The sequence below is a fragment of the Delphinus delphis genome, chromosome 10 (genome assembly GCF_949987515.2).
Source record: "Delphinus delphis chromosome 10, mDelDel1.2, whole genome shotgun sequence".
NCBI lineage: Eukaryota > Metazoa > Chordata > Mammalia > Artiodactyla > Delphinidae > Delphinus > Delphinus delphis.
Genome location: NC_082692.2, coordinates 100,832,283 through 100,975,484, shown reverse-complemented (window position 1 = coordinate 100,975,484; position 143,202 = coordinate 100,832,283). Strand labels below are relative to the sequence as shown.

At 45.2% G+C, this 143,202-nt stretch overlaps 4 protein-coding genes across 9 annotated transcripts; 2 read left to right on the top strand and 2 right to left on the bottom strand.

The window, feature by feature from the left end:
• Window positions 1-27,904: 27,904 nt before the first annotated feature.
• Window positions 27,905-36,099, bottom strand: CHCHD4 (coiled-coil-helix-coiled-coil-helix domain containing 4). The gene is made up of 3 exons (XM_060021517.1): window positions 35,903-36,099; window positions 29,800-29,898; window positions 27,905-28,989 (listed from the first exon to the last, which is right to left on the bottom strand). The coding sequence occupies exons 1-3, from the start codon at window positions 35,922-35,924 to the stop codon at window positions 28,715-28,717; spliced, it is 396 nt and encodes a 131-aa protein (XP_059877500.1). The 5' UTR covers window positions 35,925-36,099; the 3' UTR covers window positions 27,905-28,714.
• A 167-nt stretch (window positions 36,100-36,266) lies between these two features.
• Window positions 36,267-61,341, top strand: TMEM43 (transmembrane protein 43). 5 transcript variants are annotated; one of them, XR_009520936.1, is made up of 13 exons: window positions 36,268-36,455; window positions 48,315-48,464; window positions 49,234-49,368; window positions 49,952-50,046; window positions 50,807-50,856; window positions 51,111-51,180; window positions 51,924-51,994; window positions 53,002-53,123; window positions 53,387-53,461; window positions 53,956-54,057; window positions 55,419-55,536; window positions 58,123-60,556; window positions 61,245-61,341. XR_009520936.1 is itself a non-coding variant. In XM_060023119.1 (12 exons), the coding sequence occupies exons 1-12, from the start codon at window positions 36,444-36,446 to the stop codon at window positions 60,565-60,567; spliced, it is 1,023 nt and encodes a 340-aa protein (XP_059879102.1). In that variant the 5' UTR covers window positions 36,267-36,443; the 3' UTR covers window positions 60,568-61,184. The 5 variants fall into 5 exon arrangements, 2 of the variants coding, with proteins under 2 accessions (XP_059879102.1, XP_059879100.1); XR_009520938.1 differs by lacking the exon at window positions 61,245-61,341 and having other exon boundaries at window positions 58,123-58,750; window positions 60,545-61,184; XR_009520937.1 differs by lacking the exon at window positions 61,245-61,341 and having other exon boundaries at window positions 58,123-58,750; window positions 60,310-61,184.
• A 144-nt stretch (window positions 61,342-61,485) lies between these two features.
• Window positions 61,486-96,637, bottom strand: XPC (XPC complex subunit, DNA damage recognition and repair factor). Of its 2 annotated transcripts, none has more exons than XM_060023115.1 (16): window positions 96,466-96,637; window positions 89,423-89,618; window positions 87,338-87,456; window positions 84,958-85,081; window positions 83,977-84,061; window positions 82,298-82,455; window positions 81,901-82,021; window positions 71,180-71,269; window positions 69,459-70,355; window positions 68,092-68,252; window positions 65,262-65,343; window positions 64,157-64,291; window positions 63,875-64,044; window positions 63,027-63,120; window positions 62,444-62,533; window positions 61,486-61,710 (listed from the first exon to the last, which is right to left on the bottom strand). In XM_060023115.1, the coding sequence occupies exons 1-16, from the start codon at window positions 96,611-96,613 to the stop codon at window positions 61,501-61,503; spliced, it is 2,880 nt and encodes a 959-aa protein (XP_059879098.1). In that variant the 5' UTR covers window positions 96,614-96,637; the 3' UTR covers window positions 61,486-61,500. The 2 variants fall into 2 exon arrangements, with proteins under 2 accessions (XP_059879098.1, XP_059879099.1); XM_060023116.1 differs by having other exon boundaries at window positions 96,529-96,637.
• Window positions 96,638-96,818: 181 nt separating this feature from the next.
• Window positions 96,819-106,637, top strand: LSM3 (LSM3 homolog, U6 small nuclear RNA and mRNA degradation associated). Its single transcript, XM_060023120.1, has 4 exons — window positions 96,819-96,957; window positions 99,169-99,279; window positions 101,506-101,601; window positions 106,232-106,637. The coding sequence occupies exons 1-4, from the start codon at window positions 96,937-96,939 to the stop codon at window positions 106,310-106,312; spliced, it is 309 nt and encodes a 102-aa protein (XP_059879103.1). The 5' UTR covers window positions 96,819-96,936; the 3' UTR covers window positions 106,313-106,637.
• The last annotated feature ends 36,565 nt before the right edge of the window (window positions 106,638-143,202 follow it).

Genomic DNA, 143,202 nt, shown 5'->3' with positions numbered 1-143,202 from the left:
CACATAAAAAAAAACCCTTTAAATAAAATAATAAAATAAACTTCCTATTTTAGCATACATATAATATGGACTTTCAAAAATCATTCTCCACCTTTGCATGAATTTGGATTCTTTAGATTATTAACATTTTATATACTTATGGATACAGTTGGATTGAGATCTATCATTTTCTTATGTGTTTTCTATTTGTCTCCTCTGTTTTTTGTTTGTTTGTTTTTGTTTTGTTTTGTTTGCGGTACGCAGGCCCCTCACTGTTGTGGCCTCTCCCGTTGCGGAGCACAGGCTTCGGACGCGCAGGCCCAGCGGCGATGGCTCACGGGCCCGGCTCACGGGCCCAGCCGCCCCGCGGCATGTGGGATCCTACCAGACCGGGGCATGAACCCGCGTCCCCTGCATCGGCAGGCGGACTCTCAACCACTGCGCCACCAGGGAAGCCCCATGCATTCACTTCTTAAAGGACATTTGTGTTGTTTCAATTGTTGTCTACCCATGAATGCACAAGTCTTTTTTGTGGTTGTGTTTCCATTTTTCTGGGGTAGATACATATGTGGAATTGCTGAGCAAAAGGGTAGCTGTATGTTTGACTCAATAAGAAACTGCCACAACCTTCCAAAGTCATTGCATCATTTTACACTCCCACCAGCGATATGTAAGACTTCTAGCTGATTAACATCCTTGCCACATTTTTGTTGTTTGGTCTGTAATTTCATATATTCTACTGGATGTATAATAGGGTATTATTATCTTACCTTGTTTCTGATCTTAGGAGGAAGACATCTACTTTCTCACCTTTAAGTATGATGTTAGAGGTGCATGTTTTGTAGCTCTTCTTTACCACGGTGAGGAAGTCCCCCTGTAGTGTTAGTTTGTTTTTTGTTTTTATGATGAATGGGTGTTGAGTTTTGTCAAATGATTTTTCTGCATCTATTGATATAATTATATGATGTTTTCTTTTTCCCTGTTGATATGATGGGTTATGTTCATTGATTTTCAAATGTTGAGCCACCTTTACACACCTGGAACGAATCCCACTTGGTCCTGCTGTTTATATCTTTTTATGCATTGTTGGATTTGATTTGCTAATATTTTGTTGAGGATTTTTGCATCTATATTCATAAGAGATATTGTTCTGTAGTTTTCCTTTCTTGTAATGTCTTCATCTGGTTTTGATATTAGGGTAATTCTGCCTCTTAGAATGAGTTAGAAAGTTTTCCCTCTGCTTTTATTTTCTGGAAGATATTGTAAAGAATTGGTATAATTTCTTTCTTAAATGTTTAGTAGAATTCACCAGTGAAACCATCTGGGCTTGTTGCTTCTTTTTTGTGAAACATTTTAATTATTGATTTAATGTCTTTAATAGATGTAGGCCCATTCAGATTATCTGTTTCTCTTTGTGTGAGTATTGATAGTTTGTGTCTTTTAAGGAATTAGTCCATTTTATGTACGTTATCAAATTTATGGATTTAGGGTTATTCATAATGTTCTTTTATTATGCTTTGCATGTCCGTAGGATCAGTAGTGTTTACTTCTCTTTCATTTCTGGTAAGAGTTTTATCAATTCGAAGAACCAGACTTCGGTTTTATTAATTTTCTCTATTGATTTTGTGTTTCATTGATTTAAGTTTTTATTTTTATTATTTTTTTATTTCTGCTTACTTTAGATTTAATTTGATCTTTGTTTTCTAATTTCCTAAAGTGGAAGCTTAGATTATCTATTTTAGATATTTCTTCTTTTTCAATATATGCACTGAATGTTGTAAATTTCCCTGTAGGCCCTGATTTCAGTACATACCACAATTTTTGACAAGTTGTATTTTCATTTTTAGTTAGTTCTAAATAGTTATAATTTTCCTGAGATTTATGTTTGACCCATGTGTTATTTAGGGGTATATTGTTAATCTCCAAGTATTTGGGAATTTTCTAACTTTTTGCTGTTGGAAAAAGTTTAATTCCATTGGCGCTCTGGAGCATATATTGTATGATTTCTCTTGTTGAAAATTCGTTGAGATGTGTTACTTGGCTCAGGATGTGGTCTATTTTGGTAAATGTTCCATGTGAACTTGAGAAGAATATAATTCTGCCCTTGTTGGATAAAGTAGTCTATAGATATCAATTAGATCTAGATGAATGGCTGGTGAGTTCAGCTATGTCCTGACTCATTTTCTACCTGCTGGATTTGCACATTAGTGATTGAGGGGGATTGAAGTCTCCAATTATAATGGTGGATGGATCAGTTTCTCCTTGCAGTTCTGTCAGTTTTGGATCATGTATGTTGATGCTCCGTTACTAGGCACATATATATTAAAGATCTTTATGTCTTCTTGGAATGTTTTATAACTCTCAGTCAAGTCAAAGTGATTAATGTGTCTTTCAAAACTTTGCTCTCTTTACTGTTTTTTGCTTGTTTGTTTGCTCATTCTATCATTTGGGGACTTTTAAAATCTATGATTGTGGATTTGTCAATTTCTTCCCTTTATATTGTCATTTTCTTCCCTTTGAATTGTCATTTTTTCTATATGTGTTCTAAAGTTCTGTAAGTAGTTGTACACACAGTTAGTATTACTATGTCCTCTTCAATAATTTTAACCCTTTTGTTATTATGAAATACCCCCATTTTATCTGTTATCAGAATAGACATCCCAGATGTATTATGCTTACTATTTGTAAAGTGTTTCTTTTCTATCTTGCAACTAATTTTTAAAGGACTACCACTCATTGCATTTTGATGCAGTTTCAAAAGCAATGTACACTATAATGAAAAGGCTGTGAAAATACTCCTCCATTTCCCAATTACATATCCATGTGAGATCAGATTTTCTCCATATGCTTTAGCCATGATACTATTTCACAAATATTGCATAGAGTAATATATATAGGAATCCAGCTCTTTTCTCTTAAGTCAGACATTAAAGAGCATTTTAAAAATGTGAAGCATTAAAATAAAGACTATTAGAAGAGACAAAGAAGGACACTACATAATGATCAAGGGATCGATCCAAGAAGAAGATATAACAATTGTAAATATTTCTGCACCCAACATAGGAGCACCTCAATACATAAGGCAAATACTAACAGCCATAAAAGGGGAAATCGACAGTAACACATTCATAGTAGGGGACTTTAACACCCCACTTTCACCAATGGACAGATCATCCAAAATGAAAATAAATAAGGAAACACAAGCTTTAAATGATACATTAAACAAGAAGGACTTAATTGATATTTATAGGCCATTCCATCCAAAAACAACAGAATACACATTTTTCTCAAGTGCTTATGGAACATTCTCCGGGATAGATCATATCTTGGGTCACAAATCAAGCCTTGGTAAATTTCAGAAAATTGAAATTATATCAAGTATCTTTTCCAAGCACAGCGCTATGAGACTAGATATCAGTTACAGGAAAAGATTTGTAAAAAATACAAATACATGGAGGCTAAACAATACACTACTTAATAACGAAGTGATCACTGAAGAAATCAAAGAGGAAAACAAAAAATACCTAGAAACAAATGACAGTGGAGACACGATGACCCAAAACCTATGGGATGCAGCAAAAGCATTTCTAAGAGGGAAGTTTATAGCAATACAATCCTACCTTAAGAACAGGAAACATCTCCAATAAACAACCTAACCTTGCACCTAAAGCAATTAGAGAAAGAAGAACAAAAAAACCCTAAAGTTAGCAGAAGGAAAGAAATCATAAAGATCAGATCAGAAATAAATGAAAAAGAAATGAAGGAAACGACAGCAAAGATCAATAAAACTAAAAGCTGGTTCTTTGAGAAGGTAAACAAAATTGATAAACCATTAGCCAGACTCATCAAGAAAAAAAGGGAGAAGACTCAAATCAATAGAATTAGAAATGAAAAAGGAGAAGTAACAACTGACACTGGAGAAATACAACAGATCATGAGAGATTACTATAAGCAACTCTATACCAATAAAATGGACAACCTGGAAGAAACGGACAAATTCTTAGAAATGTACAACCTGCCAAGACTGAATCAGGAAGAAAGAGAAAATATGAACAGACCAATCACAAGTAATGAAATTGAAACTGTGATTAAAAACCTTCCAACAAACAAAAGCTCAGTACCAGATGGCTTCACAGGCGAATTCTATCAAACATTTAGAGAAGAGCTATCACCTATCCTTCTCAAACTCTTCCAAAATATACCAGAGGGAGGAACACTCCCAAACTCATTCTACGAGGCCACCATCACCCTGATACCAAAACCACACAAGGATATCACAAAGAAAGAAAACTACAGGTCAATATCACTGATGAACATAGATGCAAAAATCCTCAACAAAATACTGGCAAACAGAATCCAACAGCACATTAAAAGGATCATACACCATGATCAAGTGGGATTTATTCCAGGAATGCAAGGATTCTTCAGTATACGCAAATCAATCAATGTGATACACCATATTAACAAACTGAAAAAGAAAAACCATACGATCATATCTCAATAGATGCAGAAAAAGCTTTCGACAAAATTCAACACCCATTTATGATAAAAACCCTGCAGAAAGTAGGCATAGAGGGAACTTTCCTCAACATAATAAAGGCCATATATGACAAACCCACAGCCAACATCGTCCTCAATGGTGAAAAACTGAAAGCATTTCCACTAAGATCAGGAACAAGACAAGGTTGCCCACTCTCACCACTCCTATTCAACATAGTTTTGGAAGTTTTAGCCACAGCAGTCAGAGAAGAAAAGGAAATAAAAGGAATCCAAATTGGGAAAGAAGAAGTAAAGCTGTCACTGTTTGCAGATGACATGATACTCTACATAGAGAATCCTAAAGAGGCTACCAGAAAACTACTAGAGCTAATCAATGAATTTGGTAAAGTAGCAGGATACAAAATTAATGCACAGAAATCTCTGGCATTCCTATACACTAATGATGAAAAATCTGAAAGTGAAATCAAGAAAGCATTTCCATTTACCATTGCAACAAAAAGAATAAAATATCTAGGAATAAACCTACCGAAGGAGACAAAAGACCTGTATGCAGAAAATTATAAGACACTGATGAAAGAAATTAAAGATGATACAAATAGATGGAGAGATATACCATGTTCTTGGATTGGAAGAATCAACATTGTGAAAATGACTCTACTACCCAAAGCAATCTACAGATTCAATGCAATCCCTATCAAACTACCACTGGCATTTTTCACAGAACTAGAACAAAAAATTTCACAATTTGTATGGAAACACAAAAGACCCCGAATAGCCAAAGCAATCTTGAGAACGAAAAACGGAGCTGGAGGAATCAGGCTCCCTGACTTCAGACTATACTACAAAGCTACAGTAATCAAGACAGTATGGTACTGGCACAAAAACAGAAATATAGATCAATGGAACAGTATAGAAAGCCCAGAGATAAACCCACACACATATGGTCACCTTATCTTTGATAAAGGAGGCAGGAATGTACAGTGGAGAAAGGACAGCCTCTTCAATAAGTGGTGCTGGGAAAACTGGACAGCTACATGTAAAAGTATGAGATTAGATCACTCCCTAACACCATACACAAAAATACGCTCAAAATGGATTAAAGACCTAAATGTAAGGCCAGAAACTATCAAACTCTTAGAAGAAAACATAGGCAGAACCCTCTATGACATAAATCACAGCAAGATCCTTTTTGACCCACCTCCTAGAGAAATGGAAATAAAAACAAACAAATGGGACCTAATGAAACTTAAAAGCTTTTGCACAGCAAAGGAAACCGTAAACAAGACCAAAAGACAACCCTCAGGGGATTCCCTGGTGGCACAGTGGTTGAGAGTCCGCCTGCCGATGCAGGGGACACAGGTTTGTGCCCCGGTCCGGGCAGATCCCACATGCCGCGGAGCGGCTAGGTCCGTGAGCAATGGCCACTGAGCCTGCGCATCCGGAGCCTGTGCTCTGCAACGGGAGAGGCCACAACAGTGAGAGGCCCGCATACCGCAAAAAAAAAAAAAAAAAAAAAAAGACAACCCTCAGAATGGGAGAAAATATTTGCAAATGAAGCAACTGACAGAGGATTAATCTCCAAAATTTACAAGCAGCTCATGCAGCTCAATAACAAAAAAACAAACAACCCAATCCAAAAATGGGCAGAAGACCTAAATAGACATTTCTCCAAAGAAGATATACAGAGTGCCAACAAACACATGAAAGAATGCTCAACATCATTAATCATTAGAGAAATGCAAATCAAAACTACAATGAGATATCATCTCACACCAGTCAGAATGGCCATCATCAAGAAATCTAGAAACAATAAATGCTGGAGAGGGTGTGGAGAAAAGGGAACCCTCTTACACTGTTGGTGGGAATGTAAGTTGATACAGCCACTGTGGAGAACAGTATGGAGGTTCCTTAAAAAACTACAAATAGAACTACGATATGACCCAGCAATCCCACTACTGGGCATATACCCTGAGAAAACCATAATTCAAAAAGAGTCATGTACCAAAATGTTCATTGCAGCTCTATTTACAATAGCCAGGAGATGGAAACAACCTAAGTGTCCATCATCGGATGAATGGATAAAGAAGATGTGGCACATATATACAATGGAATATTACTCAGCCATAAAAAGAAACGAAATTGAGCTATTTGTAATGAGGTGGATGGACCTAGAGTCTGTCATACAGAGTGAAGTAAATCAGAAAGAGAAAGACAAATACCGTATGCTAACACATATATATGGAATCTAAGAAAAAAAGTGTCATGAAGAACCTAGGGGTAAGACAGGAATAAAGACACAGACCTACTAGAGAATGGACTTGAGGATATGGGGAGGGGGAAGGGTAAGCTGTGACAAAGCGAGGGAGTTGCATGGACATATGTACACTACCAAATGGAAAATAGATAGCTAGTGGGAAGCAGCCGCATAGCACAGGGAGATCAGCTCGGTGCTTTGTGACCACCTAGAGGGGTGGGATAGGGAGGGTGGGAGGGAGGGAGATGCAAGAGGGAAGAGATATAGGAACATATGTATATGTATAACCGATTCACTTTGTTATAAAGCAGAAACTAACACACCATTGAAAAGCAATTATACTCCAATAAAGATGTAAGAAAAAAAAATTACTCAGGAAAGACAGAACCAGGAAAATGTGACCAATACTAAGGTATAATAAATACATAGAAGCCAAACCTAGACTCAAAGAAGCTGTTATAAGTTATAAATATAACATATGTTATATATTTATTTGTAAATATTTATATATTTCTAATATAGAATATAAATGTGATCCATAAGTCAAGAAAAATACTCTAGAAATGAATGAAAAGATAGGATATCTCAGTAGAGAAATAGAAATTATAGAAAAAAACCCAATGGAAAATTTAGAACTGAAATATTTTACAACCAAATTGAGATCTTCCTTGATAGTCTCAATAGTGAATGGAGATGACAGAGAAAATCATCAACAAACTTGATGAAAGACCAATAGAGAATAAGAGAAAATGGACTGAAAGAAGTGGACAGAGCTTCGAGGTCCTAGCAGACAATATCTAAAGGTCTAAGGTGTATGTAATTGGTGTTATGATAATAGAGAAGGAAAAGGGAAAAATATTTGAAAAAAAAGAATAGCCAGAAAACTACCCAAATGTGACACGTGACATAGATTTATCAACCTGGAAGCTCAGCAAACCCCAAACAGGGTAAATTCAAAGAAAACCAAGCCTAGATCGATCGTTATAAAACTGCTAACACCCAAAGATGTAAATATCTTGGAAGCAGCCAGAGGTAGAGGATACATTAAAAGTGGGAAAACAATGATTGGAATGACCATGGGTTTTTCATCAGTAACAATGGATGTCAGAATGCAGTGAAAATATCTTTAAAGTGCTATAAGGAAACAAAACAAAACAAAAAAACCTGTTAACCCAGAACATTATATGCAGCAAAAGTATCCTCAACTGAAGTAGAACTTAAAGAAGTATTTACAAGCATATCTGCTCTACAAGATATGCTAAATAAAGTACTTCATTCTGAAGGACGAGGGAAACTTGGATCTTTAGGACTTAAAGGATAGCACAGAAATGGTAAATGTATGGGTAACAAGAAAACACTACTTTTATTCCTTCTTAGATTTTCTTTAAAATACACATGACTGTTTAAAGCAAAATTTCTAACACTTGGACTGGGGATTTTCTGTGTGCAAATGTACTACCTATAAACAATGATGGTGGTGTAAATGAACCTATATGATACTAAAAATTTGGTGGTTTATATGCATTGGTACTATTATTAATTCTAGGTAGATCATGAAAAGTTAGATATATACATTAATTTTCCTAGGGTAATAATGAAGTAAATAATTCAAAGATATACCACAAAAATTCCAATTGATAAATTAGAATACTGATATTATTCAAATAATTCAAAAGCAAGCAGGAAGAGGAGGAGAAGAAGAACTGTAGCAGAAGCAGCAAAAACACGCATAGGGGACAAACAGAAACGAAGAAAAATGATAGATCTCAGTCCACCCATGCTAATAATTACATAAAATGTTGATAATCTAAACTGTCAGATTAAAAGGCAAAGATGGACACGGTGGATAAAAAACAAGTCCCTATTATATGTTTTCTAAAATAGGAATATTAAATATGGAGTAAAAGAGATGCACCATTTAAAGAGTAAGCATAAGAAATCTCAAGTTGCTTTTTTTTTTTTTTTTTTTTTTTTTTTTTGCGGTACGCAGGCCTCTCGCTGTTGTGGCCTCTCCCGTTGCGGAGCACAGGCCCCGGACGCACAGGCTCAGTGGCCATAGCTTACGAGCCCAGCCGCTCCGCAGCATGTGGGACCCTCCAGGACCGGGGCACAAACCCGTGTCCCCTGCATGAGCAGGCGGACTCCCAACCACTGCACCACCAGGGAAGCCCTCAAGTTGCTATTTTAATACTAGATAAAGTAAACATAAAGATGAAGCATTTACGATAACGAGAGATATTTCCCAGTGATAAAGGCAAAACTTTATCAGGAAGGCATAACAAATGTAAACATGTCTTCACCTATGCATATGACCTCAGATGCATGATGCAAAAATTGATAGAAATCAAGAGAGAGAAATATAGTCATGGTGGGAGATTTTAACACCCCTCTGTCAGAAATTAATAGTAGAAAAATTCAGAAAAGACATAGTAGTTTGAACAACACTATCAATGACCTTGCTCTAATTATCGAATACGGAGACCTACATCCCAAAACTATAGAATATTTTTTTCATGCTCATGGTACACCAAGATAAGTCATATGCTGGGACATAAAACAAGCCTCAGTAAATTTAAGAGAAACAAAACTATACAGAGTTGTTTTCTCTTACCACAAGCAACTTGACTAGAAATCCATAAAAACAATATACCTAGGAAGGAAAGAAAAATAATCTGACAATTATAGAAAAAATTAATGAACCTAAAAGCTGTTTTCCAAGATCAGAAATTACAAATTCTTAGCTACGTTGATCCAACAAAAAAGAAAAAACAAATCACCGGTATTAGGATTTTAAAAAGGTTTAACAAAATGAATGGATAAACAAGATGTGGTATATATACAGAATGGAATACCACTCAGCCATTAAAAAAACACTGAAAATTTTGCCATTTGCAACAACATGGATGGACTTGGAGAGTATTATGATAATTGAAATAAATCAGAGAAAGAGAAATACTGTATGATATCACTTATATGTGGAACCTAAAAACATACGACAAACTAGTGAATGTAACAAAAAAGAAGCAGACTAACAGATATTGAGAACAAACTAGTGGTTACCAGTGGGAGAGGGAAGGGGGTAGAAGCCATATAGGGGTAGGGGACTTAGAGGTACAAACTTATGTATAAAATAAGCTACAAGGATATATTGTACAACACAGGTAATATAGCCAATATGTTACAGTAACTATAAATGGTGTATAACCTTTAAAAATTGTGAATCACTATATTGTACACCTGAAACATATAATATTGTACACCTGAAACATATAATATTGTACATCAACTATACTTCTTTTAAAACAAATGGGTTAACGCGACTTCCAGTTTCTGGTTCTGCATGTAAGGAGCTTGGAAGTCGCCGCTCCATTCTAACAAATAAATGGCTCAACAGATTGAAAAACCATTAACTCATCTTGGATCCAATTGAGAAGGGAAGACACAGGGTAAACCACAGCCCCCAAGGTTGGAGAGACAGGCAAATACAGGAAGACGTGGATTAATAAAACAGAGGCTCACAAGTGGAAATTGCTGCAAGAACCAGTGCCAGGGTAGGAAGACCTGAACTGTAATTAAAGGATTGCTGGAGATTCAGTGTGGACAACTCAGAGAGTTAAAAACTCCAGGGGGACTCAGTCCTTGGTGGTGGTGGTGGAGAGACACTATATTGGGAGATTTACCTTCAGGAGCTCCACTGTATTCCCACAGTTAATATCAAAGAAAAATCCCCTCTGGCTTCCTGGAGGGGGAGAGGGAAAGGAACCATTTAAAAATAAACTAGAGCCCTCTGTTCTTCTTTACAAACCCTGCCCTCAGAGGAACCTGGTTAACCGGTGGCTAAACTGGGGTATTATCAGAGCCTAACTGACCCAGGTAAGGGGAATACCCAACTGCAGCTCTCTCTAGCCATTCTGTCCCACCTTAACGGGCAGAAAAAAACTGAGAAACAGTTGTGAAGTTCACAGCCCAGAGGCATGGGCTCGCTGAAAGATTGCGACCTAATCATAGAAATAGAGAATGCTTCCCCTCCTCTCATACCTCGCAACCACATTTCTAGTGGAGTCACACATTTGATGACTATAATACAATATTGTTGTCTATATTCACTGTACTGCGCATTAGATCACTAGAGTTTATTTACTACTCATTCTAACTTTGTACCCTTAAACATCTGTCCTGTCCACCCACCCCCATCTCCTGTTAACCATCATTTTACTGTTTTTATGAGTCTGGCTTTCTTAGATTTCATATATAAGTGATATCATTCAGTACTCTACTTTCTGACTTATCTCGCTTAGCATAATGTGCTTAACACATTATGCTAAGCGAGATAAGTCAGACAGAAACAAATTATAAACAAATTTATATAAATAAAAATAAAATAAATTTTTAAAGAATATTGGAAAGATCTATCTTATTTGTGTTCAAGGAAATAGAAGGGAATTTGGAAATCTTACTCTGAGAAATATTTGGTACAGAGTGCTTGATTACAAGATCAGGGAAAGGAAATGTAACAATAGATGGAAACTGACAATAGAAATTCTTTATTAGGAAGGAAAAGAAAGTGAAATGAACACCTTGAACAAAAAAGCAGATGAAATGAAAACGAGGAAACAATAAAGTAAAGCAAGTAATAAACATGAAGGAAATGAAAAAATTAAACAAATACGTTGTCACAAATGGCAGGATGTCCTCCTTTCTCATGTCTGAATAAAAAATGCTGCAAGAACATGGGGGTGCCTATAGCTCTTTGAAATCCTGTTTTCATTTCCTTTGGGTATTTAGAAGTGGAATTGCTAGATCATGTAGTAGCTCTATTTTGAACTTTCTGAGGAAACTCTATATTGTTTTCCATAGTGGTTGAACCAATTTGCATTCCTACCAACTTTGTACAATCTTCCACATCCTTGTCAGCACTTGTTATCTCTTTTCTCCTTGATGATAGCCATTCTAACAGCTGTAAGGTGATATCTCATTGTGATTTTAATTTGCATTTCCCTGATTAGTGATGTTGAGCGTCTTTTCAAGTACTTGTTGGCTGTTTGGATGTCTTTAGAAAAAAAGTCTATTTATTTAGTTCTGTGCATTTTTCAATTGGATTTGTCGTTGTTGTTGTTATGCATTCTTTATATATTTTAAATATTCACTCCTTATCTGATATAGTCTTCCCTCAGTATCAATGAAAGATTGGTTCCAGGACCCCCCCATGGATACCAAAATCCACAGATGTTCAAGTCCCTTATATAAAATGGTGTAGTATTGGGCTTCCCTGGTGGCGCAGTGGTTGAGAGTCCACCTGCCAATGCAGGGGACACGGGTTCGTGCCCCGGTCCAGGAAGATCCCACATGCCGTGGAGCAGCTGGGCCCTTGAGCCATGGCCGCTGAGCCTGCATGTCCAGAGCCTGTGCTCCGCAATGGGAGAGGCCGCAACAGTGAGAGGCCCACGTACTGCAAAAAAAAAAAAAAAAAAAAAAAAAGGTGTAGTATTTGTGTATAACCTACACACATATTCCCATATACTTTAAATCATCTCTAGATTACTTATAATACATCATACAATGTAAATGCCATGTAAGTAGTTGCCAGCATGTGACAAATTCAAGTTTTGTTTTTTGGAACTCTCTGGAATTTTTTCCAAAGATTTTTGATCTGAGGTTGGTTGAATCTGAAGATGCAGAACACACAGATATGGAGGACTGTGTATGGTGTGCAAACATTTTCTCCCATTCTGTAGGCTGCCTTTTCATTTTATTAATTTCATTAATTTTTTTTCTTTCCCTGTGAGGAAGCTTTTAAGTTGAACATAATCCCATTTTTAAAATTTTGCTTCTATTGTTTGTGCTTTTGGTGTCATTTCCAAAAAATTGCCAAGACCAATATCGAGGAGTTTCTTCCCTATGTTTTCTTCTAGACGTTTTACAGTATCAGTCTTATATTTCAGTCTCTGTCCATTTCAAGATAATTTTTGTGAGTGCTGTAAAATAAGGGTCCAATTTCATTGTTCTGCATGTGTTTATCCAGTTTTCCCAAAATCATTTTTTGGAGAGACTATCCTTTCCCCATTGAATGTTCTTGGTTCCCTTGTTGAATATTAGTTGACTGTATTAGCAGGAATTTAATTTAGTTCTGGGCTCTCTATTCTAGGCAATTGATCTGTGTCTTTTTTCCCCAGTACCGAACAATTTTAATTACTATAGCTTTGAAGTATAGCTTGAAATCAGGAGTGTGTGTGATACCTCTGGCTTTGTTTTTTTTCCCCTCAGGATTGCTTTGGATATTTGAGGTCTTTTGTAGTTCAGTACAAATTTTAGGATTGTTTTTTCTGTGAAGAATGCCATTAAAATTTTGATGGAAATTGCATTGAATCTACGGATGCTTTTCAATGTTATGGTCATTTCAACAATATTAATTCTTCTGACCCATGAACACAGGATGTCTTTCCATTTGTTTGTATCTTCTATTTCTTTCAACAAAGTAGTGAAAAAAAATGTAGTTTTCAATGTACAGACATTTCACTCCCTTGGTTAAATTCATTCATAAGTATTTTATTGTTTTTCATGCTATTGTGAATGGGATAATTTTCTTTACTTCTTTTTCAGATATTTCATAATTAGTGTACAGAAATGCAGCTCATTTCTATATGTTAATTTTATATCCTGCAACTTTATTGAAATCATTGATTAGTTCCAACAGTTTTTGGTGGAGTCTTGGAATTTTCCATATACAAAATTATATTATCTGCAAATAGCAACAATTTTACTTCTTCCCTTCAGCTTTTGATGCCTTTTATTTCTTTGTCTTGCCTAATTGCTCTAGCTAGGACTTCTAGTAGGACATTGAATAAGAGTGGTGAGAGTGGGTATCCTTGTCTTGTTCCTAATTTTAGAGGGAAAGCTTTCAATTTTTCTCCTTTGAGTATAGTTAGTTGTGAGTTTGTCATAAATGGTCTTTATTATGTTGAGGTATGTTCCTTCTGTATCCAATCTTTGAGGGTTTTTTAAAATTTATTTATTTATTTAAGGCTGAGTTGGGTCTTTGTTGCTGTGCGCAGGCTTTCTCTAGTTGCGGCGAGCGGGGGCTACTCTTCATTGCAGTGTGCGGGCTTCTCATTGTGGTGGCTTCTCTTGTTGCAGAGCGTGGGCTCTAGGTGTGCAGGCTTCAGTAGTAGTGGCTCTTGGGCTCTAGAGCGCAGGCTCAGTAGTTGTGGCACACAGGCTTAGTTGCTCCGCAGCATGTGGGATCTTCCCAGACCAGGGCTCGAACCCATGTCCCCTGCATTGGCAGGCAGATTCTTAACCACTGTGCCACCAGGGAAGCCCTCTTTGAGGGTTTTTAATCATGAAAGAAGTTGTATTTTGTCAGGTGCCTTATCTGCATCTATCAAGATGATTATGTGATTTTTATCTTTCATGTTATTAATGTGATATACTACATTTATTAATTTTCATATGTTGAAACATTCTTGCATCCCAGGGCTAAATTCCATTTGGTCATGGTGTGTAACACTTTCAATGTAGTCTTCAATTCAGTTTGCTAATATTTTCTGAGAATTTTCGCATCTATATTCATCAGGGATATTGGTTTATAGTTTTTTATCTTTTGTGTTATTATCTGGCTTTGATATCAGGATATTGCTGGTCTTGTAGAATGAGTTTGAAATTGTTCCCTCCCCCTCAATTTTTCAGAAGTTTTTGAAAAGAATTGGTGTTAATTCCTCTTTAAATGTTTTGTAGAATTAGCCAGTGAAGCCATCTGGTCCTGGGGTTCTTTGTGGGGAGGTTTTTGATTACTGAGTCAATGTCTTTACTCATTATAGATCTGTTCAGATTTTCTATTTCTTCCTGATTCAGACTTGGTAGGTTGTGTGTTTCTAGAAATTTATCCATTTCCTCTAGGTTATCTAATTTATTGGCATATAATTGTTCATAGTAGTCTCTTATGACCCTATGTATTTCTACAGTATCAGTTGTAATGTCTCCTCTTTCATTTTTGATTTTATTTATTTGAGTCTTCTTTTTTACTTGGTGAGTCTAACTAAAGGTTTTCCAATTTTGTTTATCTTTTCAAAAAACCCACTCTTAGTTTCATTGGTCTTGTCTTTTTTTCCTGGTCTCTATTTCATTTATTTCCTTTATGATCTTTATTATTTCCTTCCTTCTGCTAACTTTGGGCTTAATTTGTTCTTCTTTTTCTATTGTTATAAGATGTGACGTTAAGTTGTTTATTTGAGGTCTTTCGAATATATCAGTATATGCATTTATCTCTATAAACTTTCATCTCTAAACTGCTTTTGCTGCATCTTGTAAGTTTTGATATGTTGTGTTTCCATTTTCATTTGTTTCAAGATATTTTATTTTTCTTTTGATTTCTTTATTGACCCATTATTTGTTCAGAAGCGTGTTATTCATTTCCACATATTTGTAGATTTTCCAGCTTTTCTCTTATTGTTGATTTCTAGTTTCATACCCATTGTGGTCAGAAAAGATAGTTGGTATGATTTCAGTCTTAAGTTTGCTAAGATTTATTTTGTGTCCTATCATATGCTCTATCCTGGAGAATGTTTCATGTGTACTTGAAAGGAATGTGTATGCTGCTGCTGTTGAATGGAATACTCTATATATATATCTGTGAAGTCCAGTTGGTCTAAAACATGGTTCAATTCCAAGGTTTCCTTGTTGATTTTTTGTATGGATGATTCATCCATTGCTGACAGTAGGATATTGAAGTCCTCTACTGTTATTGTATTGTTGTTTATTTCTCCATCAAATCTGTTAGTATTTGCTTAATATATCTTGGTACTCTAATGTTGGGTGCATATATATTTATGGTTGATATATGTTCTTGACCCTTTTATCATTATGTAATGACCTTCTTTGTCTCTTGTTACTACTATCAGTTTGAAGTCTATTTTGTCTGATATTACTATGGCTGTCCCCACTTTCTTTTGGTTCCCACTGGCTAGGATGTCTTCTTTCATTCTCTCACTTTGAGCCTATGTACGTCTTGACAGCTGTAATGAGTCTCCCGTAGACATCATATGGTGGGTTCTTATTTTTCTTATTCATTCAGCCACTCCATGGCTTTTGATTGGTAAATTCAATCCATTTACACTTAAAGTGATTATTGGTATGTAAGGACTGACTTTTGCCATCTTATCATTTGACTTCTGGTTGTTTTGTGTCTCCACCATTTCTTTTCTCCTCTGTTTCTGCCTACCTTTGTAATTGGTGGTGTTTTGTGGTGATAGGCTCAGTCTCCCCTTTTTCTATGTTTTGTGAATCCACTCTAGATTTTTGCTTTGTGGTTACCATGAGGCTTACATTAAACTTTCCATTGATAAAACAGTCCCTTTTTTACTGATAGCAGCTTATCTTCATTCACCTATAAAGACTCCACCTTTTTACTCCTCTCCTTTTATTTTCGATGTCACAATTTACCGCTTTTTATGCTGTGAATTTTTAAAATTATCATAACTGTAATTATTTTCAGTGTTCTTTCTCTTTAAACTTTATACTATAATTAAGTGGTTAACACAGTATTCTAATAGAGTTACTTTTTCTAATACTAAGTGTCTATTTTTCACCGTAACCAGTATGTTGTTTACGTTCATATGTTTTGTGTCACTAGTTAACGTCTTTTCACATTGTTTTGAAGAGCTCCTTTTAGCATTTCTTGCAAGGCAGGTGTAGAGGTGGTGAACTCCCACAGCTTTTGTTTGTCTGCAAACCCTTTACTTATCCTTCATATCTGAAGGATAACTTTGTGAGATGAAGAATTACTGATGGCAATTTTTATCTTTCGACATTTTGAATTTGTCATTGCATTCTCTCGTGAACTGCAGAGCTTCTGCTGGGAAATTTGCTGATAGCCTCATGAGGGTTCCCTTGTAGGTTACTTTCTTTTTTCCCCTGGCTGCCTTTAAGATTCTTTAGTTACCATTGATTTTTGACAGTTATGCTATGTTATATTATGTCTTGGAGAAGATCTTTCTACATTGAAGTAATAGGGTGTTCTGTTGGTTTTGTGGACTTGTATGTACCAGGTTGGGAAGTTCTCAGCTATCATTTCTTATATAAATATAAATATATGTATTTATTTATTTTTAAAATTTTCTTTAGGTAAACTCTCTGCCTCCTTCTCCCTGTCTTCTCCTTTGGTACACCAATTATTCTTATGTTTTCTTTTCTGATAAAAACTGATAGTGCTCATAAAATTTCTTCACTTTTTAAAAATCTTAGTTCTCTCTCCTCTTCCAACCAAATCATTTCTAAATTCCTATAAGTCACTTATTTTTTCTTCCATCTGTTCTGCATTACCTATGGTCTCTAATGTATGCATCGTCTCGATCACTGAATTCTTCAGATCCAGAATTTCTGCTTGGTTCCTTTTTTAAAATTTCAATCTCTTTAGTAGAGAACTCCTCTGCTCATTGATTTTATTCCTGAGTTTATTGAATTCCTTTCTGAGTTTGCTTGTAGCTCAGTGAATTTCTTCATAATAGCTATTTTGAATTCTTTATCAGTTTCATTGCAGTACTCCTTGCCTTTGAATTCAATGGTTGGAGAATTATCATTTTCTTTTCGATGACATATTACCCTGATTCTTCATAGTGTTTGAGGATATGCACCTCTGCTTTCACATTCGAAGTAGCAAACACTCTCCTTAGGCAAGGATTTGGGCTTTTTAGCTGTTACAGTTCAACAGGCTGGCAATTAGAAACCTTTCTTTTGTATTTCAGAAGGTGGCACTATAGCTCAAGTTTTTGGTTTCTCTTACTGGCTCTGGCTTTCAGAGCAGTCCTACTGACCATGCAAGAAGAGGTGGCAGCAGAGTGAAAGGAGGTGTGGCCTTAGCACCTGGGGCTGTGGGTGCCCTGGCTCTGTTGGGGGATCGAATGGGAGACTCTAGAGGTTCATAGGCAGACCTCCTGCTGAAATCCTGGAGCAGGCAGCAGGAAATGCATTCCTTCAATGCGCTTTGATATTCTTGTCTGCCTCCTTCCCTCTCCTCTCACTCCCCAACCCCTATCCCCGTCACAGAAGTCTCTCCTCAGCAATCCAGGTGCTGCTGTAGAGAAACGGGTCCCTTCAGCTGCAGTGTGTTCAGTCGGGCAGTGAGTCACTCACCGCTTTTGCATCCCACTCCTCTGCCAGGGAGGTCACGGCTGTCCCCGTTACCAGCAAAAAGCGCAGTACCTCACAGTGGCACCCTGGGGAGGGGGACCTGCTTGGTGAGTTCCTCTGTCTTCTCTTCCTCCAGACTCATCTCTATCCTGCTCTGATGGCACACCACTTTCTCCCATCGGGTTGGATGGACCTCCACAGATTCTCTGTCTCCCATGAATGGCGCCCTGTGTTACACTCTCCACGTTTCCCTTTTCCTGGTGTGAAAAGTGGGTGTGGGGCAGGCTCACCAACTCCCGTGGACCCACAGCCCCACTGAAGGCCTGTCTGCCGTGCTGGATGCACAGGTGGTAGAAACTCCTGGATGTTCTGGCGTAATGTGCAGAGGCACTTTGGTTTGGTTATGGACATCCAGTTAGTTGTAAATCGGGGGGGAGAGAAAAAAAGGAAAAACTCACACTGCCAAAGATGCTGTTTTTCCTCCACAGCAGTTCCTTTTACCAGGTGCATCTAGTTCAGCTATCAGAGAAAAATTACATGGCATATCAAAACATAATTTGAAGGGACAAATCAAGCATCAGAAGCATACATGGCAGAGATGTTGGAATTAGATTGGGAATTTAAAACAACTACGACTAATATGCTAAGGGCTCTAGTGGATAAAATAGACAATATGTAAGAACAGATGGGCAATGGAAGCAATAGATGTCAATTATATCCTGTTGATTGAATATTGATGGGTTTAACTGTGTCCTAACTGATTTTCTGCCTTCTGGATCTGTCTACTTCTGATAAGGGGGTGTTGAAGTCTCCAACTATTATGCAGGATTCATCTGTTTCTCCTTGCAGCCCTACCAGTTTTTGCTGCATGTAACTTGATGCTCCATTTTTAGGTATATGGCATTAAGAATTGTTGAGACTTCTTGGAGAAATGATCCCTTTATCATCATGTAATGCCTTCTTTATCCCTGATAACTTTCCTTGCTTTGAAGTCTGCTCTATCTGAAATTAATATAGCTACTCCTGCTTTCTTTTGATTAGTGTTAGCATGGTATGTTTTTCTCCATCCATTTACTTTTTTTTTTAATAAGTTTATTTATTTATTTATTTTCGGCTGTGTTGGGTCTTTGTTGCTGTGCGTGGGCCTTCTCTAGTTGCGGTGAGCAGGGGCTACTCTTCATTGCGGTGTGCGGGCGTCTCATGGTGGCTTCTCTTGTGGAGCACGGGCTCTAGGCGCACGGGCTTAGTTGCTCCGCGGCATGTGGGATTTTCCCGGACCAGGGCTCGAACCCATGTCCCCTGCATTGGCAGGAGGATTCTCAACCACTGCGCCACCAGGGAAGTCCCCATCCATTTACTTTTTTTTTTTTTTTTTTTGCGTTACGCGGGCCTCTCACTGTTGTGGCCTCTCCTGTTGTGGAGCACAGCCTCCAGACGCGCAGGCCCAGCGGCCATGGCTCATGAGCCCAGCCGCTCCGCGGCATGTGGGATCTTCCTGGACCGGGCGGGGCACGAACCTGTGTCCCCTGCATCGGCAGGCGGACTCTCAACCACTGCGCCACCAGGGAAGCCCCCATTTACTTTTAATCTATATGTGTCTCTGTAATTATAGTAGGTTTCTTGTCAACAACATGTAATTAATTGGGTTTTGTTTTTTGATCCAATCACTATCGTTTAACTGGTGTATTCAGACTATTAACATTCAAAGTGATTATTGATACTGTTGGGTTAATATCTCCTGTATTTGTTACTGTTTTATATTTGTTGCCCTTGTTCTTTGTTTCTATTTTTGTCTTCCACACTTCTTCTGCCTGTTTTTGGTTTTCATTGAGCATTTTATATGATTCTGTTTTCTCTCCTTTTTTAGCATATCAGTTACACTTCTTTACTTTTTTAGTGGTTGCCCTAGAGTTTGCAATATACATTTACAACTAATCCAAGTCTACCTTTTTTTATTGAGGTATAAGTGCCATATAACATTATATTAGTTTCAGGTATACAACTAAATGATTTGATATTTGTATCTATTGTTAAATGATTACCACAATAAGTCCAGCTAACATCCATCACCACACATAGTTATAAAAGTTTTTTCTTGTGATGAGAACTTCTAAGACCTACTGTCTTAGCAGCTTTCAAATATGCAGCACAGTATTATTAGCTAGAGTCACCATGCTGTACCTCACATCCCCAGGACCTGTTTACCTTAAAACTGAAAGTCTGTCCCTCTTGACCCCTTGAAGCATTTTGCCCCCACTCCACCCCCTGCCTCTGGCAACCACCAATCTATTTGCCTTATCTATGTGCTTATGTTTGTTTTTGTTTTTGTTTTAGATTCCACATATAAGTGACATCATACAGTGTTTGTCTTTCTCTGTCTGACTTATTTCACTTAGCATAATGCCCTCAAAGTCCATCCATGTAGTCAAAAATGGCAGCATTTCCTTCTTTTTTATGGATGAATTATATATATATATATAATACATATAATATATATAGATTATAGATATATATGACATTTATTTATCCATTCATCCGTGACTGGACACTTAGGTTGTTTCCATGTCTTGGCTATTGTAAACAATGCTGCAATGAACATGGAGATGCAAATATCTTTTTAAAGTTAGTGTTTTCATTTCCTTCAGATAAATACCCAGAAGAGTAATTGCTAGATCATCCAGTAGTTCTACTTTTAATTTTTTGAGGAACCTCTATACTGTTTCCATAGTGGCTGTACCAATTTACCTTCCCACCAACAGTGCACAAAGGTTCCCTTTACTCCACATCCTTGCCAAGGTTAGTTATTTCTTGTCCTTTTGATAATAGCCATTCTAGTAAGTGTGAGATGATATCCCATGGTGGTTTTTTTTTTAATATCTTTATTGGGGTATAATTGCTTTACAATGGTGTGTTAGTTTCTGCTTTATAACAAAGTGAATCAGTTATACATATACATATGTTCCCATATCTCTTCCCTCTTGCGTCTCCCTCCCTCCCACCCTCCCTATCCCACCCCTCCAGGCGGTCACAAAGCACTGAGCTGATCTCCCTGTGCTATGCGGCTGCTTCCCACTAGCTATCTACCTTACGTTTGGTAGTGTACATATGTCCATGCCTCTCTCTCGCTTTCTCACAGCTTACCCTTCCCCCTCCCCATATCCTCAAGTCCGTTCTCTAGTAGGTCTGTGTCTTTATTCCTGTCTTACCCCTAGGTTCTTCATGACATATTATTTCTTAAATTCCATATATATGTGTTAGCATACGGTATTTGTCTTTCTCTTTCTGACTTACTTCACTCTGTATGACAGACTCTAGGTCTAGTCACCTCATTACAAATAGCTCAATTTCGGTTCTTTTTATGGCTGAGTAATATTCCATTATATATATGTGCCACATCTTCTTTATCCATTCATCTGATGATGGACACTTAGGTTGTTTCCATCTCCTGGCTATTGTAAATAGAGCTGCAATGAACATTTTGGTACATGACTCTTTTTGAATTATGGTTTTCTCAGGGTATATGCCCAGTAGTGGGATTGCTGGGTCATATCGTAGTTCTATTTGTAGTTTTTTAAGGAATCTCCATACTGTTCTCCATAGTGGCTGTACCAATTCACATTCCCACCAGCAGTGCAAGAGTGTTCCCTTTTCCCCACACCCTCTCCAGCATTTATTGTTTCTAGATTTTTTGATGATGGCCATTCTGACTGGTGTGAGATGATATCTCATTGTAGTTTTGATTTGCCTTTCTCTAATGATTAATGATGTTGAGCATTCTTTCATGTGTTTGTTGGCAGTCTGTATATCTTCTTTGGAGAAATGTCTATTTAGGTCTTCTGCCCATTTTTGGGTTGGGTTGTTTGTTTTTTTGTTATTGAGCTGCATGAGCTGCTTGTAAATTTTGGAGATTAATCCTTTGTCAGTTGCTTCATTTGCAAATACTTTCTCCCATTCTGAGGGTTGTCTTTTGGTCTTGTTTATGGTTTCCTTTGCTGTGCAAAAGCTTTGAAGTTTCATTAGGTCCCATTTGTTTGTTTTTATTTCCATTTCTCTAGGAGGTGGGTCAAAAAGGATCTTGCTGTGATTTATGTCATAGAGTGTTCTGCCTATGTTTTCTTCTAAGAGTTTGATAGTTTCTGGCCTTACATTTAGGTCTTTAATCCATTTTGAGTGTATTTTTATGTATGGTGTCAGGGAGTGATCTAATCTCATACTTTTACATGTAGCTGTCCAGTTTTCCCAGCACCACTTACTGAAGAGGCTGTCCTTTCTCCACTGTACATTCCTGCCTCCTTTTTCAAAGATAAGGTGACCATATGTGTGTGGGTTTATCTCTGGGCTTTCTATACTGTTCCAATGATCTATCTTTCTGTTTTTGTGCCAGTACCATACTGTCTTGATTACTGTAGCTTTGTAGTATAGTCTGAAGTCAGGGAGCCTGATTCCTCCAGCTCCGTTTTTCGTTCTCAAGATTGCTTTGGCTATTCGGGGTCTTTTGTGTTTCCATACAAATTGTGAAATTTTTTGTTCTAGTTCTGTGAAAAATGCCAGTGGTAGTTTGATAGGGATTGCATTGAATCTGTAGATTGCTTTGGGTAGTAGAGTCATTTTCACAATGTTGATTCTTCCAATCCAAGAACATGGTATATCTCTCCATCTATTTGTATCATCTTTAATTTCTTTCATCAGTGTCTCATAATTTTCTGCAAACAGGTCTTTTGTCTCCTTTGGTAGGTTTATTCCTAGATAGTTTATTTTTTTGTTGCAGTGGTAAATGGGAATGTTTTCTTGATTTCACTTTCAGATTTTTCATCATTAGTGTATAGGAATGCCAGAGATTTCTGTGCATTAATTTTGTATCCTGCTACTTTACCAAATTCATTGATTAGCTCTAGTAGTTTTCTGGTAGCATCTTTAGGATTCTCTATGTAGAGTATCATGTCATCTGCAAACAGTGACAGCTTTACTTCTTCTTTTCCAATTTGGATTTCTTTTTCTTCTATTTCCTTTTCTTCTTTGACTGCTGTGGCTAAAACTTCCAAAACTATGTTGAATAGGAGTGGTGAGAGTGGGCAACCTTGTCTTGTTCCTGATCTTAGTGGAAATGCTTTCAGTTTTTCACCATTGAGGACGATGTTGGCTGTGGGTTTGTCATATATGGCCTTTATTATGTTGAGGAAAGTTCCCTCTGTGCCTACTTTCTGCAGGGTTTTTATCATAAATGGGTGTTGAATTTTGTCGAAAGCTTTTTCTGCATCTATTGAGATGATCATATGGTTTTTCTCCTTCAATTTGTTAATATGGTGTATCACGTTGATTGATTTGCATATACTGAAGAATCCTTGCATTCCTGGAATAAATCCCACTTGATCATGGTGTATGATCCTTTTAATGTGCTGTTGGATTCTGTTTGCTAGTATTTTGTTGAGGATTTTTGCATCTGTGTTCATCAGTGATATTGGCCTGCAGTTTTCTTTCTTTGTGACATCCTTGTCTGGTTTTGGTATCAAGGTGATGGTGGACTCGTAGAATGAGTTTGGGAGTGTTCCTCCCTCTGGTATATTTTGGAAGAGTTTGAGAAGGATAGGTGATAGCTCTTCTCTAAATGTTTGATAGAATTCGCCTGTGAAGCCATCTGGTACTGAGCTTTTGTTTGTTGGAAGATTTTTAATCACAGTTTCAATTTCATTACTTGTGATTGGTCTGTTCATATTTTCTCTTTCTTCCTGATTCAATCTTGGCAGGTTGTGCATTTCTAAGAATTTGTCCATTTCTTCCAGGTTGTCCATTTTATTGGCATAGAGTTGCTTATAGTAATCTCTCATGATCTTTTGTATTTCTGCAGTGTCAGTTGTTACTTCTCCTTTTTCATTTCTAATTCTATTGATTTGAGTCTTCTCCCTTTTTTTCTTGATGAGTCTGGCTAATGGTTTATCAATTTTGTTTATCTTCTCAAAAAACCAGCTTTTAGTTTTATTGATCTTTGCTATCGTTTCCTTCATTTCTTTTTCATTTATTTCTGATCTGATCTTTATGATTTCTTTCCTTCTGCTAACTTTGGGGGTTTTTGTTCTTCTTTCTCTAATTGCTTTAGGTGCAAGGTTAGGTTGTTTATTCGAAATGTTTCCTGTTTCTTAAGGTGGGCTTGTATTGCTATAAACTTCCCTCTTAGAACTGCTTTTGCTGCATCCCATAGGTTTTGGGTCATCATGTCTCCATTGTCATTTGTTTCTAGGTATTTTTTGATTTCCTCTTTGATTTCTTCAGGGATCACTTCGTTATTAAGTAGTGTATTGTTTAGCCTCCATGTGTTTATATTTTTTACAGATCTTTTCCCGTAATTGATATCTAGTCTTATAGTGTTGTGGTCGGAAAAGATACTTGATACAATTTCAATTTTCTTAAATTTACCAAGGCTTGATTTGTGACCCAAGATATGATCTATCCTGGAGAATGTTCCATGAGCACTTGAGAAAAATGTGTATTCTGTTGTTTTTGGATGGAATGGCCTATAAATATCAATTAAGTCCTTCTTGTTTAATGTATCATTTAAAGCTTGTGTTTCCTTATTTATTTTCATTTTGGATGATCTGTCCATTGGTGAAAGTGGGGTGTTAAAGTCCCCTACTATGAATGTGTTACTGTCGATTTCCCCTTTTACAGCTGTTAGTATTTGCCTTATGTATTGAGGTGCTCCTATGTTGGGTGCATAAATATTTACAATTGTTATAATTGGATTCCTCATTATGTAGTGTCCTTCTTTGTGTCTTGTAACAGTCTTTATTTTAAAGTCTATTTGTCTGATATGAGTATTGCTACTCCTGCTTTCTCTTGATTTTCATTCGCATGGAATACATTTTTTTTTTTTTTTGCGGTACACGGGCTTGCCACTGCTCGGCTTCCCCTGTTGTGGAGCACAGTCCCCGGACGCACACGCTCAGTGGCCATGGCTCAGCACATGGAATCTTCCTGGACCAGGGCATGAACCCGCGTCCCCTGCATCAGCAGGTGGACTCCCAACCACTGCACCACCAGGGAAGCCCTGGAATACATTTCTCCACGCCCTCACTTCCAGTCTGTATGTGTCCCTAGATCTGAAGTGGGTCTCTTGTGAACAACATATATATGGGTCTTGTTTTTGTATCCATTCAGCCATTCTATGTCTTTTGGTTGGAGCATTTCATCCATTTACATTTGAGCTAATTACCAATATGTGTATTCTTACTGCCATTTTGTTAACTGTTTTGGATTTGTTTTTATAGATCTTTTTTCTTCCCTTCCTCTTTTGTTCTCTTCTCTGTGATTTGATGACTATCTTTAGTGTTGTGTTTGGATTCCTTTTTCTTTTTTGTCTATCTATTGTAGACTTTTGGTTTGCAGTTATCATGAGGTTTTGATATAGCAGTCTCTATATATTCAAGATTAAGTTGCTGGTCTCTTCATTTCAAATGCATTTCCAATATCTTAACATTTGTACTCTCCTGCTGGTTTTGATATCATATTTGTGTGTGGATGATTTCCTACCTTTACTGTATGTTTGCCTTTACCAGTGAGCTTTCCCATTCGTAATTTTCTTGTTTCTAGTTGTAGGCTTTTCTTTTCTGCCTATAGAAGTTCCTTTAGCATTTGTTGTAAAGCTGATTTGGTGATGCTGAGTTCTCTTAGCTTTTCCTTGTCTGTAAAGCTTTTGATTTATTCATCAAATTTGAATGAGAGCCTTGCTGGGTAAAGTATTCTTGGTTGTAGGTTTTTCCCTTTCATCACTTTAAATATATTGTGCCACTCCCTTCTGGCCTGCAGAGTTTCTGCTGAAAAATCAGCTGATAACAATATGGGGATTCCCTTGTATGTTATTTGTTGCATTTCCCTTCTTGCTTATAATATTTTGTTTGTCTTTAAATTTTGTCCGTTTGATTAATATGTGCCTCAGCATGTTCTTCTGTGGGTTTATCTTGTATGGGTCTCTGTGCTTCCTGGATTTGGGTGACTGTTTCCTTTCCAGGTTAGGTAAGTTTACAGCTATTATCTCTTCAAATATTTTCTCAGGCCCTTTCTCTCTCTATTCTCCTTCTGGGACCCTTATAATGTGAATGTTGGTGTATTTAATGTTGTCCCAGAGGTCTCTTAAACAGTCCCCATTTCTTTTCATTCTTTCTTTATTCTCTTTCGTGGCAGTGATTTCCACCATTCTGTCTTCCAGCTCACTTCCATTCTTCTGCTTCATTTATTCTGCTATCGATTCCTTCTAGTGTATTTTTTCATTTCAGTTATTTTATTGTTCAACTGTTTGTTTTTTATATCTTCTAGCTCTTTGTTAAACGTTTCTTCTATCTTCTCAGTCTGTGCCTCCATTCTTTTTCCATGATTTTGGATCATCTTTACTATCATTACTCTGAATTCTTTCTTGGGTAGGTTGCCTATCTCCACTTCACTTAGTTGTTCTTCTGGGGGGTTATCTTGTTATTTCCTCTGGAACAATATTCCTCTGCTGCCTCTTTTTGTCTCACTTTCTGTGTTTGCGGTCCCACAGGCTTCAGGATTGTAGTTCCTCTTGCTTCTGGTGTCTATCCCCTGGTGGGTGATGCTGGTCTTTGAGGCTTGTGCAGGATCCCTGGTGGGAGGGACTGGTGCCTGCCCACTGGTGGGTGGAGCTGGGTCTTTTGCCTCTGGTCAGCAGGGCCATATCAAGGGGTGTGTTTAGAGGTGGCTACAGGCTCAGGAAGGCTTTAAGCAGCCTGGCTGCTGATGGGTGGGGCTATGCTCCCGCCCTGTTGGTTGTTTGGCCTGAGGCATCCCAGCACTGGAGCCAAAGGGCTGATGGTTGGGGCCAGGTCTCAGTGCCAAAATGGTGACCTCCAGGACAGCTCACGACAATGAGTACACCCCAGAACCTCCGCCACCAGTGTCCTTGTCCCCAAGTGAGTTACAGTGAGCTACAGCTGCCTCCCACCTCCCCAAGAGACCCTCCAAGACCAGCAGGTAGGTCTGGTCCAGGATCCTATGAAGTCACTGCTTTTTCCCCTGGGTCCTGGTGCACACAAGACCTTGTATCCTCTAAGAGTGGCATTTCTGTTACCCCCAGTCCTGTGGAGTTCCTGCGATCAAGCCCCGCTGGCCTTCAAAGCCAAATGCTCTGGGGTCTCCTCCTCCTGATGCCAGACCCCCAGACTGGGGAGCCCGACTTGGGGCTCAGAACTCTCACTCCTGTGGGAGAACCTCTGCAAAATAATTATTTTCCAACTTGTGGGTTGCCTACCTGGCGGGTATGGGGTTTGATTTTATCACGAATGCGCCCCTCCTACCCTCTCGTTGTGGCTTCTTCTTTGAAAGTAGAATATCTTTTTTAGTAGGTTCTAGTCCTTTTTTGTCTATGATTGTTCAGCAGTTAGTTGTGATTTTGGCATTTTCATGAGAGGAGGTGAGCTCAGGTCCTTCTACTCTGCCATCCTGTCCTTGCACCTGGGATCTGCTTTTCTGATTCTTCTTGCTTTCTAGTAAATGCTGACCCCTGGCTGGACTGTAGCTTCATACAAACAGAGGCCAGATAAGTCACCTCCCTGTGTCCCTAGGACATGGATGGTAGAGGTTCCCTGAATGTATCAAATGAATGGGATCCAGGACTAGTCACAGGTCAGTGACATCTTGATCAAAACGTTTCCTGAAAAAGTATGTTTGTTAAACATGCAAGGCTCTGCCTGCAGCTCAAAGAAGTCCCAAAGCTCCTCCAGACTGCACGGCTTCCAAAGCTGGTGGCTCCGGCTTCCTGACGCCAGACTCAGAACCACACTCCTCACCCTGAGCCGGGCCTCCAGGCTTCAGAGAGCCAACAGCTCACTCTCTGGGGTGGAAGGCAGCCTCCTGTGCTCATGCTTCATGTCCCCTGGGCAGTGTGGGCTGGGACTCATTTCTAACAAATACAACACGTTAATGTTGACAGCGACGCCTGTGTGAAGGCATCTGCTCACAGAATCAGTGAGCTCCGTATGGACGCAACACAGAAAAGTTTAACAGATTCAAAGTGATCTACCAGTATCTTCAAAGGAGAATTTCAATTGAATTTTTCATAATTTATATTTCCTTATATCACAACATTTTTAATTAGGAAAAGCACTCAAAAATCACGTTTTCCTTTTAATTGACACTGTTTCCTCTCTCAGGTGCTACTTTGGTAATGATTAGGTCCCCACCTCTCAAGAACATTGCATCTGAACAGGCTGAGACAGAGCCAGTGTGAACACAGACCCCAAAGCAGGGCTTTTGGGATAACAAAAAGAGAAAAAAACAGCCTTTCTCTTCATTTACAAAGGGAGTCACTCAGAGGGTCCAAAGCTCTGTTTTCCAAACGTAGAAAACATGGAGCTCAATGCAAACTAGAACCCAAAATATATCAGAAATGAAGCATAGTGCTTCGTCACATCCTCCAGGCCTGATCATCCCGCTTCTTCTATAAGGAATGCCCCCCTCCAGCATTTTTAAAGGAAGATGTTTGTTTCTATTTCACTTTCCAACTGGGTATAAAATCTACTAAAAGGGATACAATGAATCAGAATAGATCAGCTCACTCACAAGACACTCCCAGATAAAGATTTTTGGTTGCTGAGATTATTCAGCACATTATTTCAAAATGGCAAAATTCAGGACAATCTGAGAATTCAAAAGTGGCGGTTACATTCGCTGACAGGTTATGTGAGACACACATACATACAACCCATGTTTCAGTGTACATGTCAAGGGGCCAAGACCCCTGATCACTCAATAAGTTATTTTGTACATTACAGTGCACAGAACAACAGAGGGAGAGACACTTTCTTGGAGAGGTTCATCCTCTCTGAAGGAGGCTGGAGACCAGGACCCTCATTAGCTAGACCCCTCCTCTTCTTTGGTTGTGGCAGCCTCAGAGACAGCCGTTTCCTCTAATCGATCCTCCTCCTCCTGGGGATAGAGGTCCGGGTACTTCTGCATGCACTCCTGCATGGCCCGGAACTGGTCTATACAGTCCGACCCCTTGACATCCTCTGTGCTGTAGTGGAAGCAGGAAAAGGCCGCCTTGAACTGTTCCCCACACGGGCCGCTGGCCATGCCCCCCAGGCACGGGCAGTTCCAGTTGATGTCTCCGTTGGGCAGGATCAGTCCTGGGACAGGAAGATGAGCAAGGAAGTGTGAGAGGTGCTGCCTGAGGTTTCAGAAAAAGCAAAACCAAGACCAGCCCTCATAGGCATAACGGTAACATGAACCACTGCCTGGCCGGCACTCACCGGTGGACCTGCTGCTCCCTCGGGATGGGGTTCAAATGCCCGGCACAAACCCAGCATTCCCGGCTCTGTCGGAAAGGTCACCATCAGCGACTCTCTCCGTGTGCAGCACTGCTCTGTGTCCTAAGCCGCCTCCCAGTGCTGTGGCCGTGCCTGTGCTCCAAGAACTACACAGGGAAACCGTTTAATCCAAAGCGGAAGTAACCGCTCGGATGGTTACTGAGAAGCTTTGAAAGCCCAAACACTGGAAGGAGTCAAGGTGCTGGTCTCCTCCTTTCACACAGATGGTCAGGAACCCCTGCGCCCCGGACCTTCTCCTCAAGCCCCTCCCGCTCCTCAGCTGCTCTCAGCTCAGCACAGTGTCAGGACTGGTAAAAGCGAGGCTGGAAGATGTCCAAGGCATGATGGGCAGGAAAAAGCGAGTGACGTGCCAGAGCACTGCGCTCCATTCTTATAAAAATGGAAAACCATTCAAAAAATCAGAAGAAAGAGAGGCGGAAGAAAGAAGAAACTCCTAGGTTCAGCCTGATGGCCAGGGAAGCACGTGGGAACGAGGGCTGGAAAGCACACAGCCCCTCACACCTGATGGAGACGCACTCAGTGTCCCAGGAGCAGTGGTGGCCAAGGTAGACACCTGGAAACCCAGCCGCGGCCAGGGATGTTGGACTCCCACCCCCGCCCAGCACTCACCGTGCTCCTCGTAAGGATCGTTGGGGTCGTCGGCCACCAGCTCCGCGTTGCTTGGAGTTTCATGGTCTTCTTTGGTCACAAATATGATTCGATCCTTTCCTAGTGTTTGGAGAACAGAGGGAGAAATGTTTCACCCAGGAGCTGTGAATCAGCCCTAAACCCAAGCAGCCAGGAAAACCTTGTTTGAAGACTGTCCCATTTGAAACCCCGAAGTGAGTTCAGTGGTGCTCCCCAGGCTGGGGACTCGCTTACTGCTGACTCTGGGGGAAGGTCTAGCAGCTGCTCCTGCATCACGTGCCTGTGACCAGACTGGGGAGGAGGAAGATGGCTCCTGCTGGCGCCATGTGCATCCTCGAGTGGGAGACGAGACGCCCCAAGCCATCAAATGCAGCTGTTTTCAGTCCCCAAGTTTGCTGACATCTAACAAACGGGTCTTCTTCCTCTGCTCAGAACTCCCATGAGCTCTGACGGCTCTGTCACTTCCCGTCCCTGTGAGCACCTGGTCCACTTGCTCCAGGCCCCTCAGGACCTGCCAGCAGGCGCCCTCAGATAACATTTTACCAATCGGGCTCCTCCGGAAGAGGCTTGGGGAAAGCACGAGGTTGACAGTAAACACCAGAGAGACGTGCCAGTGAGGACAGCAGAGGGGACAGAGGGAAGGTACTTGGTGTTTACACCCTCCCCACACCTGTACAGCGTCTCCCAGGAGGGGTGACAGTAATGGCAGCTGACCCTCGGCACGCTCAGGACCACGGCCTGCTCAGAACACCTGAGGGTTCTCTCCAACACCTCCCATTCTATCTCAGAGAAGGTGGCTTGTCCCAAGTGGCCTGGGAAAGGATTGGGGCCGGGCAGCCAGGGCATGTTGAAGAACCTGAAGACCTTGGTAATTCTGGCCAGTGTTCAGAACACTTAAAAGCAGCCTGCAAAAGTGCTGCGTGCTAAGCAAAATAAATAAGCTGACACAATTGCTCAGCTCAGCTCTGACAGTTTTGTTTACAAAGGTCTCAGCCGGGCCCAGCCGAATGGGGAGGCTGGTCTCAGGCCAAGGCAAGGCGTCCAAGCCTGCTCGGTACGGGAGGCACCTGTGGGGCTTATGAGGCCCAGCCTCACAGAACAGAAGCTGAATCAAGCTCTCTGCACGTCCACACCACTGATGGGCTCCCAAGTGACTGATGCACAACCCCACCCAGAATGTTCCAGGTCCCTCCCACAGGCCGAGTCCTCCCAGGCACCTTTCTGGACATCCCCCAAAGAGATCGGTTATACTGGATCGAAGGATGTGATACTGTCATTTAGAATAAGAAATATATATTTCACCTTTGACCCCATTCTTAGCACAGAGCTCCTAAAATTTTGGTTTCCCAAGTGATGAGAGCATAAAGATCTTTTTGTTATGTTAATAGGATGACTTGGGGGAGCCTGAGGATGGGGGCTGGTTGCCAGGAGAAACGGCCCTGGGATTAGAGGGTTGGAGCTTTCAGTCCCAACGCGCCCCCCCCACCCCCGCATCCCACCCTGGGGAAGGGAGAGGAGCTGGAGGCTGAATCAGCTGCCAGCGGCCGATGATTTAATCAATCATGCCTATGTAATGAAGCCTCCGCAAAAGCCCAAGCGGACAGGTGAACACGTGGAGGTTCGGGAAGAGAGGGCATGGAGGCTCCGCCCCTTCCCCACACCTTGCCTTGGCCGTCTCTTCCATCCAGCTGTTCCTGAGTTATATCTGTTAATATAATATTCTATCCTTTTATAATAATCCAGCGATCTAGTAAGTAAACTGTTTCTCTGAGTTCTGTGAGCTGCTCTAGCAAATTAATCCAACGCTAGGAGGAGGTCGTGGGAACCTCTGATCTACAGCCAGTGGTTAAGAAGAACAGATGACAACCTGGACTTGTGACTGGCACCTGCAGTTGGGGCGGGGGAGAGGGGTGTTGCAGGCCTGAGCCCTTAAACTGTGGGATCTGACACCATCTCCAGGTAAACAGTGACAGATTGAGCTGAATTGGAGGACATACTGCTGGTGTCAGAGAATTGCTTGATGTGGGGAAAATACCCACACACTGGAATTGGAATCAGAATCGTTAACGGCAGAACATAACTGCATCTTTTACACACTTGGGCCCTACTCAATGAGTTTCCCCACCCGTCGGCTCATTTAATCCTTACACCAACACTGTGAGGTGGGTATTACTAATCTCCTTTTTACAGAGAGAGGAAACGGAGGCCCAGAGAAGGTAGGAAACCAGCCCGAAGGCACATAGTATGAGAAGGCAGAGCAGGAACACAAACTGTGGTCTGAAAGATTGCGAGTGTGTCACCCTGTCCACTGCACGCCTGTCCCAGCAGGAATGTCTGAGAGTGCACACAGGACTGACAAAAGGACAGTGCTCACCGATCCCCGAGTCCCAACTGTGAAAAGAGAACTCATCATGACTGCCAACTAGTGGGGTAACCAGCTAGACTGGAAGTCTCATTACATTTCTCTGGAGAAAATATAAAAATGCTTGTTTTCACTTCCAAGATAACCTTAAAAAGTTGATACAAGCATATTCAGAAGGACGTGGATAACCACCTTATGCCCTCTTAGAGTTCCAAGTCAAGATTTTCATGATCACGGCCGATGGGAGAAAAGGCCTGGGGTGGACTTAACTCCCAGCCAAGGAGGGCCAGCGACTTCCTGGTCTCCACAGCAAAGGCTCCTCGGTCAGAGATTGGCCTTGGATGACCTTGGTCATCAGACGGTGGCACAGGGACAGTAACCTCAAGGACCCACCACTGGCACAGAAGCACATTCTCCACGCAAGGGGCAATTCAGTGAAATATCATCTACGAGACTGAATTAATGTTGTAAACTGAATGCTGTGAGAATTCAATCCACTCATCTGTCCAGTTTTAGAGTCACTGAAGCCCACGGGCACATGTTTATTAGAGCAGGTTCCTTAGACGTTTACATGACAATAATAAAAGAAAAATTTAAAAATCAACACAAAAATATATTTCTCAAATTCAGGAAGCAGGGATTCCCTGATGCTGTACTCACTACAGGAGAATCAACCTTTTTAAACAACCTAATAAGGACTTCACCCTCATGACTTAAGCTCCTCTCAAAGGCCCCACCTACTAATACCATTCACCCTTGGGGTTTGGATTTCAGCATATGAATTTTGGGGGGACACATTCATATCGTAGCAATGGGAAAATAAGGAGCACATTCAGATACCCTCACAGCCTCCCTCTCCCTGACTTCATAGCTCCTGCTCAGATGCCATCTTCCTTCATCACTCCCCATCACCCTTAACCTGCTTCTTCTCACCTAACAATTATGTATTTGTTTTTGTTTTTTTTTGCGGTACACGGGCCTCTCACTGTTGTGGCCTCTCCCGTTGCGGAGCACAGGCTCCGGACGCGCAGGCTCAGCGGCCATGGCTCACGGGCCCAGCCGCTCCGCGGCATGTGGGATCTTCCCGGACTGGGGCACGAACCCGTGTCCCCTGCATCGGCAGGCGGACTCTCAACCACTGCGCCACCAGGGAAGCCCCAATTACGTATTTGTTTACCACCTGTCTCCCCCACTGAAATGTCAGCTCCTCAGGGGCAAGGATTTGTCTATTCCATTCACTGCAGTATCCTCGGAGCCTAGAACAGTGCCCAAGACATAGTGGGTAATCAGTATTTGTTGAAAAAGTGAATGGAGGAATGAACTCTGAATTCAGACATGAAGACCCCCAGACCCAGCAGAGGGCAGAAGACAGAACGGCTATCACTATGAAGTAGGTTAGAGAAAAAAAAAAACCTTGGATGGGTGGTCTCATTCCCCCTAGAACATGCGTGGGTCTTTACACAGCAGAATCTCTTGGTACATCCAACCCAGAAGGGGCGCCCGCCACCTCCACCGTGCCACGAAGGCAGACCGCCCACCTGTGCCCACTGCCATGTGACCAGTGGCTGGCACATCACAGGTACTCAATAAACGTTTGTTGACACAACAGGAGAGAACACGGTCAGCATTAGAAAAGGAAGAACAATGACAGGAACAGTGTGGCCCTGGGCCAGGGAGCGAGGCTGAGTCCACGCTGCCCAACACCTTGAACGCCCTGCTAAGGCCTTTAACCCCAAGGCTTGGGGGTGGACCCCTGAAGTAAATGTGCACAGGCAAGTGACTGACTCAGAACAGAGGGCAGCCGTGTGTATGGGTTCACTGGGTAAAGGTGCCGGGGATATGGCCCATCTAATGCTCTTGGCTTGCTGCAAGAACATAAGAAGGAAGATGACAAAAATAAACCAGGTAATTTCAAAGAGTTTAGGATGTGAAAGACACAAAGACCCAGAGAAGACCTCACTGAGGCGACATATGAGCTGAATCCTAGAGGATGAGGAGGTAGCCATGGGAAGAGCTGGAAGAAGGGTGCACCAGGCAAAGGGAAGGGCCAGAGGCCAGTGTGGCTGGTCAGTGATGGCAGGAGCCGGATCAGGCAAGGGGCTCGCTCACATCAGCCTTAATCTGGAAGGAGTGTGGGATCGTTTCTTTAAGTCCCATGGGAAGCATAAAGAATCGGTGGGTAGAAAAACAAGAAGTTGGGGACTTAGGGGACAGTGGCATGGATAAGATAAAAACTAGGGAAGGCCTAAAGTGAGTGCTTTTAATTCTCATCCCCAAACTAAGAGAGCTTTGATCCAGGAAAAGATAGGGATCTAAACACCTGCCTCTGCTTCCCAGAGAAACTGCAACCCCTAGAAACCCTCAAGAATGAGGATTATACCTTCATTATACCCAAAAGGTTAAAAAAAATTTGCTAAATGAAGAAGTAAATTTGACTTAGAAGGAAATTAAAAACAAAAGACTTGCTGTCTAACAAAGTGGTGAGGGCAGAGGACTTTTGCTCATGGCAAAGTTAAATATCAATCAATGGAAACTACTCATTAGAGACATCAGTGAGTTTTACGGCTTTATGACCCAGGGAAGGAGGATTCCAGAAGCAGAATGGGGTACTGGGAAAAGGCTTAGCATTTTAGACTGAGCTGTTCTCCTAACTGAAGCATGACCTTGGGTGGGTCACTTCCATCTCTGGGCTTAAGATTCCCTTAATTAACTGAGGGAGCTGGACTATTCGCTAAAGGATTTCTGGGTGAGTTCCAGCTCTCTCTGGAACTTTATAGTCTCAGGTGTCCACCAATCCCCTCACCTGGCACCGAGAAGGTGCTTCATGAATATGCGTGGAATAAATGAAGATCAACTTCTCATTTTACAAGACTGGACACTAGGCCCTGGAGGAGTTGGGTGGCCGCTCAGGGACAGAGCCGGTTAGTGGTTGTGCAGGAAGACCCTTGGACCCGGCTTGGAGACTTCTGAGGTCCCGGGTAGAGGTAACAAGCAGACAGACAGTAGGCGGGGACCAACTTTGTTTTATTTTGTTTTGTTTTCTGCACAGGGTGTCTTCTGAGCGGAAGGCTCCCTGGAGTCCACTGGGCACCAGACTGGGCAGTTCTGGAATCAGACCGCGGGCCTCCAACCCCAGCTTTGCGACTTGCCGGCCGTGTGGCTTACCCAAGTCACTTCTGGGTCTTGGTTTACTCTCCGGATAAAAGCAGGGCCTGACTTAGGAAGGTCGTCGCGAGATAGGCCACACAAAATTCCTGGACCAGGGTCTGACCCGTCGCAGCGGGCGGCACTCCCACCCGCAGCGCAGCGCCCACCGAGGGGCAACTTTCCGGGACAGTTGAAAGCAGTGCAAACGGGAACACGTGGTGTGTGGTGAGCGCCATAGTAACATTATAATTAGAATCAATAAATTCCCAGTTACCAGCCACAGGGCGCTCGCACAGCCCTGACCCCCGGGCCTAGGTTACGAGCGCCCCCATGTGCTGTTCCCTCCGAGGTCCGGGTTCGAGCCTCACAGTGACCTCGGCCGGCCTCGCTCCTACCCGGGCCTCGGTTTTCTCATCTGAAAACCGGGGATGGCGACTCCGCCGCCGGTCCCAACCCGAGGGTCCCGAGGACTGTCCTCCGCGTCTGCAGTGGGGGCGCGGGGGTCCGGCGCGCTGCACAGACCGCGTGTCCCCTGCAGGCCCTCGTAGGCCGTCTCCACGCAGTCCCATCTCCTACCTTCCTGCCGGCAGTAGGCCATGGTGCAGCCCGGCGCTCCGACCTCGCGGCGACTGTGGCGGCGGCCTCACGCCGTGACCTCTCCGCTGCAGGGCTGGCGGCTTGGAGGCCCGCGCGGACCCGCCCCCTCCAGGCCTGCCCGCCGCGCGCCTGCCTCGGCGCGTCTAGCCAGGCCCTTTCAGCCGGGAACTACATTTCCCGGCAGGCCGCACGCAGCCCGGCTGCTCCTCCAGGCAATAGGAACTACATCTCCCAGAATTGCTTGCAGTGCGCAGGCGCATCAGTGAGGTACCGGTAGGTTGCAACTTTTGGAGCGTGCACCCGACCCTGGACTACATTTCCCAGGAGGCGGCGCGGCGCGGCGAGCGAGAGCCGAAAAGCTCGTGCCCGCGGGGCGGTAACTGTGGCGCGTCCCGGGCTCTGGGATTCGGTTGGTTGGTTGCCGCTCTCCGGTAGGCGAGAAGCCGCGGGACTCCGCGCTGCGGCCGTAAGCACCTCTCGGAGCTGAGCCGAGCGAGGCGGGCGGCGACCCAGCCGCGGCATGGCCGCGAACGTGAGTGTCTTCTGGTTCGCCGGCCACACCCAGGCCTCCCCGTGTCCCGGTCCCCTCTCCCCGCGGGCGGGCCGCGGCCCCCTGCCCGGTGAACCCCTTCCTCTCCCGTATCCGGGCCTTCTGGCAGCCGAGCCGTCTGTCCGTTTCTCCTAGCTCGGCCGGACTCCTTGGGGCGCGCGGTGGCGAGGACCGGGCCTCGGGACGTGTGGCTTCGGCTCCCCGCAGCTTCTCCTTTCGTTCCCAGTTCTCGCTTGGGTTCTCGGATTTCTCCCATGTAAGGACCTTGAGGGCTGGACTGGGCCGCAGAGAAGGCCAGTCCACTGGGGCGGTGGCGAAGCCAATCCGCGACGCACTGTCCGGGCGGGCGGTGAGCTCCCCGCCCCAGGGGGGTATGTAAACCCCGGCTGATGCTGCTGCAAAGGGGCGTGGGCTGGTTTGGGAGCGGAGGAGTTAGGACGACGGGGAGAAGGGGGCATTTCCCTACGGCCGGGCCGTCTGCCTCCTAGCATGGATTTGGTTGCAGACGCCCTGGCCGAAGGTGGTGCCCCTGGAACGGCTGCTGGCTGCTTTTTCCTGCAGCCAGCCGTATTTCAGGAATCTTTCTATTTAAGCCCAACATTCATTCAACAAACAGAGGGGCACCTCCCGCCAGGGTGCAGGGCATGGGAGGAGCTGGTGATTCACACTCGCCTTCTCTCTGAAAGTGTGTGTGGAGCCAGCTCACAGCCCTGCCAGCCCAGGCACTCCCTCCCTCCTGCTGTGGTGGAGTGTCCAGCCACTCTCCCCTGGTCTGTTACCTGCTCTTTTCAGGCCCCTCCTCTGTCCCCAAGCGCCCTCTCTGCCTCCCACACCCCCTGAGAAGCCAGGGCTGTGTCTCCCACAGCCTGGATTAGAGTTGTCTGGGAGTCCGAGAAACCTTAAATGGCGCACCTAGAGGTGGTCCGTGAGACGCAGGGTCCGCTGCCGGGAGAGACCCAAGCTGGCAGGACACGGGCCTGCCCCCATACCGCCACCACCATATCTTACAGATGAGGAACTTCCCCGGCAGGGGAAGGCACTTGCCCAGGGTCTCACAGCCAGTTTGGCAGGTCGTGGGAAGGTGTGGGGCAGGTTTTGGAGTCAGGCTGACCTGGGGGAAAATGCAGATTTTTCCTCAGTAGCTGTGTGGCCTTAATCTCTTGGGACTTTTGTTTCCTCATGGGAGCAGTTACTGTGAAGTTTAAGGGAGACTGTGTTTAGCATAGTGTCTGGGGCATAGTAGGTACTTAATACGTAAAAAAGAAAACGGTTTGTCTTCAGTTTTGGTGGGCAGAGACCTTGGATACATTGGGTCCTGACCTTTGCCAAAGAATGTAGATGAATTAGGGTTCCCTCTGCTGCCAAACCTTTGTTGATTCACCCAGCAGTGGGGTGCACATTTACAGGGGCCACGAGGCCCCGTGAGGAAGAAAGATCTGAAGATGATGGGGCGGAGCAAGGAGGCCACAGGATTATTAATCACTGTAAAATCTGTCCAGTGATGGAGTTACTGTTACCATCTCCACTTTATAAATGAGTAAACAGGATCAGAGAGGTAGAGCAGCTTACTCAGTGTTACACAGCAAGTGATTTTCAGGGCCTGTATGTCGATCCTTGTTCCTACCACTCACTGCTCATTGATTCGAAGCTTGGAGTAGGGGAGTGGGCAGGGAGGAAATCTCCACGAACATCCATGTTTACTGGGCATTTGGTCCAGAATGTGGGCTGGGTGTGTCAAGCCACTCTGCACGCTCGCCAGCCTGAGGGGCACCTTCTTCTCCTAAGGCCATCTTTGAGCCCCTTATGTTGATGTTGGCTCCTAGCTGTGTGCTGAGGGGAGGCCCAGGAGGAAGCCAGGCCTTCCAGCCATCGACTTGGGGACTGCACTGGCTGTAGCGGGACTGGCTTCTTTTCCTGTCTTGCCTGCCTGCCTGCAGCGAGCTCCCAAGGAGTGAGGAACGCAGTCCAGAGCAGAGTGGTAGGAGAGTGGCCTCCAGTCTGCCCATATTTGAATGCTAAGTTCATCTCTTAGAGGCTGTGTGATCTGGACTGGTGGTATAAGTGCTGAGCCTCTGTGTTCCTGCCTGCGAAATGGGGTCGTGATAGCACCCCCTTCCTTGGGCTTGTCCGTGTCTGGCCTGTGATAGACTGGAGTGTTTGCCATTGTCATCATGATGATGGTTGATGGTCACCTACCTGCCTGCAGCAAATTGCTCCACTAATGTTTCCAAATGGCCTGGAAAGTCAAGACCATTTCTGAACGCAATGGACATCTGGGCCCTGGCAGGCCTGGGCTGGTGGCATTCAGCGACAGTCAGAGAACATGGCACCAGCTTCGTTTAAGCAGAGACTGCCTTGATTCTCCTCTGACTCCCCAGTGCCAGGATGGGCTAGCTTACCCTGCATGCTCATCCGGGAACCGCTTACATCTTTGTGGCTTTTGTCAGCTCAGCCCGGCCCAGCCTTGGTATCAGTGATAGAGAAAGCTGACTGCATTCCCACCAGCCAGCACCGGCATGGGGCTCCCTGTGCCCTGGGCACTGAGCATCCAATAATTATGTCCTCTGGTTCTTACCACAACCCTATGTACTGGATTATTAGCCCCATTTTACCCATGAGGAAGTGCCGGGCACAGCGGGGTTCAATCGCTTGCCCAAGGTCTCATAGCTGCTGTGTAGCAGAGCCTGCATTCAAACCCAGCCTTCTGGCTCCAGAGTCCTGCTTCGGATGATGACGCTCTGGGTCAGCAGCGGACACGCTGAACTGTGCTTTGTTACTGGCTGGACAATCCTGACCCACTGACTCTGGAGTTTGCAGCCTACCATGACCCACCTAGAGCCGCCTAGCTGCCCTCCTCTCCTCCCCATGCCCTCCACAACCCAGCCAGAGCAGAGAGGCCGCTGTTCCCCCTGCTAGGGATGCCCTCACCCCAGGGTCCGCTTCTGAGAGCCCACTCAAAATGCCCCCTCCTTCAGGGGGCCTGCGTTGACCCTCCCAGCTGGAAGGGGCCACTCCTTTAACACTGGCTCTGTGCCTCTCACCAGGCACTCAGCAAGGCCTGGCACTGTTTGTCACCCTGACTCAATGGCCCTAAAGCCTCTCACCCCTACATTCTTACCCCTGTGAGGCCTGGCACTGCCCTAAGGAAACTCAGCCACTATTCGTTGAACTGAATTAGAAATATATCTCTAATAACCTGTTTGTGAAACAATTTGCTAATTTCTTAAAAAACATGCATCTTCCCTATGATCCATCAGTTCCACTCCTAGGTATGTACCTAATGCCCAGGGGAAATGAAAACACATGTTTTCCTGAAGACTCTGACAAAAATTCAATTAACAGTCAAGTTAAGAGGAAAAAAAGTTAATTCTGTTGGAGCCAAACAGGATTATAACCCGGGAGATAGACTCTCAGAAGCTCTTGAGAACTGTTCCACATGTTAGAAGTCAAAGGCACACACCGCAATGAGAAGCCCATGCACTGCAACGAAGAGTAGCCCCCGCTCGCCGCAACTAGAGAAAGCCCGCACGTCGCAATGAAGACCCATCGCAGCCAAAAAAAAAAAAAAAAAAAAGTCAACCTCCTCCCAAGGCTGTGTATACTGACTGAAGTCTCAAGAGCCATCCCCAGTCCACTCCACTTTCCACCCCCGCCATTTTATCCCATTATCCTGTAGTATGTTCTTCGTTGCACTTATCATTATATAAATGTATCTTACATATTTAAAAAAAAAAGAAGTCAAAGGCACAGTCGTGTACATTTTCAAATCAAAGGATCAAACATCAAAATGACATACTGATATTTTCTATGAAGTTCATCAAAGACACATTGTCCAGTAGGCACGTACAAAGGAGCAGTAAATCACCATGACTGCCTGCAGAGCTGGGAAAGAACGCTATTCTTTTGAGAAGTTGCATTGCTTGCATCAGAAGAAAGGGAAAAAAATAATCTTTACTGTCGAGCAGGTGCTTCTGTCTTTGAGAAGGTCTGGTCAGTGTAATGCAGATGCAGACTGCACGTTAGGGAGGGAGAGAAGAGGCCCAAATGCACACAGAGAGAATTTTAGGCTTAAATTTTCATGTCCTGCCTTAAAATATAAATTTCATTTCATCTTTTTCCCTCTTTTGGTAGAATACATTAGGTGATCAAATATTTGATCCCTCGATGGGGTTGGTGGTTGCTTACCTGCCCTGCATCCTCTCCCTTGATGACAGATCTTAATAGCCTGGTTCTTTCTTTCCTTTTAGGGGGTTAGGCTAGTAAACTGCTTGGCAAGGACTGATGGTCAATTGTCCAATAGAACTTATGCCAGTTTTACCCTGCATATGCGTTGTGCATACCTATTATCTTATATAGAACTACAGGTATGATCAATAGTGTCAAATCGTTAGACATCGTTATTTTAGTTGGAGTTTTTTTTTTTTTTTGGCTGTGTTGGGTCTTCGTTGCTGCGCGCGGGCTTTCTCTAGTTGCGGCGAGTGGGGGCTCCTCTTGGTTGCGGTGGGTGGGCTTCACATTGTGGTGGCTTCTCATTGGGGAGCACGGGCTCTAGGCATACGGGCTTCAGTAGTTGCAGCACGCAGGCTCAGCAGTTGTGGCACATGGGCTTAGTTGCTCCTTGGCATGTGGGATCTTCCCAGACCAGGGATTGAACCTGTGTCCCCTGCATTGGCAGGCGGATTCTCAACCACTGCGCCACCAGGGAAGTCCCTGGAGTTTTGAATATACAAGAGGCACAAGAGATTATTACTCTGTAAATGAAATCAATAAAGCCAACGACAATAACAAAGTCACAAGCAGAGCTTTAAGCCATGAATCCACAGAGTTGAGCCATTTCCCTGAGATTTCACCTGGACTAGGAAGGGGATCCTTCAGTACGGAAATTGTACTTGGTATGTGAGCTGTTAAATGAGTTGTATTAGAGGACTCATCCTATATGGAAACGCAGCATTTAGTCTGGGTTATAGCACAAGCTTCTCCTTGCAAGGTGGTGTTAAAAATCAAGAGCTATTCGATTTTGCAACATCACTTTCCCATCGTAGAAACTTCAGAATTGAGTAAATTAATCCTATAGAGTAAACAAACATAGAGGTGTATGCTGATGGGGAAACAGTTTATAGATTATACGTTTTCTAAGGCAGCACTGTTAGCTAATACTACATGAGCTAAGGAACTTAGGGATGTCTGTTGGGCTGCAGTGCTGCTTGCAGTCTCTTTGGCTGTTTGACCAATGGTGCCTGATAGATTTCTGAGCATATCTCTGTTTACAAATATTCCTGCCCTAGGACTCAAGATTCCCAAAAGACTTTGCCACCAGATATCTTGATATCCTGCTAACATGGATCTCTTGACTGTCATGGAGAGAGAAAGGAGGTTCATCTGCCTCATTGTATAGACAGTGGGGTAACATAATGCCCAACAAACAAAAAGCCTTTTACCTGCCAGCTGTTAAGACATTTATGTGCCCATCCTTGGGTAGGTGTGTCAGTTCCAATACCATATAAGAAGATAAAACCTAGGGATGCAAGTGTTCCCTCCCAGAGAGCTCTCATGGATAGCCGCATCGATTGGAAGTTTTGCTAACACGGTATTAAACCATGGTCGTTCTTGCAGGCTTTCCAAAAGCTGTCTGTATGGTATTTGACATGGGGGAGTTGTGGGCACAAGTTCCTTGTGTTTTTCTCTTCAAGACATTTGTAAGTTAAGTAAGAGATGGAGCTCGGGGCGGGGCGGGGCTGGGGTGTGGGTACTAGCGTAAGTTGTGTCTGGTCCCTAAGGACTGAGGGTAGTGTAGTGTCAGACAAGGCATGGACACATTAGCACTTTAGAAAATTTGAACCTGAAAGGTTAGGCCAGAGGGAGGTTGATCTAAGTAAGTGGTAACATTGGGAACATCTGAAAAGTCAATGACAGGAGTTATGAGGGCCTGTGTCGGCCTTGTATTGTCTGAAGAGTTGGATGACAGATCCAGCGATCGGTTAAATTTGCCTCCGGTAGCTATACTTTGCAACAGCTGTACTAAGGAATTTTCCTTCCATCTTAAACCCTGGGGCAAAAGCATAGCTAGAAGTAAAACAGTAGCTGTCAGTTTTGACAGACATTTGGTAAATAGTACAATTGAACGGGTAGGATGGGTCTTGCAGGCCTGGTCTGGACTCTTGGGGCAGTTGTCTGCTGCTGTTGTCCCCTCATCCTAGCTTGGTGGTACTTGTCTTAGTTGAAACAGGGTGTTAGAAACGGGTCGAAGTCCATTTAGGTGGAGGGGCCTTTTTAAAATGAGAGACGTGAATCCATGAATTAATGTCTTTCGGTTTGGCTGAGCATGGATTAGTTAACAATAACAGATAAGGTTCTTACCCTTGTGGCTGCAAAGAATCATTTATTTGATGTCCTTTCCAATAAACAAAATCACTAGGTTATAATCCATGATCTGTAGGGTTTTCTGGGAGCTCGCTGTAAAAAGAGTTAGTTACTGATTGTTTTCTAAGTGCCTCAGTGAGACCCTGACAATAATGTAATGTTTCCCTCGAACCACCGTGGAGGCAAGTTTCCAAGAATACTGTTTTCCCCAGAAACCGTTTTCTCAGGCGCACAGTGAGTTAAAGAGGGTGCGTGCTGGAGTGATGGCAGTTGTGCTCCAGACACTAGGTGGTTTTTTTTCAATCAGGTCTAAACCATATATCTGTGGTGGGATCAGAATTCCCTTTTTTGTGGCCATATTTGTTTCTCTTCTTTAGTGGCAATTTCTTGAGCCTGTAGAAGGAAATCTTTTACTGGGTTAGCAGGGTTAACTGAGAGCAGTGGCCGTTCTGGAGGCTGGATAGGATGAGTGTTTAAAGCTGCCTCATGGGCGGGAGCGTCACCGAGCTGATTTCCTCTAGTTTACATACTGTCAGATTTGGAATGCCTGGCGTAGGTGAAAACTGAAAATTATTGAAAATTCCGGTTTCAATAATTGCTAACCGTATTGGCAGTCGTATAACAACAACTCTGCAACCTGTTTTCCATTTCTTTATTAGGTTGTCCTGAAGAGCTTAAAAACCTCATTGTTTCCATAACATTCCAAAGTCATGTGTCACTCCAGAGGCATGGTGACTGTCAGTATAAATATGTATTAACTGGTCTTTAGCTAGAGTTAAGGCAGTTAATTCAGCTTGTGCTGACTTTGTTCCTGGTGAGTAAAAGTTTTCATTATGTCTACTGTGGGCGTTACTGCATACCCAGCTCGGTAATGTCCTAATGCCGTGCTCATCCCTTAAGTAGGACCATCTGTAAATTAAACTAGATCAGCATTACCGATATGGGCTTCCTGGAAGCAAGAAGATAATTGGTTAACAAAACGCAGTCATGGTGGTTTTCTTCCTGTGGTGCTGGAAGCAGAGTTGCAGGGTTAAGGTTATTACATGGAACCAAGGTAGCATAAAGCAACGATACTTCATAGGAAGCTAGCTGGCTTATAGAATAGTGCTGAGCGTGGTGAGAGTTTAGAAGAAACTCACCCGAGTGTGGGACATAAATAGTTAAAGGAGACCCCATTACTATTTCTTCAGTGGCTTTATGTGAGAGCCGTGGCTGAAACAGCCCTCGTACAAGGAGGAGGTCCTTTTGCTACCGAGTCTAATTTAATTTGGGAGCATAACAGCAAGTCATCTACAAACATTTTTGTAAAAGCATCAGTTATTGTATAGGCATAACTGTGTATAAATGACAAAAGACTTAAAAGCATGGTTAAAGACCTGATTACAGTGTAGTTATCAAGGAAATTTGGCTATTTCTGTGGCATACAACATTTTAAGATACTGTAAATCATGACTGACAACATACCAGGACATTTCAAATTTTAGGAACTTCATATAATTTCTAGAATGTTTATAGTAATATATTTAGCCATATAATATAACCTAACAAGATTTATCATTACTCATTTGACAATGTTTCCCATGTAATTTAACATACCAAATGAGCCTAATTAGTTTAAATATTTCTCTTTGAGCTGTTTAGGGGCCTTCTGAAACTTCCCAAAGGTAGCTGGAGGCCAAAAGAACATTTAGAATTTGATTTGAGGAAGTTTGTGAACGATATCAAGAGGTTTTAAATGTTTGGCTAAGTAGAATCATAAGTCACTGTGAAACAATATTTATTCACTTAACCAAAGTGCTAGTAAAAGATTTCGAAAGCAAATACAGAAAGTTACAGAAGATTACTTAAGAGTTAAAGAAACTTTACAGTCTGTTATCAAAAGCAGATCAATATTTCAAGAGAACTTTGTCTTCTTAACAGAAAAAAACAAACTCTAGTTTTCACCATTTCACCTTTAATATTAAATTTCATTCGTTTAATTAAATTCAGTCTGATCTTAGTAAGTCCTGGCCATGCATAAAACTCTTTTCTCAGGGTTCCCTTTTTAAAATTAGTTTTTAGAAATGTATGCCACTTTATAGTTGTCTTCCAACAAAGCACAGAATATATTTACTAATAGTCTCAAACATGTTTAATCTCTCTGTAATAAGAGATCAAAGTAGGTAAACATAGACTTCTTTAGCAATTAATGTTTCAGTATTTCTTATTAAGAAAATGATCTAGACATTCAGTGAATTCCATCATTTGACTTAATTTAGCAGAACGCTGAAGTCTCAAGTCACCAAAAATCTGGAGAAACTGTTTTTAGGCAGACATACCATAAAACAAAATTATTCTTAAGGAGTTCATCCGAAAACTTATTTATTACTTATGAAAATATTATCATACCAAGTTAATTTTCTTGTTGACAAATTTTATAACAGAGATAACATGAGCTTATTAACTTTCAGTAAACCTAGGTACAGTTAAAGTATTACACTTAACGTTTGACTCTAAAGACATGTCTATTAATTAAACCATCAATTCTGACTCATTTTCATTCATTAAAGATTAAGCCTAGATTATGTGATCCTTTAAAAATTCGGGCTAGTGTAATTACATTTAGAAATATTTGATTTGTATGCATTTACTTTTAAGTCAATTAAGTAAACCTCTTTTACCAATTAATGTTGATAATACCATTTGGAGTTAGAGACGGATCGTACATACATGCAGACATGCACATATCCAGCCAGACACGGACAGAAGTCTCCTGGTTTTCCTGCTTGAGTTTCACAACGGCCTCCTCTTTGCACACACTGTGCGCCCCCCACCCCCGCGCCCCCCGTTTTTTTCCCCAGTTTTAGAGTCTATTAAGCCAAGGTTGTAGACTCAGGCGATGTGGGCTGTGTTTACATTTCAGGGACATGAGAAGAGTTGTAACTTCAGGCTTTCTCCTAGGAATACTTTTGTTCTCTCAGGGTCAGAGTTTTGAAAAGATGTTTTATCAAGCCAGCTTTCTCTACAGTGTTGGAATGTTAGAAGAGCTCCATCCTGGCCATTTAAGAGTTAAGATAAGTGTTTGCAAAAGCATCGGTTTCTTCATGAAGCCAGCCAGAGTGGCTGCCCATCAGGGGGCTGTTTGGCCTTTGAGCATGGTTTCCCATTATTAATTTGGCAGCCCAATTCAGATAGGATCCGAACAACTTTCTGAGGGCGGTGTGATGGATCGAATGTGTGTCTGTCTCCCTAAGGGCTTCCCCTTGGGTCAGCTTGACTCTCACGCGTCTTGGCTTCTCCCTCCGACAGTCTGAAACCACCATGGATGCTCAGAGCGCAGGGTGATCAGCCTTTATGATGCGAACCTGGCGAGCAGAACTTAACTCAGTGGTTGTGGTGGGACTCCCTGGGCGACCGATGCGTGTTAAGAGACTTGATCCTCAGACACTTCCCCCAGGTTCTCAGTCGCCTGAGAACGGCTGGTGGCTGGAAGGAGCAAGTGTCCCTTTACTTCGGAGCTGAACATGCTCAGTCTCTCATTTCACTAGCAGTTTGTTCAGACCGTATATACATAATCTTTCCAATTTAAGTCAGTTTTTAAAAGAGACCAGTGAACCCCGTTCACTCCAAAGCTCCTCCGAGGTCCCTGCCTAGGATATGTTCCAGTACCCCCTTAGGACTCCAAGTCCCAAGAAAAACAGCTCAAGTAAAACTCAGGATGTCATTTAAAGCAGTGCTGTCCAGGTACCAGGAGAACCCACCAAAGTGCCTGAGGAATACGGAGGAGTGGGGCTCCAAGGGCCTATGCTGGTACCAAGCACCCGTTTGGGGTGGACTCCAGGTGTCCTCTGCTGTCTGTCTCTGATATCCCGCCACCTACGCCAAGCAAATGTCCACGAAAATTCAACTAACAATCAAGTGACAAAGAAAAAAGGGCATTTTATTTGAGCCAAACAGGATTATGCCCCAGGAGTTCTGAGACCCAGACTCTCAGAAGCTCTGAGAACTGTTTCGCCTGCTAGAGGTCGAAGGCATAGTCATGTACATTTTTGGGACAAAGGATCATAAATGAAAATGACATACTGATCTACATAAAGTTCACCAAGGATACATTGTCCAAGTGGTACGTGTACAAAGCGAGCAGCAAGTCATCATGACCCCCTGCAGGGCTGGGAAAGAACGCTGTTGTTTTAAGAAGTTACATTGCTAGCATCAGAAGAAAGGGAAAAAAAATGGGCTTTATGGTCGAGCAGGCGCTCCTGTCTTTGAGAAGTCTGGTGAGTGTAATGCAGATGCAGACTGCATGTTAGGGAGGGAGAGAAGAGGCCCAAGTGGACACAGAATTTTATGTTTAAATTTTCGTGTCCTGCCTTAAAATATAAATGTTATTTCACCAACTTGTACATGAGTGTTCACAGAAGCATTGTTCATAATAGCTAGGAACTGGAAACAACCAGGGTATCCATCTACTGGTGAGTGAATCAACAGAAGTGATATGCTCGTGGGTAGAATTCTACTTGGCCATAAAAAGAAACAAATTACTGATACTGTGACATAGATGACCCTCAAAAGCGTTACGCTGAGTTAAAGAATCTGGACAGAAGGAGTTGATGCTGTGTGGTGATTCCATTCATACCAGGTTCTAGAAGATGCAAAACTAATCCGTAGTGATATGGATTCAAATCGTTGTTACCTCTGGGCGGTGGGGAGAGGGAGTAGTGTCAGGAAAGGGGCACAAGGAGCCTTCTGGGTGATAGACATGTTCTGTGTCTTGACACATGGGGTATGCACTTGTCAAAACCAAACACTTGGAATGTGCTTTTTTTTTTTTTTTTTTTTTTTTTGCGGTACGCGGGCCTCTCACTGCCGTGGCCTCTCCCGTTGCGGAGCGCAGGCTCCGGACGCACAGGCTCCGCTGCCATGGCTCAAGGGCCCAGCTGCTCCGCGGCATGTGGGATCTTCCCGGACTGGGGCACGAACCCGTGTCCCCTGCATCGGCAGGCGGACTCTCAACCTCTGTGCCACCAGGGAAGCCTGGTCTGTGCATTTTTAACATACAGAATTAAAACTCAATAAAAACAGTATAAATAGGACTTCCTGGTGGCCCAGTGGTTAAGAATCTAGCTGCCAATGTAGGGGACACGGGTTCGAGCCCTGGTCCAGGAAGATCCCACATGCCGTGGAGCAACTAAGCCGGTGCGCCACAACTAGTGAGCCTGTGCTCTACAGCCCGCAAGCCACAACTACTGAGACCACGAGCCACAACTGCTGAAGCCCGCGCGCCTAGAGCCCATGCTCCGCAACACGAGAAGCCACTGCAATGAGAAGCCTGCGCACCACAACAAAGAGTAGCCCCCACTTGCCACAACTAGAGAAAGCCCGCACACAGTAACGAAGACCCAACGCAGCCAAAAAAAAAAAAAGTATAAATAAATAGCAAAATTCAATTTATTTTTTGGAAACCAATTTTCTTTCTTTTTTTTTTTTTATGTCTTTTTTCAGTATTCCAGTACGAGTAACAGGAAAGAACATGTCAGAATTACAACCAAGTCCCAGCCAGGCTTCCTGGAGCGGCTGAGTGAGACCTCGGGTGGAATGTTTGTGGGGCTCATGACCTTCCTGCTCTCCTTCTACTTAATTTTTACCAATGAGGTATGATGTTCGGAGTCCCTCTGTGCAGATTGAGGGTCCCTGCAGTATCAGGGAGCAAAGGCTGTGAATTTGGAGGCTGGATATGGTAATAAGGATCTAGATTTTATGGGGGCAGGAGCTGAATTAATCAGAGTTCTTTCTTTTGTGACCCACCTCACGGCTGATGTAAGCAGGAGGGGGAATGGATCTGTTCGCACACCTGCAATCCTGGGTAGCATCAGTTTCAGGCACGGTTGCATCCAGGCGTTCATGCTGGGTCACTAGGAATCTCCATTTCTCCATCTCTTGCCCATTTTTCTCTGTTGTGGATGTTTCTTTGGCAGGCTCTTCCTTTGTGGTGGCAAAGGTGGCCCCGTAACTCCAGGGTCACATCCAAGCAGCTTAGCAACCCCCGGGAAAAGAGGAACCATCTCTTTCTAAATCAGTTTAGCAAAAGTCGCAGGGAGATCCCTCAGTGGCCTCAGTCCTCTCTCTGAACCGCTGCCTGTGGCCAGTGGACACAGGATGTGATTGCCGAGGCCTGGGTCACATGATTTGAACAGGTGTGCGATCGCCCCAAGTGAAGCAGGAGGGAAGGGGCGGAGAAGGCAGAGGAAAATGGGGGAGGGGTGCAGGGCAGAAGCAGCAGCAGCTCTTCCTGGCACGGGCGGTGCTGAGATGGGTGCCGGGTGGCCTTCCTGGGAGAGCACACGTCCTGGGTTCCTCTTGCCCAAGGCAGAGGGCACAGCTGTGTCCAGTGGTTGAAATCCTCACTCCCCGCTGTGCACAGGGCCGCACAGTGAAGACGGCGACCTTGCTGGCTGAGGGACTCTCGCTGGTGGTGACCCCCGACAGCATCCACAGTGTGGCTCCAGAGAATGAGGGGAGGCTGGTGCACATCCCTGGGGCCCTGCGGACGTCTAAGGTAGGCTTGGCGGTGGTTGCTGACCCGCGGAGGCCGGGACACATCGCAGGATATTGTCTGATGGAGGATTTGAAAGCGTGGGCCTTGGAGACGGGGACACTTGGTGTGACTCCCGCTGTATCTCTCAGCAGCCATGTGGACCCATCTTTCCTGAGTCTCAGTGTCTTCCTCTGTCAAATGGGGAGAATAATTGTAACAGACCAGGGCCCGGTTCTGAAGATTGGGTGGGATTCAGTAGCTACCCTCCCGGCACAGTCTCTTGCCCGAAGCAAGAGCCTCACAAAGAGGCGCTTTAACAGTGATGATGGATTTGCGTGTCTGGTGCCAGGTCTTCTGTCTGAACACCCGACACGCTGCGTGGGTACCGCGCACTTGGGCCGAGCAGCCTGAGCTGTGCACGCGGCTCGTGTCACAGTCTTGCAGGTTCAGCACTCGGGACGGGCAGCTTCCCTCGTCTCCCCATGCGAGCAGCCGCGGAGTTCTCTGTGCTGTTCTGCCCTCTGGACCTGTTCCTCTTCCAGCCCGGCTTCCCCCGAGCTGGGCATTCTTGTCCTTTATTTTTCTTGTTTGATTCTATCTGAAGCTCTTGTCTGATCCAAACTACGGGGTCTACCTCCCGGCTGTGAAGCTGCGGCGGCACGTGGAGATGTACCAATGGGTGGAAACCGAGGAGTCCAGGTGAGGGTGAAGAGTTGGCTGGGGCTGAAGGAGGCGTGGGGATTAGGGTGACGTGCAGGTGGCGCTCACTTTGACACTTCGGAAATTTAAAATATAAAATCTTCCCATCAGAGAAATGTCGAGTTATCCCCCAATTACTGGCTGATGGTCTTGTTTGGAGGGGGCAGGAATCTCCTGCAGAGGGGCTAGGAGGAGAAAGCGGGCTTGGTTAGCTCCCTTCCGGGGAAGTTGTCTAGGGCTGCCCCAGCTTAGGCTCAGACGGACCTGTGCCAAGTTGTGTCCCATCTTCTCTTCCATGGGGGGCGGGGGTGTCCTGGGTCATGTGCTATCGGATCTAACAGGAGCCCCAGGCAGGCTCTCATCGACCACACATACTAAGAGTGAGGGTGGAGAGGGGACTCGGGGAGCCCAGGTGGCTCAGTTTGGGGCAGGGCAGCCTCAGGGGCCTCCACAGGGCTGTCGCAGAGCAGAGGGTACAGGCAGATCGCTGAGCCCACAGGGCAGGGCTGGGACACAAGCTAGGGGAGGCCGGTTTCAGCTCAGGATGAGAAAGCTCTTTTCTCTAGTGAGCGCCTTTGAGGCCTGGAGCTGCCTGTTTGCCAGGGAGCACCCTGTTTCTGGGCTGGTGTGGACCAAGCCTGCTCCATCTGGGGAGTCTGACCTGGGAGCCCCGAGGTTGCTTCCAGCCGGAGATGCTTAGAGATGGGGATGCCTCGGGAGTGATGGGCTGACTGTGGTGCTGCCTGTGCTTTCCCTGCAGGGAATACACCGAGGACGGGCAGGTGAAGACAGAGAGGAGGTACTCCTACAGTGAGTACCGGGCCCCGGGGCTGCGGGCGGACAGAGCACCTCCCTGCACACCTGTGGGCTCTGTCCTCACCAAGCATCAGGCTCCTTGGGTGCTGGTCCTCAGAGCCCTGCTCTCCCATCCATCCAGCGAGGCTCCAGTAGCCGCCCCTTTGGCTCCCGAGTGGTCGCAGGCTTGGATAAGAGGACGTGCAGCCAGTGGGCCTCAAACCTGAGGTTTACCGTGGTTTCTGCATTTTTCCCTCTGCCTGAAACAGACACTGAATGGAGATCGGAAATCGTCAACAGCAGAAACTTTGACCGAGAGATTGGCCACAAAAACCCCAGGTGAGAGGTCCCCAGGCCTGAGCGTAGCCTTGTCAGCCACTAGCAGGTGCCCAGCCTCAGCCTCCTCATCTGAGTAATGGAATTGAGTTGCTTCTGTCTCGTGAGCTGATGAAAATGTGGGACAGGTTTCCGAGGCCAGGTCCTGTGCTGGGCACCAGGAACAGAGGTGAGACCTGACACACCTGGCCCCAGGCGACCTCCCCTCAAACAGGTCACGGGTGTAAGGCTGGACTGAGTGCCTGGAGGGGTCACCAGCGGTTGGCGTGGGTGGGAGGACAGTCAGCAGGGGCTTTCAGGAGGCAGCAGCGTTTGACCCGGCCCTGCGGGGGTTCCGGCAGAGGAAGGTTAGCTCAGGGGCAGGATGGGGGTGGCGAGACAGGCATGACACTGGGCTGGGCCAGGGAGGGCCTTGAATGTGCACAGTAGGGTTTGGGTGTTAACCCGGCTGGGAAGGGTCAGGAGGGTGTGAAGTCCGTGGAAGGGCCGTCTGAAGGCTGGGGGACAGGGTGGGACATGCTGGTAGGGGTCCAGGCAAGAGGGTAGGAAGCTCTGGGGGACAGGAGGCCGGAGGAGCCTGCTCCTCCCGGGCAGAGGCTGAGGCAGGGGGGGAAAGACCAGACTGTGGGGCTGGGCTGGACGTGCAGGAGCCCTCTGGGTTGGGACCCTGCCCAGCACAACTCACAGGGACCCAAGCAGCGCCTGCCCAGCGCCCTCCTTCACCAGAAGCTCCCCCTCTCCCACAGTGCGATGGCCGTGGAGTCATTCACCGCAACAGCCCCCTTCGTCCAAATCGGCAGGTTTTTCCTCTCGGCGGGTGAGTCTCAGGCCCCTTTAGGTGAGCCAGCATCGACCCGGGGCCCTGCACTTTCACCTGGCCGCCTCCCAGGAGCCGGGGCCCTAGCACTCAGCCCTCAGATGCTTAAAGGGGTCCCCTGCTGTCCTGGGCATGGGGTCAGCCGGAGCTTTTCCAGCATCGTACTCTGGGCCGAGGCCAGAGGGCAGGTGTGTCCCCAGGAGGTGGGGAACCATGTAGAAGCCCTCCTGAAACCCATACCAGGGAGCAGCTGCTAGGTGCTGCGTCCTTATCGGGCTGACGAGGCAGAGCTGAGAGCCCTTGCTTGGCAGCCCTGGAGCCGGCAGCGCAGAGAAGGCCCCAGGACTCCACTTCTGAGCCCCACTGGCACCCAGCCCTGTGCCCGGGGTCGTCCGGTTCATCACAGGCCCCGAAGGGACTCTAAAGAGAGGCTTGCAAGGGACAGGGTGGCACCACTGGCCGCAGAAACTCCTGGGGCTCTGTCCCTGGGTCTCAGTCCCTGGGCCTGACCCAGGAAGCAGGGAGAGAAGACACTTAGGTGGCAGATAGCCAGGGGGACGGGGGAGAGACTGTGTGAGCCGGGGCCTGGCTTGTCTGCTGTCTGCTCTGGCGCTCAGCTGGTGCCAGCCATGCCAGCCAGCCCCAGCCTCGTGCTGTTGCTGCAGCAGGGAAGCCAGGCCTGGACACAGATGACCAGACCCAAGGTGGAGTGGCTGCCAGGCTAAGGCCCTTGCGGAGCTGATGGGGAAGAGGGGACAGGGAAGGCTTCCTGGAGGAGCTGAAGACTGAAGGGGGCTGGCACTGCGGAAGAACGGAGTCGGAGGGGGACTCCGGGTGGGAGACGGCGTGTGTGGACGCCCCGGGTGTGTGGGGTCCCCAGGGGGCGAGCCAGGAGGTGGCTGCACGGCTGGGCTTGTGAGGGTGTTTGGAAAGGCCGTCAGGCTGAGGGTCTGCAGCCAGGAGCTGCAGTGGACTCAGCACTGTTTCTAACTGCCCGCCTCTCTCAGGCCTCATCGACAAAGTGGACAACTTTAAGCCACTGAGTCTGTCCAAGCTGGAGGACCCACACGTGGACATCATTCGCCGGGGGGACTATTTCTACCACAGTGAAAACCCCAAGTACCCCGAGGTACCCAGCGGGCTTGGGCGCTCAGATGGCAGAGGTCAGGGCCCCAGAGTCCCACCCTCGACAGCGCGTGGGACTCAGAGCGCAACTTCAGACTCTGGTCCGGTTCCGGTGAATCACAGCTACACTCGGCCAGGGAAATTGGAGGGGAGAGACTTTCCGGGTGATGGGGCCACCTGGGAAAGGGCAGAGGTCATGGGAGTGGGGCACGCCGTGGGCCCAGCTGACAGCTCCCACCTCCCTCACTTGCTTCTCTTCCACCCCAGGTCGGAGACCTGCGCGTCTCATTTTCCTACGCAGGGCTGAGCGGCGATGACCCCAACCTGGGCCCAGCTCACGTGGTAATCAGCTCCCCGGGCCGACTCAGGGGGGCCTTCCTGGGCGCAGATGCTGGGGCCCAAGCAAAGGCTATGGGCGCCACCCCCCCACCCCCGCACCGTGTGCACACGTGCCCTGTGCACGTCCATGGGCCCCAGGCTGAGGGCGCGGTGCTGGGGGTCTCGCAGCTGGGCCCGATGAGGTTCTTTCAATCACGTGCAGTCCCTCTGCCCCCAACCCCGGCTTCTGCTCTGTAGAGACTCGGTCCCACGTTCCTGACCCTGTCACCCCGGCCCCAGCCCCTGCTCAGCCCTGAAACGCGCTTCTGCCCGGGGTCCTCCCTGGAGCTTCGGACGGAGCAGCAAAACGGGAGCCACCGTCCCCTGGGCCGACGTGGAGGCGGAGGCTCGGGGTGGCGTGGGTGTTCCCGCTCGCTGCCTCATTGGCACATGGTGAGGAGGGGAGCTGGGCCCGCGGGTGGTTGCCCCGCAGCTCTAAGCCTGAATTCCCTGACCAGGTCACCGTGATTGCCCGGCAGCGGGGTGACCAGCTGGTCCCGTACTCCACCAAGTCCGGGGACACCTTGCTGCTTCTGCACCACGGGGACATCTCAGCAGAGGTGAGTGGCCACTGTGCACCTGTGCTCTGCCCTCCAGTGGCATGTCACAGACTGCCACCACGGAGGCAGACCCAGGCCCCGAAGCCAGAGAAAGCTGTAGAAGGGGTTAGGTCTCCCTGTGTGTGCAGCCCACGTCCCCAAAGTGGGGAGCAGTGGGCAGGGCCCCTGCAGCCTGGTGTGAGGGGCAGACGCTGAGCTCACAGACATGGAGACAGCAACCTCCTATGGCAGTGGGCAGCAGGGGATGTTTTTGCTGAGTCCCAAGTGAAGAGAAGGGGCCAGCCAGTCGCGCTAGCAGGCCAGGGCCCTCCTTGTCGGGGCCAGGACACCGGGTGGCCCTACCCAGGGAGGGGCGGGCAGAGGCCCGTGAAGGCTGTGTGAGCTGGGGTGAAGGGGTTGAGCTACGTGGCCCCAGGACCAGGCGAGTGAGGGCGGGTGCCTCCAGAGAGACCAGGGCACCCACCCCATCCGTAAAACGGGGTCACGCCTCACCCAAGCCCCGAGGAGAAGGGGTGCAAAGACGTGCCATTAGTTCAGTGCCTGCCTTAGAAGTTAGCTTCTCCTGTCCAGGCAGGAGATCCTTCTCTGTAGCAGAAAATGCGCTTGTATGTTGTTGATGAGCACAGCGTGTCCGTGGAGAGCTGTCCTAAACCTGCCCTCTCAACCCATAAGGGTTTGGAAGGTTAAGGTAGTGGGCAGGCGGCAGGGCTTAGCTGTGACCTTTTGACCCGCTTATTGGGCCTTCAGCTGTCGTCCCCTCCCTTCGGCCCCCAGTCCAGGAGGCGCTGGGCTGTGCCTTCTTCTTGAGCTTGGGACGAGGGTGTGGTCAGGCTGCGGCCCAGTAGCCAGTTACCAACCTCAAGGCAGGGCTGGCCCCTCCCAGCCTGGTGACTGTGAGTCACCCTTTCTCAGGCAGCTTTCAGGGCCCCAGGGAGTTTCTAGAATTAGGAGGCCCAGCCCAGACCTCTGTCCTGGGGCTCCAGCCTCCCGCAGGTGGGGCCCCAGTCTCAGAGCTGCCCCCCAGAGAGGAGTGCTGGGGCTCGTGGCTTGATGCCGCATGAGGACAGATGACCCCTGGAAGGTGCTGCTGCGGCAGGAGGGTCAGGTTTATTCGGTGAGACGGTGGGCTGGTGGCTCTTGGAGGAGGCGGGCTGTGATCTGAGGGCCCAAGCCTGCCTGCTCTGTGCTGCCAGGTGGGTGAGGCACGTAGGCCTGGGTAGTGCCCTTTCCTCCCTCTGGTCTGTCCAGAAACGCAGTGGCTCCTGGGTCAGCCCGGGCCCCTCGGCTCTGGCCCTGCCGACTGGGTAGGCTGGTGACCCCCGGAGCTGAGACGTGACGGCCCCTCCCCGCTTGTCCTCCAGGAGGTGTTTCGTCGGGAACAGAAGAGCAACTCCATGAAGACGTGGGGCCTGCGGGCGGCCGGCTGGGTAGCCATGTTTGTGGGCCTCAACCTCATGACGCGGATCCTCTACACTCTGGGTAGGTGGGGAGAGACGGGGCCTCCTTGGCTTCTCCCGCCGCCGCTCTCCCTTCCAGCCTGGTGGGGGGCACTCAGCCCATCCTGTGCCCCCAAGGCTTTGGGACGAGAGAGCAAGGGAAGCAGGATGTGGGTCAGGATGCTTCCAGCGTAAGACCGGGCGGATGCTGACCCCCGAGGCTGTGGGTTTCCCCGCTCCGTCCACCCGCCCATCCCCTCAGCCCTTCACCCCTTCATCGCACAACCAAATAGCCGTGGTGAGGAGGCTGGCCGGCCCGTGCCAGGCCTGAACAGAGCTCTGGATTCCTTTCCTGGCCTGGCTTCGGTTTCCTCACACCTAATTTGCAGAGTTCTGTGAAATGTTTGGCAAATAGGAAACACTCGGGAACTGTTATGCTTCACCCCGACCCCAAATCCTGGGCTAGACTTGGCACGGCCGCTGGCAAGTCTGGAGCGCAAGGGAGAGCGTGCCGGGCTGCCCAGGGCCCGGGGTTGGCCCGCTTGAGCCCCAGAGCTGCCCAAGCAGCCCAGCCTGGCTCAGGAGGACCAAGTGCCTGGGGTGACTGAGTGCTGGGCCTTGGCCGCTCTCCGGGAGGATGGGGCTTCTCGGGGGACGCCCTGTCCAGTGAGATGGTTCTGTCCACCGTCTCTGGGCCCGGAAACCCGTCCCCCGCTTACCCTCTCCAGCTGGGGAGAGTCTGGCTGCAGTACACGCAGACTGTCAGATCATTTTATAGCTGGGAAAACTGAGGTGAAGGGAAAGGAAGGCTGCTTCCCTTGGACAGCTGAACTGTACTCAGAAAGGCAACCGCGTCTTGGGCACAATCACTAAGTCCATCGTGGCTGTGACCTTGGACAGGCTGTTTTCCTGTCAGAGCCCAGTTCCACCATCAAGTTTGTCTCATAGGGCCCTCCTTTGACTCTCCGACTGGTTCTCTCCACACTGGAAGGCTGATCTTCCAGAGTCAGAACAGACATGAGAGCACAGAGGGACAGTGCAGGGGAGGGACTCAGGAATCTGCAGCGCAGGGCGCCCGTTCACACCTCCACTCCTGTGATGAGCACTTTCCGAGTGCCTGCTGTGCGGAGGACGCTGCTCCGGGCCCCGGAGGCCACGCAGCCAACAGTACGGACTCGCTGTCCTCTCTGGGCTTAGCACAGAGACTAAGACCTGAGGCTCTGCACTCAGACAGTCTTTTTTTTTTAATTTATTTTTGGCTGCATTGGGTCTTCGTTGCTGTGCACAGGCTTTCTCTAGTTGCTGCAAGCGGGGGCTACTCTTCAGTGCAATGCATGGGCTTCTCATTGCGGTGTTTTCTCTTGTTGCAGAGCACAGGCTCTAGGTGCACAGGCTTCAGTAGTTGTGGCACGCGAGCTCAGTAGTTGTGGCTCACGGACTCTAGAGCGCAGGCTCAGTAGTTGTGGCGCATGGGCTTAGTTGCTCCACAGCATGTGGGATCTTCCCGGACCAGGGCTCGAACCCTTGTCCCCTGCATTGGCAGGCGGATTCTTAACTGCTGCGCCACCAGGGAAGTCCCACTCAGACAGTCTTAAGTTTAAATCCTGGTTATGCCACCTTCTAGCTGTAAGTTTAACTCCCAGGCCTCAGTGATCTTGTGGGTGAACTGAGGTTGAGAGCAGTACCGGCCTATGCTGCGGAGCAACTAAGCCCGTGCGCCACAGCTGCTGAGCCTGCGCTCTAGAGCCCATGATCCGCAACAAGAGCAGCCACCACAGTGAGAAGCCCGCGCACTGCAACGAAGAGTAGCCCCCGCTTGCCGCAACTAGAGAAAGCCTGTGCGCAGCAACGAAGGCCCAACGCAGCTAAAAATTAATAATAAAAAAAAAAAAGATCAGTACCGGCCTTACAGGGTGGGCATGGTGTGGTGCAACACATGGTCCCATGGTCAGTGCTCAAATGTGACGTGTGCTTGTGGGGGCCCTGCTGTCGTGGCAGACACCCAGGCCGGCCGTGCAGACCCAGCGGCACCGGGCCCCTGGCCCATGGGAACTGAGTGCAGGTCCCCCCAGTGGATGATGGCTATGGAACGCCTGCCTGCAGAGGCCAGGAGGCCAAGGACGGCTAATTCCACAAGGGGTGACGGATCCGAGACTGTATCACGTTGGGCGGTAGACTGCAGGGTCCTCGAGGTGGGCGGCTGGGGCCTGTTGAGTCCCCTCAGCCCCTCCATGGAGCTGGGTGCACAGGTAACTGGTAACGGCTTGGGTGACCGAATAGGTCCCTCCAGGAAGGGCTGAGGGGCCCAAATAAGCCCCCCAGGGGGTTTGGCCCAGCCTGCTTTGTGAGGGGCAGCAGCCAGGTGCTTGCCACCATCCCCGGAGAGTCTCCGTTCTGCCCTCAGCGCACAAGGTCTCAGAGCACGACCACGCGCCCTCCCTGGGGCTGGGACGGGCTGCAGTCAGGAGCAGGGCTCCTCCTCGTGTGACCTCCCAGCTCCCTCAGGCCACATGCCCCGCCACCACTTCCTCTTCCTCCCCACCTGGTCCAGAGACAGTGGCTGGCGGGGCGGGGAGAACAGCAGAGCACGGGGGCCTGGGAAGCCTCACTACCTCTCTCTTCCCCACAGTGGACTGGTTCCCCATCTTCCGAGACCTGGTCAACATTGGCCTGAAGGCCTTTGCCTTATGCGTGGCCACCTCGCTGACCTTGCTGACCGTGGCCGCTGGCTGGCTTTTCCACCGGCCCCTGTGGGCGCTTGTCATCAGCTGCCTGGCCCTGGTGCCCATCATCATTGCTCGGACACGGGTACCGGCCAAAAAGCTGGAGTGAGCCGGGGCTCCGGCACCCACTGGACACTGCCTGTGCCTCGGGACCCAGGTCATCCCCTCCCCCAAACCCACGTCGGTCTTGGATTCCGCACGCACCCCACTCAGGTGGCAGCCTTGGCAGTGTGCATGGGTGTCGGGTTGGCGTCCATCACTTAGCACTTCGCACCCCTTCTTGCCAGCGGGCAGCTTTGGTGGCAGGAGGCGGCTCCTGTCTGGCAGCGTGACACGCGCCCTCCTGCTTGTTTCCTTTCCTTCTCTTGGGGCCGTGCGGCCACTTGCGTGTTTCACTTAGCTGATGTCTGCCGCGGTGGTGACACTCAGACCTGGGGACGGTGTCAGGCTCCACCACAGCCACCGCCGTGCCCGCCTCCCAGGACAAGGCAGCAGGGGCGCCACAAACCCACTCTGCGCATGGAGCTTGATTCGGTACTTAAGAGAACCGGGGGGTGTGGTGATGAGGAAGGTGGACGTTTGTTGGGCTTTGCACGCACATTACCATTTGGCAGAATCTTTGTGGCGTGTAGGACCCCCACAGGCCTGGTTGTTTCTTGCCACTTCATTTTTCTGCACATAGCTCCCCGACCTGCCCTAAGAGGGGGCAGTTTCAAGTCAGATCTAGAAAACAAACACCTCTGGAATGATTTACGTCTCAGACTGTTACAGAAAAAAACCCTTTCATCTGTCAGTTGAAGGTAGTTCAGAGCACAGAAAGTTCAGTGGGGCTGTTACTTACCTGGTTGAGAAAGTTACCTGTCGGTGTTCTGGGTCCCTGAGCAGCTTTTCAAAGCTTCAGGTGCTTTGAAACCAGTGTTAGCAAAAGGCTCGTTTTTCCTCTGGGAGGAGATGGGCGTCTCTATCCGGGAGAGAAAGGCATTTCCTTCCATCCTCTGGCATCAAAACCCAGATTTTCTTGAAGATGATTTTGAGTTTTTAGTCAGTTATCCTAAGTGGGCTTCTTCGTGGTGACGCCCCACCCACCAACCAAAATCAGGCGTCAGAGGCTGCAGATTGGAAAGCTCTCTGGCCTGGCTCTGTTCATCACAGGTGTGCTTTTGACATTAGCATCTGGGTCTCAAGTGGCTGCTTCTGGGTGATTTATGTGTTCAGTATCCACAGCTTTATTCCTAAATCATATCTACCCATGCTTATTTAATTCACAGAGTTTAAGTTTCCCAACTACTCTCAACACCCTTTGAAAGATCAAGTATGTTGTAACACTGATGTCTTAAAAGACTTGTGTGTCCTTTATCTTTTAACTATTTGGAAACTGTTGTGTTTTGCTGGGAGTGGCTGCTTTAGTGGAGTAAGTATTTGGCAGCTGAATAGGGCTTAGAACTTCGGAAACTCAAGAGCTAATAACCTCTCTCGTTGTCCTGGGGCATTTGTGGTATAAACTGAGATTTTTCATGTTCAAAACACCAGCCCCAGCGATGAGTTATCTGGGTTTAAGGACTGAAATAGTGTTGTTCACTGTTGCTTGTTAAATGAACAGTTTCTTCGATCTCTCAACTCTTAAAGATGCTTTTGGAAAGCACAGTGACGAGATGATGGCTAAATACAAAATCCTTGATATTTGGTTTGTGTAATATTTTTCTGGCACAGATTTTAAATTACTGCCAATTTCAAGTGTTCTTAAAGACCAAAATCATGTTAAGAAATATATCAGGCCTTTGGGAAATCATGACGAAACTTGTATTATCTTTGTATTTTTGATAAAAGTTCAAAATAAATTTCAAAATATCTTTTGATACAGGAACTCGCCATTATCCCTTTTTTTTTTGCTTTCTGTCTGAAATTTCTGTCTGAAAGAATTCAGCCATAGAATTTATTAAGAACCCTATGAATTTTTGGAACTTAGGTTCTAAATTGCTTTCAGTGGTTAAAATTGGTTTCAGTTTTTGAGAAGGCACCTCAGTATCGCTAGCACTTAGAAACCTGCTCTGGTTTGTGTGGACTTAGCGGCTCCCACCTTTGCCGGTCTTCAGATTGTTCTCAGAGGTGGGAGGGAGCCGGCGGGACCCGGCACAAAAGGCATCCCGCATCTGCCGCTGACGAGCTGTGTGACGCTAGGCATGGCAGTGACCTGAGCCTCAGCTTCCTCATCTGTGACACGGGGACAGTGCCTCTCTACGGAGTGAGATAAAGCCCACGAGCGCCTGAAGAAGTGGGCGGCCGCGAAGTGTCCGCCCTGCAATTTGAACTTCTTTCCCCTTGTTACAGGATTTGAAGCAGGTGAGTGGTAACTTTCCAAAACCTGAGGTTTCACTCCATTTCCAAGATGCATCCTAGGAGCTGCCATCTGCCTGAAGAACTAGTTATTCCTGCAGAGACAGGGCAGTGCTCTTGACTCAACTCCCAGAAAACACGGTGCTGACTTCCAGGAGGGTGAGAGCCAGCTCTGGTGCACAGTGCCAGACCAGGCGGTTTCCATGGCAACCCCCATGTGTTTCACAACAGGAGCCTGCCTGCCAGTTCTTGCTGCATGAGTCACACCCCAAGTATTTTGCTTGTTTCCCTTGGATAAAACTGACTCAAAATTTTAATGGCTCCTGTCAAAGATTAAATCATATCTCCTGGATTAAACATAGAAATAAAAAAATTCCATGTGTGTAATGGTAAGTTCCCAGCCTGTGGGAAAACAAGATCTGATCTTTAATGTAGTCGCGACCTGTATACAGTCACTGTCATCCAAGTGTTCTTATCTGATGTAAAATCTGAAAGAAAACGTAGTCACGTCTTTCTAGAGAAATGCTTTATTTTTTTCCTCAAAATGTTATAAAAGTTATTTCTCCTAAATATCTACAGTGCATAAGGCTTTATAAATGTATCCAGTAATGAATAAAATCTCGTTTAACACTGATCCACTCTTCCTGACATTTCTCTAATTCTCATCGTTTGTCCTTTCCTTTCCTGACTTTAGCTCTTTGTTCTAGTCTTCTGCCACCACGAAGTGTTACCTGGGAATGTAGGTCCAGCCATGTCACCCTGAGACGGCCTGCGCTGACCTGCTCTCCCCCCACAGCGTCAGGCGGCTTCAGGGACCTGACTGAGGGCAACGAGGGGCCTGCAGAGAAGGGGCCCGAGTCTGCAACAGCACGCGTGTCAGACGCAGGAGGGATCTATCCGGGAGCAAGGTCTGGGGCACGGCTGAGCCACCGAGGAGGTGACCACTCACATCACAGCTTCTCAAATGGGAACAGGTGGGAAGCTGCCTCCTTCTCCTCCCTCCTGCTCTTCCGGGGGCACTTCCGCTTCTCCTCTACCTCTCGGTTTTGGGGCCAGGAGGCTGCCAGGATCCTGGCCACTTCCGCTGGAGAGCTGGTCCCCTCCTCCTCGTCTGAAGAGAGTCCTCCTCCTGCGTCTGCGTGGGGAGCGGCTTCCTCACTCTGGGGGGGACAGTGGAGGAAGCCCCGTCAAGAGGCAGTGACACCCCAGCAGCGCTGAGCCGTGACCCGGAGGACAGGGCTCAGCCCAGCAGGTCCCAGAGCGCTTGCTGTGCACACAGGGCTAGGGCCACAAAACTGCCCTTGGGGAGCTATGAGCAATCCAGGAGGTAACTGCGTTTTCTTCCTCGTTTCTAAACAGAACAAGTGCACGAATGCACAGCATCAGCGCTCAGTGCCCGCTGCTGCGAGGACGGGCTGGGGAGGGAAGGGGGAGCCGTGCGTGGGGTCGCAGCTGCCCCCAGAGCGTGTCTGTGCGTCTCTGACCACTCCACGTGACTGTGTCCGGGGGGCCTCTGTGCCCCCATGGGAGCCCGCAGGGGCTGTGAGAGGGGCCTGAATGAGCACCTGTGGGCCTGAAGGGTGGTCACAGCCCCAGGGGCAGCACAAGGCCAGGAGATGCAGACACCTGTCCCCCGCCCCGAGTGGGCTCAGCACCAGATCCAGCCCATAGCAGGCACCCTCTTGTGCAGACAGGGCGGGGCTGGCAGAGCAGCCGAAGCCTGACTCCAGGACACCTTGGACACCTCCTCAACGTGGACAGGACGCAGGGCCTGGGAGACACAGGTCTGTGGCACCGGAACAGAGCTGACTTGATCTCTGAGCAGAATCGGCCCCTGGTTCCCTAACTCCGCCCCCCTCCAAACCTGGCGTGTCCTCCAAGGACCACCCTGACCTGAGCCCCGTAGCGAAGCCTCAGCCGCTCCCGGATGAGCAGCCCTTTGACCAGCAGCTTCCAGTTCCCCAGAGCCCGCTTCTCCCTTTTCTGCAAAAGCAAACAGAATGGAAAACACTGTGCACTGCCGTTTCAGGAACATAAAGATACAGGTAATGCTTCAGGTTAAAATAGTTTCTCAACCATACCAGGTGTGATTCATAAAGTGCTACACATGAAAGGCACCAAAACCAAAAACCTCTTAATTGTTACCAACTCTAAAGTGTTTAGTGGAGGAGGGGGTCCGGGACCTGGACCACGGGCAGCTCCCTTTAACAGAGGTGGGTGTCGGCAGCAGGGGTAGCGGGCCCCAGAGCCCGGATCCAGGCAGACAGTGGACAGAGACAGGGTTCTGAGGGGCAGGCAGGTCGTTGCTCAATGCTGCCTCCCAGGAAGAAAGAGCCAGAAAGAGGGCTGAACCCGGGCTCTCCCCTTCTCTTACACGTGGAGTGAGGGAGGCTGGAGGGAACACCAGCTCCGCTGTGTGTGCTTCCCCACCTTTCTGCTTCCCCCTCCTGGCCCCTCCCAGGCCCTGCCTGCTCACCTCCTTCTCCTTCTTCTCAATGAGCGCCTGCTCGTTCTCCCAGGCGGCCAGGAGCACATCTTTATATTCTTCACAGATTATGTAGCCATCGGTTCTGTGGGGATCAACACAGATGGTCTCTCGAGTCTGGGCTTGCTCTGGCCTCTCCACTCCCCTCCGTGGGGGACAGTGGGCTGCTCCTAAGCACTTGGGGCCCTGAAGTACTTCCAGGGTCAGCAGTCCACAATCCCGGCCACAGCTGCTGGCTGACACCACCCATGCAGAAGGCAGGCCCGTGGACCCCAGGCTATGTCCTCTTCCCCAGCCCCTCCCCACCCCCACTGCAGGGCAGGACAGAGGTCACCAACCAGGAAGGATGCTGACCCTATTCAGTCACCCTGACCACCCCCAGAACACTGTTAATCCACATCGTTAGGATGCTGGTTTCGCAGCTTTCACTGGTTTTGCAGCCTCTGGTTGGAAGCCAGAGTAAAAGTATAAAACATCGAGGGTTAAGGCTGATTTTGCAAATCCAGAGTAAAACCTTAGGGCTTCCCTGGTGGCGCAGTGGTTGAGAGTCCGCCTGCTGATGCAGGGGACACGGGTTCGTGCCCCGGTCTGGGAAGATCCCACGTGCTGCGGAGCGGCTGGGCCCGTGAGCCATGGCCGCTGAGCCTGTGCGTCCGGAGCCTGTGCTCCGCAACAGGAGAGACCACAACAGTGAGAGGCCCGCGTACCGCAAAAAAAAAAAAAAAAAAAAAATAAGAGCCACTGGGCCTCAACCCCTGCCAGCCCCACACCAACCTCCCGCCCCTTCTCCATAACTTCCCCCCACCCCTTCTGGCCTCCACGGGAGGCCCCTCACGCACATGGGATGGGAGTAGCCTTTGTGGAAATCGAAGCCCGTAACAGCCTGGGCACAGTCAATGTTCAGCTTTCGGGCCACGCGGTGCAAGTTGGGCAGGTTCAGCTGGACGCAGCCGACAGGCATCATGCCGGGCAGGAAGAGGTACACGTTGCCAAATTCGTTCCGGGGGACCTGCGGAGGGTGGCACACTGGGTCCGGCGGCCACAGAGGGAGGTGGCCTGGTACCGACTGAGCGTGGCCCTTACCTACCAGGTGGCCTGGTACCACTGAGCGCGGCCCTTACCTTCCCGTCCACAGCCACTGGCGGCTGGTACTCCTCGGTCTGCCACTTGCCAAACAGGCCCAGGTCATTGTAGTCCTGCAGTTGCGGCTCAGCCAGGCGGGCTCTCCGGGCCCGGTTGGAATAGCCTTTTACAACCTACACCCGAGGGGACAGCCACAGTTAATAACAAAGGCAACCACTTCCTGAGCATTCACTGTACACCGGGCACTGTTCTCAGTGCTTCTGTGTATTGATTAATCTTTTCAACAAACCCAGGAAGTAGAGTCCATTATCGCCACCATCTTACAGCAGCCTAGGAGGTGTAAACAGTTCACCTACAGTCACACAGCTTGTAGAGCGTGTGTCTTGAACAGCTATGCTGTGCTTGGTGTCCATCACTGAAGGGGAAATTGGGACTCAGAGATGTTCCTGTGGCCGGTGAGTGATGGGGCCTGCTTTTGGCAGTGACCGGCTCCCCGTGCCTCAGCCCCTTCCCACCAACCAGAGGCCCCTGCACCCTGGCCCAGCTCCCTGGGTCTCACAATGCGAAGGGCTCCTCCGAGGGATCTGACAAAGAAAAGCGACTGTGTCTCATGACTGGCCACCGTCCTCCGCCGGCTGAAGCGGGCCCTATGTCCCGTGACAGCCTGTGTGGTCTGCACTGAATTCATGCGTCTGTGGGCAGCTGACCGGCTAGAGAGGGAATGAGGCATTGGGGCTGCACGCTGCCATCTCACTAGCTCTGGCCTTGGACAGGTTTCCCTTTCTGAGCTCCTGTTTTTTCATCTGTACAACGGGCATCCTGATGCTAACTCCTGTGAGACTCAGCAAAGATCACATACATGCAAAATGAAGGGACAGTGAGGGCGGGTGGGCCTGTCCACGCCAGGCAGGGCTCCGGCCTCCCAGAACAAATGGGTGACATGGTTCTGACCCACAAGGCCAAGGTTCTGACCCACAACACCGGGGCTTGGAGGGCTGCTTGCTGGCCTAGATTTCCTGTGTGCTCGGGAAGGCCCATCTCTTACAAGGTCCTCAGTAAAGATGCTCTTCTCCTCTGATCCTCTCAAGCCAGAACAGTCTGTCCCCACGCGTGCGCGGCAGCCCGCAGTCCCGCGGCTGTTACCTTGTAGGGCACTTCTCCAAGCCTCACCACTCGGGCCTGTTTCAGCCACGTGTCCTTGGAGTGCAGGGTGTGCACGCAGTCCCTAAGGAGCCAACGGGAGACAAGACAGGGTTCACGCCCACTGAAGCACCCCGTGCCCAGTAGCCCGCAGGGCCCAGCTGCCTCCTCTGGCCCCCCAGGAGAAGGGGGAGCTCGGCCCTGGAGCGTCTCCCGGGGCACCAGGGGCCTGCGTCAGGCCCACGGTTAACAGGCACCTGCTGTCTCGCTGGGGGTTGCATCCACTCACAAATCCCAAACTAAATGGCTTCCCGTGGTGCCTTCCCCCTCCTCCCGCCGAAGGGCCCAGCAGCCGGGGGCGGGGGGGAAAAGCCAAGCAGCACAGGTGCAAGCCCCCCAGGGTCTGGTCTGCTCCTGAATACCAGAGACGGGGAGGGAGGGGCGAGTGTCCAGAGAAGGGGTGGGGAAGCCAGAAGACAACAACACGGAGACTACAGTAAGCTGACAAAGTACACAGGTTAGGATGAATGCACACAGAGCAATCGGTTCCACCTGGCTCTGGCTTCGCTCTCCTTCCAGAGCTTAGAGCCACACCCTGCCTCACATTCCAGCTGCTTCCTGCTGAGCCTTCAGCAAGGCCCGCCCTTCAGTAGGGCTCCAAGGAGCAGGGGCACTAAGCTCCCTGTGGTGCGGACATCCGGCCCTTTGCCTGCCCCCGGGCTGAGGCTGACGTCCAGCACAGTGCACCGGACAGGGTCACACCTCCTCTGTGCCCCTTCCTAGCGGGGTGACCCCCGATCCATCAGGAACGGTGAGTGCTGCCTCCCTGCCTCACAAGCTGCTGGCGGGACCAGAGCCAAGGGCTCCACACGCGTACCCACTGCAGGGGCACATCTCTGCCTGAAAGAGTGACTGTCACAGTCGTGGTCTTCCGGGAGGAGCGGAGAAGGGGCAAGCAGGTGGGCATCGTCTGGACATTCATAAGGATAGCAGAGGGAAGTGGGCACAGACAGCCCGTTCAGAATAAATCTCAGCTTCTAACCACTTTACATCTATTAGGACACTACTCAAGAAACAAAACAAGAACTGGCGAGAATGTAGAGACAGTGCGACCTTCATGCTCTGCTGGGGGACATAAAATGATGCAGCCACTGCAGAAAACAGTGCGGAGGTTCTTTACAAAGTTAAACAATCATCATGTGATGCAGAAATCCTACTTCTGGGCATATACATCCAAAAGGACTGAAAGCAGGGTCTCAAGAGATGTCTGTGCACCCATGTTCATAGCAACACTAAAAGCAACAGCCAGAAGGGGAAGCAACACAAGTGTCCATCAATGCATGCCATGGATGCCAGTCACAAAAGGACAAATGCTGTAGGATCCACTTCTATGAGGTGCCTGGAGGAGTCAGATTCATAGAGACAAAGTAGAGGGTGGTTACCAGGGCCTGGGTGGGGGGAGGGGGGTTAGTGTTGATGGGGACAGTTTGGGAAGACAGAAAAGTTCTGCAGATGGTGGTGATGGCTGCACAACAATGTGAATGTACTTAGTACTACTGGACTCTTAAAGCGGTTACATGGTAAATTTCGTTCTGTATATTTTATTACATTAAAAACAGGAAAAGTCTGCCTCGAAAGCTTTCTCCAGGCAGGGACCCCCTTCCCACCAGATGTCCCCTGCACGTGAGGACACCTGTGCTGTATCCTCCATTGAGGTCGCCAGGCCCTGGACGCTGACTGTCGGCAGCTGGGCCCCTGACCAGCCAGGGGACAGAAAGCTCCCACAGTGACCCTAACCGGAGGGTCAGGGATGACTCCCTTCGGGGCTGAGCTGCAGGAAGTAGCTCTCAGGCAGAGGACTTGAGCCACCTACTCCTGTGAGTTTCCCTAAGTTTCCTTTTCTGTCTTCCTTTTCTCATTTATTAAGAACATCCTCTATTTTGTGGTCTTGCATCTTGGTCTTGGTCTTTTTAGAGTTTCTAAAAATCACTTATTTTCTTTCTATTAACATTTCTTCCATTTCTTCCATTGTTAATGCTGACTCACCTTAAGTTTATTACATTTTTTCTCAGTTTTAACTTTGTATATATTTTGTTTTCTATGCTGTTCCCTTCCCCCCCTTCTTTGGCAATGTTTTTACTGTGGGGAAAAAACACACATAAGATAAAATTTACCCTCTGAACCATCTTCCGAGTCTACAGCTCAGTGGCATCAAGTACATTCATACTGTTATGTAACCGTCACCACCATCATCTCCAGAACTTTCTCCTCTTCCCAAACTGAAACTCTGTCCCCATTAAAATATCTGCTCATTTTAAGTTTCATTATCAAATCCTTTATTCCTTCCTTTTGCATGTTTTTTGACTTCTGTTTTGGGGGGTGTTTTCTTATTACCCCATATAATCCTTATCTGTCCTACGTATCTTTCCCCCCATAGCTTTTCTCCCCCTGCTGATCTTTTTTTTTTTTTCTATTTATTTATTTATTTTTTGCGGTACGCGGGCCTCTCACTGTTGTGGCCTCTCCCGTTGTGGAGCACAGGCTCCGGACGCGCAGGCTCAGTGGCCATGGCTCACGGGCCCAGCCGCTCCGCGGCATGTGGGATCTTCCCGGACCAGGGCACGAAGCCGTGTCCCCTGCATCGGCAGGCGGACTCTCAACCTCTGCGCCACCAGGGAAGCCCCCTGCTGATCTTGTAATCCCCGTGGTTTTCATTTCCAGGCCGCAACCTCTCTGCCATGCCCCCCGCCCACAAACGGCATGCGCACACCGTGAAGCTCGAACCCCAGCCCGGCGAAGGCTGCTAATCCCAGGCCGCCGGGCGACTCCTCACCTGGAGTAGACAGCCTCTCCGCGGCAGTACCCGAGGATGGCGGCCGTCTCGGGGTAGATGGCCTCGTACTTGAGGAGGTGCCTCTTGAGGGCGTACAGAGGGTGGTTCTTGTACATGCCTATGACGGTGGGCAGAGGCTGGTCCAGGTGCCTCGCCTGAAACTGCAGAGGCCGAGAGACGACGTTGGGCGTGGTGCTCGGAGAGGGAGGGAGGTTGGCGGCGACCCCCGAACTTGCCCAGGTAACTGACGGTGCCGTGGGGCTTTCGGGGCCCCAGGGCCGCCGCACCACGCTGTGACCTGGCGTTCTGTCCCACGGGTTTAGGTGCCTCGGAAGCTCCGCAGGGGCCGGTAATCCTGCAGCTCGCAGCAACAGAAAAGTCAGCCCTACCCTCTGACACCTCGGCCGGCCCGAGCAGAGCCTTCCTCGGGAGGAGGCCTCACCTCAAGTGACACCACAATTCTGTGACACGGGTTCAGCGGCTCGGCTCCCCCGGAAACCAGAATGAGCACTCACACCTTCTCCGTCCACTACGATCAACACATGTTCTCCCCGCCGCCTCAAGGAGCCTAGCTCCTCGCAGGCAAGCCCACTGCTCTCACCTGCATCCCACTCACCAGGTCTCCTGCATTTCCCCGCAGCATCTCTTCAAACCCCGACAGACAAGGGAGGAGCAGCAAGTGGGGAGCAGGAGGGACCCCGCTTGGCCAGCTTGCATGACAAGCCCTTGAACCAGGTCAGTCACAACACGCTCTGCACGACTCCCACGACCCTGTCACCTCTGAGCCACACCCTGAGCGATGCAGTGCAGAGGGACGACTCCCTGCCCCGGGGAAGTGGGAATAATTCTCTAGCAAGTCTGCCCACCCTGCGCTGTGGGCAGCCCTGCACAAGCCCCCGGCCCTCTTCCGGGCCCACGGCTGTCCCACGACTCAGGGACGCGCTACTGCTCCAGAAGCCGCCCCCCAGGGTGCCCCTCAACAGACAAGCCATCTCCTCAGCCCTCCTCCTGGGAGCTGAGTGTGCCGGGTCAGGGCAGGGGTGCTGGCGTGCACACCTCTGCGCGTGTGCACGCTGAGAAGGGGGACCAATTATGTTACTGCGTGTTTTCCTCTTTCACTCAGGACTACTTACCTGACGTAAAGCTCCAAATTTATAACTGGGCAATAACTGAAAGTACACAGGCTTTGAAGCCAGAGCAACCTGGGTTCAAATACAGGTTGGCTCATCTCTCAGACTCTAAACGTTTAGCTGGTAAAATTAAGGCTACGATAACCCCAGCTTTGTACTGTTGCTGTGACAATTAATTGAGGTAAAAACACAACACGGGGCTGGGCATCCAGCAGGTGCACGTGCGCAAGGCCTCACCTCCTGGTCCTCCTTCTGCTCCCTCTCCACCAGCGGGCTCCGGTAGGGTCGCAGGGTCTCGGCCCACCACGCGGCATCAACCCGGCACTTTCGGGTCACCGTCATCCAGGCAGGGTCGTACCTCTGTGTGACATCGCGCAAGCAGCCGTCGCTGTCGATGCCCACGATGTAGGTCACAGGCTTGGTGGCATACTGGTAGCAGGTCAGGGGCTGGCCCACTACACCGTGCACACAGTCCACGCACACCCACTTCTCCTCCTGCTCAGAGAACACCTCCAGCCACTGGTCCACACCAGCTGCTCTCCGGCCGTCTGCTTCCTCACCATCCACGGGCATCTTACGCTTGCCTCTCTTACGCTTACTGCTGGAAGCGCTTACAGACGCTTCTGGAAAGCCAGGGGGCTGACCGTCGCTTCCACGCTGGGACCTGGACTCCCTCTTGGACCCCACCTTCATCCTCTGAGGGGCGGCGGCCCTCCTCTGCCTTGGAAGGCCTGGCTCAGAATCCTCGTCGGATGGGCGATGGCTGTCCGAGCTGGAGAGCTCAAAGTCAGAGCTGCTGCTGGCCTTGTCACTCCCGCTCTCCTCTTTGTAAGACACCCTGGCGGCCGCCTGCCGCTCCCGGCCCCGCGAACGCCTCTGGGTCCCCTCCGTCTGCCCCCCGGCCTTGCCCTCTTCTTTCCTGCTGGAGGAGGGCTCTCTCCGTTTCTTCCTGGTGGCAGCCGCCTTGCTCCCCTTCGCTTTGTCAGGTGCACTGCCAGTGCCCTCAGAAGACATGTCCTCTCGTCTGCTTCCTCTGCTGGTCTCTGGTTTGCTTGGCTTTCCAGGAACTTGGCTAGAAGTTTCTGAGGAGCCTCCAGGACCCTCTGTGGATCTCTCCTTGGAAGGTTTCTTTCCCTTAAACAGAATAGGAAATTTTTGTGTTTTCTTTTTTTGCTAGTGATGCAATAAAGACTCTGGCATCTAATGGGGCTAAGTCACACTGGAACACCAGCGTACACAAGACATTCCCGGCTCAGACAGTGACAGGCTGGCTACCCTCCAGGATTGTAAGAAAGCAGTCACTAAATTCTGCAGCTCCTTAAATAAGGCCACACTCTAATTCTTTTCAATACAAAGTGTAGCACAGGGAAAAGAGCACAGGATGTGGAAACAAACCCGGGTTCAAACTCCACTTCTGCTTTCTCATTTTTTATGTGATTCAGATAAATTATGTAACCTCTGAGTCTCAGTTTCCTCAGCAATAGTACTCACCTTGCACATAAGGCATTTTGCAAACAAAGTCACAGCATTAAGAATTCAGAAATTATTAAACTTGACTCCTGGACCGAATTTCGGACAATGCCAGCACCCCAAGGAGCACAGTGTTCAGCCTCCTTGGATGACGGCAGAGCTCTGAGTCCTCACCGTCCTCTCTCCGCACTGCTGAGGATGACCAGTACCTTTTTATTCTACCATTTACAGAACAGAAACCAGAGCACGAAGGAGCCCAGGCTCTCGCAGGCCCCTCTACGCACGCAAAGCCCGGCTGCTAGATACCCACCCAGGCGCCCAGTCTTCCCAGCACAGGGCCTGTGCCAGGCAGGCTCAGAGGAACCCTGGTCCACGAAGACTGATTTTTAAAAATCGTCTAATGAGCAGATCTGTTTGCTCTAAGTCTCATAATTTCTCACTCCTCCCTGACCAACTACTCTTTTCTCTGAAAGCCCCGGGAACCTCACCTTTGCTGCTGATAACTTCAGAGGAATTGGCTGTAGAGACAGTACAAGTCGGGTAGGGAGATGTAGGGCCCGGAGAATCAGTAAAAATATCTATGATGAAAAAGAACAACATGCTTATCCTCAGGGAAGAATGAAGCATTTGCATAATTCCAAGCTGTTTGTTGTGGTGCCTATTTATAAAAGGGAAACAACCAACTTGTCTAACAGTAGAAGCCTGGAACCCTCAACACTATTAAAATGATGCTGTAGAGATTTATCTTTGTAGAAAAATGGGGAAAGGTAACCATATATTAAAGGAAAATAAATGTTTGCTTTTTAATGAGTTATGTTAATTTTTGTAAGAAAAAATCGTGTCCAGACATAAACATGTATGTGTATTTGGAAAAGCACCCATATTGGGTTATGGGTGTTTATAGGTGTTTGGTTTTTTTCCAGCTTACCTATCTTCTGATTGTTCTGTTTTCAACATGTGTTGTGTTTGTGATAAAACAGTAAAGCAAAATACCACTTCGAGAGAAAAGGCATCATCATCATCAGGCCCGAGAACCCCTCCCGTGCACTCAACCTCCCCAGAGCGAATATTTCAACCAGAGGCTGCAGCTCTAAAAATTCTGTGAACTTGGAAGGATGGGAGCCTCCTCATGGGAATTAACCTCCAAAACAACAACAGTGGGACAGCACGTGAGCAAGATCTTCCCACACAGACCTCAGGGTCCTGGCGTCCTCATGAATCACTACAGTCATCTTCCCTCCTCGGAAAGCAAGAGCAAAAGTCAGAAACAGGAAGGCAGGTTTTCTGTGAAAAGCCAGTTATATTGAAAAAAATAACTACTTTTGCCTTGTTTCTTCTGGAGTTAAAAATGGCGGATGAGAAAACATCAAAGAAACCCAAATTGAGGAACTCTACGAAATTCCTAAAAAGCACTCCTCAGGGGCGCTGGGGTGACAAGATCACTAATGCCTGGACTGCATCCTGGGACAGGAAAAGGGCATCAGTGGGAAAACGTGGAAAACAGAACTCACCCCTACAGTGTGGCTGACCACACGCTCTTAACTGGCACAGTGCACACCATACGAGTGTTGGTTGGCTCCTCACTTTCTCTGTGTGTGGGTGGTGCAGGGGCACGGGTGTAAAAGGCAGGGAAACCGAGCACCAGCAGGCGGCTGAATGATGGTTTAAACCTAGAACCTCCATCCGGAACATCCCCACCTCGTCCTCCTCACAAGACCACAGGGAAGACTGAATAAGGTCAGGTACACGACAGCACTCTGGAAGCGATCTTGTGCCTCACAGAGACGCGTGGTCACCACCTTTCACAAGTACGTCACTGAAGAAAAAATTTAAGTTACAAAACTGTATGACCCCTACACTAAATACAAGGTGAGCCAAGTGAAAAGGACGAATCCTAGAAACATACAAATTACCAAAACTAACTCAAGAGAAAACAGAGACTCTGAGAGACTGAGTCAAAAATCAAGCCCTCCCAATAGAGGGGGATCAAGACAGCAGAGTATGAGGACGTGGAGCTCACCTCCCCCCACAAACACACCAAAAACACATCTACACGAGCAATAACTCCCACAGAAAACTAACTGGAAACCCACAGAAGATCTCCCATAACCAAAGCTGCAAGAAAGATCTCCATGTAATCGGGTAGGATGCAAAAAAGAAAGGTACCAGGTTGGGACCGGCACTCCTGGGAGGGATCTGTCAGGAAGAGAAGGTGTCCGCTTGCCCTGGGGAGTCCCCTTCCTGCTGGGAAGCCCACTGAGACAGACAGGAGGGCTGGAGAAGCCTAGACTCTACTCAAGAGGAGCATGCGGGCTGGCTTGCTAACAACCAGGACAGAGAGACCTGCCCTGGTGGTGGCCGCCTCCCCGCACTTCCCAATTCAAAGGGGCGAATGCCCTGGCCCTGCTCACTCCACACCGCGGCCTGGCGTGAGATCAGTGCAGAGACTGGGTCTAGCCGCGCAGAGGCAGACGGGGTGCCTAGGATGTGATCCAGGTGGGACTGTGAAGACTCCCGTCAGTGCACACACAGGGGCGATGGGGCACGCTGGGAAGACAGTGTCAGCGCATGCCACACGTGGCACCTCAACAAGGTGCAGCAGCTAAGCAGTGAATTTCACGTAGAACCTACAAGATGCTGCCACGAGAAACTCGCTTCATGGCAAAAGACGCACACAGACTGAAAGCGAAGTATGAAAAATATTTCATGCAAATGGAAACAACAAGCAAGCGGGCACAGCAATACTTAACAAAAGACAAAGCAGACTTCAAAACAAAGACCATACAGAAAGACAAAGAAGGACATTACATAACAATAAAGGCATCAATACAACAGCGTATTACACTTGTTAACATATACGTTTCCAATACAGGAGCACCTAATTATATAAAACAAATATTAACAGACGTAAAAGGAGAAATTCACAGGAATACAATAACAATAGAGGACTATAACATCCCACCTACATCAATGAACAGATCATCCAGACAGAAAATCAGTATGGCAACAGAGGTCCTAAATGACACAATGGACCAACTGTACTTAATAGATATCTACAGGACACTAAATAAGAAAAACACCAAATATACATTCTTTTCAAGCCAGCAAGGAACATTCTCACCGATAGACACATACTTGGTCACAAAACAAGCCTCAACAAGTTTAAGAGGACAGAAATATTTTCAAGCATCTTTTCTCACCACAACGGTAAGAAACTAGAAATCAACCATAGAAAGGAAAACAGGAAAAGAACAAACACATGGAGACTAAACAACATGTTACTAAAAAGCAAGTGGGTTGATGATGAAATCAAAGAGGAGATCAGAAATATCTTGAGACAAATGAAAATAGAAACACAATCTTACAAAATCTATGGGATGCAGCAAAAGCAGTTCTAAGAGGGAAGCGCATAGCAATACAGGCCTTCCACAAAAACAAGAAAAATCTCAAACAAGATAACCTACCACCTAAAAGAATGAGAAAAAGAAGGACAAACAAAACCCAAAGTCAGCAGAAGGAAGAAATAATAAAGAACAGAGAGGAAATAAAAGACATCAAAAAAGCAATAGAAAAGATCAATAAAACCAAGAGCTGTTTTTGTTTTTAAGATAAACCAAATTGATAAACCTCTAGCGAGGCTCACCAACAAGGAGAGAGGACCCAAATAAACAAAATAAGAAATAAAAGAGAAACAACTGAAACCACAGAAAAACAAAAAATCATGAAAGAATACAAACAGTTGTATGCCAACAAATTGGACAACCTAGAACAAGTGAACAAGTTTCTAGAAACATACAGCCTGTCAAAACTGAGTCAAGAAGAAACAATTTGAACAGACCATTCACTGGAAGTGAAATACAACCTATAATTTAAAAAACTCCCTGCAAACAAAAGTCCAGTACCAGAGAGCTTCACTAGGGAATTCTACCAAACATACAAAAAGACAAAAACAAAAACTTAAATCTATCCTTCTCAAACTATTCCAAAAAAATGAAGAGGAGGGAACACTCCGAAATTCATACTATGAAACCACCATTACCCTGATACCAAAACCAGACAAAGACACTTACAACCCCAAATCTTTGATGAATATAGATGCAAAAATTCTCAACAAAGTATTAGCAAACTGAATCCAACAATACATACTAAGGATACCACACTCAAGTTGGATTCACTCCAGGGTTGCAAGGATGGTTCAAAATATGTAAATCAATCAATGTGATACACCACATTAACAAAAAAATAGATAAAAATCACATGATCATCTCAATAAATGCAGAAAAAGCATTTGACAAAATTCAACAACGATTCATGATAAAAATTCTCACCAAAGTGGGTACAGAGGGGACATAACTCAACATGATAAAAGCCGACCATGTCAAATCCACAGCCAACATAATACGCAACAGTGAAAAACTGAAGGCTTTCCCAATAAATTCAGGAACTAGACAGGGATGTCCACCCTTGCTGCTTCTATTTAACATAATATTGTAAGTCCTAGCTACAAGAAAAAGAAATAAAAGGCATCCAAATTGGAAGGGAAAAGGTAAAACTATCACTATTTGCAGATGACATTATATTCTATATAGAGAACTCTAAAGTTTCCACATAAAAACTATTAGAACTAATAAATGAATTCAGCAAGGCAGCAGGATGTAAGATTAATATACGGAAATGTACTGTGTTTCTATACACTAACAATGAAATAATCAGACAGAGAAAGTAAAAAAAGCAATCCTGTTTATTAAAATTGCATCCCCCCCCCAAAAAAAAACCCAAAAAAACACAAAACACAAAACCTAGGAATAAACTTAACCAAGGAAGTAAAAAGATCTATTTGCTAAAACCATAAAACACTGATTAAGGGAACTGAAGATGATTCAAAGAAATGGAAAGATATCCCATGCTCTTGGATTGGAAGAATTAATATTGTTAACATTAACATACTACCCAAAGCAACCTACAGATTTAATGCAATCCCTATCAAAATACCCATGACATTTTTCACAGAACTAGAATAAATAATCCTAAAACTTATATGGAACCACAAAAGACCCAGAACTGCCAAAGCAATCCTGAGGAAAAAGAACAAAGCTGGAGGCATAACCTTTCCAGACTTTATACTATACTACTATACTACAAAGCTATAGTAAACAAAACAGTGTGGTGTTGGCATAGAAACAGACATATAAATCAAAGGAACAGAATAAAGAGCCCAGAAATAAACCCACACACGTATGGTCAACTAATCTATGACATAGGAGGCAAGAATATACAATGGAGAAAAGATAGTTTCTTCAACAAGTGTTGCTGGGAAAATTGGACAGCTACATGTAAAACAATGAGATTAGAACATTCCCTCACACCACATACAAGAATAAATTCAAAATGGCTTAAAGACCTAAATGTAAGATCTGAAACCATAAAACTCCTAGAAGAGGGCTTCCCTGGTGGTGCAGTGGTTGAGAATCTGCCTGCCAATGCAGGGGACACAGGTTCGAGCCCTGGTCTGGGAAGATCCCACATGCCGCGGAGCAACTAGGCCCGTGAGCCACAACTACTGAGCCTGCGCGTCTGGAGCTTGTGCTCCGCAACAAGAGAGGCCGCGACAGTGAGAGGCCCGCGCACCGCGATGAAGAGCGGCCCCCACTCGCCGCAACTAGAGAAAGCCCACGCACAGAAACGAAGACCCAACACAGACATAAATAAATAAATAAATAAATAAAAATTTAAAAAAACCCCACAACTCCTAGAAGAGAACATAGGCGGAACACTCTGACATAAATTGTAGCAATATTTTCTTGAATCAGTCTTCTAAGGCAAAATAAATAAAAGCAAAAATAAACAAATGGGACCTAATTAAACTTAAAAGGCTTTACACAACAAAGGAAACCATTAACAAAATGAAAAGACAACCTACTGAATGGGAGAAAATGTTTGCAAATGATGAGACTGACAAGGGTTAATATCCAAAATATACAAACAGCTCACACAGCTCAATAACAAAAAAAACCAAACAACCTGGGCTTCCCTGGTGGCGCAGTGGTTGAGAGTCCGCCTGCCGATGCAGGGGACACAGTTTCGTGCCCCGGTCCAGGAAGATCCCACATGCCGCGGAACGGCTGGGCCCGTGAGCCATGGTCACTGAGCCTGCGCGTCCAGAGCCTGTGCTCCGCAACGGGAGAGGCCACAACAGTGAGAGGCCCGCGTACCGCAAAACAAAAACAAACAAACAACCCAATCAAACAATGGGCAGAAGACATACGGATGGCTAACAGGCACATGAAAAGATACTCTACATTGCTAATTATTAGAGAAATGCAAATCAAAACCACAATCAGCTATCACCTCACACCTGTCAGAATGGCTATCATCAAAAAGCCTACAAATAACAAATGTTGGAGAGGATGTGGAGAAAAGGGAATCCCCAAACACTGGTGGTAAGAATATAAATTGGTGCAGCCATTATGGAAAACAGTATGAAAGTTCCTTAAAAAACTAAAAATAGAACTATCATATGACCCAGCAATTCCACTCCCGGGTATATCTGGAAAAAAAACCTCTAATCCAAAAAGATAACATGCACCCCAGTGAACATAGCAGCACTATTTACAATACTCAAGACATGGAAGGAACCCCAGTACCCATCAACAGATGACTGGATTAAAAAGATGTGGTATATACATAACAATGGAATATTACTCAACCACAAAAAACAATAAAATGCTTTGCAGCAACATGGATGAACCTAGAGAATATTATGCTTCGTGAAATAAGTCAGACAGAGAAAGACAAATATGGTAATGATATTACTTATACGTAGAACCAAAAAAAAAAAAAATACAAATGACAGTATATGCAAAGCAGAAACAGAGTCACAGATATAGAAAACAAACTTGTGGTTACCAAGGGGGAGTGAGAAGAGGAAAGGGACAAATTAGGGTATGGAATTAACAGATACAAACTACTATACATAAAATAGATAAGCAACAAGGATTTGCTGTATAGCACAGGGAATTATACCCATTATCTTGTAATAAGCTATAATGGAATATAATCTGCAAAAAACACTAAATCACTATGCTGTAATCTGAAACTAACACAATATTGTAAATCAACTATACTTCAATCAATCAATCAACAGAAAATCCATGAATGCAATGCACTACGTTAGTAGAATGAAGGGGAGAAAAATCACAAAATCATCTCATTTGACACAGAAAAAGCATCTGACAGAATCCAAAGCACTTTCATGATTAAAACACATTCAGAAAACTAGAAATACGGAACTTCTTCAACATGATAAAGAATGTATATGAAAATCCACAACTACCAAGATACTCAGTCATGAAAGAGTGAAAAGCTTTCCCTCCCAATATCAAGAACCAGACAGGATGCCTGCTTTTGTCACTGCTATTGTACACTGTGCTGGAAGTTCTAGCCAGAGCAACTGGACAAGAACAAGAAACAAAAGGCATCCAAACTGGAAAAGAAGAAGTAAAACTAACTCTATTCACAGAGGTCAAGATCTTATATATAGAAAATCCCAAAGAATGCACAAGAAACTGTTAAATGAACTCAGCAAAGCTGCAAGGTATAAGATCAACACAATCAGCCGTTTTTTTAATACACCGTCACTGAACAATCTGAGAAGGAAATTAAGAAAACAATACCATTTACAACAGCATCGAAAAGAATAACATACCTAGAAAAAACCAAGGATATGAAAGACAGGTACACTGAAAACTACAAAATACAACTAAAAGAAATTTAAAAAGCAAATAAAAGGAAAAAGCCATGTTTACAGACTTAATATTGACTAGATAGCAATGCTGCCCTAATCAATGTACAGAATCAATGCAAACCCTATCAATACTCCAATGGCCTTTTTTTTTTTTTTTCTTCGCGGTACGCGGGCCTCTCACTGTTGTGGCCTCTCCCATTGCAGAGCACAGGCTCCGGATGCGCAGGCTCAGCGGCCCAGCCGCTCCACGGCATGTGGGATCTTCCTGGACCGGGGCATGAACCCATGTCCCCTGCATTGGCAGGCGGACTCTCAACCACTTGTGCCACCAGGGAAGCCCCTCCAATGGCCTTTTTTGCAGAAATGGAAAAGCAGACCATCAATTTCACATGAAACTGCACAGGGCCCCACATAGCCAAAATGGCATTATGAGGTTGTACTCATACTTCTGATTTCAAAACTTACTACAGATTCACAGTAATCAAAACAGTGTGGCACTGGCATAAGGACAGACATGTAGACCAATGGAATAGAACAGACAGCCCAGAAATTAACCCAAGTGTCTATGGCCAATTGATTTCTGATAAGTGTGCCAAGACCATTCATCCCCATTGAAAAACTTCCAATAAATAGTGAAAATAATACAACAAATACAATGAATAGTTGAAAGACTAGTCTCTTCAAGAAACGGTGCTGGGACCACTGGATATCCATGTGCAAAAATAATGAAGTTGAACACCTACCTTACATCATATAAAAACATTAACTCAAAATGGATGAAAGACCTAAATGTAAGAGCTAAAACTGTAAAACTCTTAGAAGGAAATACAGGAGGAAATCTTCATGATCTGGGATTTGGCAATGAATTCTTGATATGACACCAAAAGTACAAGAAACAAAAGAGGACTTCCCTGGTGGCACAGTGGTTAAGAATCTGCCTGCCAGTGCAGGGGACACGGGTTCGAGCCCAGGTCTGGGAAGATCCCACATGCCGTGGAGCAACTAAGTATGTGTGCCACAACTACTGAAGCCCGCACACCTACAGCCCGTGCTCCGCAGCAAGAGAAGCCACCGCATTAAGAAACCCGCGCACCGCAACGAAGAGTAGCCCCCACTCGCCGCAACTAGAGAAAGCTCACGCACAGCAACCAAGACCCAATGCAGCCAAAAATAAAATAATTTAAAAAAAAAAGAAAAATAGAAAATTGGACTTTGTCAGAATTAAAACTTTTGTGCATCAAAGGACTTCATGAAGAAAGTAAAAAGACAACCTACAGAATGGGAGAAAATATTTGCAAAGCATATATCTGATAGGCGTCTGGTAACCGAAATATATAAAGAACTCTTACAACTCAATAACAAAGACAAAGAACCCAGTTTTTTTTTTTTTTTTTTTTTTTTGCGGTACGCGGGCCTCTCACTGTTGTGGCCTCTCCCGTTGCGGAGCACAGGCTCCGGACACGCAGCCTCAGCGGCCATGGCTCACGGGCCCAGCCGCGGGGCATGTGGGATCTTCCCAGACCGGGGCACGAACCCATGTCTCCTGCATCGGCAGGCGGACTCTCAACTACTGCGCCACCAGGGAAGCCCAAGAACCCAATTTTAAATGGGCAAAGGACCTGAACAGACATTTCTCCGAAGAAGATAAACAAATGGCCGATACGCATATGAAAAGACATTAACCCATCATTAATCATTGGGAAAATGCAGACCAAAGCCACAGTGAGTACCACTTCACACCTGTAAGGATGACTATAATCCAAAAAATGGAAAATAACAAGTGTTCGTGATGATCTGGAGAAACTGGAATCCTTGTACTTTGCTGGTGAGAAGGTAAGATGGTGCAGCTGCTATGTAAAACAGTTTGGCATACAATTACCATATGACCCAGCAACTCTACTTCTAGGTATATACCCGAAAGAACTGAAAACAAGTACCCAAATAAATATATGTACACACAATGTTTATAGCAGTACTCTTCACAACAGCCAAAAGATGGAAAACAACCTAAACGCCCATCAATTGATGAATGGATAAGTGAAATGTGGTCTGTCCATACAATGGAATATTATTCACCATAAAAAGGAATGAAGTTGATACATGTTACAAACGTGAATGAACCTTGAAAGCATGCTAAGTCAAAGAAGCCAGACACAAAAGGTCATATGTAGTCGTCCCTCGGTTATCTTTGGGGATTGGTTCCAGGACCCCGCCGGACACCAAAATCCGCAGATGCTTAAGTCCCTTATACAAAATGGCAGAGTACAGCTGGCGCTCCCTCTATCCTTGGGTTCTGCATCTGCGGATTCAACCAACTGCAGATATAAATCTGGTTGGCAGTCGGCTGAATCCGTCAATGTGGAACCTGCAGATAAGGAATGCTGACTGTACTGTGATTTCTTTTATATGGAATATCCAAAATATGTAAATCCATAGAGAGAGAATGCAAATGGGTGGCTGCCAGATACTTGGGGAGGTGGGAAAAGGAGCAAGAATGGGAGTGACTGTGTAATAGGTACAGGGTCTCCTCCTGGGATAGTAAGAGTGTTTTGCAAATAGATAGAGGCGGTGGATGCACAACACTGAAAATGCACCGAGTATCACTGAATTGTTTACTTCTTTAAAAAAAACTATTTCTTTGCTTAATAAAACTACACAAACAAAACAGTACATGCACAGATATACGTGGGAACAAAGTCTGGGAGGATGACACTGAAATACGAGTGTTTTTCTCTGGGTGGTGATATCACCACACAATTACTGTCCAGATACCCACACTTTTTCAAGCCAAATTGGAAGAGACGTAAGATGCCAGTCATTTGGTCTCTAAAGATACAAAAAGTCTCTTTCCCTAAACGGAATCTGAAGTTCAGACACAAGTATATGCATCAACAGAAATCTTCCAGGGATAAAACCACATTTCTACCTATTTTTGTTTTATTGAGACAGAGCCTTACCTAAGGGTATTTTAAGCATGCGACAAAGCCTGTCTACACACAAACTCTTCGCCAAGACTCCTTTTGGACAGAACCCTACTCACTGCACGGCCACCTGCCAGCATCTTCACCCAGCTTGGAAGGTAAGGAAACACTTTCTTAAGGATTTCAGCAGCCAATTTGAAAAAACATTTCCTTGGGACTTTTAAACACGATTTTTGACTACTGTAAACAATTCGAGGGCAGCTGACCAAAAATTAAGTGCTTTAATACACCAGGACACCAAGTAAGAGACAGGAGAGAGGGCAGCTTTCAACTCACACGTGGGCCCAATCCTGTCTCCAATGCTCACCAACCGAATGACCCTAAGAAAGTGATTTAGCCTCTCTGAGCTTCAGTACCTGTTTTTATTTTATGAGAACTGAGCAAGGAAATATATGTAAAACAGCTGGAATGGTATGTGGCACATGACTGCCATATTCCCCAGCTAACAGACCTAATGAAAACAGTGCTGCCAGGAGTCACTCACGTGGACCAACTCTTCACTGTCTCTCGCAGAGTAAATAGCAAACCTTCTCTCCAGCGTCGTCTGCAGGCCATCCTGCTCATTGGTTGAAAGGTCTGCATTAACTGTAAATGTTCCAATGAACCTGGAGAGAAATCAGGCATTCCTCTGCGTCAGATGTCAGGGCAAAGAGGAACTCTGTTCTTCTACAGCCAAAACACAGAGCGGGGTGTCTTGGGAGCCCCGCCTGCCAGTGCCCCTCTTCCCAGCCTGTCTGGCCAACTCCTGAAGACCCAACTCACACCCTCCCCCTGGGGAGCCTTCCCAGCCCCTCAAGGAGGATCTGTGGAACTGACCTGCACCCAGCCTCTGAGACACAAATCCTACACTACGCTCTGCAGCACAGGCCTGAAGGCCCTACCATTTCGCCAGGTTTGACAGGTAGCTGACGTCCACGTCTTGAGGTGGCACTTTGGTAAAGCGAGTTGGGACGATGGAGAGGCCGATGGCACGCAGATCTGGCTGGTTGCAGATGCTATTTCGATAGAAGCCATTTGCAAGCAGACACAGAAGGTGAACCTGGGGAGAGGGAAAAGGGAAGGCTGAAAACCAGTGGGATTTTTGCTGCCAAATTCAAAGACGTTTTGCGGACAGGAAATATTTGTTGTCATTTCTACATACAAGAAAGTAAAAATACTAACGCTGCCATCTCCCAAGACTCTGTCTTTCATCCCCTCTTCTCTCTAGGTACTCCTTCCCTCAAAGAAACAATCACATCTCAAAGCTGCAAAATACAAACTTCCTTTTTCTCAAGAGGTTTTATCTTTTAGAGGTACTGATACAGCCTGAAGGATTTGTGGATGAAATGTTACAAAGTCTGGTGTTTGCTCCAAAAAGGAGGAAACGGAATGGGGGAGAGCCGCTGTCGCAGCTGGGATGGGATAGGCCGTGTGCACCTCAACCCCACCCCGGTGTGTGTAATGCCTCCGCCGCAGACCCACACGTGTCCCCACGCCTGCGCGCCACCCCAGCCTACCCCAGCCTTCCCCAGCCTCCGGAAACAACCACGAGGCTGTCTGCTCCTCCTCCCACTCAGCTTTGCATCATTTCCCCTCAAGGCAGTCCCCCTTCTTCCTGCCTACAGCCGGCCTGCTGCAGCCCATGCTCCGCCCTTCTCCCCTCACTTAAGCTTCACATCTTGGAGTCATAGTCATCCTCGCCTTTCTTTCACCTCCAACACCAAGGGGTAAAAGAAACCCAGCCACCCGGCTCGGCGCCCAGGCCTGTGAGGGCGCCAGGCCAGCTCTCCCCTCATCTCTCCACCCTGACTCTGTGCTCTTTGCACCCCTCGGCTTCTGCAGCTGCTGCAGGCAGTGCCCCTTCCACCCTCCGCATCACTACACTCTCCCTAGCTGCCTGCTGCCGGTCAGAGGAAAACCAAAGTCTGCCCTTGCCTCACTCTCCATGGGCCTCCAGCGCATGCTGCCTCCTAGACGCAGGCCCCCGGCTGTCCCACCAGCCCGGCCACCACTCGGCCTTTCTGCGTCTCCCTGTGCCATCCTTCCTCCTGACCCGCCCCATCCTCTCTCCTAAATGAGGCCTTCCTCGGCTACTGAGGCCCACACTGATCTCTTTCCTTGTGCTATGTCTCGAGTCTCCCTGTTTTGATGTCTTTCCTGTTCCCTGTGTGAGATCAGAAACTCCTGAATGGTAGGAAACAAGCTTCATGCAAGTCTCTCTCCCCACAATGCCAAGCACCTTGCTAAGGCCGCGGTGTATGTTCAGGAAGTACCAGCTGAAGCCAGAAGCCACAGCAACTTTAGCTGAGATCAGAACCAACGTTATTAAACAGCTGAGAGAAGGGATGGGAGGACAGTGCCTGGTATTAGCCCCTGCTGCCCGCCCGGCACTGAGCTACGTGCTTTACATGTGCTATCTGCTTACTCCTCACGCCCATCCCCCCAGGCAGACACTGTTATCACCCCCACTTCAGGACCGAGTCAGAAACTCACCAGGTCACACAGTGAGTGGAAGCCCAGAGGCAGGGCTGACGGAAAGCCCAGTTCCCCTGCGTACCGCCCTCCTCCTTCCCTGCCGTACCTTGTGTGTGTCCTCACGGACTTCCTTATTGAAACGTTTCATCATCCTCCGAAGATACGTCTCAAACTCCGTTTTTATCTTTTCACTGCAATGCACATTGAAAACTCGGAGGATGAAGGGTCAACGCCTTTCAGCTGCAATGACTGAGGCTGTGCTACTCAGCAGACCTGCAGGCTGGCTGTTCCCACTCCTCCTTACCCGCGAGCCCTGGCCCAGGACGTTCCCTCCCCTTGCTCGACCTGCGCCCACCCGCCATCCAAGCATGCTTCAGAGCCCGCCCTCCAGGACGTCCCCTCTGACTATTCCGCCCCCAAGACTGACCGGCTCCTCAGCACACACTGCCTTACGTCAAGTTAGCGCACGCTTGTTTGTGCGATGCTGTTCTGCTGTAAAATCTCTCTCATGTCTGTGTCCCAAGCATCCTGAGGAAAACCTGAGGCTTCCTGACTGCTATTGTCTCCCTCCTTCAGGCCTAATAACGTGCCCATCACACGGGGGCCTCAGGAACCAATTAACTACCAGGAGACGCACTCCATATGGCCGGGCTGCCAGGGGCTGCCGAGGGCCTGGGGACCCTGGAGAGGAGTGGGGGCCCCTAGCTGCAGCAGGCACTGCCGCAGGCCCTGCAGTGACATGGGGAGACGAACAGCAATGCCGGGTCAGCCTGAGGGACGCAGATCGTGGCGCATCCACTCACAGCAGAAATGTTACTTAACCTCTCTGAGTCTCCGGCTCCTCATTCGCACACTGTCCTAAAGACGGAGTAAGATGACGGGCAACCTGCAGAGCCCCTGGCACACCTCCTGCCCTAGCCAGGACACAAAGGTGTCTCCTTCAGTCCTAAAGGTGAGCCCAGGGCTCTCTCCCCTAACGCTCCTGACAGCTCTGACACTCAGCCCGGGTCTCCTATGTGTTTTTCATTGAGGAGCAGCTGCCAGTGATGATACGTGACAGAAACTAGAAGCAAGTGCTTAATCGTACCTTCTTTCTCTTGCCTTCACCTGCTCCGGTGTTTCAATTTCTATCTCCACGGGCTTCACGGGCAGAGCGGATGTAGAGAAGGCTGCGCTTTCCCCCACGTCACCCGGCACGGGCTCACTAACTTCTATAAACAGTAATTTTTAAAATCAATGATAATAATTATCGTTATAATAGATACTGTACCAAACAAAATCGAGGTTCTGCTGGGACGGAGCAAGTGAGGAATGGGTGTGAGGTAGGAAACCGTAGAGACCATGTTCTGAGTTCCTAGGAAATGCCAGGCCCTGTGCTCTTACAATCTAACTGTCTCATTAACCTGCACAAGAACCCAGAGAAACAACCCTCAGAAGAAGAACCTTAGGCACAGAGATAGCGAGGCGAATTAGATACAGACCCCTGGTATCATGGAGCTAATGCTCGTCTGTGTGTGATTTAGAAGAGACTTAGGGAGCAATTTCCTATTCTCTGTATCACTATGGTAACGCTCACAAAAATTTGCTTTGTAGAGAGGCATGACTTCCCCATTCAACTGTAAACTTGTACTGAATACACAGCAAGGCATGCATCTTCATCTTTCTCCGCTACACTGCTTATAAACACCAGCTGAAATAAATTAAATTTGCTGAACTGTGAACTTCATTAGCAAAGTTCCTTTCAAAGCAGCTCTGGGCCTAGAAGCAATGACACCCCACTGGCAATGACAATACCCAGTGCCAAGACCTTGGTTTCTATGTACCTGTTCCTACTAAAATGAACCAGTGCTTCTTAGAGAAAAAAAAGGCCAATTCCAGGTGTGCAGCAAGGGAGTATAGAGAGATCCTGGAACATCTTATTGTGCCAAAGAACAAAAACATTCTCAGAAACTAATGAAGTCATGTCAAAAGGACTCTGTAAGGTAGCTAGCTCAAAGGGGCTCCTGCTCGCCAAATGTGGGACAATCCAAAGATCAGAAAATGTAATGATGATAACTGATAACATTGAATTTTTAAGTCCATAGTGATACCCAAAATAAATAAATACAATTCTTAAAAGGCAGAGCTCTTCTTTACAGATCAAAGTCAGCTAATAAATATACATGAGATGACAGAATCAAAATATTTGCAGTGCTCAATATAATAATCTTTGATTCAGTCAAGATCATTGACGCTTGCTAAAACCATTAAGTAGAAAGTGACTGGGGAACAGGATATTCACACAGAATCAGAGTCCCACTAGTGATGGTAAATTACAAAAGGAAAATGTACCTTTACATTGGCACAATCAGGCAGTACCACAGACATGATCAAACTTAGCATCGGCAGCGGTACAACCTGACATTAGATGCCTCTGAATGGATGCACTGTGAAGTACAAAGCTCTGAAGTGTTCCTGCCAAAAAATGTTTAATCTAAATATAACTAAGTCTTTGGTCTCCTTACAGTTTGTAAGGAATCCAGGGGGCATTCAAACAAGGTTCCCACCATCACAAACCACAATATGAGACATTCTACAAAACAGGAGGCCAGGACTCCACCAACACAAAACAAAACGAAACAAAAACCCAGTGCTATGAAAAGCAAAAAAAAAAAAAAAGAGAGAGAGGAAAAACAGTTATAAAGGATAGTTTTATAACAATTAGGGACTTAATTTAGGTATGATAATGGTATTTCACCATGCAGGAGAATGTCTTACTCTTAGGAAATGCATGCTGAAGCATTTACAAGTGAAGAGTCAGGATGTCTGTGACTTACTTTCACGTGGTTCCACAATGCAGATTTACAGAAGGAAAGATGCTGGTACATTCAAACGGCACAATGGTAAAGTTAATGAGTCTAGGTGAACAGTGTATGGACTACATGTTCAATTTTTTTGTAGGTTTGAACACTTTCAAAATAAAAATCTGGGAAAGAAAAGTCACGCTAGGGATGGTGACATTAGGGGCTATGTATTGTATGTGATGCACCAGGCCCAGCACATTTTCCCACAACAACCTGGAGCCTAGACTGTGCCCAGCTCACGGTAAGCGTTCGGTGTTTACCAACTGTCACCAGTGGAAAAACTCAGCTCGGACAGCTGGAGTTACTCACTCACCCAGCTGCACAAGTGGCAAAGCTGGCCTCTGAGCCAGGTATGAGCACCCGCAAAGCCCGGGCTCTATGAGATGATGCGGCTTCTCTATCTCACGATCCCCTCCATGGAGCACCACCAGAGGAAGAGAATATACAACGTTCTTTGCTAACCTGGTCATGACTTTTTCCTTACATCAAAAGCAAGTCCCCTACTGCAACTTTGTTTTTATTAGTTTCAAAAGAAAAGGACAGGATTGCAGTGACATGACTCCAAACAGAATCAAACAGAAAAACAGCATCAAACAGTTCTGAGAACAGAGGAAGACACTTTACCTTCTACCTCTTCCCAGTCCTCCTCACTCTCTTCCTCGTCGCCCCCTTCACCCCCACCTTTGTCCGCAGCAGCCTCTTTCTCTGGACAGTGCACCTTCTTGAGGGCACTCGGGAAGTCCCTGTGTAGAGATCACAGGAGGGAAGATGAAGAAAAGCTCAGACATCCTAGGGCTATGTTTAAACTAAACTCAACTGTAAGGACTCCTTCTATTTACTGAGAAACTGTTGCAATTAGTTGATGATTTGTGAGCTTTGAGCCTCACTTCCTCCATTAGCCCGGGTCTCAAGTTCCCATCAAGATGTGCTCTGATCACAGGTCGCACACTAGATGTGCTGTCAAAACAGGAGGAACATGATGAACCTACAATCTAGAGCTGTGTGAAGGGAAACAGCTGTGTCTGTAAATGATACAGGGCAAGTTAGAAAAAAACCACAAAAATAATGTGAATCCCAGAAGTAAAAGCTGCGATGTCTGTGTGCACACACGTGCAGCCAGACGCCAGAAAGAAGAGGAGAGAAGTCACATTTGCGGATCCTACCATGAGCCAACTCAGAAGATTGTTTCCCCACCTCTGGGAAATAAGATGAAAGGAGACCGAGGTTGGTAGAATTTTAACTTCTAAGTAAGTGGGGATGTAACTGAACACAGGTGTGTCATAAGGAACACGGACAACTGGAAGGGTAAGGAGAGAACTACGTAGATACGGAGCTGGCTAAATACTGGCTCAAGAGTCAACGGTTGCTAATATGCAATAAAATTGTGCAAATTCACACATCAAATATGTTCAGGGAATTGAGTTACTTACAGCTTTTGTAAGACTGGACACATGGTATCCAGTGAGAATATGAGCCAAGACTTTAGCACAGACGTTTAAAATAACAAGCCTCAGGCTTCAGCTCTAAAAAGACAAACACTCCCTTTTTACCCTGCCACTTCCTCTCAACACCACAGCAACAAAAATGTCCCCTTAGAGTAAAAGTGGCAGAAATGGCAACTCTTAACTGAGAGGGAAAGGGGGACCAGAGCTTTCCCTGGCAACATCCTGGTCTATCTGTTTGTGAATTTCTATGCAGAAAGAATTCAACAAGTGCGGAGCGGCAACTGGGAAGCAGTAAGCTCAGAGGCATTCGCAGGAAAAGTCTAAGAGATGAACGATGGTGGAAAATCCACACGCTTCCTTGCGCTCCTTCCCACAGCTGCCCTGTCCTGGCCTACTTTCTGAGCCAGGACTGGAGGTTGCTGGAAAAGCTGACACTAAGAGTGAGGGTTTATTTCTGAAACAAAGAAGAAACGACTGCCTCTCTGTTTGTCCTCTTCCTCCCCCCTCCCCAATTTCCCCAGGAGGCAGATGATCAAGTGTTGATTGTTCACCACATATTAATATGTTCATTCACTGTCAAAGGCCCTGCCCTAGACACCACGGGGCATAAACAAATGAACCAGTGTGGGTCCAGCCGTCTGAGCTCACAGTGGTATATGGCACGGAAACAAGTAAGTGTAACACAAGGCGGATCAGTTACACTCTTACGAGATGCAGCAAGAAGTCCGAGGAGGAAAAGGGGGAGGAATCAATTAAGACTGTGGAGGGGATGACTTCTGCTCTGCATCTTGAAGGTGGAAGAAACCGTTCCAGGCAGAAGGAAGAGCGTGAGCACGTGTCAAGTGAAGGAGGGAAGTCCAGCTGGGCAGGGGCGGAGTGCACCTGAGGAGAGCAGGACAGGACATGGCCAGACGTCAGGGAAATGCCTCGTGTATGAAACGTCTTCGTGTGGTATAAAGAGTACTGGACCAGGAGTCAGAAGACTGAGGTCTCATCCTGGTTTTGGCCACCATCTAGCTGTGTAACCACGAACAAATCACTTTCTGAAAGCTGTCATCCTCATCTGAAAAGTTTGGGAGGTAAACTATATAATTGCCAAGACTCTTCCCAGCTCTTACTAGTGGTCTGAGCTCTACCTAGAAGAGTTTAAAGATCCCACCTTTTCCACAGATCCCAGTGACAAGCAAAAGGAGTAGGTTTTCTTAGTCACACTTCCCTGATGGGAACAATCAAGACCTGCTCAAGAGGTTTTCAGCCATCTCACCTGGAATCTTCCCCATCACTGAGGGCTTCATCCTTAATAACCGGAGGGTTTTCGGATTTAACAGTCACTTTGGCCGCTTTCTTTCTTGCTGGACCATCTGCTGGGCCCCCAGAATCACCGAAGCCTCTCTTCCTCTTTCCTCGTGAAACTTTTGAGCGAACACTCTTCTTTGGAGGTTTCTCATCTTCGAAGACATCTAGATGACCACACAGAACATGAGATAAGGGACAAAAGGAAAGGTGGAGACACTGTAGCTTCATGGGCAGGGTCATGAGAAGTCCTCTCTGGTAACCTCCCTCTAAACCTCTGTCACCATCCCATGTTGGGTCAGCAACCAGCTTTCAGCCTCTTCCCACCTCCAGCCGGTCTACACTCTACACTCCTCCTTTATCAGCACTGTATTCTACTCCTCCTAAGACTACAGACACACCACCACATGACTCATACAACCTAAACTGCAAACCTTAAATTTCAGCTAATATCCAGCAAGGAAAATTCACAATCCATTAATTAACACCTTGCTTATTTACTACCTGCCAAGACTAATTATTTATTTTAGGGATAATCCACTCCTATTAAGTGAAATGATTCAAGTTCATAAACATGTCCGAGTGTCCAGTTTTAGCACAACTGATTTCTCCTAATCTAAGTTCCTGTCATCTTTCAAACCCAAACACTACTCAAAACACATACATTATGAAATCTTTCCAGTCTCACCTCAGTGCCACTCTCAGTAAACTTAGGGTTGGAATGAGTTAGCAGTAACTCAAAAATAACTTTATTTTCTCAAAATAATTATTGTTTCCTTTTTTTGTTAAAGGGAAATATAAAAAATGCATAAACTGTTGGTTTTAGTTCAACTAGGGTATCTAAAAGCATGGTCTGCTTATTAACATATATTACTGTTATATATATTTATAATATGTATTAATATGACAGGGAAATATTTTCTATTTTATTATAAATATATTCATGCAAATTATCTTAAATCATCTTCTTTTGCTGCTGCAGAACTCTGCTTCAATTAACTATGGAAAATAAAAATACCCTAGCCTTCACTGAGGTTCCAAAAGGAGCTGCAATATTAACCTAAAATATCAAATTAATTCATTCCTTTCATCTATGGTTTGTCCTGCTGACTCTCTGGATAGGTATTTATATTCCCCAAGAATACAATTTTGCATGGGGAAAAAAGACTCTCCCTTTTGATCTAAACAAAATCATAACTTAATTTTAATAAATTTCACCTTATAACAGCATTTGTTTTAATGCTGGTTAAAATCACTGATTCAGTTCTGTTTCTTTAAAATGTTCTCTAAAAGGAGAAATTTATGCATTCCCAGGTTTTAAACATTTTAATGGAAACAAAATATTTCAAAATTAGTTATTTATAATCTGGAAACAGATTTCTTATTTCAAGGCCAGAATTTGCTTAAAAGTTTATTTATGACTTGACAGTTTCGTAGGGCACCCTTAAAAACAGGATTTCTAGATCTTACAGTGGTTTTTAGCCCTTTGTTAATAAGCAAAGATGTTAAATAGTCCACTTTACTAATCTAAAGATGCAGGTGGGAGGTTGCTCCAGAAGCACTATTTCTTCCTCACCAAAATCACTTGGTTGGTTAAAAGGCACAGCTGTGTATTTTTGTGTTTTGAAGAGAGAGGTTGAGGAGTTAAAAGTGAGAACAAGGGAAATAAACTGTGAATCAAAAAACTGTTCATAGTATCATTATTCATAATATCCAAAATTTTTAAAATCTGAATGTCTATCCATTAGACAAGCATCAGGTATGGTACAGTCACACAATGATATGTAATTCAGCCATCTTTTAAGACAAAGGAAAATGATATATGATAAAATGCTAAAAATGCAAAATTATTTTAATAGTATACTTTCTACTTCACACAAAAAAATACACAGACTAGAAGGAAATACACTATTATTTAGTGGTGGCTGTTTCTGCATGGCAGACATACGGATGACATTTTTTTCTTTATTCTTTACTGTTTTTTTTTTTGTTTTTGGTGCCACAGTATCAAGAGGCTATTATCCAGATATTCCATGCAAATGGAAACAAAAAGATAGCTGGGGTAGCAAGACTTGTATCAGACAAGACAGACTATAAAACAAAGTCTATACTAAAAGACAAAGGACGTTATACAATGATAAAGAGGTCAATACAAGAAGATATCATTCATAAATATATATGAACCTAACATAGGAGCACCTCAATATATACAGCAAATATTAACAGAAATAAAGGGAGAAATTGACAGCAGTACAATAGTGGGGGACCTTAACACCCCCACTTACATCAATGGACAGATGGTTCAGACAGAAAATCAATAAGGAAACAGTGACCCTGCGACTTCCCTGGTGGCACAGTGGTTAAGAATCTGCCTGCCAATGCAGGGGACACAGGTTTGAGCCCTGTTCTGGGAAGATCCCACATGCCACGGAGCAACTAAGCCTGTGTACTACAACTACTGAGCCTGTGCTCTAGAGCCCGTGTGCCACAACTACTGAAGCCCGCACGCCTAGAGCCCGTGCTCCGCAACAAGAGAAGCCACTGTGATGAGAAGCCCACACACTGCAATGAAGAGTAGCCCCCCACTCGCCACAACTAGAGAAAGCCCGTGCACAGCAGCGAAGACTCAACACAGCCATAAATAAATAAATAAATGGGGGAAAAAAGGAAACACTGACCTTAAATGACGCATTAGACCAGATGGACTTAATAGATATCTGCAGGACATTCTGTCCCAAAACAGTACAATACACATTCTTTTCAAGTGCACGTGGAACATTCTCCAGGATAGATCACATGCTAGCCCCAAAACAAGTCCCAACAAATTCAAGAAGACTGAAAATGTATCAAGCATCTTTTCCAATGACAACAGTATGAAACTAGAAATCAGTGACGGGAAGAAAAAAGAAAAAAATACAAACACATGGAGACTAAACAAGATGCTACTAAAGAACAAAAAAAACCAATGGATGAATCATGAAATCAAAGAGGAAATCAGAAAATACCTTAAGACAGTGAAAATAAAAACACAATTTTACAAAATCCACAGGATGCAGCAAAAGCTTCCTTCTAAGAGGCAAGCTTACAGCAATACAGGCCCACCTCAAGAAACAGGAAAAAATCTCAAACCACCTAACCTACCATCTAAAGGAATTAGAAATATTACTCAGCCATAGAAAGAATGCAATTTTGCCATTTGCAACAACATGGAGGGTATTATGCTCGGTGAAATAAGAGAGAGAAAGACAAATACTGTGTTTTTGCTTATATGTGGAATCTAAAAAATAAAACAAATGAACAAATATAACAAAACAGAAACAGACTCAGATACAGAGAACAAATTAGTGGCTACCAGTGGGGAAAGGGGTGGGGGGAGAGGCAAGATAGGGGAAGAGGATTAAGAGGTACAAAGGACTAGGTATAAAAGCAGTAAGTTACAAGGATGCAATGTATAGCACAGGGAATATAGCCAATGTTTTATAATAACTTTATATGGAGTAGAGTCCAATATCAGATCACTATTGTACATCTGAACTAATATTGTAAGCCAACTATAATAATAAAAAAAAAAAAGAGGCCATTTTCCAGGACTCTCCAAGATCTAGAGCTGTCTACTACAGTCAGCCCTCCATATCCCCCTGGTTCTGAATCCACAGATTCAACCAACCTCGGACTGAACTTTGGTTGAATCTGCAGATGTGGAACCCGAGGATACGGAGGGCTGACTGTACTACACTGTTACGTAAAGGATTTGAGCATCCGCACATCTTAGTATACATGGAGGTTCTGAAACCAATTCTCTGCAGATACCGAGGGACAACTGTCTAACCAGCCTCCTTGACCTTAACCAAGTAATTTCAGCAGGGCATGAATTAACCACTGGGGCTTGATTGGCCAGCCACTGATTTACTAAAAAAAAAAAAAAAACACCTGCTTAGAACTGCCAGCAGCACCTCACAGCACTAAGAATAAAATGCAAACTCCTTAGTTTGGTCTCCAACCTAAGGGTCCTACTCACGTCTCTCACCTCAATTCCAAAACATTCCCTCCTATGGGTCTTCAAACTTACTGATTCCTCTGTCCAGAGCTCTCTTCCCCCACAATGTCCTACAAAAGGCTCCTTCATTACAGTCAGTAATTGGCTCAAAGTGTCAAGTCTTCACACAGGAGTTCCTTGACCACTAATTCTGACAGCCGCTTCTTCCCTGTCCCCATGTCAGCTTTATTACAGCAACCTGTCCTACCTTCTTCATAGCTCTTATCACCATGTGAATTTATTTTTTAACTTACTTGTCCTACCTACCCTTCCCCAAAGATTACAGGCATTATGAGAGCAGGAACCTTGCCTATCCTGTTCACCGCTATAATTCCAGTGCCTAGCACAGGGCCTGAAAATAGCAAGTGCTCAGTAAGTAGCTGTTGAAGGAGTTAATGAACTACATCGATGAAGGATTTAACATTGAGATTAAATATGGAGAAACCAGAAGTGCCCTAATGGAAACAAAGATATAACGTGGAAGACTATTTTCTTTGTCCCCAGCTGTTAGAAGCAGCCAAGTGTCACGTTCATGTGCATGCACTGAGGTTCTGGTAAAACCCACACTATGGTGCTGTTAGTACACTGGAGAGTCACCAAATCAGTGTCACCTGCGGCCAAAACCACAAGCAAATTGCTCCTCTACCCAACCACATCAAAGCTGATAACTCTTCCCGGAAGCTACATTGGAAACTTACTGCAGCTCCACTGGCTCGCAGAGCGTGAGCGAAGCTTAAGTGCATCCTTGCCTACGTGTAGGCTGAATTGATATGAGCTACCCCATCTGATTACTTCACCTGGACCATACCAGGAGCCTTACGGGATGAAAATTCACAGCCACCCAGCAGGTTAGAATTAAGTTTCACAGACGAGGTCCAGTGAGGCTAAATTATTTGCCTCTCATATATAACCCAAACACATATAACTACTAAATGTTGGAGCTATACCAACCTGGTGCCAAGGTGAAGTGTTTAGCTGGGAGGAATGCTACCCAGGCTGGTGGCATTTCCAATACCTTTTGATTTCAAAAAAATTTTTTAATTGCCACGTATTCAGAATACATTCCCTCTGACTAGAATGACAACCCCTTTTCACAGCCGTTTGCTGAAATATTACCTATTCTTCAAGTTGCAGACCAAACATAACTTCTTCAGAGAGCATTTCCCAATTTCTCCCGATTATTCCTTCAGAAGTCAGAAAGCCTTATACCTTATCCCATGAAACCACACGCTGTCTTGGATATTTTTTTGGTAAATGTGAACACTACCCTACTCTGATCTCCAAGAAACCTCTATCTCCCATGTCACCTAGCTCGTGTGCAGCAGACATTAGGTACTCATAAAATGTTATAGGAATGAGTCAACGAATAAAATGGAACTTGTAGTATTAACTGTGAGGTAAATCACCTTTTAAGTTTAGAAATGGTTACCATTTGACTATTTCCTAATGAATGATGGCCTTAAAATATGTACAGAATCACAGAATTACTGAATCTATGTCACAGGAGCCCTTGATGGTGACCTAGGCTAATCGTCTACCCAGTTATATCAGGTACCCCAGAAATCCGTTCTACAGCATGCATTATGCAATTATTTATAATATTTATTGAGTACTTAGTATACGCAGAGAAGGGGGGAGGACAAGATAGGATACAGCAAAAAAATAAGACATGTTTACATAAGCTTAAATTCTGGTAAGACAGGTCAAAAAGGAAGCAAATAAATGAACAAGATCATTACAGATGTGGCACAGGCTGTCAGAGCCTCTGTCACGAGGGGTACCTGGGAGAGACCACCTTAGGCAGGATACTTGAGGAGTGCCTGGGTTGAGACCTGGAGGAACATAAGTGAGCCACGGCAAAAGCCACGGAAGAACGTTCTAGGGAGAAGGAACATCAAAGGCAAAGGCTCAAGTGAAAAATAACAGCGTATCTGAGGAACCAAACGGAGGCCAACAAGGAGGGTATCTGGCAAAGAAGACAGTGGTAGCAGACAACAGAAGAAGCAGGAGCCATATCACGTAGGATCTTGTAGGCCATGGTGAGGAATCTGGATTTTATGCCAAGAGCAATGGGAAGCCACAGAGGATCTGAAGCAGGAGCATGGCAAGATCTGATTTTTTTTTTAAGATCACTTGCGCCGCTGCATAGAGAACTCTTGCCGTGGTGAGGGATGAAAAGAAGTAAGGAGGCCAGTGAAGAGGCAATCGCTAGTCGCTCAACTGAAAAGTGAGGGTGGCTTGGGCAGGGGGTGCGGCCACGGGAATAAAGAGAAGTGGAGAGATTGGAGATATGGTTCTGAGGTTGAACTAACAGGACTTGCTGAAGGACTGGAGGTGTGCGTGTAAGGAAGAGGAGGAGTCTGCTTAAAGAAGTGAAGGGATCAATTCCTGAGAAGGGGAAAAGTGGGGAAGGGGCAGGTTTAACTGGGGAAAATCAAGAGTTTTACTTTGCCCAGGGCAAATATAAGAAGCCTATTCGATATGCACGTGAAGAAGTCAGGTGGGATCCGAAGCTGGGGCTCTGAGGTGAGATTTGGCTGAAGGTACTATTCAGGAGATCAGCACACTCCAGCACTCCAAGTCCTGGTCCGTTCGTCTGGTGGGGACACAAAACAATCGCAGTGCCTCTTGCCTATGCACCCTCTGCATCTACCAGGAGGCCGGACTTGATCCTGCGGGTGACGCGGAGCAGGAAGAGGCTGAGCAGGGGAGCTCGCGGTCCGGCCGGGCTCCGCGGAACCGCTCAGGGCGCATCGCTCCCGGCACGGAGGGCAAAGGCGCAGCGACGTCGGGGAGGCCCGGGGCAGCCGCATGACGCCTGCCTCCCGCGGTCACCGGAACGCCGTCTCGCTGGCCCAGGTGGGCGCGGGGCTGCCTCGCCCGCACCTGCAGGAGGCCGGCCTCGCCCTCCCCCACCCGGCCTACCTCCCGCCCTCCTCCAGCCTCTCCCCCTAAGCCCGGCTCGGCCTCGCTCTCACCCGCCTCCTTCTCCTCGCGCCTGGCTTTGCTCTCGCCCTTGGCCGTCTGGCTGCGTGACTCACGTCCCCGCGGCCCCCTGCCCGCGGCCACCTGGCCGCGCAACTCGCTTCCCCGCGGCTCCCTGCCCGCCGTGCGCTTCCGAGCCATCTTTGCCTGGGCAGGACTGGCGGACGCTGGACGTACCTCGCCGCCAAGGGACGCAGCCCGCGCGCTGGCTCCGCCCCCAGGCGGGGCGAGGCGCGGCCACGCCCCCTCACTGAGACGCCAGGTACCCAATTCCCCCCGCCCCAACGTCGGCGCCCCTGATAAAGCTCCGCCCCAGCCCCAAAGGACCAATGCCAACTGCAGGAAGCAAGAAGCAGCAAAACCGATTATTTCTACTTCCGGTGCATTGCGTCCTCGCCTTTCCAGAGACCGGAGGGGGTTCTCGTGCTCTCGCGAGAGGCGGGAAAGAGCGCAGGGTTTGAAAGATGGCGGATGACGTGGACCAGGTGAGTGTCTTCTGAAGAACTCGCTTCGGCGCGGCTTTCCCACGCTCAGGCCTGGCTCTGCCCCACTTTGCCTGTCAGGGTGGCTTTCTCCAAGCTGACGGCAAGGTGGCCAATTACGCCGCCTCTTTCTGGGTCTTCACGGCCTTAATCTGCCTCTTGGTTAACCGCGCCTCCTCCCAATTTTGCCTGAGGCCCTGAGATTTTTTTTCTGTTCGAAGTCCGCTGGAAACTAGTTATTCCTCGCTCTCGTCGCTTCCTTTCTCTTGAGTCTCACCTTTTTCCGTAGGGTGGGGAATAATTATCCTTGCCTGCCTCACGGACCTGTCGGGATTCTGATAGAAAGCCTGATAGTACAGTTAAGGAGTTGTTATCGTTACTGAGCGCAGCAGTTGTTGCAGTCAACAAACACCTAGTGAGCATCGTCTTTGTGCGGTTGGACACCGTTCTGAGCACCAGGGACACTGGCATTGACGTACGTGGTCCCTGGCCCCACTTGAAGTTTATATTCGGGGAAGGACGGGTAAAAAGTAAACATAAGTGTGCGCGATATGCGGGGCTGTGATGTGGTATGAAGGTAACAAGCAAGGAACTGGTATTCAGAATAACTGATGGTCCTGCAGGCTTTCTCACCCGCTCTCCTTTCTTTCCAAAATGCTCTTCCTCAGATATCTTTGTGGATCAGGTTACAGCTTGTTCAGCTTTCTACTGAAATCTCATCTCCTCAAAGAGGACTTCTCTGGCCACCTGGCATCAAACGGCACTCTCCAGTCTGCTTTATTTTTCTTCCTAGCATGTTATTGGTTCATATTAAGTATATGCTTCTTTATTTAATGCCTGTATCCCCCAACTGGAATGTGAGTGCCTTAAGAGCAAGAGTTTTGTTCACTGTTCTGTCCTCGGGGTTTAGAACGGTGCTGGAAACACTCAACAGATACTTATTGAGTGAATAAATCGAATGATCAGGGAGTCCGCTTTGAAAAGGCAGTGTTTAAAACTACGGGATGAAAAGGGTGGACAGTGGGTAGTAGGGCACAGTCACGTATATATCCTTACAGTGTTATGATTACTTATTTATATGCCTCTCCCCACTAGAATGAACTTGAGGGCAGGGACTGACTTCTGTATCATTGTAATCTAGTATTTGGTTAGCTGGTCCTTAACAAACACCTCTTGAACTGGGGATGGGGACTACGTGAGTCAGTATTTTTTCTTCTTTTTTTTTTTCCCCCTTTTACTCTATGTTAGGGCTGTAGAGCCTGTAACATTAAGTCACCTTCCTCCACTGGCCTTATGTACTTACTGAAGCAGCTCTCCTTGAATAATCTTATCAGCTCTCCTGGCTTCAAGCATCCCTTCCATATGCACCCCGGTCATCCTAGCCTTGGTCTCTTTGAGACTTGTTTCCAACAGTTCTTTAATAGTAATAAAAAGAACCGTTTATAAGTACTTTTCTGTTTGCCAGATACTATTTAAAATATATCAGATACTTCAGTTAAATACATTAGCTCTAATCCTCACAAGAATTATGAAGGGAAGATTGTGGATTCCTCATTTTGTAAACAAGGAAACTGAGAATTAGAGATGGCATGATTTTTTAATCCCAGTTCGTAAGTGTCAGAGTCAGGAATTGAACCCACACTGCCTGACTCCAAAGCCAATGCTTTCAACCAGTATTCTATACTGCCTGCTAAATATATTCATCTTACTGACCAAATGGCACCCTAAACTCAACTTGCCCTGTACTGAACTCATAATCCTCCCTCAAACATTCATCTCTGCTTAGCATTCTGACTAGTATGTGGTAGTCATTAAATGTAAGTTCTTCAAATTACTAAATGATATTTGAGATAAAACTGAAGTCTCTGAGAGAGTGACTCCCTACACACTGAAATGGGGTCAGACAGTTTGGATTTTGAGGGAACAGAGTGCCGTCATGATTATTTTGTCATGTAACTCCTTTCTGTGTACGTATGTTTCAGCCCTCATTGATCTAGCACTTACTCTGTGTCAGGCACTGTTCGATGCCTTCAAATATGTCATTTAAGCCTCACAACAACAGTGTTAGGTAGGCACTGTCGTTATACACATTTTGCAGATTAGGAGACTGAGGCATAGAGGGGTTAAGTAATTTGCCCACAGTCATGCAGGGCACTGATGGTTCATACACTTTACTCTCTAGTACTGTATTACTAAACCTGTTTCTTTTATCAGCAACAAACTACCAACACTGTAGAAGAGCCTCTGGATCTCATCAGGCTCAGTCTTGATGAACGAATCTATGTGAAAATGAGAAATGACAGAGAGCTTCGAGGCAGGTTACATGTGAGTAAATTTACTAAATCACCTTGAAATCAGATTATTTCCTTACCGTTGCTCCCTTGTCCCACCCCTTTGAAATGTAAAAACTGTCCACTGTGGAAGAGTGTTTGAATGTAGACAAGGAGGAGGTGGAAAGTCAGCCATATTTCCAAAAGCCAAATGCAACTGTGTTTTATTCATATTGTTAACATTTATTTCTCTTAACGGAAATGGTGTGCTTATTAAAGAATATTTTCATTTCTTTCATTTTATCCTGTTTATTTGTAAATAACATTTATTTGTCCTCCATTCTCATTTAAGTGTTCTTTAAATTACTGACATATATATAAATTTGTGTTTTGTTGTGAAAAATTTTAGACAGCACAGACATACATAGAGTAAAAGGGAAAGTGCCATTTCTTTTGAGTCTATAGTCTTTCAGGTCTTTTCTATATATCTACACATATATACAAGAATGTGTGTCCGTATGTATATATTTGCACTATATACACCACCTCTAAAAAAAATAAATGGGATCTTGCTATACATTTTGGGGATACCTTTCTTTGTCACTTAATTGTTCTTGGAAATTATTGATCATGAGTGCATATAAATCTCCTTTATTTTTTTAAATGACTGTAGAATTCTGTATATGGTAGCAGTGATATTAGGATTGTTTTCCATTTCTTACTACTATAAGCATGTTTATACATCGACCTTTGTGTATATCTGCAAATATTTCTATGGGATTGGTCCCTTGAGGTGGTCCCATTTATTCATGAAGAAAGTATACTAAAGGTTTTGCCTCCTCTTGATAACTCGTTACTTTCCTGAGTAAGTTGTTTTTATAACTACCATTCTACCCTAAAGTGATTAAAAATAGATACTTTTTATTGAGCATTATTTATATGCCAGGTACTGTTACTCTAAGTGTTTTGCGTGTAATATCTTATTTAATCTCTGTAACAATTCTATGAGGGTAGATACTCATTATCCCGTTTTACGTTTGAAGAAGCTCAGGCTCAGAAAGATGAAGTTACTTTGCTTAAGGTGACACAGCCAGTAAAAAGAGGGCCAGGCTAGGAACCTAGGCAGTCTGACTTGAACCCCCTCTTAAGTACTATGACTCTACCTAACATGAAACCTAAAGGTAGAGAACCTCCTGTGCTTGGAAAGGAAGTGGGGACCTAGTAGTCTTAAATTACAGAAAGGAAGAAGAATCCCGGGTAATGGAATAGTGGCAACTTCGCAGAGAAAAATAGAATTGAACTTAATCTCTTGGGCCAGTGGCAAGTAGACAAACACCCCAGGACAGACGTGTTGCCTTAACTCTTGGAGGCTTCTTCAGTTCCCTGCCTACACTCAATTGTCTCTGTACTGAATGACCCTCAACCTTTTGTTTTCTGGCCCTTATCTGTAGATCTTTGCCCCCGTTTGTTGCTTTGCCTAGCAGTTCCCCGTGTTGCTAATTGGCTATTTTTATTTTGATGTGAGCTGGTGAACCATTTAACACTTGGCTAGAAGTAAGCATAAGTGGGTTCTAAACAAGCCACTCCCTCCCTCCCACCCCCTGGAGCTTCACATTTTAGTACAATGCATGAGCCTTAGAGCTTGGATTGAGGACATCCCTGAATATCTGAGTTGCAATATTTGTCGATCGAGCCCACAGGTGCCGAAAAGCTGGTGTTCTGGTGAGTTTTGGTGAGGCTATAATGTGCAGGGTGTTCCTCTACTTACTTTACTTTGTGGTGTTTATTTTAGGACAGGGTGTGTTGAGTGACAGGGTCTTGTGCTGTTAGGAGACTGCATTGCTGTCATCTTAGCAGTTAAAGAATTTTATTTCCTTTACTGTATCTTTCTTGTCACGCTATTACAGATGGAATTGAAAGAAGTATACTGAGAGGTATATGAACTGGCTTTTTTTCATAATTAAATATTGTAAATACTTATGTGACTGCCTTAGATAACAAATAGGGTGGGCACTTTAAAAATAATTTCAAATTATTTTGAGTAATTCAGTTTTGACCATAACAGTTTTATATTTGTATCAGGTCAATTAAGTTAACATGGAGATGATTGGCAGAGAAACAGTATATTAGCACAGCAGGATTATTTTTTATTTGCATGTAAAACTTTGTGGTGTAAGTATTATGTGTTACTTGTAATTGAGTGATTTGCATATTATAAGCCCTGTTTATTATTTCCTAATTTGCTTATTACATTTCTTGGTCCCTCACCTTCCCACTTCAGGCCTATGATCAGCATTTAAATATGATATTGGGAGATGTGGAAGAAACTGTGACGACGATAGAAATTGATGAAGAAACATATGAAGAGATATATAAAGTAAGTCTTGCAGTTCCATTCATCGCTTTTAAAATGTCAGTTCTTCTCAGAATCCAACAGTTATTTATGGAAAGCCTGTCGTGTTTTGATACCTATTCATGGACTCAGTAGAGTGTAGCAATTAAAAAAACCAAAGGCATTGGGGTTGGACAGACCTGGTTTCCAGTGCTGGCTTGGCCACTTCCTATCTGGGGTACGTTGGACAAGGGAAGTACCTTTGCAGATGTAACTTCCTCACTGGTAAGCAGGAATACAGTCACTTCTGTCGTAGGGTTGCCAAGATTCGTTGAGATATGGCTGTGTAAGATGCCTCTGTGTGCTGGTGTATAACAGTAATACTGGACAGTGTTTTGTTTGATGTGGACTTACGTATCAATACTTACTAGAAACTAAAACTGAGAAATTTTTAAGATATTTAACTAATTAAAAATAATCGATTACATTTTGACATAAGTAACATTTTTATGAATAATAGCTATATTTTCTAAAACAAAATATTCAGTGAGAAGTGTCTTTGTTTTATGTTTTGCAAATGCTTGGCTTAATAGACAACAGCTAGTTACTCACATCTTTGTTTCTGCATTTAATCTGTTGCACTATATTGTGAATGTCACACAGATAGGTAGTTGGAAAGGGAGGAGTATTTCTTGTGGATACTTGCCTTTGATACTATACCCAAACTCAGCAAGCGGTAGTTTCTTAAAGGCTAGTTGTAGTGTAGAATCTGAAACTATATCAGTGAACTTTTCATTTTCTTGTTATATGCAAATTCATTGGTCTACCTTGCGCTTGGAATGGATTTTTTATACATGTGTGATTTTGTAACATCAAGCTCTGGTCGTTTGGAAAATATTGGTTCACTGCATTATGCAGATCTTCCAGATATTGGCACATTTTGTTGTTCAGTCTTTTAAGTATTGAGAAGCCACTCTGGCCCTCAGGACCGCCTGGATTCACATCTTGACTCCCTTGCTTACCAGCTATATAATTGTACCAGTTACCCAACTTGTCTGTGACTAAGTTTCTGTATCTGTAAAATGGGGATGGTAATACGACTCACTTCATACAGCTATTGAGGATTCATTGAGAGATTCCGTGAAAAGCCTTCAGGTGGCGACAGGCACATAGTAAGTGTTCACATGTCAGCCTTTTTTGGGTTTTGTGGTTCTGCTTTATCCCGGCTTTCCTCCTCTTTTCAACCACTCCCGACTCCGTGGCTAGTTTTCTTTCTCCTTCTGAACGTGGGATTTTTTTTTAATCTGCTTTTTTTCCCCCCTCAGATGTCAATTAGTAATTACTGTTTGTTATAAGCCATCAATCTGTAATAATAGTACAGCATGAAAGCTTGAGCTCTGGCTTAACAGATCTCGGTTCAAATCCTGGCTGCTGGTGATTAGTTATGTGACCTTGGGCAAGTTCTAGAAATTTTTTAAGCCTCAGGGACCTCCTCTGTAAAATGCCAATACAATAATTGTGCCTTCCTCCCAGGATTACAGGTTGCAGTGAATTTGGTGCTTGTAAAGCTGGTGGCAAGTGGTGATTGGTGGCCATTATGATTATGGATAAATCTGTGTCTCCAGCTTTTTTCTTTTCTGAACTTCACTCTCTCATTTCCAATATTCTTATTGAAACTATGTCCACGTTGGATGTTATCTCAAACTCAGTACATATAAAACTAAACTTCTGGTGTTCTTCACCTTCAAAATGAGCTCATTCTCAATTCCCTGTTTCTTCATGATTTTCTCAGTTATTTGGACGTTATATCTCAGAATTTTATATAACAAGTCAGCCGAAAACTTAGTGGCTTAAAAGTACACACGTTTATTAGCTCACAGTTTGTGTGGGTCAGGTGTCCAGGCTCAGCTGGGTCCTCTGCTTCAGGGTTTCTCACAAGGCTGCACAAGGGCTGGGTTCTCATCTGAAGGCTAAAGTGGGGAAGGTTCTGCTTCTAAGCTCACTTTCGTGGTTGTTGAGAGGATTCATTTGCTCGAGGGTTTTGGACTGAGAGCACCTCAGTTCCTTGCTGCAGGGCCTCTACCACTGGCAGCTTGCTTCATCAAACCCAGCAAGAGAGCTGGCTAGCAAGGTGGAAGTGACTATCTTATGTAACCTAATCATGATAGTGACACCCACTAACTTTGTAGATTCTACTAGTTAGAAGCAAGGCACAAATTTTACGCACACTCAGAAGGAGTGGGTTACACAAGTGGGCGAACACCAGGAGGCAGGGATCCTTGGGGGCGATCATAGAAGCTGCTTACTTGTATCTCCAGAAGACTATAACTGAATTAATAGAGAATCATTTCAGATGAAGTGGTTTCCATATGAAGGTAAGGTTGGAACTTTTTAGTTCAGAAGTATGACCACTGAGTGAGGGATTTGAGTAAAATGTATCAGTTATTTTGATGAGCGCTGACTCCTTCACTGAACTGGCTATGGTAAGACTAGGTTGCCTTTTGCAACTAGAAGGAAACCAGAAGGCAGTGCTGCTTCCTAGTAGCAGACAGCAGACATGATCCTTGTTTCTCTGAGAGTGATTCTCAGAGTGTGTTCCTCAAACCAGGAGTATGTGCACACCTGGAGTGTGTTAGAAATGCAGGTTCATGGGCCACACCCTGGCCTACTGAGTGAGGATCTCTGGGCATGGAGCCAGGAAACAGCCCTAAAGGTGATCTTATGCACATTGAAACTTGAGAACCACTGCCCTGAGAGTGTATTATCTGGGAAAGAGTTAGATGCATTCATGGATGACACATAAGTGTACTTGATTTAGCATACTACATTTATAGGTACTACTTGAATTTACTGTTGGGGCTTCTCCTTTTATGTTAGTTCCAGTACCCAAGAAGCTCATAAAACATGGTTCTTACATTTTTAAAAAGTTCTGAAGACATAGCTATTACCAATATTTTCTGCCTGTTGGAGAGAGAGTTCTTTGTCGGACCTGCATGTGGTCAGTTGTGGTACAGATTCGTGTAAGCTAAAAAGGATAAATTAATTGTCATTGCCCCACCCACCTCCACTGTAGCACAGCAGGGACAAGGATATCTGCTGCCATAAAAACTCCCTTTCAGAAAAGGAAAGAACAGGAACGTAGAGCAGTTACTGGTCCTTCGCACTGATGGATCCCCTGGGGAGGCAGTAGTAGAAGAAATCCCTTGGTTAGGTCATGTATGTCCTGTGTGATATTTGGGACATCCTAAAAAAAATTCTTTTTCATTTATCTATAATTCAAATTTAATTGGGCGACCTGTATTTTTGCTAAATCTGGAGGCTGCAGAACGTTCACAAAAACGTCTCACTTATGCTGGAAGACTCAAATTGTCCAAGGCTTTTTTCAGCCAGGCTATGTATGGGTTCTTTGGCAATACCATTTCTTTAAAAACTTATGACTTCACATATTTCTGATCTGTTTATTTCCAATCAATTCTTTGGGCCAGTCACCTCAAAGTCTTTTTCTGTACAGAACTTGTAGACACCTTTATTTCTTTAGTTCCTCACCTCTAATTTGTGTAACTACCTCTCCCACAAATTAACATTGACTACCTTGGGTCATTTGCTAAAGTAAATTTGGGTGGGAAAGGGACACCCTTAATCTGATCTTCCCCTCAGGGCTGAGCTTGTTTACCTGAGAAAATTTACAGGGCCGCTTTGTTCCTTAACGCATTTTTCCTGCTTATTGTCCACAGTTGGGAGTCTAAAAACAGTTGGCTTTTATGACATCATGAATGCTGTTTCTTGTAATCTCTACTTGAAAACCAGCTAGTTCTCACCTAAGCTCATCTCTTCCTTACACTGCCCTGCCCAGTGCATCAGGTTAACAGCAACACTACTAACGTTTGGCCTTTTCCAACCTCTTCCCCAGAACCTGTAGGTTTGGGACATCTTTTGGGCTTTTTCCAGCCTCTTCCCCAGAACCTGTAGGTTTGGGACATCTTTTGGGCTACCTTTGGAGTCAACGTTTACTTAATGTTTTGCCGAGGCATGAGAAAATTTCAGACCTTCCATATCTGTTTCCTTACAGCCTAAGGCTTGTTCCCTAGGCTAATGCAAAAGGTATCCATTCTGTATATGAGTGCAGTAGCACATAGAAGCAACACAGGAGGGCTTAGCACAGTAGGATTTTATTTGTACCCACACAACGGTCTTTAGTGAGGTTTTAGGTCGGTACGGTAGCTTTCTTCCAGGTGCTCAGTTAGGGACCCAGGCTTCCTGGCTCTGCCGTCCCCAGGGTTCTCCATAATCTGAGTCCATGGTCGCGGGAGAACACAGAGGCGCCTTTGTGGGAGGTTGCTCATCACTTCTGTTCACTTTCCATTGGTTAAAACCCAGTCAGTGGCACCATCTGGTTGGCAGGGAGCATGAGAAATGTGGTCTAGCTGTGTGCCAAGAAGAGGGGCAGAAAGGGCTGGGTGGATAGCGGACGCCTCTGCCCCAGTTGTGTTCCAGGAAAAGAAACAGTTAGTAGATGGTTCTTTGTGCCACAAAGGTAAGTGAACAGGTTTTTTAAGCAATTTGTTTGTGTTATGGTGAATCTGTGGTTTTTTGTTTTCAAATTTCTTTCTCGAAAAATAAATAATACTACTACAAATTTGTATAAATGTGTTCTGTGTTTTTTTTCCTCTTCCAGTCAACAAAACGGAATATTCCGATGCTCTTTGTCCGGGGAGACGGTGTTGTGCTAGTTGCCCCACCATTGAGAGTTGGTTGAAACAAAGAATTTATCCTGTGTGGAAAATAGGAGATTTTGTATGATTGCCTCTTTAAATGTAGAAGATACTCAAAAGAGAAACCGGCGTACGTTTTGATTTTAAGAAATAACCAAGAATTCTTCCACTTCTGAAATAAGTTGATTTGCAGATAACTCACAAATTCTTAAGCTAAATGGCATTTTTATTTTTGTCCAACCCTTCCAATAAATGTGATCACCAAGATGCAGAACTTTTTCAGGAGGTGATTTGCTCCATTGTTTTTTCGGACAATTTCTGGGTTTCTTTCTTTAAATTAAATTTGGTGTCTCCTTTTTTGATTTTTAATGCAGTCTCCTGTCTTGTGAATTCTTTCAAATAAGCACATGTGTTCCATTCACTTTATTTGTACACTTTTGTGTTGCATCTACTGTGTTTGCGGCACCAAGTTGAGTCCTGGGAACGACAGTTTTGTCCATTTGCTTCCCTTCCTGGAGTCTTCTGGAAAGGCAGTTGTTGAAGCCAGTAACTGCAGGACAGTGAGGTCAGGGCTGATGGCGTCATGCAGGTATGGGATGCCGTGAGAGCACAGAGAAGAGCACCATGGGTGGGCAGTCGTGGTGGTGGGGCTCTCGTTGTAAACACTGGCACTGCCGTGAAACATGGGAGGCTGGTTCTCTTTTCTCTGGCCGGGTTATTTCTAAGGCCAGGCTTCAGTGGTTGTTAATCCATTATCTAGCACAATATGCTTAACATATGCACAATATTTTAAGCCACGTGCAAGAAAGATGCTTTCTTTAAGGCGTTGTGTAATAAAGTTTCATTTTATTTCTTGTGCCTGTTCCTGCAAGTTAGTGGAGAAGAAAAAAACAAGTGTGGGCAAGCTGACAGATGCCTTACCTTACGTGAGTAGACAGGAGAGAACCACTCACTTCTGCCAGCCGCACTTTGTCCACAGGCTTCAGTAGTCCCAGGACGCAACCTGTTTATAGCAGCCTGTTCACTGTTGAAGGAATGGGACTGTGGTTCTGATGGTAGCAAGTGGTTGATCCTTTAGATCACCCTGTCTGAGTAGAATGCTTGCCTAAGTGCTGATGATGGTGATACATGTAATAATTGCCACCTTTTGTCGAACAGAGTACACCAGGCAAAGGCATTTTGTGTACGTCTTCCTATTTAATCCCTGCAGCAGCTCTCCCGCAGGATGTTACGAGAAACTGAAGCTCCATGAGCTTTCGTTGCTTGTCTGTGGGTCTGAGGAAGTACCTGTGTGAGTGAGTGGGCCAGGCATGTGGTGCAGCTCTGGCTCCTAATGTCCACCACAGCCATGACGGCCACTCTGCGGTTCTCTCCACGCTGCATTTATTTTTAGTGGCATCTGATATCTGTGCCTAATTCCTGAATACTTCTTCTACTCCGTTCTTAGTCATCTTTCTCTTTTTTCTCCTAAAATTGATAGGTTACAGCAGAACTTTTTTTGGCTGTGAGGACTTGTGTACATGCACACGTTTCTGAAAACCATGAACCTTACAGTCAGACACAGTTGCCATCGCGTGCACATAAAACTCAGCAGCCCCGTACAAATGTCCACTTACTCCTGTCTGCTAAGATACAGGGAGGGGGCAACAAAAGATTTAACTGCAGGATAACCATCTGCGTGTTACCAGATGGGGGTTTTGTGAGCCCTTTTGGAGCTCACGCTACCTGCCTGGAGGGTTGGAGCTGGGACCCAGTCCACAGCAGGGGCCGCTCAAGCAGCGTCCTGCCACAGATCCCCATCAAGGCTTTCTCTCCAGGTCTGCAGGGGCGCTGCCCTCTGATAGGGCCCCCGGTGCCATACCTTGGACTTCTGGTGCCACATAGCACACCGAGCTCTGGCCAGCTGGACGGCCCGTTGTCGTTGGAGCCGGTGACTGGTGGTTTCTGCAACGCGGTGTCAACGTAACTCAAGGGGAGCCTTCTACCCATTTTTCCTTTGGAAACCTCTCAAGCAGATGCCATACCTGGATCCCCGCGTTGGTGGATTCCTGAAAGAGATTGTCGTGAATTGTCACGGCTTCCCACAAAGAAAGATGGACAGACAGAACGTGGAACTACACACTCAGCTTTGAGATGAAATGTGCCCAAATTGAAATCTGAGTAACTTGAGTATCGCAAGTAAGACTAAAAGCATTAGCTACAAGTGGGCAATTTTCACACATTTTAAATAGTGGTTTTTGTAGATCTGCCCAAACTAGGCTGTTTTCACACTTCCTTTTATTACATATACAGGCGGACCGCGGGGCTTTTGCAGGTTTGGTTCCAGACCACTGCAGTAAAGCGAGTCACGGGTTTTTTGTTTTCCCAGGGCATGTAAAAGTTATGTTTACACTATACTGTAGTCTATTAAGTGTGGAATAGCATTAGGTCTAAACAATGTACATGCCTTAATTAAAAAATACTTCATTGCTAAAACATGCTAACCATCCTCTGAGCCTTCAGCCAGTCTAAATCTTTTTGCAACAGTAACATCAAAGATCACTGATCACAGATCACCATAGCAAATATAACAATGAAAAAGTTGGAAATATTGCAGGAATTACTAAAATGTGACACAGAGACATGAACTGAGCAAATGCTGTTGGAAAAAATGGCGCCAATAAACTTAATGCAGGGTTGCCACAAACAATTTGTTAAAAAAAAACGCAATAAAGTGAAGCACAATAAACAAGAAATGCCTGTAATATATACCTACATTGATATTAGCCTGTAGTCAGAGGGGAGGAATGTTCCATTGTGTGAGCAGTTGCCAGCTGTGAGCAATGCTCACCTGCACTGGACAGGGAGAGTCACTGAAAATTCCAGGAGTCATCCTGGCAGGAACCAGAGGCTCATTGATGTTTTTGTCCCTCAGCTCTGCTGAGCTATGTGGATTTCATTCTTGGGCAAGCCCTGCCTGGTAGCAGATCCAGGCTTACAGCCTACCTGCTTGCCAGCTGCAGTGATCTCATTCTCGATTGGCTCACGTGCTGGTCCATGACTAGTCATCGTGGCCAAGAGAATACAGGGTTCTGATTGGAACTAAGAGTCAGATTATCCCTGCCTGGGCCATGTGGTCTGAGGGTGGAGAGGGGTAACTTCTCTAAAGGGAACCAGGGAAAAGAGTGGATGGGAGCTGCAGACAAAGAATGCCTGCTACGTAAGAATAACTTGTAGTCTCCTCTAACTTCTACAAAAATAAGCCATTTTGATACTTGATTATTAGTAACAAATTTCTTGGAACACACCTCATAGCAGACATTATGATTTGAAGCCATCACTCTGGAATCTAGTAGGAGGCCCTCGAGCACCCTGAGCGGGGTCGGTCAGTGTGTAAGGAGCTTAGATGTGTTCCATGACTGGGCCTGATAGTAACGAGTCCTCTTGGGGGGCCAAGGTGGGGACCTGCAACGCAAGAGGGTATTTGGCTGAGAGTAGGTATTGGAGTCCTCAGAGCTCTGAGGAGGGTGGGATACTTGCATGATATGAGTGAGAAACAGCGAGCCCCACCCAACAAGTGGCTTTTTGTGAGCAGGGACCATTGTCACAACCCCAGCCCAGGGCTTGGCCAAGAGTGTGTCCCCAATAAATGCTGAATAGCTGAGTAAACCATAAGAAAGCCAGTGACAATACTATGGGTGGAAAGGCTAAATGGTACTCTTTTTTTCAGCTTTATTGAGGCATAATTGACAAAATTGTAAGGTATTTAAAGTGGACATTGTGGTGACTTGATATAAGTATACATTGTCAAAGGATTCCCACCATCTGGTTAATACATCCATCACCTCATATTCATCTTTTGTGTGTATGTCTGTGTGATGAGAACTTTAAGTTCTCCTCTCAGCAAATTTAGATTATGTAATACAGTGTTGTCAACTTAGTCACCATGGTTTACATTAAATTGTCAGATATTACTCATACCTGAAAGTCTGTATGTTTATACCAACCTCTCCCTGTTTCTCCCACCCTCCAGCCTTTGAAAACAATTTTTCTATGAGTTTGACTTTTTCCTTTTTTTTTTAAATTCCACATATGATACATGCAGTGTTTGTCTTTGTTTGGCTTATTTCACTTAGCATAATGCCCTCAAGGTCTATCTACATTGTTGTAAATGGCAGGATTTCTTCTTTTCTCGTGGCTGAATAATATTCCATCATTTAAATATATATGTGTGTGTGTATATATATATATATATATATATGTATATTGCAACTTCTTTATCCATTCAGGGCAAATGGTACTTTCAAAGTACCGTTGCACATTGTTTTCCAGATACTTGTGATGTCCTGCCCACAACTGGACACTTTTTGCCCTTCTAGCCATCTTGCCCCCATTACCATTTACCTGAGAATAGCAGTATATGCCAACAGTAGATACCTAACTATTTATCAATTTACATGGAAAACTAACACCAGAAAACAAGAAAGCCAAGCGTTTTATTTTTTTTAATTAATTAATTTATTTTTGGCTGAGTTGGATCTTCATTGCTGCATGTGGGCTTTCTCTAGTTGTGGCGAGCAGGGGCTACTCTTCATTGCAGTGTGCAGGCTTCTTATTGTGGTGGCTTCTCTTTGCGGAGCATGGGCTCTAGGCGCGCGGGCTCAGTAGTTGTGGCACTCGGGCTCTAGAGCGCGGGCTCAGTATTTGTGCTGCATGGGCTTAGTTGCTCCGCGGTATATGGGATTTTCCCGGACCAGGGCTCAAACCCGTGTCCCCTGCCTTGGCAGGCGGATTCTTAACCACTGAGCCACGAGGGAAGCCCGCCAAGTGTTTTAATTCCTTTTAGATCCATTGCTCAATTTTAATACCTGGAGCACGTAGGTTCTTATTTTCTTGCCTGCTTCTAGAAGTTTCCTGGATGTAGAAGTAGCATGCCCCAGCGCAGGTTCTGATATTGATTACAACAGAGGAATTTTTTCTTGGCAGTCATCCTACCCACCTACAGTGCTATGGGGATCTGGGCTCTAGGTGTTGACAGGACTCCCGGAGTTGCCCTTGGTGGGTTGGAAGACTGACCACAGAGTCTGGAGATGTGGTCAAGTCAGATAAACCTGGCTACAAATCGCAGCTGTGCCACGGGCCAGCTGGGCAAATTACTTATGCCCTAAGGTCAGCCTGTAAGGGTTGGAAAGCTTTTCTGTAAGAAGCCCAGGACAGAGCCAGGAACGTTGCAGACACATCACAGACCCCCGGTTCAGAAGTCACAGAGAAGGAGGCAGTACTGGGAGGCCTGTTCAGTTTGCTCTGGTCACTTACTCATCTTACTTCAACTATCCCCACACTTTCTCCCCAGATAGATTCCAGGAGGACCATGAATGTGAAATAATTCAATTCAGTCAATTAAAATTTATTCTCAAATGTCTTCTCTGTGCCAGGCTCTGTCCATGGAGGACTGAAAACACAAACAGTGCACAGTGCTAGTGCTGTGAGGCACGTGGAGGGTCAGGTGTTGAGCACACAGCGCGACTCAGTGGAAGGTGGTCTAAGTAGGTAATGTTTGAACAGACATCTGAGCAGCAGGAAGGAGCATTAGTCCAGGCCCCTGGGAGCCGTGCAGAAGCTCTGAGGCGAGGGCAGTGTTGCCTGGTCAGGGGTCTGCAGGGAGACCAGCAGCAGGAGGGGGAAGACCTGAGGGCCCACACACAGCCCCTGGCGTTGTGTGATGTGTAGTCTGCACGGTCCCTCCTGATCACACACTAACACTTCACTTCCTTTTCCTTCCTCCCTCCCTCCCTCCCTTTCTGTCTGTCTGTCTGTCTGTCTCTCTCTCTCTCTTTTTTTAATTCAAAACTTGTTTATTGGTATGGTTTCCCACTCAACTTGGTTCAGAGTGCTTTTAGTGCTGTCTGTGTCTGTAAGCTCTGCTTTTCCTCCTGTGGCCTGGTGAGGACAGTGGAGCAGCCAACGTGCAAAGCTGCCATGTGCGTGGCTCCAGTGGTGATTTCGTGGCTCACTGGGCATCTCACACCCATGAAGCAGGACCTGGGGCTGTGCGCCAGGCACTTCTCCTTGTGTTTCCTCTTCTCTTCTGGAGAGAGATGGAGGGCCTGAGCCAGAGGCATGTTCCCTCTCGTGGGAGGTGTTACCCCCAGTAAGGGCCTTCCCTTCTCAAAGGGAGGGATCTTCCTCCTTGAGGCAGGGGACGGCTGGGAGTCTGTTCCCTTGAGGGGAAATGACTGCTCTCCCCTCAGGTGGCCTGGTGGGAAAAACAAAGGTGGAAATAGCTCTCTCATCCGTGTTTTGTGAATTTTGGCAAGACTCGCACCCTTTCTGGCCTCACATGAGGGAAATGCAGGGAGAATTTGACCACCCGGCCATGGGCTTGTGCTCCTAATGCAGCGCCCAGCTCAGAGCGTGCCTCCACTGCCATCTCAGATGTCAGCAGCAGGTGGCGCTGTGCTCTCTGCTTCTCTGCCTCCACGTTTCTTGGTTTGCAGTCAGCGCTGATTCGTGCTGGCCAGCAAAGCCTGCGCCACTTATTTCCTTAAATAAGTGGAGCTCTAACCCAACAATATCTGTTGCTGCCAGGATCAAAGAAGGAAAGAAAACAGCGTGCTGTTAGGCCCCAGGGACTAAGTTGTAGGGTGAAATGTCCCTCGTGCCCACATCTTACTGAATTAAAATGAGATTGTTGACAAGACCACATCCCAAACAACATGCCTTTTGTCAGCACTCTGTCCTGTGTGTGCATGTGGTCGACAGGTGGTCGGAGAGAGCTCTTATCAGGGTTTGAGTCCAGATGCTGCTGCTGTTGAGCAGATCCTCTTACCTGCTCACAGCCTCAGTGCCTTCATCTGTGCAGTGTCCCTTCAGCTTAAGCATTGTGTGTTGGGGGGCAGGCTGCGATCATTCTGTTACTGATTAAAAGAGCCTCAGTTTGGAGTTCTTGAAAAACTCTTGGTTATAGTATTCGAAAGCCAACAATTGTGTGCTAGGTGAACGGTACAGATCTGGAGTCAAGAAGCCTTGCGTTCATTTCCCCATACCACTGCTTACTAGGTGAACAACAGGTCTGGCCTCTGCTCTTCAGTTTCTTCCTCCATAAAGCGAGGATGGTAGCCGTGCCCACCTCATGAAGAGGCTAAGCATTCACTGGCATCCACCCAGGGTCTGGCTCAGGGCCTGCATGCAGTAGCAGCCCAGAATATCTTTGTTTTCCTTAATTAAGCCAGCGGCTCCAAGTACCGTTCTTGTCTCCTCCTGTCTGCATTTCAGGCCTCTGTGGTTGGTCCATAGTACAAAAGACCAGTCGTAAATATTTCTCTGTCTTATAATAAGGATCAAAGCTGTTCTTTATGAGTTCATAGTTTCTGCCTGGCTGAGTCTCCTACAGCATTAAAAAAATAATAATCTCATTGATCTCTTTTTGCATTGTTTTTCCTTAAAGGCTTTTCCAGGCTGAGGACTGCTAGAAAGTGGGTCGGATAAAAGCTAATCATGAAAAGGATTTGGAAATCAGATGAGAGGTCAAGGGGTCTTCCCTTGTGCAGAGTCTTGACCCTCTCCCTCCTTGATTCTCAGCAGTGTTTTTCTCAGTTCAATATTAGGGTACAAGAGAAATGAGTGGAACCAGGTCTATGAACAAGGTCACCCAGCAGCATCACGAGACGATGACATCACTGTCAGCTCTTGCCCAGGAAAAACCCAGGGCTCAAATAACCGAGGGAAAGGACAGGTCATCTTCATGGCAGGTTGACAGAGCTGGTTGCAGGCTGCCATCAACTATCAGGCCCTGGAGTGTTGCTAAAAATTACCCAGGGCCACACCCACCTCTGCTCAATTTGCGCTGGGCAGCCTCCCTGCCCTCGCATGCTCAGGACATGAATATCACCAACAGGTGTTTTTTTTGTTGTTGTTGTTCCATTTCCTAGAAGAAAGGTTACCAACTGCCAGAATCAAAATAGAATGTGAATTGTGTCCCAGGAATCCTGTCCGATCCAAGCACACTCATATTGTGCAATGACCTTGAGGGGATAGAGCAGATAAGCGAAATCTCAAAGTTATTTTCACTTTGTTGGAATTGACATCACAGAAGGCCTCTCATCAGCTTCTGTCTCCAGGCTGGTTATGTTTCCGCAGCTGCTGCATGTCAAGTGAATCCTGTTTTTAGTGCCCTGGAGGGACACTGTTGCTTAGGTGAACCTGAGGCAAAATCCCTCACATGAAGAATCCTTTTGTTAAAGTGAGTGGTTGCTCTCAACTTTATCCATTTCCCAAATTCATGGTTTTATACATTTTTTTTTCTTGGCTGAAATTCTTCATTATTCTTAATGGTATGATAGAGTTTTCCATATGGTAGTGAAATACCTATGGTAACTTTCCTGAAGAACAAAAAAAAAGTTAAATTAGAGAATTCAGAGCTTTGTAGATTTGTCTTTCACATATATGATGAATATTATCTTTTTTTAATTGTAAAAAACTATAAAATTTATCATCTTAACCACTTTTAAGTGTACAGTTCAGTAACACTAAGTATGTTGACATTGTGCCACACACATTGTGTTTTCTTAAAGCAAAGCGCTCCTGGGTGTGTTTATCAACAATTAGAGATGGCCCCTATCTGCCAAGTGTTTCTTCCATGAGGTAATACCTTATTACTACGCCTACACTTACTTTTTCAGGATTTCAAAGCTCTGGAAAGTAATTCTGAACAAAATCCATGGGCAGTACTTAAAACATAGGGAACCCTAAGAGAAGGCTGTGAAGATAATTCATCCTTTATTTGTCACAGTTCTAACTCATTTGGATAGAAAGCCTGTGGACCTGCATAAGGAGGGCTGGCCTCGGGACTGTCAGATGAGGGTCATGGTTAAGGCATTCACGTCATGTCGTCTGTGCTTAAAGTCTCCAGTGGCTTCCCATCTCACCAGAGTGACCTCTGCATACCTGACCCATCTCATCCCGCCCTGATCCTACCCCTGCCCGCCTTTCTCACCTCACTTCCTCTGGCATTCACACTGGCCTCCTTGCTGACCCTTGAAAATGTCAAGCTCATTCCCTCTCAAAGGCCTTTGTATTTACTCCTACCTCCTTCTAGAACAATCTTCTCAACTTGTGCTGAGCAATAGAAACACTTACGCAAGTCATAGCATTCTCAGTGCCCAGGCCGCATCCTATACCAATTAAATCATCATCTCTGGGGCCTTAATGATCAGTATTTTTAAAAAACAAACTCACCAGGGGACTTCCCTGGCTGTCCAGTGGTTAGGACACTACGCTTCTGCTGTAGGGGGCACAGGTTTCATCCCTGTCAGGGAACTAAGATCCCGCATGCCACGCAGCCAAAAAAGAACAACACGAAACAAAACAAAACTCAGCAGGAATTCCAATACAGCCACGTTTGAGAGCCAATGTCCTGGATCAGTGGTTCTCAAAGTGTGGTCCCAGATCAGAAATAGTAGCATCACCTGGGAACCCCACTCTAAACTTACTGAATCAGAAACGTTAAAAGTAGAGCCTGGGAGTATGTATTTGAACAAACCCTGCAGGTTCTGTCACGTGCCTAAGTTTGAGAACCATTGTCCTATATCCTCGGTGCTCACGAGGTGGCTTGTGGGCCAGCAGCGTCAGCATCACTTGGAAGCTTGTTAGAAAAGCAGAACCTGACACCAGCTGGTAAATGCAACCAACTGAATCAGAATCTGCACTTTAACAATATCCCAGTGCCTCCTGCACATTAACATTTTAGAAGCTTTCTAGCTCTGTCCCCTGCGAGAGCCTAAGAGCAATAATGCACTGGTAGCAGGAGCCTACCTGGCACCTGGAGCTTGGACTCTAAGTGTCTTTTAATACCAAAAGGCTTGTTGGAGAAAAGGCTTATTCCATGGCTCGTGCAGGGAAAATGCAAGATGAGTCTTAAACATCTTGTGCCAGAAAGCAAGGAAATGCTTAAAGAATGATGGGGACACGTCAGAAAAACACAGGGGCTGGGATAAAGGGGCTCTTGTTGGCCAAATAGGAGACAAATCTGGCAGTAGTGGATTATAACCTGTTGAATAAAGTAAAAGCCAATGGGTTTGTAGTGCTATAAGGAAATAAATTATTGTGTAAATAAATGAAAGAGAAGGAAAAACTCTTCCTTGCAGTAGAATGCCAACTAATAAGCATAGAAGGAAAGATGGAGTAAGAAAATCAGCCACGAATGCTAAAACTGATGGGTGAAAGTTTGAGGAACAGAATATTTATATTCTAAAAGTACCTCCCCACAAATGATTTATTAATTACAAAGGGGACAATAGTAACTTTATAGTGGAGAAACCTGGCAGAGACCACCTTCACCCAGCAGTCAAAGTTAGCATCACCCACCCTGGGACAGACCAGCACCACGTGCCTCCCGCTGTGCAGTGCTGAGGAGGACAGAGTGTACGTTCAGTGGCGTTCCTGCCAAAAAGGCATAACCGAATCTGCTCCTCAGGAAGCATCAGGAAACCCAAATAGAGCAACAGGTCACAAAGTAACTGACCTGCATGCTTAAAAAATGTCAAGGTCGAGAAAGACAAAGAATGGCTAGGGAAGTGTTCCGCATTAAAGGAGACTAAAGAAATGTAAGGACTAAATGCTGTATGAGATCCTGGACCCAGAAAAATATATGTCATTTTAAAAGGTCATTGTAGGAGCAATTGACAAAATTTAAATACGGACTGTGGTTGTGTAAGAGGATGTTCTTTTTTTTTAAGATTTATTTTTTTCTTTTGATGTGGACCATTTTTAAAGTCTTTATTGAGTTTGTTACAATATTGCTTCTGTTTTATGTTTTGGTCTTTTGGCGGCGAGGCATGTGGGATCTTAGCTCCCTAACTAGGGATCGAACCCACACCCCCTGCATTGGAAGGTGAAGTCCTAACCACTGGACCTCCAGGGAAGTCCCGAGAATGTTCTTATTTTAGGAAATACACACTGAAGTATAGGGTAATGGGGCATTATGTTTGCAATATGTACTCTCAAATGGTCTGAAAAAAGTATGCGTGTGTGAGTGTGTATGTATATGTGTATAACATGTAATATGTTTAGAGAGAGAGAGAGTAAAGAGGGCAAAACATTAACAGTTGGTGAATCTAGAAGATGAGAGTTTCTTATTCTATTTCAGAACTTTTCTATAATTTAAAATTATATCAGAATAAGAGTCATATCCCCTCCCCTTGAAAAAAGACCTATGAGAACAAACACCAAAATAAACCAAGCAAGCAGCAGTGATCCAGAGCACTCTGGGTTCCGAGTTAAGTCTGACTGTCTCCTGGTCATTCAGGTCTGTACTCCTCTGTCACCTCCTCAGAGAGGCCCCAGCTGGTCACCCCATCTAATGCAGCCCCCAGCCACCACTGTCAGACCCTCTCTGTCATGTCACCTGCTTTCTTATTCTCATAGCACTTGGTTGGCATGTAAAAGTATTCTTGTTTATACACCTGTCTGCTCATTTACTGTCTCTTCCCACTCGGACATGAGCTTCATCATCATAAGAGATTTTATCTGTCTTGGTATACCCCCAGTATGGTGCCTGACAGCTAGGAGGCACCTCACGTGTGTGTGTTAAATGAATGAACAGACAGACCTCAGTTTCCTCATCCGCAGGACAAGGGGCTGCTCTACGATGCACCACCAGACTCCTTCCAGCCTAGACACTGATGGAAGGAGTCTGGCAATGTAAGAACTACTGTTTAAAGAGCATCTAAAATGTCCTAGGCTTTTACTTACAATCTCTCATTTAATCTTCACAATGACCCTTTTCCATTCATTCATTTAGCAGACACTTAGCAAGTGCCTGTTATCCACTAGGCACTAAGAAAACACTGATTAACACAACAGACACAGCCCTTACCCCCACGGAGCTTCCCAGGTTAGCCAGAGCTGGCTGAGAAAACTGAGACTCAGAGAGGTTGCCCAGCTTGCTGAAGTCACACAGCAGGCGCAATGCAGAGCTGGGAAGGTAACCATCATCTCAGTCCTACTGCTGGGGACCTGCTGCCTCTAAGGAGCTGCTGCTGTGAGTGGGTCCACTCTTCAGGGGGCTCCCTCAGAGCTGTCACAGCTCCTATGTCCCATGACCTCAACACTAACCCTCACTATTCCCCTTTCCTCAGCAAATAAACAAAATGTGCTGTATCTCAGCCATTTCTGGTTATGTTTCCATGGCTTCTTGGTCCCATTTACTTCAGATAAGCAAGGCTCTGTTCTGCTTCACTGGGCAAAGGTTAAGTTCAGTTTAACCTAAGAAATAATCTAAGTGGGAGATGTAATCAAATAACCTTACCAGAAGAATAACTGAAAAAGCAAAAAGCAAGAAACAAAATAAAAACCCACTTCAAAAATGTTTAATGATGAGACCGAGCATGAAGAGTTAAAACAATGCAAGAGAGCAGGGAAACTTCCTAAAAGATGTTTGATTTTTTTTCAGCTCATTGATCCTTTCCCTCCTTGAAAGCTTTCTCTGCCAATTAATCACTCAACTTATTACCAGGCCCTGTTTCCCTGTTTATAATTTTGAGCCTCAAGAATCCCTCTGTAAAGACCACAATAAATTTCCCTAGTTAGCAAGACAAACATTTATCTTAGCGAATCAATTACTATGCCGGGAGGTCTTGGATTCCTGGGATTTAGTTCATACCTTTGCCCTTGATTTGTTGGGCGACCTTCACTTCTCTGCGCCTCGGTTTCTGAAGCTGCACAAGGAAAACAGTGTTGTGTTCTGAAATTGCTCTGGGTTCCCTGTTGGAAAACAGCAGAGGGTATTTGGCCAAGGATATGATTTATCTATGCCCATAAATGCCTCTCCTCCTCCTTCTGGAAGCTAGCTAATTATGTTTAGAGTTGAAATGCATTCTCTCTGGGCATCTAAAGTAGATTCCTTGTGGGAATGTCTAGCGGGTGGGTGAATAAAAGAGACACATTAACAGAGTTTTGTTATTCTAGAGAAAAATGTCATATCTCTATTTTTTGTGGCCACAAAGTTCAGAGTTAGGGAGGGGGGTGGACAAGAAAACAATATTGTTCTTCGGAACTACATTTCACAGGTGACTTACTTGTGAGAGAAGCTTTTCTTTCACTGCTGATCGATGCTTTTTCAAGCAAGCCAGGCAGCTAACTGGCAACCGAGTAGGTGATGAAACGACCACCTTTGTGTTTAGTGACTTCCCCGTCATTGGAGGTAACCAAGGATAGGCTGAAGGACCCCTCAGCAGAGGGTGGAGTAGAGAAAGTTCAAGCACCAGAAGAGGGTTTCAACTAAGTACCATTCATCCCCCTCTAACCCTGAGATTCAGGAATGCTAGTCCCTTTTGGTGTCACGTGCTCTTCTGAACGGACAGTCCCAGGTATACAGCAGAGCATGGGACAAATGGCGGCGATGGGTGAGGTCATGGGAAAATTTGAGATTCAAATCTCTTAAAGAAAGGATGGCTTTATATCCACTACAAAGCATGAACCAGAATTAGGATCCCAGAAGAAGAGGCCGAGTAGGGTATTGTGTATTTGAGGGCACATCATATGTATCTGAGAACACACCTTTCAACAGGAAGTGTTGCATGGACCATGGACTCTGCAGCCTAAAAGGAATTTGTTGCAGCCACTGAGACCCCTCTGCATGTAGCTTTCAGCCATAGAAGCCCCATCACTGATTAGAGGCAGGAGGAACCCCAGCCTCAGAGACCCAGAGAGGGTGAGCATGGTGGTGGAAATTGGGGACGGTATCAGCTTTTAATCAGGCACTTATTTTAGAGCAAATAACAACCACAATAATAATAAGAGCTGCCAATTATTGATCATCTACTATGTGCAAGTATGATGCATAGTTTGCCTCACTTCTGCAATTCTTCAAGGTAGGTGCCATATGCCTATTTTGCAGATGAAGAAACTGAGGCTTCCAGAGAGCAGAAGTGACCTGCCTTGCAAATAGTGACACCAATATTCAAACTCAAGTCTGTCCGATTCAAGATCCATGTTCTCTCCACCGTGTCAACAGTCTTGATTTAGAAGTAGGGATTATTAACCCCATTTTTACAGATAAAAAAACTGAGCTCCGAAAGTGCAAGTAATAATGGAAAAACTGAAGTTTGACTAATTCCAAATCTCTGCCAGGTATCCTGTGAGAGGAACCTTGTAGAACCCCAGAACTGGGAGACATCCGTAGGGCAGTCTGGACAAATCCCTTCAGTCTACAGAGGAGAACCTGACTCAGAGGGGGAAGCTAGCAGCTCAAGGACATGAGGCAAGACGGCGGCAGGCTGGGCAGGATGTGCGGGTGAACGGCCTTCGGGTGGAGTGGGACTGGATCTGTGCTGACCACCTCCTGGATGCCTTTGGGCTGGCAGTGAGGCTGCAGTGAGGCCTGTGACCTCGGAGAGTATCCAAGGGGCTAGAGCAGTGAGGGCTGAACTTCTGTCAGGGAATCTGGTTCGCTGTGTGAGGACGTGGACCAGCAGGCAGGCCCTGGGGTTAAGAGGTCACCAAGCCCAGCAGCTGCTCATGCTGGCAGACCTGGGAAAAGGGAGGGGATCGGTTGAAAGGCAGGGAACACAAGTGGGGCTTCTTTGGGGAGCTGAGACATTATTCCCAGATGCCCCTGCTCATCCTGCACCTTCTTCAAAGACTCTGCCTGCAGTGTGAGGCCTCCCTGGATCTATCTGAACTCCCTTCTCCCCCTCTGGCTGCAAGAGCCATTATCCTGACTGCCCTTTCTAGAAGACATTTAGGTGCCTGGCCCTAGGCTTGACACTCCATGTACAAAATCTGACATATAGCTTTCCCAACAATCCTGTGACCATGCTATAATGAGCTAAGGCTCAGAGATATTAAATGACTTGCCCAAGCTCACACAGCTGATAAGTGACAGAGCCAGGATGGCAACTCTATCAGGATAGGGATTTCTGGCTTCTTTGGTCACTGCTGTATTCCCAGTGCTTGGCACGTAGTGGCCACCCAGTACAGATTCATCGAGTAAATGTCTGACTCTAGTGCCACGCCCGTTGCCCTACACCTAGCTGCCTCTTGAAAACCCCCATGATGGGAGAATTCAGTTTTGAGTGAAAATAGATTTAGAGGACTTCAGTCAAGAATGAATCCATGAAGTCCTTTTCTATGAGTACTTTTTATACTTATCAAAATAAGACAATGAAGAAAGCGCCCTGAATAGAATGTAAATTGCATTGTGCACGTTTTTACAATTAGTAATCAGGGCTGCTACAGAATTAATTTCTTCCCCAGGCAGGTTCAATGAGATGCTCGTTAGCTCATTGTGCTTCTTTGCTTTCCTACAGACAACATGCATGCTAACAGGTAGTTCTTTTTCCTTTCTGAAATGGTGCCTTTTTGAAGTGGTTCAAAGCCATTTTGATTTTACGGCTCAGAGTCTCTAAGTCACTTTCCTCAAGCCATGAATTTGTGACTATATATTCCCAGACTCGGGGAGTACAGAAAGGGTAACCTGTATATCCTCGAATTTCCAAAAGGGAAACTTGTAACGAGGTCAGCTTACAATATAGCTCCTTCTGTTGACTGGCATGGTCCAAGTTCATTGAATGTTTGGTTTATTGGATCGTAACCATCCATCCACTCATGGGTTCTCTCATTTTCAGCAACTGGAATTCTATAAATTACAACTGAACTCCATCTAAACTTTACTGACCATAATTATTTTTTTCTTTCATGATTCAGGATGTAGTTTAACACCTCACAGAGCCCTAGGCCAAAATAGTGAATTTTGAATTAAAACTTCTCAGAGCTGAAAGGGATCCTACAGATCCCCTAATCTAACTTTTCCTAAATTCTGTTTCACAGAACAACTCCCCAGTAAGAGAGTGTACCTAGAAAAATTTCCTCTCTCAAGTAAGTTTGGGAACTGCTGTGTGCTCTGCCTTCCTGTCAGAGTCACAATGCATAAGAGCAGACTCAAGTTTCCGAGAAGTCCTGCAGTAAATATGGTGGTGTTTAACTTTGTCCCACCCAGTGTTCCCAAAATTACTGGACCGGGGGATGGGGGGGATTTTTTTTAACTTCTGAAAAATGCCTACTGGAAAACACTTTGGGAAATATCACTCTAGTCAGACCTCACACACACTTGCACACATACCCACCTTCCAATTTTACAGATGTGGAAAGTGATGTTCAGAGAGGGGAAGAAAGTGGCCTGAAGCTGTACATGTCTAATGGCAGAGCTAGGCCTGGAACCCACACATTTCTTAGCTCCTAGGTTCATAATTCATATCACCTACAATGCCCAGGTAAGATTGGTAGATGAGAGATAGCCAGGTAATAAAGTATGGATTGACCCAGCTTTTATTGTACCAAATAAACTGTTTATTTTATTTTATTGGAGTATAGTTGATTTACAATGTTGTGTTAGTTTCAAGCATACAGCACAGTGATTCAGTTAAGCTATACGTATATATATATTCACTCTTTTTCAGATTCTTTTCTCATATAGGTTATCACAGAATATTGAGTAGAGTTCCCTGTTCCATACAGTAGGTCCTTGTTGGTTCTCTATCTTATATATAGTAGTGTGTTTATGTTAACCCCAAGCTCCTGATTTATCCCTCCCCCTGCCACATTTCCCCTTTGGTAACCATAAGTTTGTTTTCAGTATCTTTAAGTCTGTTTCTGTTTTGTAAATAAGTTCATTTGTATAATTTTTAAAAAATTAGATTCCACATATGAGTGATATCATATGGTATTTGTCTTTGTCTGACTTATTTCACTTAGTATGATAATCTCTAGGTCCGTCCATGTTGCTGCAAATAGTATTTTTTCCTTCTTTTTATGGCTGAGTAATATTCCATTGTATATATATACCACATCTTCTTTGTCCATTCCTCTGTTGATGAACATTTAGGTTCTTTCCATGTCTTGGCTATTGTAAATAGTTGAACATTGGGGTGCACGTATCTTTTCAAATTCTGATTTTCTCCAGATATATGCCCAGGAAAACTGGTTTTTTGAAGCTTATTATATTGAAAAAGATAGCTATGGAACAAGGAAACTTTGTGTCTGCCTCAGGTGGCTTTCTCCATTCTGGAGTACAGGTCCTAACATGGCTACTTTACTTCTTATCCAGCTGTAGATTATTTCTTATAAAGCGAATTGGAGTAGTTGGAAGACGGGGTAGGGCCGGTGATCAGGCCATTATGTTGGAGCGACTGATTATCATTGTTAGTAACAACAGCCATAGCCACTTACTGAATAGGGACAGGATACTTCATTGGTGGCAGTGAGCTTGGGAGCCACACACGCTGAGTTTGAATCCTGGCCCCATCACTGAATAACTGTGTGATTAATAGTACCTATATTTTCCTGGCACTGCAGTCTGAGAGGATTTGATGTCATGATTTCTTCATCGGGAACATTGGGTATCAAACACAATAGTTCCTGTCTTAGAACAAGGAGGTTTTCCAAAAGACGCACAGAGGCTCACTAGGCAGCTATCTCATAAACCTGGGGGAGTTTGAGCAGATAGCCCAGGAGGGGCCTGTAGGTTGGCGCACAGCGGTAAGAGTGGGGCAGGGGTAGTGATTTGGGCAAAGATGAGTGAAGAGTTGCTCAATCCACACAGAAGATGAGGCACATGTTTTTCAACAATAATTGAGGCAAAGAACAGCTATGGAAGACAAATAGATTGTCTTGACCAGGATTTTTTTCATTGACAATTGACAAATAACTCCAACAGGCTTAGGAAAAAGAAAGGAGCCGCAGGAGGGGCTGACTAGACATGGCTGCATGCAGGGCTCGAGTCGTATCAGCAGGACTCTCTCTCGCTCTATCCCTTGGCTCTGCTTTAGTTGTGCTGACTCTGTTCTCAGCCAGGCGCTCCCTTCATGCTGGCAAGATGGCCACAGAAGCGCCAAGGGGACATTCTACAACTTAGCCGTATTACCCCTTTCCCCAAATTTCAAACAGAGTTCCAGGATTCATTATGATGGGCCTGGCCCCAGGTCATGTGCTGCTTTCAGTTCCTGGGACTGATTGGCCAGGCCTGAGCCACTTGCTTCCTCCTGGAAATGAAGCAGATGTGGGGCTGGGACCCTCACCTCCTGCCTTTATTTCCTCCTGTTTCTTTCAGTTCCTGACCCTTGTCTCTGTCTTCAGTTGGCCCACTGCTTCCCGGGCTTCACAACCACACATCATTCTGGCCCCAGGTAAGAAGTGGCCACATCCTAGAGGGGTCTTCTGGATAGACCTAGGACTTTCTGTTGGCTCAAAAGTAGATTCAGATAGAAGGAGGCAGTGTGGTGTGTGATGCTAGGACAGTAGAGGAGTTTTCATCCTAAGTGCCAGTTTTTTAAAGTGGCTGTCTTGCAGAGGATGGTAAAGCTGAGTCCAGACTCAGAGGGAAAGGAAGCCATGATTGATTAATAATATGTGCCAGGAGCACTGGATTAGGTGGTGGTAGCAGATGTGCCATGTATTTGCGAAACCTCATTAAAGAAACAGCATGGATCATGGAGTGTAACAGCCCTGTTCACCTCCACCTCCACCACTTAGTCCTGTGATCACATTGCAGTTACTTCGACTTATAGGCAACAGTTCCCACATTTGCACAGTGAGGACATTCATCCTGAAGAACTTCTAAAAGAATCAGTGGAGACAGTGTACATAGATAGGTGCTAACCATGTTGCATCATAAATGGAGCTTTGGTTTTTTTAGAAGTAGAAAGACATCTCACTTTTCCAGGGGTCCGCTGCCCACAGTGCTAGCATTGCCTAAGATACCTCAGTTAGGCAGATTTACATGGGTTTGAACTTCTGTTTTTCGGAAGAGTTTGAGAAGGATAGGTGTTAGCTCTCATCTAAATGCTTGATAGAATTCGCCTGTGAAGCCATCTGGTCCTGGACTTCTGTTTATTGGAAGATTTTTAATCACAGTTTCAATTTCATTACTTGTGATTGGTCTGTTCATATTTTCTATTTCTTCCTGGTTCAGTCTTGGAAGCTTGTACCTTCCTGAGAATTTGTCCATTTCTTCCAGGTTGTCCATTTTATTGGCATAGAGTTGCTTATAGTAGTCTCTTATGATCCTTTGTATTTCTGCAGTGTCAGTTGTAACTTCTCCTTTTTCATTTCTAATTTTATTGACTTGAGTCCTCTCCCTTTTTCTCTTGATGAGTCTAGCTAAAGGTTGATCAATTTTATCTTCTCAAAGAACCAACTTTTACTTTCATTGATCTTTGCTATTGTTTTCTTTGTTTCTATTTCATTTATTTCTGCTCTGATCTTCATGGTTTCTTTCCTTCTACTAACTTCGGGTTTTGTTTTTTCTTCTTTCTCTAGTTGCTTTAGGTGTAAGGTTAGGTAATTTATTTGAGATTTTTCTTGTTTCTTGAGGTAGGATTGTACTGCTATAAACTTCCCTCTTAGAACTGCTTTTGCTGCATCCCATAGGTTTTGAGTCATTGTGTTTTCATTGTCATTTGTTTTGAACTTCTGTTTTTGAAAGATGCACTGTTGGTTTCTCACCCTTATCCCATCAGGCCTTTACAGTGCATTGTATCCAGACCCAAATTCCGACAGCCAGCATCTGCTTCTCATTGCCTCTCCTGCCAACAGGGTGACAGCCAGCACCACCATCTGAGAACTTACAAAGAGTCTGACTTATCTTCATAAGATCCCACATTACCTTGTCTTATACCAAGGGACTCACTTAATGACAAAGGATGTACAGCAATGGGCACATGATCCCAGGACCCACTGATCTTCCCAGGGAATGTGTCACCAGAAGCTACTGTTGGCCCAGTAGAATGTCGGAAGGGCCTCTTAGAAGCAAAGTTAAGATGCCAGCCTAGGAGTGATATTCTGCAGGATTGGGGTGCTGTGTTTTTTATTGAGGTAAAAGTCACATAACATAAAATTCACCATTTTAGCCTTTTTAAAGTTACAATTCAGTGACCTTAGTACATTCCTAATATTATGCGACCATCAGCACTATCTCATTCCAGAACATTTTCATACCCATTCAGCAGTCAATCCCCACTTCTTCCTTACCCCAGCCCCTGACAACTAATTTGCTTTTTGTCTCTACGGATTCACCTATTCTGTATATTTTGTATAAAAGGAATAATACAAGATATGGCCTTTTGTATCTGGCTTCTTTCACTTGGCACAGTGTTTTCAAGGTTGATCCATGTTGAAGTATGGATCAGTGTTCATTCCTTTTTATGACCAAATAGCATTCCATTGTATGGATATAGAACATTTTGTTTATCCATTCATCCATCAGTGAATATTGGGTTGTTTCTGCCTTTTGGCTATTGTGAATAGTACTGTTATGAAATTCTTGTAGAAGTTTTATCTTGAACACCTGTTTTCAGTTCTTTTGTGTATATACCTAGAAGTGGATTGCTGGTTCACATGGTAATTCCGTGTTTAACTTTTTTTTCTTAATTTTTATTTTTAAATTTATTCATTTATTTTTGACTGCATTGGGTCTTCATTGCCGTGCGCGGGCTTTCTTTAGTTGCGGCGAACAGGGGCTACTCTTCGTTGCAGTGTGCAGGCTTCTCATTGCGGTGGCTTCTCTCGTTGCGGAGCACAGGCTCTAGGCATGCGGGCTCAGTAGTTGTGGCTCGCGGGCTCTAGAGTGCAGGTTCAGTAGTTGTGGCGCACAGGCTTAGCTGCTCCACGGCATGTGGGATCTTCCCAGACCAGGGATCGAACCCGTGTTCCCTGCATTGGCAGGAGGATTCTTATCCACTGTGCCACCAGGGAAGTCCCTGTGTTTAACTTTTAGAGGAACAGCCATACTCTTTTTCCCAGCAGTTGCACCTTTTACATTCCCACCAGCAGTGTGTAATATGAGTTCCAATTTCTTGATATCTTCAGTAACATTTGTTATTTTTCATTTTTTAAAATCATAGACATCCTAGTGGGTGTGACGTGATATCATATTGTTGTTTTAATTAGCATTTCTCTAGTGATTAATGATGATGAGCATCTTTTCATGTACTTATTGTCCAGTTCTATATCTTCTTTGAAGAACTGTCTATTCAAGTCCTTTGCCCCTTTTTTTAACTGGGTTGTTTTGTTGTTGTTGAGTTGTAGGAGTTCTTTATATATTCTAGATATTAATTCTTTGTCAGATATATGGTCTGCAAATATTTTCTCCCATTCTATAGGTTGCCTTTTCACTTCCTTGATAGAACCCTTTCTTACACAAAAGTTTTAATTTTGATGAAGTCCCATTTATATATTTTTCTTTTGTTGCTTGTGCCTTGGTGCCATATCTAAGAATTTATTGCCAAATTTAAGGTCATGAAGATTAAATCCTATGTTTACTTCTAAGAGTTTTATAGTTTTAGCTCTTATGTTTAGGTCTTTGATCTATTTTGAGTTCATTTTTAAATATTTTATTAGGTAAGGTTCTAACTTCCCTCCTTTGTGTGTGATTAGCATACTGCCTTGATTATCATAGCATTGTAGTAAGTCCTGGAATTGGAAAGTGTGAGTCCTCCAACTTTGTATTTTTTTCAAGATTGTTTTGGCTAATCAAGGCCCCTTGCAATTATATACGAATTTTAGGATCAGTTCATCCATTTCTGCAAAATAGGCAGATGGAATTTTGATAAAGGTTGCACTGAATCCGTTGATCACTTTGGGAAGTCTTGCCATTTTTAGCTGTCTTTTGTTTTTACTAATTGCCCTAGGCAGGACTTCCTATACAATATTGGATAGAAATGGTAAGAGTAGACAGCCTTGTATTGTTCATGATCTTAGAAAGCATTTAGTCTTTCACCATTAACTATGATGTTAGCTGTGGGTTTTTCATAGGTGACCTTTACCATGTTGAGGAATTTCCCTTTTATTCATAATTTGTTGAGCTTTTTTTTTTTTTTGCGGTACCTGGGCCTCTCACTGTGGTGGCCTCTCCCGCTGCAGAGCACAGGCTCCGGACGCGCAGGCTCAGCGACCATGGCTCACGGGCCCAGCCACTCCATGGCACGTGGGATCCTCCCAGACCGGGGCACGAACCTGTGTCCCCTGCATCGACAGGAAGACTCTCAACCACTGCGCCACCAGGGAAGCCCTGTTGAGCATTTTTTATCATGAAAAGATGTTGGGTTTTGTAAACTCCTTTTTCTGCATAAACTGAGATGATCACAGTTGGGTTTTTTTCCCCTTCATTCTATTAATATTGTGTATTTGGTTGATTACTTTTTGTATGTTGAACCACCCTTGCATTCTTGGGATAAATTCAACTTGGTTATGTATATAATCTTCTTAATATGCTTCTAGAATCTGTTTGCTAGTATTATGTTGATGAATTTTTGCATCTATACTCATATTGATATGTTGGTTTTTAGTTTTCTTTTCTTTGATGTCTATTTCTGGCTTTGGTCAGAGTAATACTGGCTTCATAGAATGAGTTAAGAAGTGTTTCCTCTTCTGTTCTTTGGAAGAGTTGAGAAGGGTTGTTCTTGTTAATTCTTCTTTGAACACTGTAGAATTCACCAACGAAGCCATCTGGTTCTGAGATTTTCTTTGCTGGAAGATTTCAATTACTGATTTAATATCTTTATTTGTTGTAGGTCTGTAAAAGTTTGTTTCTTCTTCAGCCAGTTTTGGTAGTTTGTGTTTCTAGGAATTTGTCCATTTCATCTAGGTTATCTAATTTGTTGGCATGCAGTCGTTCATAGGCATCTTTTATAATCCTGTTTATTTCTGTAATGTCATTAGGATGTCCACACTTTTATTTTTGCTTTTGGCAGTCTAGCTTCACAGTCCAAACTCTTAACCACTGTGCTATGTTGTCTCCACCATTCCTGCTTTTGGTAATTTGAGTCTTCTCTGTTTTTTCTTAGTCATTCTAGCTAAAGGTTTGTCGGTTGCTTTTTTTTAATCTTTTCAAGGAACCAACTTTTGATTTCATTGATTCTCTGTATTGTGTTTTGATTCTCTATTTCATTTATCGCTGCTCTTACCTTCATTATTTTCTTCCTTTTGCTTGCTTTGGTTTAGTTTTTCTTCTTTTTCTATTTCCTTAAGGTGGAAAGTTGGATTATTTTAGATATTTCTTCTTCTTTAAAGCAGGCATTTGGATTGGTTCAAGATGACGGAGTAAAAGGACATGCTCTCACTCCCTCTTTCATGAACACCGGAATCACAACTAACTGCTTAACAGTCATCGACAGGAAGACACTGGAACTCACCAAAAAAGATACCCCACATGCAAAGACAAAGGAGAAGCCGCAATGAGACAGTAGGAGGGGTGCTATCACAATAAAATCAAATCCCATAACTGCTGGGTGGGTGACTCACAAACTGGAGAACACTTATACCACAGAAGTCTACCCACTGGAGTGAAGGTTCTGAGCCACACATCAGGCTTCCCAACCTGGGGGTCTGGCAACAGGAGGAGGAATTCCTAGAGAATCAGACTTTGAAGGCTAGCAGGATTTGATTTCAGGACTTCAGCAGGACTGGGGGAAAAAGAGACTCCACTCTTGGAGGGCCCACATAAAGTAGTGTGTGCATTGGGACCCAGGGGAAGGAGCAGTGACCCACATAGGAGACTTAACCAGGCCTACCTGCTAGTGTTGGAGGGTCTCCTGTAGAAGCGAGGGGCAGCTGTGGCTCACCAAGGGACAAGGACACTGGCAGCAGAAGTTCTGGGAAGTACTCCTTGGCGTGAGCCCTCCCAGAGTCTGCCATTAGCCCCACCAAAGAGCCCGGGTAGGCTCCAGTGTTGGGTCACCTCAGGCCAAACAACCAACAGGGAGGGAACCCAGCCCCACCCATCAGCAGACAAGTGGATTAAAGTTTTACTGAGCTCTGCCCACCAGAGCAACAGCCAGCTCTACCCACCACCAGTCCCTCCCATCAGGAAACTTCCACAAGCCTCTTAGATAGCTTCATCCACCAGAGGGCAGACAGCAGAAGCAAGAAGAACTACAATCCTGCAGCCTGTGGAACAAAAACCACATTCACAGAAAGATAGACAAGATGAAAAGGCAGAGGACCATGTACCAGATGAAGGAACAAGATAAAACCCCAGGAAAACAACAAAGTGAAATGGAGATAGGCAATCTTCCAGAAAAAGAATTCCGAATAATGATACTGAAGATGATCCAGGACCTTGGAAAAAGAATGGAGGCAAAGATCGAGAAGATGCAAGAAATGTTTAACAAGGATCTAGAATAATTAAAGAACAAACAAACAGAGATGAACAATACAATAAATGAAATGAAAACTACACTAGAAGCAATCAATAGCAGAATAACTGAGGCAGAAGAACAGATAAGTGACCTGGAAGACAGAACAGTGGAATTCACTGCTGCGGAACAGAATAAACCAAAAAGAATGAAAAGAAATGAAGACAGCCTAAGAGACCTCTGGGACAACATTAAACGCAACAACATTCGCATTATAGGTGTCCCAGAAGGAGAAGAGAGAGAGAAAGGACCAGAGAAAATATTTGAAGAGATTATAGTTGAAAACTTCCCTAACATGGGAAAGGAATTAGCCACCCAAGTCCAGGCAGCACAGAGAGTCCCATACAGGATAAACCCAAGGAAAACACACTGAGACACATAGTAATCAAATTGGCAAAAATTAAAAACAAAGAAAATTATTGAAAGCAGCAAGGGAAAAATGACAAATAACATACAAGTGAACTCCCATAAGGTTAACAGCTGATTTCTCAGCAGAAACTCTAGAAGCCAGAAGGGCATGGCATGATATACTTAAAGTGATGAAAGGGAAGAACCTACAACCAAGATTACTCTACCTAGCAAGGATCTCATTCAGATTCGATGGAGAAATCAAAAGCTTTACAGATAAGCAAAAGCTAAGAGAATTCAGCACCACCAAACCAGCTCTACAACAAATGCTAAAGGAACTTCTCTAAGTGGGAGACACAATAGAAGAAAGGGACCTACAAAAACAAACCCAAAACAACTAAGAAGATGGTCATAGGAACGTGCATATTGATAATTACCTTAAACTTGAACGGATTAAGTGCTCCAACCAAAAGACACAGGCTCGCTGAATGGATACAAAAACAAGACCCATATATATGCTGTCTACAAGAGACCCACTTCAGACCTAGGGACACATACAGACTGAAAGTGAGGGGATGGAAAAAGATATTCCCTGCAAATGGAAATCAAAAGAAAGCTGGAGTAGCAATACTTATATCAGGTAAAATAGACTTTCAAATAAAGAATGTTACAAGAGACAAGGAAGGACACTACATAACGATCAAGGGATCAATCCAAGAAGAAGATAAAACAATTATAAATATATATGCACCCAACATAGGAGCACCTGAATACATAAGACAACTGCTAACAGCTATAAAAGAGGAAATCGACAGTAACATAATAATAGTGGGGGACTTTAACACCTCACTTACTCCAATGGACAGATCATCCAGACAGAAAATTAATAAGGAAACACAAGCTTTAAGTAACACAATAGGCAAGATAGATTTAACTAATATTTATAGGACATTCCATCCAAAAACAGCAGATTACACTTTCTTCTCAAGTGCACACGGAACATTCTCCAGGATAGATCACATCTTGGGTCACAAATCAAGCCTCAGTAAATTTAAGAAAATTGAAATCATATCAAGCATCTTTTCTGACCACAACGCTATGAGATTAGAAGTCAATTACAGAGAAAAAAATGTAACAAACACATGGAGGCTAAACAATACGTTACTAAATAGCCAAAAGATCACTGAAGAAATGAAAGAGGAAATCAAAAAATACCTAGAGGGCTTCCCTGGTGGCGCAGTGGTTGAGAGTCCGCCTGCCAATGCAGGGGACACGAGTTCGTGCCCCGGTCTGGGAAGATCCCACATGCCGCGGAGCAGCTGGGCCCGTGAGCCATGGCCGCTGAGCCTGCGCTTCCGGAGCTCCACAATGGGAGAGGCCACAACAGTGAGAGGCCTGCGTACCGCAAAAAAAAAAAAAGAAAAAAAAAATACCTAGAGAAAAATGACAATAAAAACACAATGATCCAAAACCTATGGGATGCAGCAAAAGCAGTTCTAAGAGGGAAGTTTATAGCTGTACAAGCCTACCTCAAGAAACAAGAAAAATCTCAAATAAACAATCTAACATTACACCTAAAGGAACTAGAGAAAGAAGAACAAGCAAAATCCAAAGTTAGCAGAAGGAAAGAAATCATAAAGATCAGAGCAGAAATAAATGAAATACAAACAAAGAAAACAATAGCAAAGATCAATAAAACTAAAAGCTGGTTCTTTGAGAAGATAAACAAAATTGATAAACCATTAGCCAGACTCATCAAGAAAAAGAGGGAGAGGACTCAAATCAATAAAATTAGAAATGAAAAAGGAGAAGTTACAACAGACATGGCAGAAATACAAAGGATTGTATTGTATTAGAGACTACTACAGGCAACTCTATGCCAATGAAATGGACAACCTGGAAGAAATGGACAAATTCTTAGAAAGCTATAACCTTCCAAGACTGAACCAGGAAGAAATAGAAAATGTGAACAGACCAATCACAAGTAATGAAATTGAAACTGTGATTAAAAATCTTCCAACAAACTAAAGTCCAGGACCAGATGACTTCACAGGTGAATTCTATCAAACACGTAGGGAAGAGTTAACACCCATCCTTCTCAAACTCTCCCAAAAATTTGCAGAGGAAGGAAAATTCCCAAACTCATTCTATGAGGCCACCCTCACCCTGATACCAAAACCAGACAAAGATACTACAAAAAAAGAAAATTACAGACCAATATCACTGATGAATATAGATGCAGAAATCCTCAACAGAATACTAGCAAACAGAATCCAACAACACATTAAAAGGATCATACACCATGATCAAGTGGGATTTATCCCAGAGATGGAAGGATTCTTCAATATACACAAATCAATCAATGTGATACACCATATTAACAAATTGAAGAATACAAACCATATGATCATCTCAATAGTTGCAGGAAAAGCTTTTGCCAAAATTCAACACCCATTTATGATAAAAACTCTCCAGAAAGTGGGCATAGAGGGAACCTACTTCAACATAATAAAGACCATATATGACAAACCCACAGCAAACATCATTCTCAATGGTGAAAAACTGAAAGCACTTCCTCTAAGATTAGGAACAAGACAAGGATGTCCACTCTCACCACTGTTATTCAACATAGTGTTGGAAGTCCTAGCCATGGCAATCAGAGAAGAAAAGGAAATAAAAGGAATACAAATTGGAAAGAACAAGTAAAACTGTCACTGTTTGCAGATGACATGATACTATACATAGAGAATGCTAAAGATGCCACCAGAAAACTACTAGAGCTAATCAATGAATTTGGTAAACTTGCAGGATACAATATTAATGCACAGAAATCTCTTGCATTCCTATACACTAATGATGAAAAATCTGAAAGTGAAATTAAGGAAACACTCCTATTTACCATTTCAACAAAAGGAATAAAATACCTAGGAGTAAACCTACCTTGGGAGACAAAAGACCTGTATGCAGAAAACTATAAGACACTGATTGAAAGAAATTAAAGATGATACAAACAGATGGAGAGATATACCATGTTCTTGGATTGGAAGAATCAATATCGTGAAAATGACTATACTACCCAGAGCAATCTACAGATTCAATGCAATCCCTATCAAATTACCAATGGCAGTTTTTACAGAACTAGAACAAAAACCTTAAAATTTGTATGGAGACACAAAAGACCCCTAATAGCCAAAGCAGTCTTGAGGGAAAAAAACGGAGCTGGAGGAATCAGACTCCCTGACTTCAGACTATACTACAAAGCAACAGTAATCAAGACAATATGATACTGGCACAAAACCAGAAATATAGATCAATGGAACGAGATAGAAAGCCCAGATATAAACCCACACACCTATGGTCAACTAATCTATGACAAAGGAGGCAAGGATATACAATGGAGAAAAGACAGTCTCTTCAATCAGTGGTGCTGGGAAAACTGGACAGCTACATGTAAAAGAATGAAATTAGAACACTTCCTAATACCATACACAAAAATAAACTCAAAATGGATTAGAGCCCTAAATGTAAGACCGGGCACTATAAAACTCTTAGAGGAAAACATAGGAAGAGCACTCTTTGACATAAATCACAGCAAGATCTTTTTTGATCCACCTCCTAGAGTAATGGAAATAAAACCAAAAATAAACAAATGGGACCTAATGAAACTTCAAAGCTTTTGCACAGCAAAGGAAACCATAAACAAGACGAAAAGACAACCCTCAGAATGGGAGAAGATATTTGCACATGAATCATCAAAGGATTAATCTCCAAAATATATAAACAGCTCATGCAGCTCAATATTAAAAAAACAAACATCCCAGTCCAAAAATGGACAGAAGACCTAAATAGACATTTCTCTAGAGAAGACATTCAGATGGCCAAGAAGCACATGAAAAGCTGCTCAACATCACTAATTATTAGAGAAATGCAAATCAAAATTACAATGAGGTATCACTTCACACCAGTTAGACTGGGCATCATCAGAAAATGTACAAACAACAAATGCTGGAGAGGGTGTGGAGAAAAGGGAACCCTCTTGCACTGTTGGTGGGAATGTAAATTGATACAGCCATTTTGGAGAACAGTGTGGAGGTTCCTTAAAGAACTATAAGTAGAATTACCATATGACCCAGCAATCCCCCTACTGGGCGTATACCTAGAGAAAACCATAATTCAAAAAGACACATGCACCCCAATGTTCACTGCAGCACTATTTACAATAGCCAGGTCATGGAAGCAACCTAAATGCCCATCAACAGATGAATGGATAAAGAAGATGTGGTACATATATACAATTGAATATTACTCAGCCATAAAAAGGAATGAAATTGGGTCATTTGTAGAGATGTGGATGCATCTAGAGACTGTCATACAGAGTGAAGTAAGTCAGAAAGAGAAAAACAAATATTGTATATTAAAACATATATGTGGAACCTAGAAAACAGTACAGATGAACCACTTTGCAGAGCAGAAATTGAGACACAGAAGTAGAGAAAAAATGTATGGACACCAAGGGGAGAAAGCGGCAGGGGGTGGGGGTTGTGGTGTGATGAATTGGGAGATTGGGATTGACATGTATACACTGATGTGTATAAAATGGATGACCAGTAAGAAAAAAATAAATAAATAAATAATAAACATAAAAAATAAATAAAGTAGGCATTTACAGTTATAAATTTCCCTCTGAGCACTGCTTTTACTGCATCTGATAGGTTTTGGTTCTTCTTTGAGCCATTGGTTGTTTAAGCGCGTGTTGTTTAACCTCCATGTATTCATGAATTTTCCAGTTTTCCTTCTGTTCTTAATTTCAAGTTTCATTCCATTGTGGTCATGGAATAAACATTTTATGACTCTGTTCTTTTGAAATGTGTTGAGACTTTTTTTATGGCCTAACCTATGTTCTCTGCTGGAAGATGTGCTATGTGCACTTGAGAAGGATGTGTATTTTTCTGCTGTTTGGTGGAGTGTTTTGTTTGTGTTAGGTCTCATAGGTTTATAGTGTTGTTCAAGTCTTCTTTTTCTATGTTTATCTTTTCCCTAGTAGTTCTATCCTTTATTGAAAGTGAGGTGTTGAAATCGCCAACGATTATTGTAGAACAGTCTTTTCTCCCTTTAATTCTGTCCGTTTTTGCTTTGTAAATTTGGGGTTTTGTTATTAGGTTCTATATATTTATAATTGTTATACTTCTTGGTAGATTGACTCTTTTATCTTTATTTAATGTCTTTCTTTCTTGTTACAATTTATGTCTTAAAGTCTATTTTGTCTGATATCAGTATAGCCACTCCAACTCTTTGAGTTACCATTTACATGAAGTATCTTTTTCCATCCTTTCACTTTCAGCCTATTTGTGTATTTGGATCCAAAGTGGGTCTCTTGTAGACAGCATATAGACATTTTTATTGTCACAAATTACATCTTTGTACATTGTGTGCCCATTAATATATTTTAAGAAATTTTTTTATGTAGTTGTCCTTTAAATTATACAGCAAAAAAAGAGGAGTTACAAACCACAAATGCCTTAATACTGACTTTTATATTTACTTATGAAATTACGTTTACTGGTGTTTTTTATTTCTTCTGTAGACTCAAGTTACAATTTAGTATTCTTTCAGTTAGCCTGAAGGATCTCCTTTAGCATTTCTTGTAGGGTAGGTCTACAAGCAATAAACTCTCTGTTTTTGTTTATCTAGAAAATCTTAATTTCTCTTTCATTTTTGAAGGATAGTTTTCCTGGCTATAGAATTCTTGGTTGACCATTTTATTCTTTCAGCACTTTGAATATATCTTCCCACTGCCTTCTGGCCTTCATGATTCCTGAAGAGAAATTAGCTGTTAATCTTATTGCGAATGTTGTACGTGATGAGTCATCTCTTGCTTGCTGCTTTTAGGACTCTGCCTTTGGCTTTCAACAGTTTGAGTACAACGTGTCTCAGTGAGGATCTTGAGGTTCACTCAGATTCTTAGATGTATATATTTATATCTTTCATCAAGTTTGCAAAAGTTTTGGCCATTATTACTTCTGATATTCTTTCTGTTCCTTTCTCTCTCTGCTCTCCTTCTGGAATTTACATTATACATCTGTTGGTACGCTTAATGCTGTTCCACAGATCTCTTAGGCGCTGTTCATTTTTCTTTACTGTTTTTTCTTTCTGCTCCTCAGACTGGGTAATCTCAATTGCCCTGTCTTTAAGTTTCCTGAATCTTTCTTCTACCAGATCCAATATGCTGTTTACCTCTCTAATAAAATTTTCATTTTAGTTATTGTACTTTTCAACTTCAGAATTTCTCTCTAGTTCCTCTTTTAATTTCTATCTCTATCTCTGTATTGATAGCCTCTATTTGTCAACACATCATTCTCATTGTTTCCTTTAGTTCTTTGAGTATATATATATATATATATATATATATATATATATATATATATATTTTTTTTTTTTTTTTTTTTTTTTTTTTTTTTTTTTTGCTATGTCAGGTCTTAGCTGCGGCACACGGGATTTTCGTTGCCGCATTCTGGATCTTTGTTGTGACATTAGGGATCTTTAGTTGTGGCATGCGAACACTTAGTTGCAGCATGTGGGATCTAGTTCCCTACCAGGGATCGAACCCTGGCTCCCTGCATTGGGAATGCAGAGTCTTAGCCACTGGACCACCAGGGAAGTCCCAAGCACATTTTAAGTAGTTGACTTATAGTCTTTTTTTAAAGTGAGCTCAGTGTCTTGGCTTCCTTAAGGAACACTTCTATTCATTTCTTTTTTTCCTATGTATTAATCATTTTCACTCTGGGGCACTGTCTTTTAAGGTTCAATGTGCACTTTGAAATAGCAGCCATTATATGGTTGGTGATGGGTCTACCCCACCAGGTAGACTACATGGGAACCAAGGAGTGGAAGTAGAAGAGGCCCTGTCTGTCCTCATTTCCTCAAGGAAGCTTCCTCTCTTGCTTCTGACTGTTTTCCTTTCTTCTCAAGCATAAAATAGTGGGCACTTAGATGGACATAATGGTTTGCTCATTTAGTGGCTGCCCGTTGTACTTGGAAAGAAAAATAAAAACCAAAAGCCTCTTTCACACAGGGGTCCTCTGTAGGACCCTGCAAAATCTGACTCCAGCCTCCCTTCAGGCCCCATACCCCTCTCTCACTGGACCCATTCTTCCTCCAGTTTTGTAGCATGTGATGCCATGTCCCGCCTCAGAGCCTTTGCAGACGCTCTTCCACTCACAGTGCTCTTCCCATCATTTGTTGTGTGGTGAATTATTAGTTATCCTTCAGATTTTACCTTTAAAGCCACTTCCTCAGAAAGGCCTTCTCCGAGCCTTCTAATATAAATCATTTGCCTCCATTGTTCTCTTTCAGAGGGCACTTTGCTTGTTCATTTTCTGCTTACAGTCAGTTGTCTTGGTACATTTATTGTATATTATATATATGATTAATATCTTTCTTCAACAACCACATAGAAATGTTGAGATGGGCCTTGAAGGTCTCCAAGCAGATGGATGGCAGTGGCAAGGCTCTTAGTGTTCAGAGGTAGGGAGGGGGCCTTGCAGGAGCACTCAGAGCTCTGGGGTGTGGCTTTTCTCCTGGTGATGGGGGTGTGGGGTTGGGGAGTGGCTGCATTTCCAGGAACTTTGACAGCTGTCTTCTGTCTTGACCCTATAACCCCTAGTGCTTCGTTTCTCTGTTCCTCTTGACAGCAAAAGTCTTCAAAAGAATTGTCCTCACCTCCTCTCTCCAGTTACTCTCCTCCTACTCTCAAAATCAGGCTTCTGTACCTGTTACTTCACTGAGATGGTCTATCAAGGCCAGCGATGACTTCCAAGTTGCTAACTCCCATGGTTGATGGTCACTCCTCATTCTTTTTTGACCACTCAGCAGCAGTGGACACTGCTTTGACTCTCTCCTTGAAGCTGTCTCTCCCCCGACTCCTCTGCTCCGACCACACTCACTCCCTTGGTGATTTCATCCTATCTCATGTAGAAGGTTTTAAATGCCTCCTATAGGTTGACAACTCGCAAATCAGCATCACCAGCTTGCGTCTCCTCCCTGACTCCACACTCTATATTCAGCTGCCTGCTTGCAAGCTCACTCCTGCCTCAGGCCCTTTGCACTGTTTCTTTCCTGCCTGCAGGACTCTCCACAAATGCCCCTGAAGCTTGCTCCTTTATTTCTTCAGATTTCTGCTCAGACACTAGCTTCTCTGCAATATGTCCCTTGGCCACCCTGTATCAACAACAGCCCATGTCCCCAGAACTTCCTGTGCCCTTAATCTACTTTATTTTTTTTCAAAGCACCTCCACCATCCAAAATTCTCTCTATTCAATATTCTGTTTTCTCTCTATTCTCTATATTCTGTGTTCTTATTTGTTTATTATCCACCTCCCCTGACTAGAACGTAAGTTCTGTGGAAGTGGGAGCTGCATGTCTGGTTCACCTCAGCAGCCCCTGCACCTGGAACAGGACTGCTGAAGGAATGGATGGGGCTGTGCTCAGTACATAGTTATAGACAGATCAGTGAGTATGGGAATGTATCTTCCTTCCCTGTGGATCGCACGGATATGTTGAACTCTCCAGTAATTAGAGTTGTGAACTGGGAATTTTTTGTTTTTATCATTTATCATGAGAATATGTGTACTTCTGTTACTCTAATTATGGGGATATACAAATATTTGTATATTTAATATTGCAGCTTATTTTGGAGAAAACTATGAAGTATGTGTGTACCACAGTTAACTCTAAGTATGCTTCTGTTCCTTAGGCTTTTTATCTTATTTATTTCTATTTAAGTAGAATATTGTTTTATCATGATGCTGTACGCCAATAAAATTTTTATGTTATCACCTCAAAAACGATGATTTTTTCTCTAGAGTTGCACTTTAAACTAAATTTACAGTAGTCTTCACAATAATGTCATATCACCTTTGGCTGAATGAACTTCAATGAATTGGATTTAAAAAACCAACATCACTGGAATTAACAAATTTTCTATTTGAATCATGTAATGCCATTGATATAAAACTATCTTCATTTAATAGTTCTCAGCATGCTTCTTCTAATGGAACCAATACTTATCACTGTCGTTTTATTTTTCACATGTACGCAAGAAAAACCTGAAACTGAAAATGGGTGATATTATTATTATTATTTATTTATATATATTTTTTGCGGTACGCGGGCCTCTCACTGTTGCGGCCTCTCCCGCTGCGGAGCACAGGCTCCGGACGTGCAGGCTCAGCCGGCATGGCTCACGGGCTCAGTCGCTCCGCGGCATGTGGGATCCTCCCGGACCGGGGCACGAACTCACGTCCCCTGCATTGGCAGGCGGACTCCCAACCACTGTGCCACCAGGGAAGCCCCAAGTGAAATTATTTTTAAAAATACAGACATTTGACGTAAATGAAAAGTCATGCTTCCAACTGGGATTCTAAAGAAACACCTCATTCCTGACTCCCTACCGACCTCTTTATGTTTTAAAGGCAGAAAAGCAAAACATTCACACCTTCAAAGATCCTGCTCCTCCTTTGAAAGCCTGATGCTGCTTGCAGAGGGCAGCAGGGCTCTTCTGCTTATAGACCTGAGTCTCTGACACTGTCTCCCTGAGGGACCTTGGGCAAGTCCTGTCCTCTTGCTGGGTCTCATTTCTCCCTCTGTAAAGCTTCCTAGGGCGTCCAGCTCTGGCATCCTATGGTTTGTTTCCACCCGGGGAGATGGCGTGGCACTGGTGTCTGACCTCACTGGGAAAACATGCCAGATAAGCTGGCCCCCCTATCTCCACGGCCTTCATCTTCACCTCCGTTCGTTCACATGAACAACACCAGAGTTTCTGGGACAGCGTCCCTCATTGATAAAATGTCCCATAACTTCTCAATGAGCCCACACACTGTAACCGCAGTGATAACGGGCTATATCTGGATCGCTCAGAATCCTGACTGTGTTCCACACGGTGCTGTGGCTGTGGTTATCTGCTGTGCATGAATGGCCAGAGGCAGAAAAAGCACAGCAGCCTGTGCTGTAGAGAAGTGGAAGTGATTAACTTATGTCGCAGGCTCCAGTGTTGGTCTCAGCAAGTGGGAGGCAAAATGGATGTTGACAGCCGCCTCGGAGCTCACACCCCTGCGTCAGCACTCTGCAGGAAACAGATGGCTTCAGGGCCGCTCTCAAGCCTGTCGACAGCTCAACAGCTCGTGCTTTCTGATAGAGTTGTCAGAAAGCAGCAAGGACAGTCCCAGGAAGTCAGTTTCCTGGCCCTGGAGGTGTCCTGGTAGAGCAGGGTAACCGACAGATGGGATGTTGTAGAAGAGGTGCAGATGCCCTGGGTGGGGAGACCATGTCTATTCTGTTAGCGCGGTCCCTCTCCTCCCTGCTCAGGGGCTCAGGGCCAGGGCTTATCTCTCAGGCACCAGTTACGGTGAGCAAGCTAGGCTAACCCTTAGAAGGAGAGCCAGCACCCGGGAGTCAGGGCGGGGCCAAAGCTAGAGATCATGAGAAAAGGGGAGGAATTCAGGGCAAGGCGATAAGAATTCACAGTAGGGCAGTGAGATAAAGTGAAAATAAGTAGACATCAAATAGGATGGGAGGTCAGAAACAGGAAGTAGTCACTTTTATAAGCCTGTTAGGTTGTGATGCCTGGTACACTGGCCCGGCTTTTAAAAATGCCCCAAAGTGGGTGCTCTTTGTGTCTTACTAACACTGCATGTTGAGCGTCAGTTCAGAAAAACAGATGCTTCATTCCCCAACACACACCTGAAATGAAAATACCTTTGTTATCTTCTTCTAATGTCGAGTACCTACTTTATGCAGCATCCATGAGAGAATATGTACTACTTTTAGCCACTTAGATGTTACTGTCTAGACTGATTTGAGAAGAAGCCATAAAGTGGCTTTCTAATCTCTCATCTCAATACAGCCAAGCAATAGGCTATATCAGACCCATGTGGGCTGCCCACATGGTCTCGTCTCTGCTATCCAATTTCATGGAGTTGAGTGCAGCAGCGGAGGGTGCAGTGTGATCTACGTGGTGCACAGGAGCCCACAGCACCAGGCTGCCCACTCTGCGTCCTCATTCCCCTGACAGCTCCACACTCATCTTTCCAGTCAGGCCAGAAAAGCATTAAAAGCTCTATGTTCCACATCCCCACACACCCTGATCTCAACCCCTCTGGGCTTTGGCAGCAGTCTGCAGAGATCACGTTCTCTCTTTCTGCCCAGAGCACGTCCCAGCGAGAGCCTGACCTGGGCGGGGTGATCTGAGGAAACTGGATGACTTCCCGGCCTCTCATGAGTCAGGTGTTCATAGCCTCATCTTTTGATTCGAAGTGAATTCCTGGAATGTAACATGTTTTCTGATCATGCAAAAACACCTCTACCGCCAAGTGGTATCCTTTGGGGTCACATCAGTGGACCCTCTGGGCAGCCTGTCTTCAGAACAGGGAGTCGGGCTGGGAGAGACAGGCAGCAGTTGCTTGTGCCGGGCCTCTGGAGCGGTGGTGAGGAGTTTGGATTTTGAGCAGTGGGAAGTTACTAGAGTGTTTAAAGCTGTGGCAGGGCGTGATCTGATATTCATTTTAAAAGATACCTCTGTCATCAGAGGGCTATGGAATCGAAGGAATGGGAGGATGAGGGGAACCGCTTAGGAGGCTACTGGATTGCCCGTCCGCTCATTTGTTCACGCACTCTCCACGCATGTGCTGCCATCCAGCCCTGTGGACAGAGGCACTGGACATCAGGTTCCCTACCCTTCTTGAGCTTATGGCAGAAGGACTATGAAAAAGTAAACAGACAAAGGGAAGAGATCCATTCCAGAGTTCCTTGACGACCTAGGGGTTAGGATTCCAGGCTTTCACTGCCTCAGCCCATGTTCAATCCCTGGTTGGGGAACATCTCGCAAGCCATGTGGTGCAGCCAAAAAAATAAAAATAAATAAATAAATGTAAAAAAATTTCAAAAAGAGAAGAGATCCATTCAGACTGTGATGCGTGCTATGCAGAAGATAAAACAGGGTGCTCTGATAAAGAGCTACTAGGGAGGGAGGCGAGGGTCACTTTGGAGGGTTGAAGGGATGGCCTTTCTGAGACCTAAATAACGGGAATGATGAGTCATGTGACAATGAGAAGTGGGCACGGGGGTGTTCTAAGCGGAGGAAACACCAAGTGCAAAGGCCTTGAGGCAGGAATGAGCTCACGTTGTGCTGGGGGACCTGCCCAGGCCACTCCTTGCTACCGAGGTTAGGAGTTGGGTTTGCCTCTGCGGGGGTGAGAGCCACTACAGGGTTTTGAACAGAGGCACCAGTGAGCCACAGACTATAGCCTGAGGGCCAAGTCCAGATCAATGCCTGTTGTTTATAAATAAAGTTTTATTGGAACCCAGTCTTGCCCGTTCGTCTACGTAGTGTCTGTGGCTGCTTGCAGACTGCAGTGGCAGAGCAG

Coding starts and splice junctions, on each gene's coding strand:
- TMEM43 (XM_060023117.1), top strand. Junction 51,181..51,923: donor ATTGGCCACAAAAACCCCAG/GTGAGAGGTCCC, acceptor CCTCTCCCACAG/TGCGATGGCCGTGGAGTCAT. Junction 54,058..55,418: donor ACGGGGACATCTCAGCAGAG/GTGAGTGGCCAC, acceptor CTTGTCCTCCAG/GAGGTGTTTCGTCGGGAACA.
- LSM3 (XM_060023120.1), top strand. CDS start 96,937: ATGGCGGATGACGTGGACCAG. Junction 96,958..99,168: donor TGGCGGATGACGTGGACCAG/GTGAGTGTCTTC, acceptor TTCTTTTATCAG/CAACAAACTACCAACACTGT. Junction 99,280..101,505: donor AGCTTCGAGGCAGGTTACAT/GTGAGTAAATTT, acceptor TTCCCACTTCAG/GCCTATGATCAGCATTTAAA.
- CHCHD4 (XM_060021517.1), bottom strand. CDS start 35,924: ATGGCCTACTGCCGGCAGGAAG. Junction 29,899..35,902: donor GGCCTACTGCCGGCAGGAAG/GTAGGAGATGGG, acceptor TCCAAACACTAG/GAAAGGATCGAATCATATTT. Junction 28,990..29,799: donor CGATCCTTACGAGGAGCACG/GTGAGTGCTGGG, acceptor TTCCTGTCCCAG/GACTGATCCTGCCCAACGGA.
- XPC (XM_060023115.1), bottom strand. CDS start 96,613: ATGGCTCGGAAGCGCACGGCGGGCAGGGAGCCGCGGGGAAGCGAGTTG. Junction 70,356..71,179: donor TGAAGTTATCAGCAGCAAAG/GTGAGGTTCCCG, acceptor ATTCTGTTTAAG/GGAAAGAAACCTTCCAAGGA. Junction 68,253..69,458: donor AGCAGAAGGAGGACCAGGAG/GTGAGGCCTTGC, acceptor CGGCCTCTGCAG/TTTCAGGCGAGGCACCTGGA.